Source organism: Lygodium microphyllum, chromosome 20 (genome assembly GCF_053477565.2).
Source record: "Lygodium microphyllum isolate KBCC chromosome 20, Lygodium_microphyllum_v1.1.10, whole genome shotgun sequence".
Classification (NCBI taxonomy): domain Eukaryota; kingdom Viridiplantae; phylum Streptophyta; class Polypodiopsida; order Schizaeales; family Lygodiaceae; genus Lygodium; species Lygodium microphyllum.
In genome coordinates this window covers 112,999,405-113,143,583 of record NC_141154.1, presented here as the reverse complement: position 1 = coordinate 113,143,583, position 144,179 = coordinate 112,999,405, and the positions used below count along the sequence as shown (strand labels likewise).

Here is a 144,179-nt window from a genome sequence, read left to right as displayed (position 1 = left end):
AAGGCCACTTTCCTTTATGTTGTATCTTATCTATACTTTGTGTACATTGTATAGTGTGTGGAAGAAGAAGAAAAAAATCAGCAAGAAAACGTTTTGGCCTCCATCTCTCTTCTTCTGTTCTTGAGTGAGCTTCCTCTTGTGTATACAATGTGTGTTTGGCACAACAGCTCAAGAAAAATCCCCCACCACGCGATTCTTGACAAGGTATCAGAGCCACGCCACTGAGAGAGGCCGATTTTGAAGGCTGAAGTGAAGGAGAAGAAGCAAGGTTCGAGCAAGCAAGCAACAGGTAAGAAGCTCTCCCATTCTTCCACTCTCTCTCTTGGATAGTGCCTGTGGAGGCACCGGAAGCATGGTAAAACCTTCCATGCCCATTTATAGACACTTCCCTCATGCTTTCACTTTCCTCGTCATGGCTACATGAGCACCCAAGATCCCTTAGAGATGAGAACTTCTATCCATGTATTCCCATCAAGGGTAATGGGAACCAAGATAGAGAAGACAGAAGTTGAAGCTTTGCGAGGCAAGAGAGTAGCATTGTTTGCGACCACTACAAAACATCGAGAACTTAGATGATGAGGTTGGGAAGCCATTAGAGATTGACAACAAAGAAAGAGTGCAGGGAGCTCTAGAAGGAGGAGAAGGTCTCGGTAGCTAGGAGAAGGCATGGAATATTTGAAAAACCTCCCTCCCAAAACCTCCCAAACCTGTCTCTAGAATCTTTTCAAATCTTCTTCTTGTTTAGAGAGTATTCTCCTTTAAAAAAAAAGGTTTTCGGGTAATTTTCACTGTTTTGTGAGTAATTTTTGAGAAAATCCAATGTTACATTGGCCTCCATCCTATTGACACACTACTCCTCTCTCCTCTTATTTTCCCTCCTTTTGACCACTAAAATAATACAATCTTGACAATTGTTCTACAAGTTTCAAGCTACAAGTAGAGTAATCAAATGTTAGAGACCTTGCCTTTGAGCAAACAATCACTTCATTTCATATCTATTTGAGGCTAGAGATACTATAGAATGAGCATGGCTAGCATTTTCATGTGTTGGCCCAGTAGTAGAGCACAAGTTGGAGAGACAAGAACTCATGTAACATCCTACATTATTGTGCAAGAGTAATCTACATAGTAACAACCAAAAATGAGCTTTCATGACTGCCATGATAAGACATCACCAAAGATAGTAGTAGTAGTTTGATTACCATTGGCAACAAAGATCAATAGCAATAGCCAATAGGTTGACTAATAGTAGCAACTATTTGATTAGCAATAAAGGAAATACTATTCGGTACAGGTCAAAAATAGCATTAGGATGTAAATAGTTCATCACTACAAAAAATGCATGTGCTTGTGGTTGTATGGTTGCTGAAGTAGAAGTTCTTGGTCTTTCTCCCAAAATATGCATGACCCATAAAGGGGATAATCATAACAACAGGTTGTGATTCATTGACTGAAGGAAAAAGTTGGATTGTTGGCAAGTGTCATGGCTCATAGGTCCAACTCCCTTTCTCAATCTTGCATTCGAACTCAAGTTAAAATTGATAATGTGTAGCTCTAGTTGATCAGCTAGTTGCACATAAGAGTGTGGAGTTAGAGAAAAGAGAATGAATTCCATCAAGCATAGATTGTTATAACCATGAGTATTGTTAGCATCATGATGAGTATTATCAGTAGGATGAGCATTCTCATGGGCATTATGAACAAGATGACCATTGGTATGGGTACAATGTGCAAAGGTAGCAACATATATGTATGTACTTATGGTTAGCATGTATATGATGGTGATACATATTATGAGCAACTAAATGCATTTAATGAATATGCAAATTCTCATGGGTAGCATGGACATGGGCACTAGTATGTACATGGGCAACAACAAGCAAATGTATATAAGTAGTATGCAAATACATATGGACAACATGTTAATGCTCATGGACATTATCTTCTTGAATCCATTTCTTATGGGTAGCAAAGACATGGTGATAGTGCATCTTCTCTTGGACATTATGACCATGAACAGTAGTCATTTCATTCTCATTATCTCTCCTTTTATAGTCTTTCTCTCTCCTTTGCACTCGCCTTCTTTCCCTTCTATAGTCTTCTCTCTCCCCTAAGATTCCTTCATTACTCTCTCTCTCTCTCTCTCTCTCTCTCTCTCTCTCTCTCTCTCTCTCTCTCTCTCTCTCTCTCTCTCTCTCTCTCTCTCTCTCTCTCTCTCTCTCTCTCTCTCTCACTCACTCACTCACTCACTCACTCTCTCTCTCTCTCTCTCTCTCTCTCTCTCTATGTTAGCACAACTAGGAGAAAATTTTATTTCTTTTTTTCTCTATTCTTTTTCTCTTAGATATTATTATTGCAATTGAAATATAATTATATAATCTATATTTTCTTTTCTAACCAAATTCTAATGAATTTATAAACATATATATTAATTGCACTTTCACAAGTATTAATCATATATTTTGTGTAGATATACAATCTAAATTAACCAAAAATATAGAGCAATAGTTGATTTAAATATAAACTTTAGTAAAAACTACTATAAGCTTTAGTACCATTTATTGTAATTTATATACATAAATGATATTGCTAATGTAATTCAAATATAATTATAGAATATATCATTTTTAATCAATAATTCATAATTGATTTTCAAATTTTATAACAATCTTATTCTTATAAGTACTAACTTTTATCAAGTTTCTTACTTAGATAACATTAATTTAGTAGATTACACAAACCAATACTTGATTTCAAAATAAGTATTACTAAAAGTTACTCTTATCCTTTTATTGAGGAAACATTCACATTCTATTATTATTTAAATATATTTATGTATATAAACGTGCTTATCTTAATAACTACATACACGTATTTATTTATTGCAAAATTTGACATTCTCATTACAAAATCAAAACCTATTTTATTATAAAACCTTACTTCAAATAATATAAAATAGGTACATCAGTATTATCAATAGTATATATCTATTAAAAATTTGTATATCTCATTGTAAGTTATAAACATTTATTATTTTGTGTAGAAAATTATAAAGAAATATAACATGCATACATGTAGTTATCAAATCATATAAAATTATCTTTATATATGTGTGTGTGTGTGTGTGTGTGTGTGTGTGTGTGTGTGAGTAGATTCTTTTTGTATTTCTCTCTTTCTTATTTTTGACAGAATATCAAGGCTATGGTTTGGACACCTTCCTAGTACTCCACACATGGTGATCTAATAAGCAATATGGAATATGATTTCTAGAGGCTACTACACTTGGTAGAAAGACTGTGCTTGGCTTGGCTTTTCGTTTTCAACCAGAATCACACCAATCCTATGGTTCACAGGGAATGAAAAATAATGACCCTAAATCAATGGGTCTCTCACTGTGTTACTCAAATTATCCTACCAAGTTGCATTATTGTAGCTTCTCAATCTTGTATTAACAACTATAAGATTGAGGATGTTCCCAACTTACCTAGCGAATATTTAGTGCTTGATAGCTCCAATGTAATAAAGTGAAATTTGGCATTAGCCTCCTAATAACTTTAGATGATTAGAAACCCCTAAAAAAAGGCGAGTTTTCCATTGTAAGAACTTTTTGATCATTTTACATTTCAAAAACCTAACTCTTGAGATTTAAACCTCCCAATAGCCATGGGGGGTGTGTATTCATTGGACACCTTTGCATGAGGTGAATATCATGATGCATATTTTCTAGTGTACTTCTTCTTCAATTTGTAAGAAGCTAGGAAGAATAGTGGTTTAGTGTAAAAATAATAGTAATACCATGTCACATTGACAAAGGTATAAAAGGAAGGGACATGTAATTTTTCTCATATTTGAAACATTAATACATTACCATCTCTCTCCTCATTACCTTGCTCACAACTTCACTAGCTTCTTACCTCTTTTTGTCTTTCTCTCTCCTATTCTAGTCTCTCTCTCCTCGTCACTCTCTTTCTCTCTCTCCTGCACTTCTTCTTCTCTCTCTGCTGCAATCTTCTTTCTCCTCTTTCTCTCTCCCTAGTTCACTTCTTGACAAGTGGTATCAAAGCATTGGTCTTTGATCTATTTTTCTTCGATTTCAATCCAATTTTTCACCATAAGAACCAATTTTAGACTAGTACTACTACAAGCACAAGACATGGATAGGACTAGTAGTTGCAGGGCATCTACAATTAGATGAAGACTATATCTGGGGATCTTTGGGACAAACATGGCAGTGGAAGGCCAACATATCAGGTCGTCATCAAAGTTTCATGCAAAATTTAAAGGTATTCGGTAAAATAGGGACTAACTGGACTAAAGTAAGACTTAAACCTCAGCTACTTTTTTGAATGGAGCTTCTCTCTCTCTCTCTCTTCCAAGCTTTTGGCTAAAGCTTCCATGGTGGATACCAAGAAATGCATCAATCTTGCTCTCTAGTGACATCCTCTTCTAGTTAAACGATGGGGCAATGATTCTCCATCACTTGTATATAAGATAGAGTACCTATGTTAGACAATTGATGCACTGATTGAGGCCAGGAAGCAACCCAAAAAATGCATCAAAAAATGTGCTAAATTCTTGCAACAGTTCTTAACTCCATAGCCAGCTCAATCATCTTCTTGATGGATTGCATGATCATTGAACTCTTATTGGGCCTTGTCTTCAATAGGAACAAGCTTTAAAGGTCAATGATCTTCATCTTTTCTCTCTGAAACCCTAGAATACAATAGAGCAGCCATAGCTTCAGATAGAAAAACTTCAATTTCTTCAATCTTTGGCTCTTCTTGACCTCCAAAACCTCTCTACCATCATTTTGAAGTAGAATGGACTCCAAGATTGAAAACATTGCAATGATTTCAACCTATGAGGATCTTGAAGCTCATATTGAAGGTTTATTTTGGGGCTTTTCTTCAAGGGGCTTGAATCTTTGACATTCAAGTGTTCAAGCAAGCCCAGGGCATTGATTCTTCATGGATTCAACCATATTTGAGCTTATTTGGGTTGATTTTATGGATTTTGCAAGCTTTATGATGGATTCATAGTGGATTATGGAGGGATTTTGACATTACTCATCTTCTCCAAGTGTAATCAAGGTATTCCACTTGCTTAATCTTTGAAATTTCTCAATAATCCACTTTCTTTAGCTCTTTCACTTGATGATAAATTATTGGTTGATTAATTCTCTGAATTGATCAATAGATCAAAGATTAGTACTCTTTCTATTAATCAAATCCTATTACATTGAATTTTAACATTCATTTCAATATTGTTCCATCATGACTATCATTTACAATGTTTTGATACATAACCTTAACTTGATTGATTGATTTTCTTTACCCAAGATTGAAATATTGTAAAGGGTAAGTACTAGCAATCAGTGAGTCATTGAATTGCATTGGTAAGACCCTCTTCCCATCCATTTTGTCAGAATTTTCATTCTCTTGCACTTTATGAAAAGGGATGAATGGATATTTCAGTAATGAATCTCATGTTAATTTATTAGAGTAGTATGCCACTACCATGTTGATATTTCCACTGAGGAAAAAGGTGGATGCTGGGGAAGATAATGAGACAAAAGAGAAGGCGACCCTCCCTCACTATTAAAGATCCCAATGGGGTGCAACCAAGAACTTTGCCTACCTCTCGGTGATTCAAAGACCATGTAGGGAGCCTGTCTTGTCATTTTATCCATCACATAGGTGCATCAAGTGGAGTATTGAAGATTGAAGAACTTTCAAAGACTCAAGTATCTTCAAGAGCAAACTAGAGTAAAATAGGGGATTTATAGGACACTGCAAGGTATGTACAGGGCATTATAGGTACCATCTTCATTATTAAAGTATAGGTGTAGGTACTACAAGGTTTCCACAAGTCATATGTTTGGTAGTCATTTCGGACCACGATTTTACTCTTACAATTGGAAACAAGGTACTTACAAGTTTAAACAAGGTGCAGGCTTACATAGTTCACACTCAAAGATTGAATTGCAAAATTTTGTGTCCTAAAGTTATTATAACATGCTTGAAAGGGATGCAGGAGACACGGGAGAGAAGAGCACACACAATGTAGGTGCTGTCAACAATGTTATGACATCCTTATTGCACTTTCATATATATATATATATATATATATATATATATATATATATATATATATATATATATGAATAAAGAATATGGGCGGTCACTGTACACAGGAAGAGGTCCAAGGGCCTTTTACCCCAACAACCTCCCACTAAAAGGTCAATGGGCCAGGGAGTGAAAAAAAAAAACAAAAGAAAAGAGACATGGTGAGAAATCATGACATCTCACCCAACGCCCAATCGGAAAGCAAGCTATGCAATAAGTTGTGGGAACCTCCTCACAAGAAGAGTCAAGCATCATTGAGTCCATGACATCCAAGAGATAAGTGATCCCATAGCTCTAGACAATAGAGCAATCCATGACTGCTTCCCATGAAGCAAACAACACAACTCATAAGTGCACAATTGTAAACCATTAGAGTTGCGCATAGCATTAGCGCAGTGCATAAAAGATAGCGGGGAGCATACAGACTCTCCAAGGTCAATCATCGAAAGAGGGCCAGCATCCCGGGCATAAGTCAAATGGGGTCTTAAGATAGTATGCGCCCTCAACAAAGCGGAAGACTGACATAGGGCTGTAGAATCAGCCATAAAGCACACTGAACGCGCATCAAGAGGCTTGAGTGGTGTCTGCGTCTCATAAAAGACAGCATGACGGCTGCGTAGAACCTGTTGGGTATCTAAATCCCAAAACTTGTAAGCCGTAAAATCACCATCTCCATAACCAAGGAGTATGCATCTGTGTTACATAGGCTCATGTGGCATATTGACAGATGCGTGGCACCCAAACATCCTCAAGAGATCATAGGAGGGTCTCATACCACTCCATGCCTCATGCGGAGTAATAGCACCCAAAGAGAAACACAACATCCAATTAACCAAGTAGACTGCCATCATAAGGGCCTCAGCCCAAAAGCCATAAGACAACCTAGCTATGGTAAGCATAGAAGCAACCGTCACCTGTAAAGTCAGACACATGCCATGAGCAATCCCATAATACCGTGGGCATAAGAAATCAATGCCATATTGCTGACAAGAGATCCATAGCTGGGAGAGATAGCATGACTCTCATAATCCATCTCCAAGCATCTAGGTTTGCTACCAGCAGAATCCATAAACCTGTCAAGCATAGTAACAGCATCCTCAATCCATACCAAAGGGTAAGCCCAAACACGGGGCAGGTAGCATGATCCATGAAGGTCACAAAATACGATGCTCCATTAAGTGACTGGGAAGGCATAGGTCCATATACTGCAACATGGACTAGATCTAGAGGAGCATGCCTCACACGATCGCCATAAGCCAAAGAGGCTCTGCACGGACCATGAGTACAATGAGGGCAAGTAGCATGGGGAAGAGCAGGTAATAAGCCCATATCACATAAAGCATCCATCTCAGTGTGCCGTACATGGCCTAGGCGACAATGCCATAACAATGCATGTGGTATCTGCATAACTGCAAGCATAGAATCTTCCACGTGAGAGACATGCACTACATAATCACTACCATATCTAGCACCTCTGGCCAATACCAAGCACCCACGATGGATTTTCCATGAAGTATCCCCAAGAGAGACATAATATCTTGCACCATGCAACTGACTGACAGAGATTAGGCTCTTACTGAGTGTAGGTATATGCAAGACATCACGGAGCATAAGAGAATACCCATTTGGCAAAGCCAAGTGTATATCCCCTGTACCAATAACATGACAATCCTACTCAAGGTCCAAATAGATACATCCGTCAACCTCCCTATAAGAAGAGAACCAAGCTCTATGCCGAGTAACATGACAAGATGCCATACTGTCTAAAAGCCAATCAAAGGTATAGGCTGTATCACTGAGCAATTAATCTGTAGGGTAACACGATACCAAAAGTCTAGGCTCAGCTACATCATCATGGGTAACTACATGCACCATACCACTATCAATAGTGGTCTCACCTACTGTATCACTGTCTCTGCTTTCATGTCTAGTGCAGCACAATCTTTTTTGCTCTCTAATCCACTTGGAGAATTTACGCTTCACATGCCCTATCTTTCCACAATGAAAGAAAACAGAACCTGTAAAACTGTAGAAGAGGACAACTGCTCTGTAATAGCATGAGTAGGGTTGTCCAATACATTCAAGGAGCTCAAAGAATCAAGGGAACTCTCATTAGAGAGAACAGGCTCATCAAGAGGACTGTCTGCATGACTAGAAGAGTTGGAAGTTGTCATAGCATACTGCAAAGGGGACTCATCCAAACCAGAAGGGGAGAACACAAAGGCATCAACCACGGATGCAAAAGCTCCCACATGGACAAGCCTAGCAGACAAAAGCATGACATATCCAACCACTGTAGCTCATAGCCATAAAAGCATAAGCATGCCTCGGAGCCATAAATGCATAAGCATCCCCGAAACATAGGAGTATACATAACTTTGCAGTGTCTCATACCATGTACTGACATACATGTCCAGCCAAGAATGACAAGTGGCAAATAAACATGAAGGAATCAAGCTCCAATAAAAGCCCAAATATCTATGTAAAAGCATCCAGGTAAGAGGCTCTATAAAATACATAGCAGCAAACCATGTGCATACACAGGTGGCCATAAAGATCAATTGCTCACTGACATACACGGGCAGTAGCAACCCAAATAGCATAAGTGCCATACAACAGAGAAACAGGACGACCATAACTGTAAATCCCAAGCACTATCCAAGTCCATTGATCAGTAAGTATCCCACATATCAAATGCAAATGAGCAATCACAGCTCAATAGGCAACTGCCAAAACAAGGGAGCAGTTCACTGCTCAGTACATGTAAGTGTATCCAAGTAATAGCCAAGATCTATAATTAGAGCATCAAATCTCATATAGCATCCAAGGTTGTAATGGAAAAAGCCAAGTCAATGTCCAACTGCTCAAGGGAATACTCAAATGAATGCCGAGACGAGCTCAAACAACTGCCATCCATAGCCAAAGCATAAAGCATTCACCAAGACATCATAACCCGTACTGGGTAGCCTAGGCATAAACCATGTCATAGATGAAATTCTAGTTGCAAAGAAGTGATAGTCAAACCCAAATCGAGCTCTAATCTCAGCTCAAAAGCATTCTGGAGCATAAATAAGACATGTCCCCGTGACCAATAGGCATAAACCAACTATAACATAAATAGCTTTAGTCGTGAAGTTTCCAGTAGCAAATAACAATCCAAAACTAAGTAAAATAATGCTCAAACCAAGCTCAAATCAAGTGCCAACTGATAAGCATACATTCCCAGACATGTAGGCACCAACCGGGCATAATCGGGCATCAAATGACCAAGACCTGTAAGCATAAAATTGAAGTAACAGGTGGCTACCCTGTTTTGGACAGATTCGGGACTATTCAAAACAATCAATGGCTGAGCTAAATCAGCTCCAAATGCATCTCACATAAGAGGCATAACATCCATAAGTGATCCAATATCAATAGACATCAGTAGAAGCATACATAAGCCATAGACATACAAATACATGCTGTCTCAGACCTGAAATCTATTGCAAAATATACTATCATCAGAATTTAGCAAATCAACATCACCATAATGTCTGGAGCGTGCCAAAACCTTAACTTAGACTCTTATAGTGCCTGAATCGGGTTTCGAATGCCCAAGATGTGACAAAAAGAGTGATTTTTGAGCCATTTTTGCAAACAAGCACAAATAAAACGTGAGCATGCTGCTATACTTGAGGGGCCAAATCAGGGTGTGTAGGGGATAAGCAAGAGCCCAATGAAGGCCTACAATAGGCCTACGCAAGCCTAGGACAAGTCCAAGCAAGAGGTGAAGAGAACAAGCTTCAATGATGGAAGCTATGGCTACCTCTTCATGAAACCCTGTTGTTCATGTCAAAGAATGACTGAGAACTGAGTGAGAAGCAAGCTCTCATACCTCGTGTAGATGCCGGGAAGAGCTCGCAAAGGAGTGGCTCTGATACGAGTTGAAAGGGACGCAAGAGACGTGGGAGAGAAGAGCACACGCAATGTAGGTGCTGTCAACAGCCTTATTGCACTTTCATATATATATGAATAAAGAATATGGGCGGTCACTGTACATGGGCAGGCCCAAGGGCCTTTTACCCCAACAATGCTATATATAGCTCATCTTAAAGAGGTCATTGTTGGCTTTGATTTGAATTAAAAAGTTTGGAAATCAAACTTTTCTAGCTCAAGTTATAGCCAATTTTTTGACATGGGGTACTGCAGGACTGCACTATTATGGCAGTTCATAAAGGCAAGAATAAGGCTCAGGATGAATATGCATAGAAAATCAGAGATTCCATGCTATATAGTACACCTCAAGAGGGCCTTGAAGAGCATCAAGTGCATGGAAAAATTAGTACACGCAAATAAAACCATGTGTGAATATGAGAATAGGCATGTTCAAAGGCATATGGAGTTGTTATCTAGAGTAGAGCAAATAGTATTGTCTACTAGTCAAACGAAGTCTTCCATTGAGAAGTTGATAGATTCCTGGAAAATCAGAGTTTGCAGCAAGAAGAATGTGCACAAGAGGGAGATGAGAGCTCAAAGTACAAGAACAAAATCTTGCTTATTAAGTTGCTCAAGGTACAACTTGGGTACACTCTATCTCACACTTGATAGTGACCCATAGGCTATTTATATAGCCTCTGCCAAGCTAGGGTTAGGGTTTTCCCTGCCCCTTAAGGCCATTCACATCCATCTGACCTCATAGACCCTTGCTTAGGGTGATTTCCCATGCATGTATTGTAACATCCACTACCCAAAAAAAGGCTTCAATTGACAAGTTAGTAGAATCTAATGCTCAAACAATGGCTCAATTCTCCCAATGGATGCAATTGCAAATGGGAACCAAGGAAGCTAAGGAGAAATATCATTCAAACAGTGATCCTTTGGTCCCACTTCAGACACCTAGCCAAAATGTTCAAGGTCATGGTAGCATGGATGAAGGCATATTCCAAATGGTCAACATAAAGTAGGTGAGACTTCACAAAGGCATGATGACTATTTGGGCAGTTTGAATGGTGCTAATTCTCAAGATTTTTTGGCTGAATACCCAACTTCCTAGAGGTCCTCTATCAACAGGAAGGTTTCATACTACTTCTCAACCACCTATTGGGAGAGTCCCATCTTATTTTTGGAGTTTGTTAATCGTCAGATGAACAAGGTGGAAAATCTGGAAAAGGTAAAGTGGAAGAAAAAGGCCAAGGCAAAGTGAAACGGAAGACAAAGGCACACAAGGAAAAGCGCAAGTCAATACTTTTGTAAAAGAGCACAAGCGCATCATGATTTAATTTAAGGAGCGTCGGGCTCTCACCCATGCAATTTGTAAATGTAGACGAGCAGTGGAAAGGAAGCTAGGAAGATAGAAGGACAATGGGAAAAAGGGCCTAGGCCACGGCCGGCCATGTAAAAAAGGGGATAAGGGGATGACCGCCCAAAAGGGATTTAGGGTTATGTATATAAAGTTCAAAAGTGAATGAGAAGCTCATTCTTGTGTGTGGCCAAAGCTTCTTCTTCTTCTTCTTCTCTTGGTTCTTGCCTTCTTGCTTGTGCTTAAGTGAGGGATTGAGGGAGTGTGAGGGAGTGAGGGAGTGAGTGTGTGAGAGTGAGGGATCGTGGAGAAGAAGCTCCCCATCTTCTCTCTTCATCTTCTCTTCTTCTCTTCTCTTCTCTTTTCTCATGCGGCTATGAAGGATGGAGCTTGAGGGAGAGGGCTTGAAGTTGCTTGAGCTTGCCGCAAGGATCGTGGAGCTACCGGAGTGCAAGAGAGAGGAGGGAACTCGATCGAGCATCAAAGGTAAGCTCACTACACCCGTAAGGTAGGCATTGCACGTCGACTATGTGAGAGGTAGCCATGGCCGCTTGGCTTAAAACATTTGATCAATAAGCGGTCCATAGGTCTCAAGGTAGAGCTCCGTAGCTCCCCTCCATTTTGGTTTCATTGCTGGGACCGATAGAATCGAGCCTTGAGCACCGTGCGCATCGAATCGAGCATAGAATTAGGGTTTGCAACCTGAATCGGTGCTCGAGATAGTTAGGAGATTTAGGAGGTTTTAATCCTTGGAGCAAGTAAGTATTTTGATCTATTGTTGAATATTAGAGTAGGACCATCCATCTCCATTTCTGTTTTTGATTTTTGTTGCATTAAGTTAAGATTAGGATAGGAAAAAGAAGGAAAATAGAAGGGTTCTGCTCTGCTGCTAGAAACAGGGAAATAGGGGCACAGATATAGATTTCTAGCTAGAAGAGCATGAGGGATTAACTTCTGAGGTTGCAGCAGGCTGGATGGGGCAATAAGAGGCCCAGGGAACCAGGAAAGACCACATTTGACATTCTGCCTTGTGAGAAGAGAGTGAGCTTGAGAGCCAAGGAGAGAGAGAGAGAGAGAGAGAGAGAGAGAGAGAGAGAGAGAGAGAGAGAGAGAGAGAGAGAGAGAGAGAGAGAGAGAGAGAGAGAGAGAGAGAGAGAGAGAGAGAGAGAGAGAGAGAGAGAGAGTTGCGGGGAGATCGTTGAAGTACCGATCCATTCGAGTGCCACATTGGTTCGAGGTATGCTTGGCAGTTCCTTGCATTGTTTTGCACCTATTTGGAAGGTGCGGGACGATTCCAGGAAGTAGGCGTTGACCTTCAAGCATCACGCGCAATCCACATATTGTTGTTTGCGCCGTCAGACCAATCCGTCCAACTCCCAGAATAGGACCACCCAATTTCTGGAGTCGGACCGTCCGACTCCAAGAATCAGACCATCCTATCTGATCTGATTCCCAGAATCGGACCACTCCTAGAATCGGACCACATGTCCTAATCCCAGATTTGGACCACTCGACCGAGTGCAGTAGTCGAACCCCCCCGGTCCGACTAGGGAAATCGGACCTAAGTAAAATTTGACCACCCTATTCGATTCTCAGAATCGGACTAGCTCGTCCGACTCCTAGAGTCAGACCAGCCAGTCCAAGTCCCACAATCGGACCACCCTATCTGATTCCCACAATCGAACCATCCTGTCCTATTTTCACAATCGGACCACCCTGTAGAGTGTGAGACCCGGAAACTGACCAAGAGACCATATAGAGCCGAAACCATATCATAGATCGATCATTGGGCTGAAATTTAGAGCAAGTAGTTCGAAATTTTCTATAAACGGTCTTTCAATTCACGTAGATTGGAGAGAAAATGCATGCCGTGACAGGTCCTCCAAATTAGACCCTAGTATAGTAATGGCTCTACACGAGCATGGATTCTCACTTGCAAAAGAGCAACCAAAAGCCCATACCCGAACAGAGAGAAACAGAGACCCTAGAACATCAATGGGCCAATCTAGCCAACAAGGTCAAAAAGGCCACACTGCAAAAACACATATGTGTTGCATTCGGAGTACATCTACTCAAAGCAGAAAGCAACAACATCAAGCTAAAACAATGAGAATGACTAGATATGACAGTCTTGGCGATAGATGCTCCTTGAATAGTACTGCACTGATGATCCAAGACATCAATGGAGAATCCACATCTGGTCGTGTAGTTGGGGGCTCAAGCGCATTTGTCGGAAGGCTTAAATTTACAAGCCAAGACCCGGAAGACGAAGACATAGTACCATCTACTTATCTTAGGGTCAAACTCATCGTGAAAAGAGAGCATACTATTGATACTTTGATTGATGAAGGAGTAGATTTTAATATCTTGACCTATGAATCATGGACCCTACTAGGCCAACCAAAGCTCACACCGACTAATGCAACTCTTAGACCTTACGGGGGACACCCACAAGCACTCATAGGGAAATGCAAAATCCTTGCAACAATTGAAACTGAAAGCTTGCCTATCCTATTTCATGTTCCTCCAAATAGTCCTAATTACAGAAAGGAAACCCTCTTAGGAAGACCCTTCAAAAGGGCAACCAAGTGTGAGGCCGACTATGTAGCATAGAGGATACACCTGACACTACCAGGTGTGAGGATAGTCACAACCTTTAGCAAGGGTGACCTCATTAAACCTTGAGGGAAAGGAAAAAAGGGTGCTGACATAACAATCAAGCCTGCTAATGAGAGCAAGGATTTGTTGAAAGAGTTGATACAAGCACAGGTCGAACAACGAGAATCAGTGAGTGAGGCCATGCCTGAAATAAGAAGGTCAAGTGACAATGCCAAGGACGGGCTTTGGACTTACAAATATCGTAGAAGACGCCAAAAGAATCCCAAGCCTTATAGATGAAGGCATTGATGGAGGATCAACACAACACCACGATAGATATCCAAAGCATTGCTACGTGCTCAAGGGTATTACGCAGGTAACTGATGGATTTGGGTGCCAAAACCCCTTGCTAAACCTTCCTTGTCGACTGACGGCCAAATCGTATCAAGAGCAAAGAAGCGTAGGAGGAGATCTAAATGAAAAACCAAGTCTCGAGTCAACAACAGTGGAGTGACCGAGCCCATCATGGTCGAAATTAGGAAACCAAACGGGGTCAATCAGAGGGTAGATCCTCAGCCTAGCATGCTTGACAAGCAGACATCGGATGTAATCATTGAGGTTACACAAAAGCCTCTAGTGCCCAAGGAGCCTTTGATTCCCCAAGAGGATAGTAGGCATCATAGGCACAACATTGCTCATGGCAAGGGTAAATGCTCAACAAAGCAAATAGCAAAATTATCTAACAGCCACGAGCAAATCACCTAGCCACTGTCAAAGCCACTTAGGAGTCCCAAGTCTTCTACACCCTCTTTCCCTAAACGGACATAGGAAGCACAACAGTCGTCAAGTGCGGCTACTCAATCCCAATCTCTACCTACATCAAAGCTTCCAAATGTCCAAGAGACAGGACACGACACCACCCTTAGCTCTCAACCTAAGGATATGCCTGTGCAATCCACTGTGGCTAGCTCAATTGATACTCGATCTACGCAAGTGAATGCTCTAAGGGCAACAAAAGACACGATCACTTCCAATCGACCTAAGGACTTGACACTGCAATCCACCAATAATAGCAAGTCCACTAAACTATCTGCTACTACTTCTAATCACAGGGAGGATCACAGCTGTCACAGCCCTTGGCCGTGACAATGCCCCTTGCGGAATGTGTCCTTAGTAGTTCAATTGTGGAGGAGGTGTCGCAACCAACTTCATTGACAACTCCAGCACTTCCAAAGTGCCTAAAGTCTAGGCTGGAGGAGTTAAACAATAGAAGGGAAGAGCTAGACTCGCTGAAAAGGGAGGCAATTGTACCCTCACAACCTAGTGAGGCTATTCAACAGGCCACGGCTATGTCCCATAAGGACACACTAGAGAAAGAGAATGCTGAGGCCCAACCAAGCACATCAACGGTTGACCTAGTCCAGGGTCCTGAGTCGTTGAGAGATACACCTTCACTAACCAAGAAAAAGAGGAAAAAACAACGAAAACAACATCAATTTATAGGTGGTTGTGGACCCCAAGAACATTGACACCAAGAGCACTGGAGAGCTGAGGAATAAAGCATCAAGCCCATCCACCAATGACACCATTGATGCCTCTCCTAATAGCGGTGAAACCTCAGACACATCCGTGTGCTCTAAAAAATCAAAGCAGTCGTTACCATCAACGGTTGCTTGCAACACTCAATCCACTGACAACAGAACTCACATTGACCAATCAAGAGTGGATACAACGCTGTCACAACAAGGTGACAAATTTATACCAGTCACTCCAAGGAGAACCATGATGCAATAACGAAGCTGCAAGAGAAACATGGAAACCCCAAGAGCATAAGAAATCCTAGCGTTGACCAATCTTGCTCGTCTAGGACTAAGCCCCCAGATATGCTAAAGCCTAGGCAGACTCCTAGAACCTTGCATGAGATAGCAACCGAGCAAGCCCTCATTGAACATAGAAGTGTCGCAGAATGCTTAACCGAGCTGGATGCTAAGCTCAAAGTGTTCGCACGTGTCTATGTCCTAGCAGACATGGGCACATTCCCTAAAGAGCAGCTTGAAGAATACTTACCATTTCCCTTATCCTGGGAAGAGCAAGAACATCTTGACGAGCACTATAACAGGCTCCTGCATGAACGCATGCGACTCATCTCTGACGAGGAAACCGACGAACTATGCTTAATTGTAACATTCAATGATGTGCTCTACCAACCAAATCTCTTAGAGATAGAGCAACTAAAGCGACAATCAAAGGGTTGAAGTCAATTTGAACAACGTTGATGTGAAAACTGCATTGCAATGGCCGAACTAGGAGCCCAGATCATGGAAGTCTCAGAGGAGCAATTGGTCAAATGGCGGTCTCAAAGAGACCCAACCTATGTGGCACCAACTTCTTTTCGAGTGCTGACTTCCATTCGGGGTACGGACTTAGCTGAAACTAGCCAAGAGAACTCTCTGGCTAATAAGGTTCTCACTGAGGAGGAGTTACATGTTGCCAGCAGACTCGGATAAGGTTCCATGCTACTCGATGTTGCAAAATATCTATCGGTATTGAGTAAGCTGCCACGAGTACTAGATGCGTGTGCCACACTCCAGTACAATTCGGAGTTCTACAATTGGCTTTTATCCTCGTGAAGTGACATGGATTCGTAGACATGTATATAAATAAACAATGACTTTTGTGACCCTGTATAGACAATATCAACACACACAAGCAATGATAGTCAAGCGCATGGAGAAGAGTTGGGTTCAACAGGCTAAGCTCCTGAGGTCCTCCTCTCACCACACATTTAGAAGTTGCGTGACCATTCCTGCCTCCAGTTGGAGGGCATGCAACCCTCATTACCACCGTAGGAAGCCCTGACCAACATCTCTGATGGTATAGACAGGGTACCGTCCCTTTCTATACACCTTTCCCCCTTTCCAATCTATCCTTTCGAAGATGAGCCCTGCCCCACTCCATGACAACCAGTCCATGCAACTTAGCATGAGCCAAGATCTGCTAATGGCTGGAGGCTAGATGAACATCATCATGGGGGCCATCCCTCTACAACAAACACTACATGCCTCACCTCTCCCCTTCTCGTCATGTGCACTTGATAACCCACTGCATAATCCCTTCCATGCGAATAGTTTTATCCTACCTCAAGGCCTAATCCTTGGTTCGCATATTGCAGGTCCCCCTACGGTAGCCGACATGGAGCACCCAGTGCAGTTGGCTTGCAAGGACGCTATCGGCCGTCGAAAGGAGCATGTAGCACAAGCTCCTTCGTCGGAACACTACCAACCTACCCTTAAAAGGTATGCAAAGAAACGAGGCCCCAAGCAACATCGCCCCAGATGTAGGCTAGGGTAATGGAAGCTCAAGGGAGCACATGGGGCATGGCAACACCGATTGTGTAGAATCCCACCAGACGCTCGGGCACCAGGTGCTCAAAAGAGGAGAGGGCAGCTCAAGATAGCAGGAATTTGACGCATTGTTTAAAAGCATTCTGGAAATAGTTGCGGCCAGGGACTACACCATTTAGGTCCTAGCCGACATTTTCCCCACCCAGCCTCATATGAGTCCCTTTCCAGTACAGCCTCAGTCACCCAATCACCCAGACTCGCCTTGCCTCGTACAAATAGAGTAGCCCCATGTTGTATAAAGGGCTTATCAAATGCTACATGGCCATGACTTTTTGTCTTTAAATGGTTAAGTGCTGACATGTTCTCCGATTATACAAAATTTTCATATTTGCATTTAATATATTTCACGTCTTTAGCAAAAGAAAAAAGCTAATCAAGCGCAAGTGATAAGTATCTAAGCCAACACCATGGAAATCAGATAAGTGATGTCTCCTTGCTTTGCACTGGTTTATTTTAGTTGCAGCATATGCAGTGCATGTACTCTCATGAAGTGATAAGTGGATGCAGGATGACACAGGTCTTTGTGCAAAAGTGTTCAATGCCCAAGTCACTGCAAGACCACCGATCCCACAAAGAACTGCGACAAAGCCACGCTGCCGAAAGCAAAAATCACTTGTGCGAGTGCCCACGTCACATGGGCCAAAGCATGATCTTAACCACTTCCTCTTTTTGGGTTACACTCTACACTGGGCACTCATGGCAACTATTACCCCAATTGTACCAACATCACACGTTCCAAAGAGGGTTGCAATATCTCAAGTGGATCCCCATCTCAACGATTGCTTCTCTAACAACAAGGCTAGGGCACAATCATCACTGTAATATCCATTTCCTGAGCCTTCAAAGCTTGACATTTTCCAACCCATTGAAAGGCTGATAGCCTCAACATATCGCAATGGTTGTACTCAGGCAAGTCCAAAAAAAAAAGAAGGAGAGAAGAGAAGAGAAAGAAAGAAAGAAAGAAAAAAACACAAGTAAAAGAAACAAAAAAGAAAACATAAAAGAAAAAAAAAAGAAAAGGACGAAAAGATAAGAAGCACCCACGATCATAGCAGAGCACCTAGGGGTCCTCAAATTAAGTACGTCTAGTGACCTTGGTCGGCTAGCTCCGTCCCTAGTCCCCTAGCCCCTTAGCATCACCCACGATTGTTCAGGGCACATCAAGGGCAAGACATACCTAGGAAGCTTGCCTCGCCTATGGTTAGACTTGTCACCCTGACCCATTCGCACGATTTCCTCTTGCACTCTGCCTTAATACCATTGCAATCAATTGTGGTAAGCATCGCACGAATGGCCATGAAAAGTACACTATCCTCGTCACATAGGTCCAATAGCTACCAGCTCTACCGACAGTGTAGTGTCCCTGTGTTCAATTATGTTACGTTGTGCAGTCACAATGCAAAGGAAGTCTCATACACCTTCACGTGTACTTATTCTCAACACGGACAACTTTACTTCATCCACACATTGTTACGAGAAACTAGCCACGGTCTTCTAACTACATAATTTTTAAGTATGCACGAGCACTCACATAATATCTGCACCAAAATATATACACAGTTTGGGTCCTTAAGTGTAGGACAATACTCTTAGCTTGCTTAGAGTTCGACTTATCTCCCAAACTAATTGAACTTTATCTTGTGCACGATAGAGAAGACTAGCACTACCCCTAGGGAGAGACCACCTATGAGAGGTTTTCAATTGTAGGTATTGAAGACTCCAACAAAAGTGTCGTTTGCTCTTCATTGACACCCAACTCTGAAATCTTATCCTTTATCATCCTGCAAGCCCGCCAAGAATCATCATGTGCAGAATCCCCAACAAACCAACACTTGTGCTGGCCATCAGTGCAATCCCCAACAAAGAACAACCCTACCACCAACTCCAACAACCCCACCACCAGCCACCTAGGCCACCAACGCGCCCCCAATGACCTTCCTCCACACCACCATCAACACTCCTCCACGGCAACCACCGATGTCCCTTCCACCCACGTCTTCAGTGCATGCCAAAGCTTGCTACCTATGACGGTGAGTGCCATGGGACTGGCACTCGTCTAGGAGGGGGTAATGTTATCCGTTAGATGAACAAGGTGGAAAATTTGGAAAAGATAAAGTGAAAGAAAAAGGCCAAGGCAAAGTGAAACGGAAGATAAAGGTGCACAAGGAAAAGCGCAAATCAATACTTTTGTAAAAGAGCGCAAGGCGCATCATGATTTAATTTAAGGAGCACCGGGCTCTCACCCGTGCAATTTGTAAATGTAGACGGGTGGTGGAAAGGAAGCTAGGAAGATAGAAGGACAATGGGAAAAATGGCCTAGGCCACGGCCAGCCATCTAAAAAAGGGGATAAGGGGATGACCGCCTAAAAAAGGGGATAAGGGGATGACCGCCCAAAAGGGATTTAGGGTTATGTATATAAAGTTCAAAAGTGAATGAGAAGCTTATTCTTGTGTGTGGCCAAAGCTTCTTCTTCTTCTTCTCTTGGTTCTTTCCTTCTTGCTTGTGCTTAAGTGAGGGATTGAGAGAGTGTGAGGGAGTGAGGGAGTGAGTGTGCGAGAGTGAGGGATCGTGGAGAAGAAGCTCCCCATTTTCTCTCTTCATATTCTCTTCTTCTCTTCTCTTCTCTTTTCTCGCGCGGCTATGGAGGATGGAGCTTGATGAAGAGGGCTTGAGGTTGCTTGAGCTTGTTGCAAGGATCGTGGAGCTACTAGAGTGCAAGAGAGAGGAGGGAACTTGATCGAGCATCAAGGTAAGCTCACTGCACCCGTAAGGTAGGCATTGCGCATCGGCTATGTGAGAGGTAGCCATGGCTGCTCGGCTTGAAACGCTTGATCAATAAAGCAGTCCTAGGTCTCGGGGTAGAGCTGCATAGCTCCCCTCTAGAGTTCCATGCCTAATACTCATGAGCAGTCTATTTTGGGTTAGCAAACCTTTTATGAAAGAGAGCTGAAGGATAAGATCATCTTGGCAAAGTACAATGGTCAATCATCTTCACCATCCAATCTAGATGAATGGATTTCAAAATTGTAATCTTAATTTGATATATTCCCTAGAACTGATGATATAAAGATTCATTTTGCATCCTTGCATTTGGAGGGACTTGCACATACTTGGTGGAGATACATTAAGAAGGAGAACTTACTTATTAAGATTCATTTTGCATCCTTGCATTTGAAGGGACTTGCACATACTTGGTGGAGATACATTAAGAAGAAGAACATCCTTGCATTTGGAGGGACTTGCACATACTTGGTGGAGATACATTAAGAAGAAGAACATACTTATTAAGAATTGGAATGCATTCAAGACACTTATGGCTAAGGTCTTTATCTCTCCTCTTGAAAAAGAGAATTGGCATAGAGATGGTATGGATTAGAGCAAAGAGGCCTAAGCATATTGGAGTATACAAACCAATTCCTCGATCTTACCATGTATGTAGAGAGCATTAGTGATGAAGCTAAACTCCACAAGTATATGTATGGTTTTGAGCAGTCTTTATTAGGTGTTGTCATGGTGCAAAACCCTACCAATCTCTTTAGAGCTATTGAGCTTGCGAAGTGCTATAGAAGGAAATATAAAAGGGAGTCCCCATTTCAGCCTAGTTATAGATAGTCAAGGATTGTTTTAAAACAGGGACAAGTTGGCAATGTTTATGGCAACAATCATGCACCAAGTGGGAGCTTAAGAGTGTCAACTTATCCATCACTACAAGATCTCAAAGCAATTTCAGGAGAGTAAATAGTCCAAAAGTAAATTTCAAACAAGGGAACAACAAGCCTAAATCTATTTCAGTCCAAAGTCTATTCCTATGGACCTCTATAAAGAAAGAAAAGAAAAAGGCTTATGCTTCAAATGTGGGAAAAAATATATAGCTGATCATGCCACAAAGTGTGTATAAAAAAATGCAAAAGCTAAGGTTCATAGTATGTTAGTCTTTGATGATTTTGAAGATGACATTGATGAGACCAATACATTTGTACCTACTAATGAAAATGAAGATCTTGAGGAAGAAGTTGGGAAAGAGTATTTTTATGATCCTGTTGATACTTTTCCTTCTGATCTAGGTGGGAATGTTCCTTTTGATTCGGGAGGAAATTATGATGAGCCACTTGCTACCACTAGTTATTCCATTTCCATGGATGCTTAGACAGGTTCTAAGAGCCCTAATACACTTCGTATGAAGGGTAATATTCATGGGAATTATGTGCTCATTCTGATAGATAGTGGTAATACACACAATTTTGTGAATAAGTCCATTTTGGACAAGCTAAATTGTCTTCCCCCGCTGACTTACAACAGCCCATAAGAGTTTAGGTAGAAATCAACACAAATATGCCCACAAGTTTCTTTACAATTGGCTGAAAATTATAAAGTAAAAGTAAACCTGATAACCTTGGAAATAGGGCCCATAGATATTGTATGTGGTTGTGATTGGTTGATAGCATTAGACAAAATTATTGTGGCTTCTCAAAGTTGTATATGGAGTTTATCTTTAATAGACAACTTATCCATTTATAGGAAATTCCAAGTAAATCAGATTTTGAGCTTATCACCATTCAACAACTCAAAAAGAAGTACAAGAGGTGATTATAGATCTTTGTTTTGCACCTAAATAAAGATGTTGTAGATTAGTCCACAAATTCAACAAGTCATCCCACTTTGAAAGCTCTTCTTGAGGAGTACAAGGATCTATTTAGAAGTGCCTACGTCATTGCCTCCCAAGAGAGCAGTAGATCATCCAATTGATTTGGAGCCCAACTCAAAGCCAATTAATAAGCTACCTTACACATTTTCCATGTGTGAGGGTGAAGAATTAGCCAAGTAAGTCAAGTAGCTTCTTGAAATGGGATTCATTGAACCTAGTTCTTCACCTTATGCATCTCCGATCTTGTTAGTTACAAAGAAAGATGGATCTTTCAGGATGTGTATTGATTATAGGGATCTAAACAAGATCATAGTGAAGAACATGTACCCAATACAAAGAATTGATGGTTTGCTTGATGAGCTCAAGGGGGCTAGATTCTTTACAAAGATTGACTTGAGGTCAAGGTATCATCAGATCCATATGCAAGAGGGTGATAAAATCAAGACTGATTTTAGGACTAATCAAGGGCTCTACCATTTCTTAGTCATGCCATTTGGGCTTACAAATGCTCTAGCTACCTTCCATAGTCTCATGAACAAGATTCTGTAGCCTTTCCTCTTTCAATTTGTCCTAGTCTTCTTTGATGACATTTTGATTTATAGTAAGACCCTTCAGGACCATTTATCACACATGAGGAAGGTTTTTGATGTATTAAGGCATCACAGACTCTTTACTTAGGAGAAGAAATGCTCTTTCATGCAGATTGAAGTGGAATACTTAGGACATATTGTCAGTGAAAAAGGGATCCAGGCTAAACCCAAGAAGGTGGAGTGTGTTAAAGATTAGCCAACACCTACTATCATAATTTCACTTAGAGGGTTTCTTGGTCTATCTTCATTTTACTGCCAATTCATCAAGCACTATGTGGCTATTGCAGCTCCTTTGAGACTGATAGGTTGAAGAAAGAAGCTTTCTTTTGGGATGCTCTTATTGATAGTAGCTTCAACTAGTTAAAGGAAATCCTTACTTCTGCTCCTATTCTAGTATACCCATATTTTTTGAAGGAGTTTATCATACAATGTGATGCCAGTGGCCGAGGTATAGGGGTTGTTTTGTTACAAGAGCATGGAGTGATTCCTTTGAAAGTCGCAAGCTTACAGATAAGGAGATGGCTATGAATGTCTATGACCAAGAGATGTTGGCTATTTTTCATGCAATAAAGAAATTGAACCATTATTTGTATGGCAGGTGGTTTAAAGTTCAAAGTGATCACAAGGTTCTTTAGTATTTCCTTACTATGTCCAATCTTACTCCTAAGCAGCATAGGTGGGTAGCTACATTGCAAAATTATGATTCTGACATCACTCATATGAGGGCTAAAGACCATGTAGTGGTTGATTCTCTTTCTCATATGTGGGCATGCAAAGTTTTAGCTATGACTAAGCTACATAGTGAGACTGGATTGAAGAATTACAAGAAGCCTATCTTTTGGATGAAGAGCTTAGCCATATTTTTCAGAAATTATAGCAAGATCTTATAGAAGATAACTCACATTATCAGCTTAAAAATGTCCTAATCTGGTTAAATGGCAAGATTTTCATTCCTTCTACTTCTTCTTTTACACAGAAGATTGTCATTCTTTGCCTTTAGCTGGACACCTTGGAGTTTTCAAAACCTATGATATAGGATCAATAAAAGCTTTTATTGGAAAGAACTGTGGAAAGTTGTCAAAGATTTTGTCATGAAGTGCATGCCTTATCAGCAGAATAAGGATAGCATCCATAATCCAGGTGTGGTTTGTTGCAGCCATTACCCATTCCTACATGCAAAGATGCGCATTACTATGGATTTCGTTACTGGCTTGCTAACTACCAAAAAGGGATGGAATAGTATATATGTAGTGGTAGATAAAATCACCAAGGCAGCCCATTTCATTCCAACTAAGACCCAATTTAGTGCTTCTCAAGTGGCCAGTCAGTTTATGGAGCATATTTTTAGATTACATGGATTACTGCACGTGATTGTTCATGACAGAGATTCAAAGTGTAAAAACATGGATCTAGAACATGGCTTGAGGTGGAAGCTATGGAGGTTGGAAGAGAAAGAGTGAGTTCATGAAGACGCTGACATGACTGACTATTACACAAGTGAATTAGGTTCCAAAATGGAAACTTGAACTCATAAACACAATCTTGTGTATGACACAGAGACTTTACTAAAGGACAAAAGTACTATGACATTGCATTAGAAAAGAGAGCAAGTATAATGCTTTATAGGAACTGGATGGTAGCACTTCTCCTACTGTGCTTATGGGATTCTAGTCCTGAGCGCACACTGCTCCATATAAAGAGGCTAAGTAGGTGTGATTGAAGAAATCTCAACACCCCTCCTCAGTCACAACCAGAAGTACAAAGTGTGTAGAGGTTTTAGTGAGAGCAACACCTGCAAAGTGTGGGCACACCATAAACATGGCAAAATACCAGAGGCTGTCGCAAATAAGGCTAAGTGTGGATACCACAAACATGGTGGACATCCATAGGCTATAATAGGGGCCTCACAAAGTGTACAGAGGCTATAGTACAAGGCTACATGAGGAGTTTATAAGCGTATGATAGAGGCTTTTTGGGCTAGGCAATGCAAAGCTAAAAAAATCTATCAAAATAGTGAAAATAGAAGGACTGGTGAGGCTTGTCCTTTTGATCATGGTGGTCTTCTTCTTCTTTCACTGTAGCAAGATATGCCTTTTGGGACCTCCTTCTGGCGTGGCAAAACTTCTCGGTGTGTCTGGTTCTTTTGCAAAAGTCATAGAAATGATGTTCCTTCTTGCCTTTGTACCTGTTGCCAACATATAATGCTTGTTCATCTCTAGAGGTGCTTGGTTCTTCCTTAGCTTTAGCTTCTTTTTCTCCTCTAACAGTGATGCTTGGAAATCAACAAGCTCCAGGTTTGGCACATTGGTTAGAGTTGTTGACACATTATTATATTTAGGAGGCAAACTTTTGAGCAGAACACCAATGCAAACATCTTCTTCCATCTTAATGTTGATTCCTATAAGTTGGGTTAGAAGTCATTCCATGTAATTTATATGTGTGGCAAGTGATGTGTTGGACTTCATTTCAAGCCTAAAAAATTCAATTAAGAGACCATACTTTGATGACTTAGACTGTGCACCAAACAAAGTGTCAAGTTTCTTCCATGTATCCTGTGAAGTATCACAATTATCCACATGGTGGATATAGCTATCATCTAGCTCCAGTTTGATAATGGCCTGAGCCTTATCATCATTCTTTTGCCAAGTGACTACAAGGTCCACATCACAAGGCTTCTTCTCTTTGCCACTAGTGATGGCCCAAAGACCCTTCTTCATTAGGATGAGCTTGATGCGGGTTGCCAGGTGTAAAACCCGACCCCTTTGAAGCGAACTGTCAGAGAGTCCTTGCCCATGTTGGAGTTGGAGGATCAACAACAAATCAACTTCAAAATTCTCAGATTTCAATAGCATAAGACTTGATCTTGAGTGTACTTGATAAGCACAAGTGCCAAAAGACACTAGTAGATGAATAGTATCAAGAGATACTGATTCTTGTGGTTCAAAGCTTAAGACCTTCAAAATCTCCCCTCCTTGATTTGATGCTAAACAAAGTGCTGGATAGCTTCAGATTCAGTGGATCAAAGTGGTAGATGCTTGGTTTGAGTGTCAGGAGAGAGAAAAAAAAAGAAAAGATGAAGCTTTGAGTTCTTGGCTATGGTAGCCACCGTTAGGGTTTGCAGGGCAACTTGTTTTTCACAGATTGCAGGAACTGAAGTGCATCGTTTCCAAAACCTTTTTTTATATAAATTAAGATTACTTCATGTCTATCAATGCCCTATGATGTTGGCTAAAATTGTGCCATGTGGGAGACACAACAGCAGCACGAACAAATCAGGTGCATTTTGGAACAATGACCTACAAAATCGATAATGCTGGGCCTGTGGAGCACTAATCTCGTGGTTTTTTTGTGCTGGCCAAGGGCATCTTGAGCTAGGGAGTAAGTTCACAGAGAACTCTCAAAGATATATGCTTTGTATGTAGAGATCCAGCTCCTCCAAGCTGGGTAGGTGTTGCTGTCCACAGACACAAGTATGATAGCAACTCTGAGAAGAGGCAATGCTAAAGCTATACTTTGCCCAATGTCAATAATTGATGTGCCAATAAGGAGCTCTAGAAGTAGAAAAACACTTCTCTAGAAGAAAGTCCAGAGAGATTTGACTTGTGGAGAGAGATATGAAGGCTTCAAGCTAACATGGTGCTATTGGCTATGGTTGTTATATGGAAGCTTCATTAAAGGTAGGAATGCAAATGAAGTTGGAGATGGGATTTAGCACTCAAAATAAGCTAAGAAAAGAGTGGAATTGAGCTAACACATGCTAAGCCATGCTCATCTATGCTCTGATACCATGTAAAAACATGGATCTAGAACATGGCTTGAGGTGGAAGCTATGGAGCTTGGAAGACAAAGTCTTAAAGTGAGTTCATGAAGACACTGACATGACTGACTGTTACACAAGTGAATTAGGTTCCAAGATGGAATCTTGGACTCATAAACACAATATTGTGTATAAATTGACAATGACACAGAGACTTTACTGAAGGACAAAAGTACTATGACATTGCATTAGAAAAGAGATCATCCACAAATTGATGGATCATAGACAAAAAGGGTAAATAAGTGCTTGAAGACTTATCTTTGCTATTTTTGTTATGATGTCTAAAATTCATGGGATTCTTAGTTACACTTGGCTAAGTTTTCCTACAATAACTCCACTCATGCTAGCGTTGGAGTTTCACCCTTTGAGGCTATGTATGGATATAAGGTGCCCTTACCCACAGTCATCTTTGATGAAAGAATCAATCCTCATGGGAAAGAAGAATTGGAAATAATGCAAACCCTTCTTCAATAGTGTAAGATGAATCTTAGGAAAGCCCAAGACCAAATGAAGATGCATGCAGATGAGAAGAGCTGACCTTTAGAGTTCCAAGAAGGAGAATTAGTTTGTTGAAGGTGCCCAAGTCTCAGTATTCTACTTTGAAGGATGGATCCAGTAACAAGCTTGCTCATAGATTTTATGGACCCTATAGGATCTTGAAGCGCATTGGAGACTTGGCATATAGATTGGAGCTACCCTCTTCCACTAAGATTCATAATGTATTCCATGTTAGTCAGCTCAAGCCTTTGTATGGGGATTATGTTGATATAGTTGATGAGTTGCCACCTATTGATGAAGAAGGTCTTATTTAGTACATCCCAGAGGCTGTCATAGGTCAGCTTGAGAAGAAGCTTTGCTCTCACTCCAACATTGAATATTTGGTCAAATGGAGATATTTTCCACCGCGAGGAAGTTTCTTGGAGGCTTGATTCTATGCTAGATGAGTTTCCTTACGTACAGGACACATTGATGGTGGCTGAAGCTTACTAACTATGGAGCCAGTTATGATGCAGATAAGGACTTGACAATAGATTTTTTTAGAACACTTTTTATTCTCCCTAAATTTCGAATTGTGCCACCTATATATCATCAAAGTACTCTTCAAGAGCTACGTTTTGATATGTGGCACACTTCATTTGGATACTTCTACCAAATGTTATGGCAGATTTGGTCCAACAGGGTCTGCTCTTACAACAAGATATCGACTTCATTTTGAGACCATCATTTGAAGACTTTAGGGCTCAAAGTATTCTTGAAGCACTCTTAATCATGTATATAGTTGAGGCTTGCTTCCATTCCTTCATTTCATTCCATATGTCTTTAATCTTTCATTTATTTTCCAATTTGTATAGCTGAAAAATAAGTAGTACTCTATTCCATCCATCCCTTTTCCATCTTTGTAAGTTTGTTTTTGAAGGGAAAAAACTTTTGGGGGATGGGATGGATTATAAGAAGCTAATGTGTCTCACAAAAATTAATGTAAGAAAAAGTGTTATTAGCAACCATGTCGATTATGGTGGAAGCAATGGTATCATGGCAAAGCCATTTTTGAAGCCATAGTGACATGGAGTCAAATCAAGGTAGCAATCCAAGGCTAATAATTGTTATCTGTGTCTATCAAACCTTGAAGATGAACAAATTCTTTAGCATAAAACAATAAGGGCTATCTCTAGAGGGTTGTTATTCCCATTTTGTGACATTGTAGTAGTACAGGTTCAATGAAGGAAGAGCAAGGAAAAGACATCCATACAAGTATTTTGAAGATGTGTTTATGGGTTACTTGAAAAAGATCTTTACAAGATTTTTATAGAGCGAAATTGGTCCATCAAAATAGCATGAATATCCGTTATTAAGTTCCAAAAACTTAATGAGAACTTTGGATGGATCCAAATACATACAATGTCCTATTTTGAATAGTACAAGTTGTCTAATACCAAAAATATTAAAAGATGATGTGTTTTACAAAAAGTGTTGTTTTTAGGTATTTTGAGAAGAAATTCAAAATTTTGCTTAAGTGCACTTAAAGAGCAAGGTCGTTCCAATCATTTTGAGTACCTGGAGGTGACTATATTCAAAGTCCCTATGACAAAATTATGGCCAAAACAAGTCATAATCAGACTCATGGCCTATAGAAAAATGAAAATATGAAAATCAAAAAGCAAGTTCAAGGCAAAAGCAAGCTTTTGTGTTTGGGAAGTAAGATTTTGAGTTTGTAAACAAGGGTTAGAGTTGTATAAATAGAAGCATGGATGAAGGAGAAGGCTTGGGTAATTTTTGAGTTGAAGTAACACGTGTCTTTGGCTTCAAGGCTACACTAATTGAGAGCCTTAGCCCAAAAGGCTACTTGAAAGAAGAGTTTCTAAGCTTGTAACAACAAAAATATTGGAGGATTTGCATCTCATTATATCAAATTTCCTTAGCAGAAATACAACGATATTTTGGTGTCTATTATTATTTTATCACATAACTCTCATCTTGTTGATCAAGAACCCCCATGGTTTGTGGCCATTCGTGAATCCCCTGACAAGCTTCCCACATGGCCATGAGTCAATAGGTAGCACACTTTTTCCAACAATCAAATCCACCTAAAAGGACTAGAGTGAACTATCATCAAGGCAACAATAAATCAAAGCCATGTAAATCTTTTCAAAACTCCCCAAAATCGCAAAAACAATAACAATAATAGAAATAGAGACAAGAAGTTAAGTATCTTTAAATACAATCATCATGGTCATTTTTGAGTTCAATGTCCCAATAAGGGAGTATACACAAATTCCAACACTTGTCATAATCCTCCAAGAGGAAAAAACTTCAATAATTAAGGCCATGGATGTGGAGCAAGGCTTAGAGTGGGGCAAGTAACATGTTGGCAAATGAGACCTCGTAGATGTACTACTATAGTTGATGAAATTAATCATTTCTTAGAAGAAGAAGTTGAAAGGGGAAACATCCATATAGCCATGACCAACTAGGGCATGGGGCGATAATTATCTATCATACAAATTCCAAATAAATACTAAGGTACTCATTTTCAAATCCTCATTGATTGTGGAGCTATCCATTCATTTATTTTCCCTAAGTGTGTAACAAAGCTCAAGTTAAATCTAAAACTAGCTAGGAAACTATTGAAACAAATAGCAAATGGAAGGAGAATGCTATCAATGTAGGTAATCAATAATATTCACTTCCAATCTAGTAGTGAAAATACCAATGAAAATTTTAGGGTTATGCCTTTGGGAGTATGTGATCATCTATTAGGAATTGACTAGTTTGGAAAGGATTTTCACTCCATTTGATCAAACAAAACAAAGTAGAAAATGCCAAAATCAAGAATGAGCCTTCATGATTGAGTGAATGTGCATATAACTTCCCTAAGGTATTTAGTGAATTACCTCCAAAGTGAGATGTGGATCATGAGAGTTTCACTCTTGGTTATGGCATATTCATAGTGTCACCTCATCTATCCTTAATAGGTTTACACTTAGTAACCACATATGCATATGTTCTAGTATTTTCATACTAGTCATTTATTTGCAATCTCTGACTGTAGTAAAACTTGATGAGTACAAAGGGTAGTATATATATTGTAGATAATTAATTAATGGATTCCACTATGATTATCACCATTTAAGGTCATTTTGGTCTCCATTCTAATCAAGAAGAATTCTTCTCTGTCCTAGTTAGGAATTCAATGGAAGACCTCATCAATTATGATTACTTGGATGTGCATCCAACGATGGCAAAGGCTAGAACAAGATATGTTTGCACAAGCTTAGATACAATGAGTACCATCATAGCAACATAGGATCATATTATATTGGCTTAAAAATATTACCTTATGCTGAATGTTGAGTTTGAAGAATCACAACATGATCTATTTGGACCAAGGTCCTAGGTTCCTACTAAGGAGTTTGTGGATCCCTCTGCCTAGAGAGGTGCCTCGTTGTTGACACATGAAGAAACAAAAATACAAGATGATCTGAAAAATGTGATATTTATAACTACATATGTTTTTATGCAACAAAACTTGATTGCAAGGTGCATCAGGTCCCCAAAAATCCACCAATGAAATCTTGGCAAAAAATGATGCTTGCATCTATCTTATCTGAAGTTTAGGGCCAAGAAAGTGGCCCCAAATGCCAGACTTTGGACATAGCAGCTATAGGCATCTTTTACCAAAATTTCACCCATGTACTTTTAGGGGCTCGAGGTACCCTACAACCAAGTTTCGTTGTATTTTGATAACTCTAGGTCAATTACTAATCATGTTGTTTAATTTGACCATGTCATTTAGGATATAATGTATATATATGAGTTTACATCAAGGCAAGGAGGATCTAAGCATGTGGATCAATGGAAAGATTCAGCTTTGAAGGAGTACATTGAAAAACTTGTTGTTGACTTGGTGATCTTACACAAGAAGTGTTCACGATGACGAGGGCCAAAAACAATCATGGAAATTTAGACACTGACCAAGTTTGGACCTTTTTGAATGATGCCTCTAACATCTAGCTTGGAGAAGGTGGTGCTAGTGAAGTGGTCAAAGCTTCTATACTTATTAAACCAAGTGCATGGTGAAATAATATACGTCCTCACTACATTAGGTGAGCTTGTAAAAGTGTCAGATGCACTTCTCCTTGAGGAAAACTTGAAAGGGAGGCATATCATTTATTAAGCAAAGAAGGAACTTCTATTTTCATCAAAAGTTGGCCCCTCCTCTCCATCGATGATGAGAAAGCCAAGGAACAAATGAGAGTTCTTGTTGGCTATCGGCTCTTGTATTTATCATCATTATCAGTCATTGTATCCATTTTTCTTGAGGCATATAAGACATTTTACTTTGTCCCAATAAATAAATATTCATTGAATAAATGTGTGGTTTTTGTAAGTGTGATAATAATGTGTGATATGTTAATGACACATTCGCATATCTTAACATAATCCAATTTAATTATGTTAACATGTAGTACATGTATTCACAATCATGCATAAGTGATAATGTAACTTGTATCCATACCTATTACTACTTTTGATGCATGTGTACATTAAACAAAAAATAAGAGTCATGTGTTTCAAGTAACAAAATAAAATAACTTTACTTAAATTAATTTAATTAAGTACACATTGCATTATGTGTGTGTGTGTGTGTGTGTGTGTGTGTGTGTGTGTGTGTGTGTGTGTGTGTGTGTGTGTGTGTGTGTGTGTGTGTGTGTGTGTGTGAATGTTACACATTATACAAAATATTTTGGCTTTCCAAGAGGCTACAGGAATCCACATATATGACAATGGACCATCAGCTACTCATGCCCAAATTATTCTTAGCCCTTTCAACTACATGTATTGTAATAATTCTTGAACGACCTTTTTAGAAGGATCTTTTTGGGATGAGAAGATCGTACCCACATTGGATTCTCCTTATCTTTCCAAGGGCAATCATCCTCAGTCTTCATCTCCTCTTCTTATATGGTTGTCTCTGTGCTCAAGGGGGAGCACTTGCTACTACACCCAAGGAGACTCCACCTTATGCTCCAAGTGGCCCTTGGCATCTAGTCCAAGAAAGTGGCTTGCTTGATGCATGCCATGCAAGCTCAAGGAGGGTGAGATGGAGAAGAAACATAGATTGGGGATCTAAGAATAGAGGAAGCAATGAAAGCAATATATGAAAATGCGAAGAAGAATGAACGTTTAACTCGTTTAAACCTAAAAACTGAGTTAATATAATTTTATACGCATTGTCCATCATGTGATCATGAATCCATAACCTTTTATGGAAATGTGAAAAAACTTTACACACTCACCCATTAATGGGTGCCAAGAGTCCAATATTTTTTTTTTCAAAGAAAAAAAGGAGATCCTTTGTCTAAAGACTGGTATCTAGAGCCACTTTTCTAGCAAAGAAATTGCTCCAAACACTAGCTTTAAACAAGGGGTCTCCTAGCATTTTTTTGGCCAAAAACAATTTATTGGACTCTTGGCTACCTAATGAGTGCATGTGAAGTTTCATTACATTTCAATATATTTTGATATTTTTTAAATTATTATATATCAAAATTATGGATGGATCAATAATTGAGTAATGAACATTACCATTACTAGCCGTTAAAAACTTCACACCACATGGACTATACAAAGACATGAAGAGTCTAATGGGTGCACATGTGAAGTTTCATTGCACTTTGATATAGTGTGGTACTTTTAAAATTATCCTACACCAAAATTATGGATGGATTGATAATCAAGAAATGAATGTTGTGATTACTAGTCCTTAGATATTTCAAACCATATAAACTATATAGAGGCATTAGGAGTAAAGTATATAATGAGAAATGGCCAATTTTCACATGTCTTTCGTATTGAAATTGATAGTGCTAGCAAAAACTCCAATTAAGAGGTGAAAATATACTAAAAATGCACATTAAAGTTGAGAGTGAAAAACAATAGCAAAAACGTCATTCATATTTTTAGGCGAGTGTAACAGTTTAGCACTAGGATATAGTCACATGTCTAGTGCACAAGGATAATACTATTCCAAAAAAGATAACATTACAAACTATAGTCATCCCATTGGAACAAATGCATCCTTCATTGCTTGAAGATTTCTTACAAGTTGGAAGTCCTTGGGAGTATTACACAATGTTATCAAAAAGACCTCTACACCATACTGCAAAGCATGAAGACATTCTTTTGTAAAGTGATCGGGTCCATCATGACCCTATGCCAAAAACTACCTCCTACTTTCTATGTGGTAGAGGTTTTACACAATCTCATGAATAAGTCTTGAGAAACTCACCTTTGGAATAATGAGATAAAAAAAGTGATGATACTTTCTGATTTCTCTTCGAGCCATTGAACCTGGATTCCACTTGTGTTTCATATGTAGATACTGAGGAGGATCCCTCTTGGGGTGACTAGAGGAAGCTGATTTAGGCTGAGAAGGGAATGGTCCATTTGTAGGCTGTAAATTGTCATCGTCTAAGACTGCATCTAAGCTAGTAGATTCTCCATGGAGCTAAACATAATATGGGCTCTGAGGGAAAGCTTCTTCATGGCTACTTAGGCCTAACCATCTTTTCTACACAGTAAGAGATTGGAAAACTTAATGAATAAGATAGAAAGTGAAACCCCTTATATATTGCTTAAACTTTAAGACTCATTCACATAGATACACACTCTTTCTCTCTTAAACAATAAATTGTGTTCACATTGAACACATTCTTCATATTACTGTCTTAGCTTTTTTTAAATCCATTTGTTGCCTTCTCAAAGCCTTGTTTCTAGCCACTTGTCATGGTTTTCTTTGGCACTTCAGGCATCGTAGCGTGCTCTTTTAGTGATACAAAGTGATTCAATCATGTATATAGCTAATTCATCAACACTTTCATTTGCTCTCTTCCACAAGAGTTGAGCTTCATCCACTACTACATGATCCTATAAGTAATTGAATCATTGGATTGCTACCATTCACCCCTCCACTATAATCGGTTTCTTTATATGCATCACATCCTATCCAATTGTAAATTTCAATCCCTTGTATGATCCAAACTTTGATACTTGTTTTGCAAAGTATGGCACATGTACCTTAAGAATATGTTACAAAGGCACATACCACACATGAGTAAAAATGCGCTCAATAATTTATACAATTCATAGACTTTTAAAATATTGACTTAGTATATACGATGTAATGTGCAAGAGAACTTTTTTCCCATGCTTCCACCATGTTTTCTGGAAGCTATGTACATCACCAATAAACTCTTGCTAATCTCCATCATCAAACACCATCTTTCGAAGAAAGGGAGCCAATTTATTAAGAGTAATCCAAAACTTGGCTTTGGAAAACCTTGTTTTACCTCCATTACTTTGATTAGGAACTGTAGAATGTAACTTCTTCTACCCATCATAATCTTATGGCTTACAAACTATGACATTCCCTTCCTCATTAATGGGTATTACATTAAACTTCCTAGCCGTCGCTCCTCTAAAGCAAGGCTTTTTTGGCAAGTTATGATTCTTTCTTGATCTCTTCTCATCTCTTTCAATCATTACTTGATGCTTGTGTAGCTAAATTTTTGATAGCACTTGCTCCACATTCCTACACGTTGCAATGGCTTATTTTTTTGGCTGCATCCTATAAGCAAAGAAAATATACTCATACACAATTTTCTTCATGATTCTAACAAAAGCATGCAATGAACACATATAAACATGATCCAATGGAATATTGAAGACATGATTCCAAGTGAGATCTTCTTTATCATACATTGAATAACACTTGTCGCCCTTTTCCAATTAATTTTCATGTCCTTTACTTCCACCTTCTCTATTAAGAAATATAGGTATGGATTCTTTGCATTTGTACCATTGGAGATGCCACATCATGTGTTATAGTTTTCAAGTCTCTTGCAAGATGTCATTCCACCAAGTATTGGCCATACCCTTCAACTGAGAGCATCTCGCCACGTTCCTAATGATCAATAATGTTTGGATGCTTGTGTGCATAAAGAACAGCCGTAGCACCTCAAAGTTTTCCCTAAGAATCTCAAATGTAATGAGCCATCACACATGGCACTTTGATTAAACACTAAACTTTTTCCTAGGTTATTTTTGTCAAATCGTAAAGGTCTATTCATCAATGTTATACTAACTCTTTCAAGATTTACTCCTTTCATGATCTCACTTTTATCCAATTTTATAAAAAAGTGTAGTTTACCATTATATTTCTCAATAGACATACTATAGTATATTACCATTACCTCTACACCTTGTATCAATCTAGATACTAATTGTTAAGTTCAGTGAACTTCACCTCATACGTATTTTTGGTCCCAACCTTTAGTATATGCGTGGGATCTCCTATGAACTCTAAAACCTTTGCATTAAGTTACTATCGGGCCTCTATTAACTTTGAAGGTTTAGGAAGAAGCATGATTCTATTTTTCTTTAGCACACAACCAAACCCAGCCTTCACACTCTTGAATAATTTTAAGTCAGTATACTAGCCCTATCACAAATGGATTGTGCATCCATAGCTGAGAACGTGTTTGACACATCTTTCAATGTGAATTCAATCCTTATCCTTGAACTTTGGATTTCTCAAAGCATTTTCCAATGTACTTTCCTTTAGAAATATTCAAATAGATGATCCAATTTCACCCTCCCTTACATGCTTTAATATTGGCCACTATTCACAATTAACTCATTGATTGTCTTCTTCTTTTGTTTGCACTCATGTATCACTTTGATATTGATCTTTCTAAGGTCATTCAATTGTGCCTTTGCCTCCTTGTAGGAGATACCAATGTCATGGATAGTGTCCTGTATTATGATGACAATTTGATTATTTTACTTTATAGTCTCATTTAGATACACCACTTCTTCTATGAGCTTTTGATATGAAGTTGATGTGCAATAATCACATTATGATATTTTTTATGATTGCTTGGCAAATTGTAAACACTTTGAATGCATGATCATTGAGTCGCTTAGTGTAATAGAGCAACCCATTATTACCCTTACACATATACTTCAAAAATTTTGTAATTCTTGAGAAAGTTCGAGGTTTATTGGTTAGGGGATCAATAAGGTAGATTCCCCCATCAACCCACAAGTCAGTGTCATTCAATCCCATCTACTTGTAACTTTGTAGGATTTGAGGGTTGTCACTAGTACATTGGGTCCTTTGAAAAATGAGGCATATTCGATCTCTATCTCAATATGCATCTCATTCTTTCCTATATTCATTTTACTTATTACTTGTATCCCAATTGCAGGTATATGAATTGATTATATAGAGATACTTATGAGAATATGAGGTTTAGTATCTATAGAGTTAGACTAGATAGAAGCCAAATATCATGCTTGTATGTTAATAGAAATAGAGCTATTGAGTTTATAGTGATAAACTAGAGAGGCATAGGTAAAGATAGTGAGATGGATACATAAAGAGGTTAATGAAAATAGTTGGTTTAGCATCTATATGGAGATAGGTTGGAGGGGATGCACATATATATTAATAAAAATGGGGATACTACTTGCTTCTCTCGAGAAAGGGAGGGGAGGTAGCTTAGTGCAATGAGGAAGGATAGATAGAAAGACATAGATAGATTGCATATAGTGGTTATAGATGAGTGATTGTGAGAAAGAGAGGTGCAAGTAGCTCTTTGTGTTAATGAAGGTTGCAAAATCACATAGAAGAGGTTATAGTAGAGCCATGAGAGATTAAAGAAATGGGGAAAAATGCCTCAAAGAGTAGGAATATTCAAGAGTTTTCGTGTTTTAGAAATTTCAATTTTACCTCCAAAAATATCTTCAAAAAATGAGAAAATTGACCAATGGACTTATTTTATAACCAAAAGCTAGAATATTAAAAATCCCCCAAATATCTTAAAAGAAACTTTCAACTTTTTTATTTTTTCTATTTTTGATTAAAATATCAACTACTTTGTATCTTTTGCATTGAAAACCAGGCACCATACTCTAGTAAAAACTAACTCCTTTTTTAATATAAAATTTGGTTCAAAAAGGGTTCTTAAATGAGGAGAGAGGAATTAGAGCAAAACCTTTGTGGATAATATAAAAAATGCAAAATTAGATTGCAAAAATGGAGAGAGAAGAGGATTATTTTACTATTATTCTCTCCTCTTTTCCTTATTTTAAGGAGGGTGAGCTAAAAGGCCCATTTTTGAGTTCATTTTTTTCTTAATGATTTAAATAAAAGGGGTCATTTTATGGCCTTATAGAATGTAAAGAAATGGTATTTCTTATTACCCTTTGAATACATGTTATATAGATGATTTTTTATAGGTGCACCCCTGAGGGCTATCTCTAGTGTGGTCTCAAGATTAATATGAATTAATTGGATATATTATTGAATATCCTCTATTAGGTGGTTTTAGCTTGGAAAGAGCATGTAGATATATGGAGTATTTTGATTGCTCCATTTTCTCCTTATAGCTTCTATCCTATAGAATAAGATTATTTGAACTTTAATGTTGGTGCAAGCTTTAGTTGCTAATGCTAAAAGAAAATCTTTGACCCCTCCCATGGAAACAAGCTCAAGAAAAAATTCATGGCATATTGGTCCTAGTGGCTTTAATAGTAATTTAACACAAGTAGCGATGGAGAAGGTCCTTGGAGCATTATGATTAATCTAAGAGCTTGTGTCAAATTTTTTATGATGATTCATTGATAACTCAAGCATTTTTCTCTATGGAAATTTACCACCATAAATGTCAAGGAGAGGACTGGGAAGAGAGAAAGAGGAGAGAGAAGACTGCAAAAGAGAAAGAAGAAGAGAAGTAGAAGAGAGAGAGAGTGATGCGGAAGAGAGAGAAAGACAAAAAAGGAAGGAAGGAAGCCATGAAAGTTGGAGAGAAGATGAGGAAGACTTGTAATTATAATTTGATGGAGAAAATGTCAAGTCCCTTACATCTTATATACCCACCAGTGTAGTAGGTACTCCATTCTTACGTTCCATCCCCACACAAAGGTTTTTTTCCTCAAAAACAAAATGGGCACTTATTACAAAACAGGGCAGGGCAGTCCAGAGTACTACTTTACTGCACGATTACAATTCAATAATTCATGTGGGGGTTATGTATGTTTGTTGGCTCATACATACAATATGGTGTATGGGCATGATTGGGGAATAAGAAAAATCCAAAATTGAGCCATATTCAGTGAGGAATTGAGTGCTTCAAACAGTGGATAGTATGTTGTCTAGTACAAGACCTTGATGTAGTAAATTTGCAATAACTTTTGATAGGTAACTCTGATTGGGGTGTTTGACACATAGAAATGGAGCTTACTTCAAGTACTTTTAGCCCATATATGGCATTAAATGCTTTCCACAAATCAGAATCAAATATCATTGAAAACAAAGAGCTATTTGTAGGTTGTCTGAATTGGGACAAGCTACATGTTGAGTACATTTCAACCAAGTTAGCATCCATAAGATGAGGGAACTCTTCCATGATTGAAGCTGGTTGCCAAGAGGCCTCTTCAAGGGGCAATCCTTGCCATTTGATCAAGTATTCCATGATTGATCTTGAGCGTAGCTTCTTTTCCCTTTGACCTATGACTGCCTTTGGAATGTATTGAATGATACCCTCTTTATCCATAGGAAGGAGCTCTTCTAACTAATCCATTAATGATCCAATGAAAGGTTTGAGTTGACTCACATGAAAAACATTGTGAATCTTGGTGGAAGGGGGCAATTCGAACTGATAAGCCAAGTCGTCCACCTACTTAATAATCCAATAGGGCCTATAGAACATGTAAGCTAACTTGTTGTTGGAGCCATACTTAAGAGTGGCGTACCTAGACTTAGGTACTTTCAACAAAACCAAATCCCCTTCTTGGAACTCAATGTACCATATTTTCTCATCAGCATAAATCTTCATTTGATCTTGAGCTCTCTTTAAGTTCAACTTATCTTGCTGAACTAGGGCCTACATCCTATCCAATTCTTCCTTGCTTTGAGGGTTGATCTTGTCATTGAAGATGACCATGGGGAGAGGGAACTTATAGCCATATAAAACCTCGAAAGGTGAAAATCCAATAATAGAATGGGAGGAGTTATTATAGGCAAACTTAGCCAAATGTAACCATACATCCTAAGCATGCCGAACATCATGACAAAATTGTCTCATATAAGTTTCCAGCCATTTGTTGACCCTCTTTGTTTGACCATTAGTTTGGGGATGATAAGCTGTAGAGGGAGCTAACTTAGTGCCCATAAAACTAAATAATCATTGCCAAAAATTGCTCATAAACTTTGAATCCCGATCATGCACAATGACCTACTGTAAACCATGCAATTTGAACACATGTTCCATAAACTAGCCAGCTACTTGTGATGTAGTAAATTGGGCTTTAGTGGGGATAAAATGAGCTTCCTTTGTGAGCCTTTCCACCACCACATAGATTTTATTCACCCTTTCCTGGTGAGAGGCAAACCTGTAATAAAATCCATGGTTATATGAGTTCACTTGTCCTCGTCAGGAATAGGCAATCGATGTAGCAACCCACCCGGCTTTAATGTGTCGTCCTTGTATTGCTGATAAGGCACGCAACTTGAGAAAAATTCTTGAACATCTCTCCAAAGGCCCTTCCTCTTGGCACTTTTGTCAAAGGTTTTGAACACTCCCAAATGACCAGTTGTAGGTGCCAAATGGATTTCCTGCATGATCTTCTGCTTGAGTGGGGAAGTGGGAGGGATATCAATCCTGCCATTAAGCCATAAAAACCCATTTTTAGGTAAAATGGAGAGTTTTCTATACATCGACCTTGTTGTAAATTTTGAAATATATTGTTGAAATTAGCATCCAATAGGTGAGTCTCCTGAAGCTCGTGTATCCAATCACTATGCAATTCCATGATGGCAGAGACTTTACATGCCCACATTCTAGACAAGGAATTAGCCACTACATTGTCTTTCCTATGAGTATGGGCAATGTCAAAGTCATAATTTTGCAATGTGGGCACCCATCTATGTTGCTTAGGACTAAGGTTGGACTGAGATAAGAAATATTTGAGGACCCTATGGTCACTCTTGACTCTAAACATGCTTCCATACAAGTAATGGTGCCATTTCTTTATGGCATGAAGAATGGCCAACATTTCTTGATCATAAACATTCATTACCATCTCATTTTCAACAAGTTTCTGGCTTTCAAAAGCTATTATCCCATGTTCTTGTAGCAATAATGCACCAATACCTCGCCCACTATAATACTTCCACACAATTAAAAATTAGTTGGTTAGTTCGAAAGTTAGTTAGTCAATTAATAAGTTAGTAAGGTTACTAACTAAAGTAAAAACTAACAAACATTAATAACTAACTACTTTTATTTAATTAAAAAATATTTTTTAAAAATTGAGAGTCGCAATTTGACATTTTTCTCGGATTGACAAGGACATATAGCCATCCTTCATAGAAGTTACAACGTGAATGAGAGTTATGAGCCATATGAATCGCTAGTCTTAATGTGTATAGTATGGATTGTTTAAAAATATTAGATTTTTGGGAAAAACTAGCATATTTTAGATATTACTTATTGTAAATATCCTAAAAAGCTATGGAGATTTCTAGAACATGATGTCATGTAAAAAAAGCTAGTGTTTTTTTCAGCTTGTTTTGGAGATTTAATATAAAAAACAAAGATTGGTGAAATCGTGCGCACCGCGATCACAGTTTACAGATAGTAAACAACATTTCTAACAGGGAAAATGAGTGATCTGCAAGATTTCTAATCAAGTGCTTGTATTTTAACCCCCCTTTCGGAGCCAACAAAACTATCAAAATTGTGATTTGAGCATCAAATTGGTGATTTTTCCAAGATCCCCTCCATAAAGAGCTCTTCTTCTCAGCCACAACCCTTCTTCTCTAATTCAACTATAAATATGAGGCATGGGGAGCAGTTTAGGGAGGCACAAGGAGACCCCGAGAGGCTACAAAAGAGAGGTAGAGAGAGGGAGGTAGAAGGATACCCCTCCAAGAGGTTGCGAGAAGGAGATTGAGAGAGAGAGAGAGAGAGAGAGAGAGAGAGAGAGAGAGAGAGAGAGAGAGAGAGAGAGAGAGAGAGGAGTTACCCCGAGAGGCTATGAGGGAGAGAGTTAGCTCGATTTCCCCTATCTCGATCTTCGACGAAGCCATCTTCTCTTATGCTCTCCCATCTCAAATCCATTCCTCCTTCTTTATCTCTCGAATCCACTTGCGGATGATGGCCCCCAAGCGAAAGATCTCTCCAAATGCGAAAACTCCCACCACAACCAATGGGACCGCAAACCAAGGGACCACAACTTACGTGCAACACATCTCTTATGAATGAGGTGCATCCCATTGTATTAGGGAAAAGAAATTGGGAGAAAAGAATATGAAAATTTTGTTCATTGCATTCATCTTAGGTGATCAATTAAAATTGCACTTAGAAGCCGTTAAATTGCACATAAAGTGCATGGAAATATCATGATAATATATATATATATATACATATATACATATATATATATATATATATATATATATATATATATATGTATATATATACATATATATATATATATATATATGTATGTATATATGTATATATGTATGTATGTATATATGTATATATGTATGTATGTATATATGTATATATGTATGTATATATATATATGTATGTATATATGTATATATATATATATATATATATATATATATGTATATATATATATTATCATGATATTTCCATGCACTTTATGTGCAATTTAACGGCTTCTAAGTGCAATTTTAATTGATCACCTAAGATGAACATGAGGACATCTCAATTCCTCTGAGGAGAGAATGTAACATTCCCGCCATAGCGCTTCATACCAAGAAACGAGTTATCAACGGGTTTGAGACGTTTTAAAAATTACTCGTCAAGCTATCACATAAGCGACCGCATGTAATTTTGATATCGAGTCTTGTATTAAATCAATTCCACAATCCAACATGAGACGATGCCTCAATGTTTCCAACCAACAAAAAGTAAAGACACTTCGTAAATAATATTAGAACGACTTGATCATTGAAATTTTCTTTCATTATATTTGATTTGATATTCCCAATATATATATATATATATATATATGTATGTATATATGTATATATGTATGTATATATGTATATATGTATGTATGTATATATGTATATATGTATGTATGTATATATGTATATATGTATGTATATATATATGTATGTATATATGTATATATATATATATATATATATATATATATATATATATATATATATATGTATATATATATATTATCATGATATTTCCATGCACTTTATGTGCAATTTAACGGCTTCTAAGTGCAATTTTAATTGATCACCTAAGATGAATGCAATGAACAAAATATATATATGAACAAAATATACACACACACATATATATATATATGAAAAGTTTCAAGAATACACATTAAACTGCAAGTAAGCCAGATAGATTTTATGCATCCGCATATGTTTGCTTGGTTGAAATAATAGGAAATCCTATTACATCTCACAAAACATAGATTGAACTTAGAATATGTAGGGTTCCTAGGAAGTTGGAAATAATTTCAAACCATAAAGAGTTGAAGGATTCATCTCAAGGCCCATCTTGCTTGAAGCTGAAAGGAATTCAAAGTCCTTAAGTAACTATATGAATTACGCAACAAACCCTATTTCAAATGAATACGTAGAGTTTTGTTGTAGGGAAGCCAATGTCCCAAATTGGAATCAACATTGCAAGGATACTCCTTCATTCAAAAGAGTGAGGAAATTAAATTAGGTTATCTCTGGAAATCTCGGACAATAACGGGGATAAAGCTGAAACTATATGCTATTGCATCAAATCAAAATTTCCTTTGACAGAGAGAACAAAGATTTTCCTAGTACATATTGTGCACTTTTGCTTGTGTTTGTACTTAGAAACACCGGTTTGGAAAATGAGTCATCTAATAAAGGAATTGATAAGAAGAAAATATTTCAAATTGGATTCAGATTGAAACACTTGGGAAAGGCGTGTTGAGCACCCCTGGCTAGTCGCCAACCCTATCCAAGGGGGGTTTTTGGTAGCCACGTCGAAAATGTGAGCCAAACTCGTCGTGAGAGGTCTCCTCATAGAAATGTCTATTCGTAGGAGGATGCTCGGGTGCCAAGGGGGCTCTGACTATAAATCCCTTGCCTTTGGGTCCTACTCAAATGGTCTACATGACTCGAGAAGGAATCTTGAGGCCCTGTTATTAGTGCAATGGCGGAAACTTGGAGGTCAGTGAATAAATTTATGTAAAGGAACATGTGATTAATGGGTTAATTAAGGAAGCTCCTTGTATGTGTTACCACTAATGTGTCCTTAGGTAAGTAGGAAACTAAAGCTATCAACGAAAGCGGGTGGACGGAACCCCCGATGGGTCCATCCTATGGTAGGGTGGTCCCAAAGAACTGGAAGGCTTCTCAACATTTAAATCACAATGACATATTGACCTTAGATTAATGTAGGGTAGAACCTTGGCTCATATCGTTTTAGGGGACGGGAATGGAACTTTACCCTATAGGTAGAGAGGTCGAGTGATGCATCCCTCTAGTTTTCCATTCTCTTTGAACCAAGTGCAATATGAGTCCACCTTGCCCTACACAAAGTAGATCATCGTCTGAAGACCCGACCGATGTTAGAAGGCTATAGAACAACTTGATCGTTAGAAACCCAAAAAGATTAAGGTCGATCCTAACAGGGTTGGCCGATACGTTTCATTGCAGAGTAGACTCAAGATTCACTAACTGACAAACCTGTGACATTTTATGAGATAACCAGGCAGCATCTTTTAGATCAGACTCCTGATGGACTACTAAAATGTGTCGCATCACATTGAATGGTAAATTCCTTGGAGAAATCACAGCAAACCAAGGCTAAAGTAAGCAAACCTTTCAGCTGATTAAATATTCTATCTGTAATGGCATCCCGGAAAATGCTTCTTTCTTCAACCTATCAGAGAGGAGTGGCAATAGTGGTATAATGTCGAATAAATCTGCAGTAGAATGAAGAGACTCTTGAAGAGGTGGTATTTGTAGGTGTAGGCCAATCTCTGACACATTGCACTTTCTTTGGATCAGCTCAAATGTATGCCTCACTGACAATGTGGCCCAAATACTCTACCTCAATTTGCATGAAGGAACATTTTGACTCCTTAGCAAAGAGTCTATGTTGTCTAAGTACATCGAATACCTGCCTCATGTGCAATAGATGAGCTTCTAATGAATGGCTATAGATGAGAATGTCATAAAAAAATACCAACACAAATATGAATAAAAATGGATGTAGTATTTTATTCATTAGGCTCTGAAAAGTGGCTAGTGTATTTGTCAAACCAAAGGGTGTAACCAAGAAGTTATAAAGCCCACAATCAGCCCTAAATGTCATCTTAATGATGCCAGGAGTCTATTTCACAGTGGATTTTGTGACCAAGATGGATTCTGTAAAACTAATTTTTTGCTGGGGCTCATATGTAAAATATTACACGGCGCAGCGACGACAGAATCTGAGAAAGAGATAGAGAGTACACAATAGATAAGAGGAGAATCAGTAAATTCTTTAACTCCAAACAACTGATACAAAGATGGCTCTGTCCACTCGTGCGCTTCCACTGTGTTAAGCTTAGATGGCGATCTAGACAGAAGATAGGTGAAGAGCTTAAGGCTAGCTGGAACAACAACTCTGACTGGGTGAAAGATGAGTGATCGATGGCTGTGAAGGGGTTTAGCTTTTATAGCCTGTGAAGGCCATGAGGTTGGCCTGACCGACCTACCATATAAGACTCCACTAGTCGGCCAAGGAATATTCCCTTTACCATCGGGCTGGGGACGCTACCCCCGGACCCCCACTAGGGGGGCCGCTGGCCCCCTTGGGACCCCACAATAGGGGCCCCTTTTAACTCCCTTGCCCCGCAACTCGATGCAATGCACCTCGAGTTGCTACCAGCTTAACCACTCCATCTAACCCAAAGATTAGACCCACAATGGTCACCTTTTTTCCATCCGGTCACATAGACCTCATCTGATATGCAAGTCAGGACTCAACCAATGTCCGGGCTCACATTTGGCTTCTCCTCATAATGGGGGCCTTACAACTTTAAGCACCATGGATCATTGGTAGCACCTAATAAGAGTGGGGCATTGATCATATCTAACATCGTACACAAGGTTGATTCCTTATGTAAGAAGTTGACGGGGACACCTGTCCTTTTCAGGTGTCAAATTAATATGTACTTGGGTGATTCCATAGTGGATGATTCTATGAAATACATATTAACTTAATGGATGTTTACAAGTTTCGAGTGCACACTCGAATTAAATTAAGGTTAGGATAGAGTTTCAACATATTTAATTATTTTGTAGCTAAATATTACTAGTAGGTATTCATTTTTTTGGATTTTATTTAATTATTTTCTAACAATTGGGAATGCTTTGGTTGATGTGTAGATCAGGCGATGGTGGTGTTGGGTAGCACACTGGGCGATGGTGTGAATCTAAATGCCTAGAAGAATTACTATTTTTGATGGGTGTGCACCTTATCACTAAAGGCATGGCACGAATATTTATTTAAGAGTGCTTATTTATTAAAGTACTCAATAAAAAATTTGCTATCTTGTATGTGTATAGGCACTCAGTTTAATATCTCATTATTTGATATTTGTATTTGGACACATCCCAACTTTTGGACGCCCAAATGCCTTACTTTATATTTGGACAAACACAAACGCAAAAGCAAAAGCATGCTATTTGTAAAGTGAGCTATTTTTTAGCTTGAAGATAAATAAATCTAAAAATATATGCCTTGTGAAGCACTCACACAGTGCATGGGGGGAGATTGCATCCAATTGTTCTCTTTGTCTCATGTCGTGAAAAACTGCTTTTGTTTTGTACTTAAAATTATAAAGGTTTGTAGAGTTCTTTGTTCTTGGGGACCTTCCAACATTCACTACGTATGCATACAACATCTGATCTATGCACCACTTAATCTCATCCCCTTCACGTATGCGTATTTGATGGTAGCCAGATCTCAAATCAATATTTGTGAAATATTTAGTCACTTTCAACTCATCTAACAAGTCATCCACCTTGGGGATAGGGTATATGTTCTTCACGATGATCTTATTCAAATCTCTATAGTCTATGCACATTCTAAATGATCCATCTTTCTTTTTAACTAGCAAGATAGGTGATGCATAGGGAGATGAACTGGTGGGCTCTAGGAAACCCATATCCAATAAATACTTGACCTACTTGGCCACTTCTTCTCTTTCACATTTGGACAACCTGTAAGGAGGCTTATTCATCCGCTTTGAGTGTGGTTCCAAATCAATGGGATGGTCAACTGCTCTCTTGGGAGGTAGTGCTATAGGTAGCTGAAACAAATCACAGTTCTCATCAAGAAGAGCCTTTAAAGCTAAATTATCTTGCACATTGCTGGACTAATCTGTATTTTCCTTATTTAACTGTAATAAAAAATTTGAGAGCATTTCTTGAACTCTTTCTTAAGTTATTTGCTGATATTCACGACTGTTTTGGATTCCTTACATGCTCTAGGTGCTTTCTTCAAACAATAGAGTGCCTTCTTTAACCTACACCCATATGTGGGATGCTCTAAATCCTCATAACCTACTAGCTACTCCATATACACCTCTTCTTGTAATTCACCATGCAAGAAGGCATTCTTAACATCCATTTGCTACAAACTCTAACCTTTGGCTACTACCAAAGCAATCACACATATAATAGTTGTCATCTTAACAACTAGACTAAATGTTTCTTTATAATTTATGCCATATGTTTGAGCATAGCCTTTTGCAACCAACCTAGGCTTATACATGCTAATAGAACCATTTGCATTATGCTTAATTTTGTAGACACACTTACAACCAATAACTTTCTAGCCCAATGGTGCTAGATCCCAAGTTTTATTGGCTTCTAATGTAGCCATCTCCTCATCCATTACTGCATCCCAATGAGTATGACCAACAACATCCTCAAAGCAAGTGGGCTTAATATCCTCAATCAGCTTTACCGTATAAGCATAATGGTGAACTATATAACCTTCAAAACCAAAACTTTTAACATGTTATCTGACCTTGCTAGACATGCACACCATTGGATCACTCAATGGATTCTTTACATTAGCATATGCTCTCTTTACACGTGATGTACTGACTGAAGGAATACCAAGCTCATCATCCAAACTCTCTGAATCACTAGAATCTCGATCAGATCCAAAATGACTAGTAGACACATCATTACCATCTGGCACTTTCTTCTTCCCTTTGTCTTTACCTGCAATATTGGTAGATGCACTTGAAGATGTGGAACTACTCCTTAGTCTCCCAGACCAAGGACTAATTGTAGATATAGTAGTAGATGATGTTTCTAGTCCACTCAGGCTCCATGATTCTTGCTTCTCTTTCTACATATAACTATCATAATCATCATCACCATCCAATGCATCACCACTAAATGGATACCAATTACTTATCTCATAAAAAATAACATCCCTGCTCACTCTAAACTCACCTATAATAGGGTTATAATAGTGATGCCATTTTTATTCTAAAGAGTATCCAATGAAAATACAATTTTCATCCTTTGGATCAAGCTTCTTTTATAGGTCATCTAGCACATAAACATATGCAATACAACTAAACACTTTCAAGTGTGACACATCAGGCTTCTTTCCTATATTCATAATATAAATAGAAGTATGAATAACTTTAGACCAAAAATATTTTAGCATATTCTTTTCAACCATCAATGCTTGTGCAACTTTTATAATATGTCTATTTTTTCTTTCTACAACCTCATTTTGCTGTGGGATATACCTACAACTAAAGTATCTCTTCATCCCATGACATCTCAAGAAGTCATTGAACTCATTAGAGAGGTGGTCTTCCCCCTTCATTTGATCTCAAACACTTAGCTTTCAAGCTTATTTTTGTTTTAACAATAGCCTTCAAAGTTTTGAAGTGATCAAATACATCTCTCTTTGCCTTCATGAAATATACCCATAACTTTCTTGAACAATCATCAATAAACGTGACAAAATATATGTTAACACCAAGAGATATGTTCTATGTAGGCCTCCAAACATCTTGATGCACAATATCAAGTATATTTCTGCTCACATCTCGATCATGCAAAAAAGGTTGTCTTGCATGCTTACCAAATTGACATGCTTTACACACTTTATGAAATTTTGCAACTCTAGAAACAAGCAACCCTGTAACCAACCCTTTGAATTGCATTAATTTCATCCTTTACATATTTGCATGTCCAATATGTTTGTGCCATATTTCAATGTTTCCAATTACTCTTTTGCCCTTAGCATACATAGCAACATTCATAACAAGAATTCTAGCACCTAAAGTGAACATGCGGCCAACTCTACTTTTTTTTGTGACCAATCTATGCAAGGCACCTCAAAGGATAAGTCACTAGATTGTGAATCAGATATTTGATGCAAAAAATAGTTTTTCCTATGAATCCAAACATTGTAACAACTTTCTCTCTAAAAACAAGACTTGGGGGAGTGACCGAGCCACTTTTTACCGGGTTGCCAAGTCTAGAGATCCAATATTCTCCTTTGGCAATTTTGGAAAATTTTTGGAAAATAGTCACTTAAAAAAGAAACCTCATATTCACTCATAAATACCTAGGATTTAAATATCCTAGTGAGATCAATCACCCGTTCGAGTGCCCTTGACTCCCGACAAATGCACCAAAAAATAACCGTGAGAGCCACTTTTTACTGGGTTGCCAAGTCAACTCCTGCAAGTTCTTGCACTAAATAGATGATATTGGTAATTAATTCTTATGATTTATCTAGTCTTCCTCGATAGTTACGACACTCCTCTGTAGTAATCCAACTAATCTAATGTCTAGAACTCAGTAAACTTGCATTCTTCTTTCCTCTTCATTTCTAAACATCAATCAAGATAAAAACAAGTTCTCTATGCACTCTTATGTGTACACATACATTGTTTATTTTAAACCCCCATATCTCCCCTTAATTATCGATTATCCTAGTGGTCCTCCACTCTTTATCTTAACAATCATCTAAGCATTTTTCTAAATGAATAACCTATAAAATTTTAATATAGATACTGAGATGTCCCCTCAGGCCATCATATAAATAAATTGTTAATTTTATGTTGTATATAATTAGGTTAAGGATTATAGTTATTTTTTAACTTAGCAACTATCATAAAATATCCTTAAATTTCATGTTTTCTTTCCATGTCATAGATTAACACACCGTGTATACTCTTAATTATGTCAAATCAAAAACACTATGTTTATATAGATATTTTCTTTAACAAGAATAACAATAATTTTTTTAAATTTTCTAGAAAATCTACTAAAGTATTAGAGATTTGACTTTCAGCTTTTCTATGGAAAGATCATAATTTTTATTGATGCAAAACATAATTTAAAAAAAATAAAAGTTAAAAATTTTACTTGAAAATAACCATTTTTTAATTTTCTAACATGTTAAATGATCTCCAAATATTATTAAAAATTTCAATAAACTTTTGGCATTATAAACATCATGGAAAAAATATTATAACTCATAATTATGTAACCAAAAATTTTATAAAAATTCATCTCTGCCATTTTAAAGCCATTTTGAAGCTTTTTTGCTATTTTTTATTTTTAAAATATAGAATCAAACATACATAAATTCTAACAACCATTCAAAGTTAAAAATGAGGTTCAAAAACATTTTATAAAAATTATAAACCAAATAAATGTTTATATTGAATCACTTATTTTTGTTAAACGAGGTAAGGCACTTACGTAAAGTATGAGAACCGCAATTACACTTTTGGAAGCCATGTCCTTTGCAGTCCGGCCAAGAAGAAGTCTATCCAGTCATCGTGCACTACAAGCTCATCATTTATTGTCTTCTGAGAAATCCATTTGCCAATTGTATGGTTGTCTTAGGAATGACCCCTTAGAACTCTTTTAGATTAATCTTGATTAGTTTTAAGCTTGAAACTATGGCTTCCATAGAGTTGGGATGACGACTTGTGAAGGAAAGGAGACTAATTGATTATCTTCTCAATCTGTCCGTGAAATCATGTGCGAGGAGAGGCGATTGGAAGCCCCAAATTCATTCTACCAACTTGCCACTTCAATTTAGGTGGGTACATTGAAGTGCCCAGTTTGAGGTTAGAGGAGAAGGCATGGCAATGATCTTCAACAACAAAGCATTGACTTCAATTCTCCCCTCTTGCTCTCCATGAGTTGTGTGGCTTCTTGATCATTGAGCTTCTTGGTGATGACAATATCTCCATGAACAAATACCACACCATTAGTTTCAACAAGTTCACTTGAAGAAAATAAGAAATGTATCCATTCCTTTGCCGTATAGGAAACACAAATAAGGGGCAAGCTTTTGCCCTATATTGTAGCTTGTTGAAAGATTATTTTGTCATAACAGCACCAATGACGCCTCTCCATGTATTATGTCATGCAGGACATAATCTCATTCCCAGATGATGGTAGTGAGGTCCTCGGGGGTGGCAGTTTTGCGAAGGCTATCGATGTTGCCAAGGATGGTATCGAGATGGCAAGGAGTAGGCAATGTGATGCCACTGAGGTGGTGGCGTGGCAGCAAGTCAAAGGTTTCCTTGGTAATGGATTATGTCTCTCTCCCTTTTCTTCTTGATGGCGCCCCTTCTTTTTTCATGACCCCTCCTTCTTCAATGATCTCCCTCTATCAAGCACACACATAATGATCTCTATCTCTCTCTCTCTCTTCACGTTGCGAACTGATGATGCTCCCCCCCTCTTCTCTTTCCTGGCAACCGCCTCCATGTTGCCGCTGATAAAAAATTCTCTCTCTCTAGTGGGTTGGCAATTGATAGTAATTATGTTTATATCCTCCCCTTCCAATCGCCTTCGCATTCTTGGTCCTCTCTCTCCAACAGTTGCCATAAAGTGACAGGGAACATAAGATATTGATGACGAAGAAAAATGGCGACATGAAAATTAGTGATTATTCTCTCTCTCTCTTCCATATAACGCCCCCCTTTCTTGATCCTTAAGTAACCTCTTTCTACTAAAAAAAAACCCACATATTTGTTGTTCGAGATGGTTAGATTGGATAACTTTGTCAATAGCATCTTCAGCATGGCGCCCCTTCTTCCTATTGCTCATCATCTTCATTATTAGACATGTTAGCAGGTACAAGTGTCGAGGTTCTCTACCTATTGTTGGTCTTCATCTTCCCCTCCAGAGGTAGCGATTCCGTGGAAATAACCAACTCTTCTGACAACCTTATCAAAAAATGAACTGGATGCCATCGTCCCTTCCAAATAGCCTTTGACTTCAAATGTGTACGAGTCGTGCCAACACATGTGACTACAACAACATTTTCTTTCCATGGGATGACATTCTGGGGTCAAGTTCCAGGAGGTGATGGCGTGGGAGTAAGTTTCCCACTTCTAACATTCCATTGCTTATACAAAGTGCACAATTATGGCATTGAGATTAGATTCCTTGATCTCCACTTTTCATTTGCATATTCTCCATGTAGGACATTATTAGTCTTAAAGAACTTGAACTTTCCAAGACCTTGTGGTTTGTTTGATATGAATTGGCCTTCATAAGAGTTTTCATCTATGAGTACCCATTCCCCATGATCAAAATTTCCAAGAGCCCAAGTTCCACAATACTAACTCGTGCTCTCTTTGAAATAATATCTACCCACACCATGTCTTTTATTATCAAACCAATCACCTTGATACATATCACCATTCTCATATGTATAAATCCCATAGCCTTATTTTTTACCAGCTTTCCAAGATCCATCATAGAGCTATTGTTGGGATATTTTTGTACTCCAAGACCTTCCTTAAGATTGCTACTATATTTTCCATCATAAATTGCCCCATTTGCAAACTTGTAGAGACACCATGCCCTTGCTTCTTTCCCATGTCATATGTACCTTCAAATATGTCTCCATTTGTGAAGTTAGCAACTCCATGCCCATGTGGTATCTGATCAATGAGCTCACCACTCCAAATCATAACATGTTCTCCTTCTTCCTCTTGATGTCATACAATGGCCTCGTTCTTTTTCTAATTTTCAAATTTTCCTCCAATTCATCCCCCCCCCCCCCCCCTTAAACCTTAGAATCGACATCTTTAAGAACTTTGAAATCTAATGGGCATGTACACTCCTTACAATCCTAGCTAGATCTCTAATGCACCTTTTTCAATTAATTTTGCTATAAATTATGCCTTTGACTTACTTAGAAATGTAATATCCTCGTGAGTTTTTATCATGAATACTTAGCTTTGAAGATATTGCCACCATAAGATTCTTCCAAAGAGCCTTTAGAACTTTGAATTTGACAAATTTGGCTCGCATTGTTGACCTCCACATCACATAGAGTCATTAGATTTATATATAGTTGTGGGTAGACTAGGTGCAAGGTATTTGTAGAGGGTTCATGCATTAAACCCTTAAAAGAATAAGGGTGTGTCCAATGATCCTCACATTGAGCTCATAGAGTGTAACATTTTGGCTTGGTGGCCAAGGCAAAGATACTTCGGTTGATATCATGTGCTTTGCATTGCAGGTTACGAGGGGCATGCAAGTGTTACTTGGGTGATGTGTCGAACCACCACAAAGCTCCTAGTCCTACCTCTTTTCACTAAAGCAAATTCAAATTTGGTGTTGGAAAGAGGGGGAGTCATGGGAGAGAAGACAACATCTTATATTGTCTAGGTGATAATAATTCCCTATGGGAAAATTTTAGATTGGTCATGGTTGAGATTCACTAAGAAAATTTATTAGATTTTAACTATAGCACCACCTTTCTCACGTACAAAAACTTCCTTGTATCAACGTCTCCTGGCTAGCAAACTGCAGAGACACGTCCTCCAAAAATAGCAACAACAAACACCGCATCTGCATTAAATTAATGTAAAAAGTTGGTAACAATGTGCCAATTGTGTACAAAATTTCCAAAAAAAATTGCAAAATTAGGCATTGTTTCTAGGTGTTGTCATTCTCCCCCACTTAATTGCAAAGTGTCGTCACGAGCAGAGCTACATCATGAACATCCAGCATCGCTAACAAAGCTACCACGAGCACTGCTACATGCAACCTCAAAAGAAAAATATACTCTCCCTCACTTATATTTGAAGCATCCTCGTGAGCATAGCTACAAGAGCTGCAAAACCACACATAGAAAACTAGTAGACACTAAAAAGATAGGAAAATACTTAAATACTTATTTGTATCATATTATTAAGCAAGCAAGACAAATGTTTCAATTAAGTTGTGTAAAACCTTGTGCATACTAACATTCCCCTTTTCCACTCTTCCCACTTAAGTGCATAACAGAGCTTCATCCAATGCATAGAATATACCAACTAGGAAGCTTTCTAGAGTTGCTAAACAACAATGATCTGTCTAGGCAAGAAAATGCCACACTACTATCCCACTAGGAATATTGCTTCTGAAATAGCCTCACTGATGGTCCATGCCTAACAAAGAACCCAAAGAAAGCAAACTAATATTACAACACCAAATAGGACTCCTATGGCTTAGCTGCTAACCCTCCATGTTCTACTAGAACAACCAGTCAATGGTCCCTAACTTCCAATTGTCCAGAGTGTTTGTTTATTATTATTATATTTTAATAGTAGTGGCTTTCTTTCAATGCCAAAAGAGCATATGCATTTATTCTCCTTCCCAAAAGTTCCCACCCCAAAGAGATGCAAGGCATCAGACGCAAGGCACCCATCAAAAAAATCCTTACAGCCTACCAAGACCTCAAAGGCGATGGTTATCTTCTTTTGGTGTTTTTTTTTTCTTTCTTTCTTTAACCTTGCACTCTCAGGGGATTTTTTTTTCCCTTCTTTCTTTCTTTCCTACCTTCTGAAGAATAAATATATAGACTCTTCCGAACTTTTATTATTTGGATTGGATTTTAAGTTTTTTTTAAAAAGGATCAATTAGAAGGCTAAGAATGCATCACTTCATTGAATGGTCAAACATTTCAGCTCAACAACTTCGATCGAGGAATCTAATCTAGCACATAATACTAGTCACTCTGGGTAGGCAAATGATAAGCAAAGTTACTCATTAGCTCAACATCTCTCGTCCACGCTACTCCTAGTCAAAATTTTGTGGAGAGAACCTTGTTATTCAACTACCCCCACATCATTTAAAAAAATGACAAAAATATAGGGAAAAATTCTATTGGATTCCTAATTAGACTTCCATACAAGGAAATTCACTATGTCATGCACACACATCACCTCCTTTCAATCACTCCCTGGTGCTAAGTCCTCCCATGTGGGTGGACTCTCATATAGACTACATTGTTTATGTATCTTTTGGTGTATGTGTGTTTGAAATACTTTGTGCTCTTTTTTTTTCTGTAATTACTTGGCCTTTGAAATCTCTAAATTATTTCAATCTATATATATATATATATATATATACTTTCCTTCATTGCAAATGAATATAAATAGATAAACTAGGTATGAAACAACCTATTATGTATGTGGATATTGCAACTCCAAGTTAATGCTATGATAAGCACATAATGGTTATGCAAATTGCAACAATCATCAAAACTACACAGAACTCAACTACTAACCACTAAACCATTAATATGTTACATCAATAAAGAGTGAAACTCCTTTAAAAATCGGTCATCTAGTAAAACTTCCTTATAATGAACTCCCAACATTGAAGGAGTATCGCAATCGTGCGTGCAAACATAGCCATGTGAAGACTAACTAAACTAAAGTGTGCTAAAACCTAAAATGTAAAGGTATCAACAAACCAAAAGTTTTTTTAAAAGATTATTTGTTTTGTATGTTATTTTTTTAAAATATGTAGAATAAAGTAAAAACCCCAAAAGACTCTACGAAAACAAAAGGCTTAAACTAAAATCCTCAAACTCCCTAAGATCTTCTATTGCAAGAAATAACCCTAATCGAAAATCATCCACACTATCTAAGTCAAGCCTATCAACTTGTCAGAGAGAGAACTAGGGAGAGAAGAAGAGGAGAGAGAAAGACTGCAGAGGAGAGAGAAAGACTGCAGGAAGAGAGAGAAATAGAGTGACGAGGAGAGAGAAAGACTAGAATTGGAGAGAGAAAGACAGGAAAGATGAAGAAGCCATGGAAGCTTGGAGCAAGAAGGGAGAGAAAGATTGTAATTGTATTGATATGTCAAAAAGATGTGAAAAATTACAACTTCTCTCCTTATATACCAGTGTCAGTGTGACATGGCATATTATTAGCATTCTAAGTATTCCCAGCTTCTTACAATCCATCCCTTCCCAAAAGTTTTTGTCCCCAAAAACAAAACTAGAAAGAGCTAAAGAAAAGATGGATGGAACAGAGTACTACTCTGTTTTTACAGCTTTACAAATAGGGAATGAGTGAAGAATTATCATTACAAGAGCTGAATTTGAAGTACGGAAAGTGGACCCTGCTATATACATGGTTTGAAGAACTTTAGAAGCCATTGGAGGTATAGAATCTTCAACAAATAGTTCCAGAAGAAAGTAGACAGCTTGCTGGAATAACAGTCCCTGCTGGACCAAATCAGCCATAACTTTTGATAGAAGTGTCCAAATGAAGTGTACCACATATCAAAACGAAGCTCTTGAAGAGTACTTTAAGCTCATGTAGATAGCTCAATTCTGAAAATGAAGTACGACAAAAACTGTTCTAAAACAGCGTGCTGTCCTGAATCAGTCTGCACCAATACTAGCTCCAAAAGCAGTAGGCTTCAGCCACCAATGTATCCTTCAAGTATGGATACTCATCCAATATTGAATCAGGTCTCCAAGAAGCCTCTTCAGAGGGTAAACCTCTCCATTTAATCAAATATTCCACAATAGAACGTGATCGAAGCTTCTTTTCACGCTGACCTATAACAGCCTCTGGGATGTACTGAACAATACCATCTTCATCAATAGGTGGCAGCTCATCAACTAAATCCACTGGATCACCATAATAGGGCTTGAGCTGACTAACATGGAAGACGTTATGAATTTTTGTAGAAGAGGGAAGCTCTAGTCTGTATGCCAAATCTCCAATCCGCTTAAGGATCCTGTAAGGGCCATAGAATCTGTGGGCAAGCTTATTACTGGATCCATCTTTCAATGTAGAATACTTGGATTTGGGCACCTTCAACAAAACCAGCTCTCCTTCCTGGAACTCTAAAGGCCTCCTCTTCTCATCAGCATACATCTTCATCTGATCTTGAGCCTTCCTTAGATTCACCTTGCATTGCTGAAGAAGGGTCTGCATTCTATCCAACTCTTCCTTCCCATGAGGGTTGATCTTTTCGTTAAAAATGACTGTGGGTAGGGGCACCTTGTAACCATACAAAGCCTCAAAGGGTGAAACTCCTATGCTCGCATGAGTGGAATTATTATAAGCAAACTCAGCCAGGTGTAACCAAGAATCCCATGAGGTTTGGACATCATAGCAAAAATGGCGAAGATAAGTCTCCAACCATTTATTAACTCTCTCTGTCTGTCCATCAGTTTGGGGATGATAAGCCGTAGATGGAGCCAACTTGGTACCCATAGATGTAAATACCGCTTGCCAAAAGTTACTCATAAACTTTGAGTCCCTATCATGGACAATCACCTGCGGTAATCCATGCAATCTGAAAATATGCTCCATAAACTGGTTGGCCACCTGAGAAGCAGTAAACTGAATTTTTGTTGGGATAAAATGAGCTGCTTTGGTGAGTCTGTCAACCACCACATAAATGCTATTCCACCCCTTCTTGGTAGTAGGTAAGCCAGTGATAAAGTCCATAGTAATATGAGTCCATTTACCCGTAGGAATAGGCAATGGCTGCAATAAACCTCCTGGCTTATGGGTGCTATCCTTATTTTGCTGACAAGGCATACACTTCATAACGAAGTCCTTGACATCTTTCCACAGTCCTTTCCAATAAAAGCTCTTGCTGATCCTGTCATAAGTCTTGAAAACTCCCAAGTGTCCAGCTAAAGGCGAAGAATGCATCTCCTCCATAATTTTTCGCTTGAAGGAAGAAGTAGAGGGAATAACAATCTTGCCCTTCCACCAAATAAGACCATTTTTAAGCTGGTAGTGCGAGTTTTCTTCCATGAGACCTTGCTGTAATTTCTGAAAGATTTGGCTGAATTCCTCATCTAAGAGATATGCCTCTTGTAGCTCTTCAATCCAATCACTATGTAATTCCGTCATGGCTGATACTTTGCAGGCCCACATACGAGAGAGAGAATCAGCCACTATGTTATCTTTGCCCCTTGTATGAGTGATGTCAAAGTCATAATTTTGTAATGTTGCTACCCATCGTCGTTGCTTTGGAGTAAGATTTGACTGAGTAAGGAAATACTTGAGTACGCGATGATCACTATGCACTCTGAATCGGCTGCCATATAAGTAATGGTGCCATTTCTTGATTGCATGCAGAATAGCCAACATTTCCTGATCATAAACATTCATGGCCATCTCCTTATCAGTAAGCTTACGGCTTTCAAATGCAATTACTCCATGCTCCTGAAGCAAAACAGCCCCAATGCCACGGCCACTAGCATCACATTGTATAGTAAACTCTTTAGAGAAATCCGGGCATACAAGAATAGGAGCGGAGGTAAGTAATTCCTTTAACTGGTTGAAGCTGCTATCTGCAAGAGAATCCCAAAAGAAAGCCTCTTTCTTCAACCTGTCAGTTAAAGGGGCTGCAATTGCCGCATAATGCTTTATAAATCTGCGATAGAATGAAGATAGACCAAGAAATCCTCTAAGAGAGGTAGTAGTAGTAGGCGTTGGCCAATCTTTTATGCATTGCACCTTCTTAGGATCAGCCTGTATTCCTTTTTCACTGACTATATGTCCCAAGTATTCCACTTCAGTCTGCATGAAAGAACACTTCTTCTCCTTAGCAAAAAGCCTATGATGTCTCAACACATCAAAAACCTTCCTCATATGCGACAAATGATCCTGAAAAGTCTTGCTGTAGATCAAAATGTCGTCGAAGAATACCAAGACAAACTGAAAGAGGAAAGGTTGTAGAATCTTATTCATCAGGCTTTGAAAGGTAGCTGGAGCGTTTGTAAGGCCGAATGGCATCACCAAGAAATGGTAAAGCCCACGATCAGTCCTAAAAGCAGTCTTGACCTCATCACCCTCTCTCATGCGAATCTGATGATACCCTGATCTCAAATCAATCTTCGTGAAGAATCGAGCCCCCTTAAGCTCATCAAGCAAATCATCTATCCTGGGTATAGGATATCTGTTCTTCACTGTTATCTTGTTAAGATCCCTGTAGTCAATGCACATTCTGAAAGATCCATCTTTCTTTTTGACTAACAGGACTGGGGATGCATACGGTGAAGAACTTGGTTCAATGAATCCCATTTCAAGAAGCTCTTTGATTTGCTTGGCTACTTCCTCTCGTTCACATTTTGATAGTCTGTAAGGTGGCTTATTGATCGTCTTTGAGTTGGGTTCCAAATCAATGGGGTGATCCACCGCTCTCTTAGGAGGCAATGAAGTAGGTACTTCAAATAAATCTCTATACTCCTCAAGAAGAGCTGTCAAGGCTGGATGGTTTGCTGAATTATTGGGCTGATCCTGTGTTTCTTTGTTCAAATGCAATACAAATATCTGTGAGCGCTTCTTGTACTCTTTCTTGAGTTGTTGAATGGTGATAAGCTGAAAATCAGATCTACTAGGGATTCCCTGTAAACGGATGAGCTGTCCATTGGAGAAAAACTCCATATATAACTGTGAGAAATCCATAGTAATCCTGCCTAAGGTCATCAACCAGTCACAACCAAGTACAATATCTATGGGCCCCATTTCCAAAGTGATCAGGTTTACTTTGACTTCAAAATTTTCAGCCATCAGCAAAGAAACCTGTGGACAAATCTGTGTGCTGATTTCCTCTTCACCATTAGCCACTTGTACTCTAATGGGCTGCTGTAAGTCGGTGGGAACACAATTCAACTTGTACAAAATGGATTTATTGACAAAACTGTGGGTACTGCCACTATCTATCAGGATGAACACTGGCTTTCCACATATGCTTCCCTTCATACGAAGTGTATTAGGGTTCTTAGATCCCGTCCAAGCATCCATAGAGATAGAACAATTAGTGGCAGCAGGCAACTCATTACAAAATCCACCAGGATCAAATGGAATATCACCGCCTGGATCAAAAGGAAAAGAGTCAGATGGATCATAGAAGTACTCCTGTCCACCATCATCCTCGAAATCTTCATTTTCAGCATTGATTGGGACTGCATTAACTTCATCTATGTCATTTTCAAGGTCCTCAAGAACTAGCATACTCTGAATTTTTGGCTTGGCATTTTTGTATACACACTTTGAAGCATGGTCAGGAGTATACTTTTCTCCACACTTGAAGCATAAGCCTTTGTCCTTTCTTTCCTTGTAAAGATCCATGGGAATATTTCTAGAATTTGTATTGGCTGAAGTAAACTTAGGCTTATTGTCACCTTGCTTAAATTCAACCTTTGGACTGTTTGCTGTCCTGAAATTGCCTTGAAGCCTAGAAGCATTAAATGGGGGATAAGTTGGTATCCGTAAGCTCCCACTAGGCATATGGTTGCTGCCATAATTGTTACCAACTTGCCCTTGCTTTAAAACAGTCCTTGGCTGTCCATAACTTGGCTGAAATGAAGACTCTTTCCTATACTTCCTTCCAAAGCGCTCTGCAAGCTCAATAGCCTTGAAAAGTGAAGTAGGATTTTGCGCCATAACATCAGCTGACAAGGATGGTTCCAAACCATACATGAACTTGTGTAACTTGGCCTCATCACTGATGTTTTCCACATACATGGTCAAGTTGAGGAATTGGTTTGTATATTCCCTTACACTTAGGCTCCTTTGTTCCAAGTTGTACCATCTTCGTTCTAACTTCTCTTTCTCAAGAGGTGAAACAAAGACTTCAGCCATAAGTGCCTTGAAAGCTTCCCAATTCTCAATAAGTACATTCTCTTTCTTGATATACCTCCACCAAGTGTGAGCAAATCCTTCTAAGTGGAGGGAGGCAAAATGTATCTTCATATCATCAGTTTTAGGAAATATGTCGAAATAAGACTCCATCTTAGAAGTCCATTCCTCTAATTCTGATGGTGAAGATGACTGGCCATTGAATTTGGATAAAATAATTTTATCCTTGAATCCTCTATCATGGAAAGGTTGCTGTCCCAAAACTGGCTGATCGGAATTTCTAAGTACAGAACCCCCAAAATGAGATTGAAATCTTCCAACAGGTGGCTGAGAATTACCCTGTAATCTTCCTGTTGGTAAAGCACCCCTAGAATGCTGAGTATGCAGTCCAAAAGCTTGAGTATTGGCGCCGTTCAAACTGCCCAAATAGTCATCATGCCTTTGTGAAGCTTCTCCCACTTCATATTGACTATTGGGTATGCCTCTTCTTCCTATTATCCCATCCCCATAACCATTTTGGTTGGATGGCTGAAGTGGAACTGAGGGGTCACTATTTGAACAAGCCTTCTCATTTGCTTCTTTTGATCCCTTTTGTGACTGCATGAGTTGAGAAAATTGTGCCATAAGTTGGGCATTAGATTCTACCAACTTATCAATGGAAGCATTGGTTCGGTTAGTTGATTCCATCATCTTCTCAACAGTAGACTTCGTTTGATCAAATGATAAAATCATATGCTCCATTGCTGACAAAATAGTCTCATGACGTTCCTTATGTCTTAGTTCATGGGCACACAAAGCGTCATTGAGAATACTAATCTCTCCTTGTTGAGGCTCTTCAGGGTTCTCTTGAAGTGTGCTTTCCATCATAGAATCCCTGATTTGCTGTGCATAGTCCTCCTGGACCTTATTTTTGCCTTTATGCCCTGCCATACTAGTGCAGTCCTGCAGTACCCCCTGTCAGTAAAACGGCTATAACTTTGGCTAGAAAACTCCGATTGCAAAACTTTTTTGTGCGAATCGAAGCTTACAATGCCCTCTTCGAGATGAGCTATAGCACCCTATAACAGGTTTAGGACAGAAAATTCTGTAACTGACTTTCAGAGTCTGAACTGTCCAGTCCTGCACCCTGTTTAGACCTGTAAGTGCCCTGTTTTGACCCTGTAATGCAAGAAAGTAACCTCCAAAGGCTACCAAACCCTGCAAAGGGGTATATAGGACCTGTGGGTACCCTGTAGTACCTGCACCTGTACTTCAGTATCAAAGGGTGTACCTGTATCCACCTGTAAATACCCTGTGGGTAACCTGAAAATGCCCTGTTTTACCCTGTTTTACTCCAATAGGTACTTGAGTCGTTGGAAAGTCTTCAATCTTCAATTCTCCACTCGCTGTACCTGTGTGAGGGATAAAACGGCAGGACGGGCTCCCTACACGGGCTCCGAATCACCGGGAGGTGGGCAAAGTTCCCCCCGGGTCGGTTGGTTGCACCCCTTCGGGATCTTCGATAGTGAGGGAAGGTCACCTCTCTTTTGTCCCACTATCTCCCCCGGCATCCACCTTTTTCCTCGGTGGGAATATCAACATGGCAGAGGCTAGTGTACTAAGCAATCAGCATGATATGCATTTGGAAAATATTCATTCAGCCTTTCATGAGATGCAATTGATTGAGATAAAAGAACTTGAGATGGAAGAAGGGTTTTACCTATGCAATTCAGTGACTCACTGATTGCTAGTACTTACCCTTTACAATTTTCCAATTTAGGCAAAAGAGAATCAACCAATCAATTGGATTAGAGTAAGCAAAGGAATCAATGAATGTATTCAGTCCATAGGATTCAAATGTTATGCTGAAATCTCAGATTAAGGCCCTTCATTCACTGATTGAAGCTAATATGCATTAGACAAGCATTGCATTCATGAATAGATGAATTCAAGCAAAGGTTGGCTGAGAATTTGATGAAAATGTTCAATTCTTTAATCTCTCAGTCAAATGGCTTAAGCTCAGCAATTGGATTAATGAGAGAGATTAAAAATTGAAGAGAAATACCTTGACATGGCTGAAAATAACTTGCCAAATGCTTGATAGGGCTCCCGGTTGTCCAATGTTAGCAAAATAATCCAAGAAGCTTGCTTATCTGATGGTAGAGACCAATCTTGAAGCTTCAAATGCTTGAAATTGAAGCAATAAACCCGTTTCCCCCAAATTTTTGCTCCATTGAAGCTCTTGATCTTCAATCTTAAGCCATCCCGTGCTTAATCCTTGCAATTTGTTGAAGAATCCTTGCTGAAATGATTCCACGGGCCAAAAGGATGAAGAAACTTCAAGAAATTGTCAAGAAATGGAAGCTTGGGCTGAAGCTTTCATGGCTGCCCATGGACTGTTCACCTAGGGTTCAAGTGAGCTGAAGAGTCTTCAAATGTTGCTGAGAATCTGAATGTAACTGAAGATTAATGCCTGGAATGGATGAAGAAGAGTGCCAAGGCTGAGGAAGAGCAAGGTTGGAGCAGGGCAGGGCTGGAATCAGCCCGAAAATTGCGCCGCAATTTTCGGGGCTGTTTCTGGCCTGTATGCTGCCCAATGTTGAGCAACCTTATGCTCAATCTGAAGCTCTTGAAGTCAGGGATCTATTCCAGGTAGATTTTGGTCAAGAAGATCTGAGGTGAGAGAGATATGAGTAGATCTTGGGGCTGAACCTCCATGGAACCTGCAGGAATTTCCAGGAAAGGGGAAAGAGAAACCCCTCTTTTCAAAGTAACCACAGTTTGTTCTCAAACTAAGCCCGGTTAACCATTCTTTACCCTAGTTACCTCCATTTTTGCATAAAATTTGATGACGTCCAGCCATTTAAGCCTTTACCCACCATATCTGACCTTGGATAACTCCAGATGTAGTCATTGCTAACTGTAGTTGTCCTGCAGCACTCCACTAGTCACTGTCTTGTACCATTTTTGTCTGAAATTGGTTTTGAAATAGGAAAATGAAAGTGAAAATGGAAGAAAATAATGGATCAAAGACTGAAGCTCTGATACCACTTGTCAGAGAGAGAACTAGGGAGAGAAGAAGAGGAGAGAGAAAGACTGCAGAGGAGAGAGAAAGACTGCAGGAAGAGAGAGAAATAGAGTGACGAGGAGAGAGAAAGACTAGAATTGGAGAGAGAAAGACAGGAAAGATGAAGAAGCCATGGAAGCTTGGAGCAAGAAGGGAGAGAAAGATTGTAATTGTATTGATATGTCAAAAAGATGTGAAAAATTACAACTTCTCTCCTTATATACCAGTGTCAGTGTGACATGGCATATTATTAGCATTCTAAGTATTCCCAGCTTCTTACACAACTAAACCATCAGATATAGGATGCTCATGAATAGTCTCTAGCATAGACACATTAGATGTCATAGACCAGCTATCAGGTGCATCGCTAAAAACCTCCATCACATCATGGAGCGGAGCCACAACTACATCATCATAATAGGGCATATGTGCCACTGGTAAACATCCTAAAGAGTATCCCTCGGTCACATCCATATACCAACATATATAATCCCAAGAGGGACAACTAACATTTACTTGATCATCGGGATATGATGGAGTAAAATGGTAAACAACAGCTTGATATCAGGAAAAATCTTGCTGCTCTCTACCCACCCTAGACTGAGCAACACCATGCTTAAATTATGACTTGCGTAATAAATTGGATGATCCACCATATTTTCATCTGCTTGGCATAAAACAGCTCCTACATCATACATAGATGCATCAGCATGAATATGGAATTCCTTCGTCCAATCTGGGGGTGCTAATACTAGTCCTTCAATTAACTTTTGCTTAAGAAATTCAAATGCTTTCTGGCAAACATCATACTAATTGAAAGGAGTATCCTTTTGTAGCAAATTTGTCAAAGGTGAGGCCACTTTTGTGAAATCGGAAATGAATCATTGATAATAATTTAGATGCCCCAAAAATCCATGCAATTGCTTAAGGTTTGTTGGAGGTGGAAATGCAGAAATCTTTGCAATTTTAGCTGGATCCATAGTAATGCCTTCTTTAGAAATGATATGTCCCAACAATATTTCTTTTGTCACTTCAAAAATACATTTATCAGGGTTCAAGGAGATACCTACTTTGTCACTACATTCAAACACTTGCGTCAATTGATTAGGCATTTCTTTTCCTGTCCCCATCTAGAAAAACTTCCATCCATTGTCGTAGAAAATCTTGATAGGCTACAATCATAACTCTTTGAAATGTCGCGGGTGCATTACACAAACCAAAAGGCATTACTTTATAAGCAAATGTACCCCATTCAGTAGTAAAGGTAGTTTTGGATTGATCTTTTGGATGAATTAACACCTGATTGTAGCCACTAAACCCATCCATGAAAGAATATAGCTCATGGCTTGCAACTTTATCAAGTACCTGATTTGTAAATGGCAAAGCAAAATGATCTTTATGTGTTTTGATATTTAGTTTTCTATAATCAACACAAATGCAAATCTTCTTACTGTTCTTCTTGGGTACTATCACAATAGGGGAAACCCATTCACTATATGCAACAGGATATATAAATCATGCATCAAGAAGCTTAGTAATCTCAGCTTTGACTAGTTTTGCATACACAGGGTTTGTTTGTCATTGGCGTTGACATATGGGTTTTGTACCTCACTTTAGATCAATATAATGCTGAAAAAGTTTAGATTTAATACCTTTAAGGTCAGTATAAGACCAAGCAAATTCCCCAACATGTGCTCATAATACCTCCTCAAACCTTTCTCTATCTTGGGATTCCGATTGAGCTCCTAGATTTAAATATTTCCTTCTGCCATTTCTATTTTAGCTACTTCCACTTCGGGCTCTTCAAGAAACAAAGAGGCTATTTTCCGAGGCTTGATTGTAGGCACATCCTCAAATATCCCCATTGATACATTTTCAAGCAAACTATTCCTAGCACTCGATTCTGGTTCTTCTTCCCTCACATTCATAGAATGTACCAAGGGTAAAGCCCTATAGGGAATAATAGCGAGATTATCTTGAGTAGCACCATCAGCTTCTATTCTATAGACATTTGTTATCTCAGAAAAGGATTTTACAATATATATTTCCCAATTTTTACCCAAGCAGCCATTAGTGGCGTTTAAATCCTTATTAAACCTCATTATAAATGAATATTTGATAGAATCAATTATGCTAGGTATTTGCTCTGAATCACATGGATATTGAGCATGCAACTTACGATGATATTGACGTAAGATTTTATTATTCTTTTCTAAACATTCTTGATCCTCTAAACTCCAAGACCATTGGTTACCCCTAAGCTTAAGAATTAATGAATGCAAATCCTCATTTTCCTCACCTTGAATTGGACAACCTAGATAATGTATGACTTGTTTAATATCTATAAAATCCCTAGGTGTCGCAGGCTCAAACCATCTAAGATGTGGTTCCTTTCCACCCCCATAGATAGTAAAATCCATCACCCTTTCTTTGGGATGAGGTAATACAACCTCTGGCATATTTTGCATATTGATCTTAGCGGGTTTAGATTGGACTCGTTGATAAGCAACTAGTGGTCCTTTAGAATAATGATACATCTTCCGCACAATTCCATTGAAGCGCTTAAAGGGATAATACAACCAACGAACACTAATAGGGTTTTTCACTCGAGTTTCTGGTTCAAAAGTACACTTAGATTTATCTTTTTTCCAAAATCTATTAGTTTTTTCATATTCGTTCCAATAGTTCTTATCTATAGGTAAGGCTTGTTCCATCTATAACTCCCCACTACTAAATTTTGACCTTTGTTCTTCTAAATACAACTCTAGAAGTGAAATTTCATCTAGATATCGCCTTTCTCTAAATTGAAATTCTACCCTTTCCTTTTGTAACTTAGTAATCTTCTTCATTGCTTCATTTACAACAGTCAATATTGCCTCACATTCCACTCCAATGCCTTGTTTAATTCTCTAATCATCCTAACATAATTACTATGATGTTCACTAGATGTTTGTGCAAACCTAAGTAAGGCCGAAACTGAGTCATCCTCATCATCATACGATATTGGTCTTTGTAATGGTTTGCACTTATTCCTACTCCTCCTTCCTCTTTCCTTTCTTTCTAACTGGTGACAATAAGTTCTTTTATCTATATTTCGCAATTGTTTAAATCCAAAGGGTAGAGCATTTTCCTCATAAGGGAAAGTAGTTAAAACCCTACTCTTAGGAATGCCATTATTATTCTCAATAATGCCAAATTCATCCATATTTTCCAAAGAGGTTGTTGATATGTAATCTACATTAAATGTCACTAACTCAGGCATCTCTTTCTCTTCTAATTCATCCATAGGAATCGCTTCTACCCTACTATACGTAAAAAACACATCTTCTTGATTATTTTCATCTTGATCCATGGATAATCAGGAATATGTTTCAAGAAAATCATCAAAGTATTTCACTTCCCCTATAGAGAGCATTAAGCAGTCTAGGGTTGTATCTTTGGACATAGACGACCAGCCAGTAATATCACTATCCGAATCATTTCTGATGAAAATATTACATCATATTCACCAATACCCATCTATTCTACCTTGTGAGGTTGATGTACTATATTTACCTCTACATTTTCTGCTCTTGCTGGGCACTGTGTTTTAAATAACCATGCATAAGTCCCTTCGTGATCGGTCCTCTCCATTTTTGAGTCATAAAACTCAATGGTGGATTTCTCATCCATTTCACTAACCATCTCATCTTGACTCTTTAAAAAATCCTTTTGAAATAACTTGTATTTTAACCTGATCATTTCAAGGACCAATCACAATTGAACCTTTATACCAATCCTGAGTACACCTTGCTTGGTATAGCCAAGGTCAACCTAGCAACACAAAATATGAAGAGATATTTGATAATGAGCAAATTACTAAGTAATTTACATGAAATTCTAAGCCAATAATTACAGATTTCACATTTCGAATTAACCCCAAAGGAACCACTTTCCTTTGATCAGTCACACATAAAACTATATGGGTAGGTTCTAGATTCTTCAACCCTAATTCTTGCATCATTTGTTCTCTCATCAAATTGATTGTTGGGCCACCATCTAACTGCACTTCATTCAACAAGTGGCCATTAATAGTAGTGTCTATAATTGGATCTCGTGGATCCACAAACAAAGCTACTATTTTTATGTCCTTACTTGTTTTTCTTTTGGAAGAATTTGCACTTCCTTTAGAAGCATTAATCTCAATCCTCTTCCTTTGACACCGAACTAATTTATGATAAAGATGCTTTCGACATGTAGGCACTATTTCCAACAATTGTCAAAGGTTAATAGTCAAAGATATTTTTTGGGAGGAATCAGTGTTTCAGGAAAAGGAGCTACTCCTACTTGAATCTTAGGATTTGCTAAAGGCACAAGTAATAATTGATGGTCAGAGGAATGCTGTGGAGAATCTAACTCAGGTAGCTCTACATTAGGATCTATATCCTTAGATTTTTCCTTTGTTGCTCCTTTTAATTGTAGGAATTTCTTCCTCCAGACCTTGCTCCTCTCGTTGGTGCTTTTACACTCTAATAACCACACCAATCATGGGGTTAGCCTTAAAGGTTACCCTAGGGATATGAATTTAGACCTAACTCCATTCACTTGCCTTGTTGTTTTTGCTTCAACTAAATATGCGGGTGAGGTTGAGGTTTCATTAAAAACTTGCTTACCCCTATCATTAGTTTTGTTATCTTCTCGCTTAGGGCAATTCTCTTTGTGATGCCCTTCGCCACTACCCCTCCTACGAAGAGGAGTAACGTCTTGATTTTTACACCCTTTTGGACAATATGTAGCTATATGACCTTCCTGTTGGCATCGATAACAAATTACGGGTCCCCTAGGCCTCTGTTGTCCATTTTGCCCCATTGGATTATGAAAAGTATCATTATTTCTCCTAAAAGGAGAGTTTCATCCTCGGTTTCCATCACTATTGTAATTATTTTGGGGTACTGGGGGGTCTACCTTGGGATGGCAATTCTCTCGGCCTAAAAGGTTTTAGGTGGTCCAATCGCATAAGTCATGTTATTACGATCCATGTAATTGTAATTTCTTTGCATCGAATGATCTTGTTGTTGCTCTTGACCTATCTTATGCCAAAAATTTGTATCTAGATGCCCTGTCTTAAGGCAAAAAGTGCAGAATGGTGGATGGTCAGGCACTAATCTTGAAGGCATCGGACACTCTGTAGCCCCATGGCCATACCCATGACACTTACCACACTAAATATTGGACCTATGTGGGTTTGGAGTTGAGAGACTTGAGGGTTGTTGTGCACTAGAAGACTGTGTAGTTATCAAATAAATTTCTTTCAAGGGTGCTTGCACTGCACCCATGATCTCCTCCTTCAACTTTCCTAGGGATTTTGCAATAATATTAGCTACTTTCGCTTCATCAAAGGGGACTGATATTGCGGCATAGAAAGCATTCATGTTTGCATCATATAAGCTGGAATTTAAGTATATGGATTTAAAGGTACACTTGATACATTTGAACTTGGAGTTACCGATGGATTTAAAGGAATGGTCACATAAGACATGTTCTTAGATATCCCGCTTGAAGTACTTGGATATTCCATCCAAGGTTCTTTAAATAAGTCCCTCCGTGATTGTTGGCTAAGTTGCACTTCTTTCCACCATCTAGCATGTGTTTTAGCATTTGCCAATGCAACTAGCAATTATAGGCTAGCATGCTGATGAACTCCAAGATTAAGCCCATCAATAAATTTATGCTTTTGCGTGGGCTCATCAGGAGCTGGATTCATCTTCCGAATAATTGTCTCCATATGTTCAATGTAATGTTCAACACTTTCGATTGTTCCTTGAGACAAATAATCCAATTGAAGGGCTAGTCTATCTTGGAAACCTTGCCATCGAATTTTTTCTAGAAACACTCTTGATAAGTTAGTATAAGTCACTTTATGTTGGGCATCTAGGTTCCCGTACCACCTAGTTGCTTCATCTTTTAGTGTTGGAGGGAAAATATGAAGCTTTTGGTCATTGTCTACTATCTCATTGGCGACATAGGTCACCTCAAATATTTGCAAATGTGCATCAGGATTCTCATCCCACAGTCCCCCAAATTGCGTGAAGTCAGCTAATCTGACTCGATTGCGATCCATTTTTTCTCTAAATAATATCTCTAACCCTAAATCTTGGGTAATATCCTACCACGCAAGTACCTTAGGCTCCTTAAATAGTTTGTGCAATCCAAAATTCGGTTCTAAATCCCAATCAAAGGGTGGTTTAGTACTCCCTACTGTAGCTTTAGTTTCACTATTTTGTCTACTCCTTTCCCCAGTGGCACTACTAGTGCTTGAGGCGACTTGATTCCATTGATACAAGGCCTAAAAGGTTCTACGTTTGGGTTAGACATCGCATCTATTCCCAGATTCAATAATGCGTTCTCTATTTAGAAATGTTTGCCTCCTCTGTCGTCACACCATGCGTTCTCTAGCTCATTGATTTCAAGCTTCATTTTATTGTCTCCGTCTCTCCTCTGAATTCATCCACTATTAATGAAATAGATATTATTATCATACTCCAAAATTTTGCACGTTTTGTTGTTTGAAGTTATAAAATTAAGTTTTTGCTTGCATGCATGCTTAGAAGGTTTAGAATGGTTGGTAACTCTAGGTCTATTTCTCCATAAGGCAACTTTTTGACTTGCTCAGGGATTGGGCCTAAAATTTTTGCAACCTCTCTAATGTCTTTTGTGTCGAATTTTAAACCTTTGGATATACGTATCCAAGGCAACACATCATCCTACTCTTCTAAAATTTGGATAAGCGTTACGAGAATACAAATCGAAGTGGTATGATACAATGATTGCATTTATTTCTACTGCATCTATTAGCCCAAAGTGCCTTGCTAATAAAACTATGGTTTGCGTGCAATCGTTATAACCCCAACTCTAAGAAGATAATTGTTCTATGTTTGCAGTTAATTGTGGACCAAAATATTTACCCCCCTCTACTAATGCTGTGTCTCTTGCCCAATCCAATATTCTCCTTTGGCAATTTTGGAAAAATTTTGGAAAATAGTCACTTAAAAAGAAACCTCATATTCACTCATAAATACCTAGGATTTAAATATCCTAGTGAGATTAATCACCCGTTCGAGTGCACTTGACTCCCGACAAATGCACCAAAAAATAACCGTGAGAGCCACTTTTTACTGGGTTGCCAAGTCAACTCCTGGAAGTTCTTGCACTGAATAGGTGATATTGGTAATTAATTCTTATGATTTATCTAGTCTTCCTCGATAGTTACGACACTCGTCCGTAGTAATCCAACTAATCTAATGTCTAGAACTCAGTAAACTTGCATTCTTCTTTCCTCTTCATTATTAAACATCAATCAAGATAAAAACAAGTTCTCTATGCACTCTTATGTGTACACATACATTGTTTATTTTAAACCCCCATATCTCCCCTTAATTATCAATTATCCTAGTGGCCCTCCACTCTATATCTTTAAGATCATCTAAGCATTTTTCTAAATGAATAACATGTAAAAGATTAATATAGATACTAAGACGTCCCCTTAGGCCATCATATAAATAAATTGTTAATTTTATATTGTTTATAATTCGATTAAGGATTGTAGTTATTTTCTAACTTAGCAACTATCATAAAATACCCTTAAATTTCATCTTTTCTTCCCATATCATAGATTAACACATCGTGTATACTCTTAATTATGTCAAATCAAAAACACCATGTTTATATGGATATTTTCTTTAACAAAAATAACATTGATTTTTTTAATTTCTAGGAAATTTACTAAAGAATCAGAAATCTCACTTTCACCTTTTCCATGGAAAGATCATAATTTTTATTGATGCAAAACATAAATTTTTTAAAAATAAAAACTGAAAATTTCACTAAAAATTAACCATTTTTGAAATTTTCAACATGTTAAATGACCTCCAAATATTATAAAAACATTTAAATAAACTTTTAGCATTATAGATGTCATGGAAAAAATATTATAACTCATAATTATGCAACCAATTTTTTTAATAAAAATTTCATCTATACCATTTTAAAGCCATTTTAAAGCTTTCTTTTACTACTTTTGATTTTTAAAATATAAAATCGGACATACATATATTCTAACAACTATTTAGAGTTGAAGAGATTCAAATACATTTTATAAAAATTATAAACCAAAGAAATGTTAATGTTGAATCACATATTTTTGTTAAATGAGATAAGGCACTTACGTAAAGTACAAGAGTCGTAATTACACTTTTGGAAGCCATGTCCTTTTGCAGTCTTGCCAAGAAGAAGTCTATCCAATCATTGTGCACTACAAGCTCATCATTCCTCGTCTCCCAAGAGATCCATTTGCCAATTGTATGGTTGCCTTAGGAATGACCCCTTAGAACCCTTTTAGATTAATTTTGATTAGTTTTAAGCTTGAAATTATGGCTTCCATAGAGTTGGGATGACGACTTGTGAAGGAGGAGACTAATTGATTATCTTCTCAATCTGTCCGTGAAATCATGCACAAGGCTAGGCGATTGGAAGCCCAAAAATCATTCTACCAACCTGCCACTTCAGTTTAGGTGGGTACATTGAAGCTCCAGTTTGAGGTTAGAGGAGAAGGCATGGCGATGATCTTCAATGACAAAGCATGGACTTCAATTCTCCCCTCTTGCTCTCCATGATTTGTGTGGCTTCTTAATCATTAAGCTTCCTGGTGAAGACAATATCCCCACGAACAAGTACCACACCAGTAGTTTCAGCAAGTTCACTTGAAGGAGATAAGAAATGTATCCATTCCTTTGCCGTATAGGAAACACAAATAAGGGGCAAGATTTTTCCCTATATTGTAGTTTGTTGAAAGATTGTTTTGTCATAATAGCACCAATGACACCTCTCCTTGTATTATGTTGTACATGACATAATCTCGTTTTCCCAGATGGTGGTGAGGTCCTCGGGGGTGGCAGTTCTGCAAAGGCTATCGATGTTCTTGAGGATGGTATCGAGACAGCGAGGAGCGGGTGCCGAGATTCCACTGAGGTGGTGGCGTGGCAGCAAGTCAAAGGTGTCCCCACGGTGACGGATTCTCACTCTCTCCCTTCACTTCTTGATGGCGCCTCTTCTTTTTTCACGACCCCTCCTTCTTCAATGATCTCCCTCTATCAAGCACACACATAATGATCTCTATCTTTCTCTCTCTTCACATTGCAAATTGATGACGTTCCCCCCTCTAATCCTTCATAGCAACCGCCTCCATATTGCCGCTAATAAAAAATTCTCTCTCTTTAGTGGGTTGGCAATTGATAGCAATTATGTTTAGATCCTCCCCTTCCAATCACCTTTTCCTTCTTGGTCCTCTCTCTCCAATAGTTACCATAAAATGATGGAGAACGTGAAGAGGTTGATGATGAAGAGAAATGGCGACATGAAAATTAGTGATTATTCTCTCTCTCTCTTCCATATAATGGCCCCCTTTCTTGATCCTTAAGTAACCTCTTTCTACTTTTAAAAAACCCATATATCTATTGTCGGAGATGGTTAGATTGCATAACTTTGTCAGTAGCATCTTCATCATGGCGTCCCTCTTCTTCCTATTGTTCATCATCTTCATTATTAGATATGGTAGCAGGTACAAGAGTCGAGGATCTCTACCTATTGTTGGTCTTCATCTTCCCATCCAGAGGCAATGATTCGGTGGAAATAACCAACACTTCCGATGACCTTATTAAAAAATAAACTGGACACCATCGTCCCTTCCAAATAGCCTTCGCCTTCAAATGTGTATGAGTCGTGCCAACTCATGTGACTACAACAACATTTTCTTTCCATGGGGGACGACATTCTAGGGTCAAGCTCTAGGAGGTGATGGCGTGGGAGTAAGTTTCCCACATCTAACACTCCATTGCTTATACAAAGTGCACAATTATGGCATTGAGATTAGATCCCTTGATCTCCACTTTTCATTTGCATATTCTCCATGTAGGACATTATTACTCTTAAAGAACTTGAACTTTCCAAGACCTTGTGGTTTGTTTGATATGAATTGGCCCTCATAAGAGTCTCCATCTCTGAGTACCCATTCCTTATGATCAAAATTTCCAAGAGCCCAAGTTCCACAATACTGGCTCATGCTCTCTTTGAAATAATATGTACCCACACCATGTCTTTTATTATCAAACCAATCACCTTGATACATATCACCATTCACATATGTATAAATCCTATAGCCTTATTTTTTACTAGCTTTCCAAGATCCATCATATGAGCTATTGCCGGGATATTTTTGTACTCCAAGACCTTCCTTAAGATTGCTACTATATTCTCCATCTCATAAATTGCCCCATTTGCAAACTTGTAGACCCCATGCCCTTGCTTCTTTCCCATGTCATATGTACCTTCAAATGTGTCTCTGTTTGTGTAGTTAGCAACTCCATGCCCATGTGGTATGTGATCAATGAGTTGACAACAACCCTCCCACAAACATAATCAACCACAAAACCAGGGACAAAGCACACAAAATCTATGTGTATGGCTTTGCCATTAATCTCAAAACTGAAAAGGAACCATAAATCTCTCTTTTAACAATGAAAAAATTTGTTATCTTCACCATCTTCATCCGTAACTTCAACCATTATGTAAGAACAATAGGAAAAATAGAAATTTTTGCACAAAAGACAGAGGAGGAGAGAGGAGAGAGAACAAATTTTTGCACCACCAAAAAGGGAATATGCGATTGGAGAAGAGAGAGAAGGGAAAGAGGCACATAACCACTCGTGCACTCCACCCCACCTATTTCCCAAACAGCACACCCCTTCGTATTTTATTATTTCTTTGAAATTTTGATACATTTGATATTATAAGGCCTTTGGCCTTTAATTTTGAATATTTCTGCCCTTTACAAATGCATGCACATAACACTTGAAAGCATACCATTGACTTTAATAGATGTGCCCCCCTCCCCCTTATGTGGAATATTATTTTAGCGATTTTGTAACAATGTAGTATTATTCTCTTGACAAAAAATGAGAATATGATGCATGATTGGATTCTTTTGTGCCTTGTTTTTATGCTTCTTTTGAGTGTCATCATATTCCTCCCACACTCAAACATGAAGCGTCCTCGCAAACCTTGTCAAAGAAGAACCATTGTCTAACATAAACAACTTCCAAAATTGTTAGTAAAATAACTTTGATCACAAGGCCTAGCCATGGTAGGGTATGGGACTCCAAATCCATGACCACTAGAGTAAGGGAACTCCTGCCTTCATCACATCCCCACACTGAAAAACTTTATTAGTCTTCAAAGGATAGGGTTTTGTCATCGACAAGGGATCACAACAACAACTTCTTCACCTAATAGAGGAAAGAAAGAAGGCTCCATCACTTAGCTCCGTGGATACTTTGGGAATAGGTCTTGGTTGCATATCTTCATGTATCTTCCAATGTAGGGATTTATTATTTTACTTCAATGTGAGGATATAGCTTTCATGAAGAGTTATACCCTTGGTAAAAAGGGTTTTTATTTTGAATGTGAATGATAGATTGTGTGAGTGATTAAGCTTTAGATTATAGTTGGAGTGTTTGTTTCTTTCTTATTGGTTGATTTTTTTAAAAATATATAAAAAGACCTATTTAGATTTTGGTGTGTTTGTTACCACTTGGAAAATGAAAAAGACATGTAGATGGCCACCATAAGGAGGATAAGGATGGCATAGGTAGATGGTGGTACTACTCAAGGTGTTTGTTCTTTTGGGGAAGCCTAATTGGCTTACTATTAATGATATTACAAAGTTTGTTCACAATAAAAGGTGAAAAATGCTTGGGTAGAAACTGGTAGTTGGGGGAAGTGCAAGAGAAAAGATAAGCCACCTAAAGATGGACATGAGATGGTGAACCTTGGGATTACTAAGGAGTATTTGTTTTCTTTCAACTGTATTGCATATGAATTGGTATGAAGAAAAAGGGTTAGTAACATTAGGGTTTCCTTGTTTTAAAATAAACAAACCATCATCATTATTCTCCTTTAGAATTTTTTAGGGTAGGCTGTGTGGATGAGGTTAGCAGAGGTGGAGGAATAGATCGACAGGCCAAGGAGAGTTTCCAATTATGAACAGGATGTTGAGGAAGAGACTGGCAAAACTTGTCCAATTTCTTCTTCTTCTTCTTTCTGTTTGTTTTATTCTATCTTATCCTTCTTTGTAGTTTGCTGCAAAGAGGTAGCTAGGTATCACCGCTTGGCAGTTCCTCTTCCCTCGATTCTTTCTTTTCTATGCTAGCCCCTCTCTCTCTCTGTGCATCTCTTGTCTTGGTTTGCCTATTGTGCTAACGGTGGAAAGATGTGCCATAGAAACCTTGTACTAGCCTCGACTCAGATCTGGACGATCTAGCACGAAAGGCTAAGCCAGGATGATGGTATTTTGTCCATTTTGGATTTTATCTTTCTTTCATTGATAGAAAAACTCGTTTTAAATATTTATAAGAGCCAGAGACTTATCAGGACATATTCGAATACATTCTTCGTCCCGAAGTGCATGTAGCCCATCGACATGCTCCTTGTGTTGTAGCAAAGCCACTTGAGATGGCAAATTTAAGTTGCAGGAAGGTGAATTTCTTCACCTATTGTGTGATTTCTATCATGCCGCCAGGTTCCTGTCAAGCATGTCTTCTACCTCTCTCTCAGATCTGGCTACCTAACAATTCTTTTCACTCTTTACCATACATTACTCATCAAAGATCTCCATGGCAACCGCATAAATACAGCTTCACAGTGAGGAGATGATGATCTCTCTCCTTGCGAGTGACCAAGAGTGTTGTCTGCTTTTTCAATTATTCATTTTCTTGCTTCTCCTCTATAGGAAGTGGCATACGTGATGTAATTACACATCTTGCCTTGCGTGGTGATGCAAATCTCATTCTCCAATATAGGTGTCTCAGGGCACGGCTTCTCAACGCGCTGGTATCGATCCATCTCTCTCTCTTTTTTGCTCTGTTCCTTCTTCTTCCTTGTGCTTATGTGTGATTTCAAGCACTGGTGAAGTTGGTGACGGCCTTAATGCCCTCAAACACAGAGTGCTTGGCAAGCTCCCCGAGTGAGATGAGGTGGATGGCCATTTGGATCTCCCGTGACATGACGGTGACTTTTTCTTGTAATGAGCAAGATAAGAGGCCTCATGGGAGAGCATCTTGAAATGCACGAGATGAATAATGCTGATGTTGATGCATTTATGGAAGTTGTTGTTGCTGTTGTTGTTGTCACAAGTCGACAGGCAATTGATGGTGGTATCGCTCCCTAGACATCATCCCATGCTCCAATAGACCTGGCGATGAAGTGATTGGGGTTGATTCTTTCTGATAACTGACGATGGTGAAGGGAAGAGGAAAACCAAAAAAAATTGAAGGATAAGTGGATACACCAAAAACAGGGTTCCTTTGTGCCTTTTCTCTCTCTCCCTCTCCCTCTCAATGGCGCTAACCATCAGGTGGTCTTGCCAACCACCACCCATATATAACAACAACCCTGAACTCTGATTCTTCGCAAAATATTCTGACTCTCATCTTTTCCCCCCTTCATGTTCTAATTTCATGTACTACTTTGAGGAGAGGCTCTCTGATGCTGCTATTACTATTGAAGTTGTTGAATGATGGTGATGGTGATGATGGCACACCTACCGCCTCAGCATGGGCCAACCCCAGTGCCTCATCATCATTCTCCCTTCTTCTTTTTCTTCTCTTCATCCCCCACCACAAGGCTGAAGACGTAGGTAGGAAAATGAAAAGGTGAAAGGGCCAAGAGATGGAGTGGTGAAGGGCAAGGGGCATGGAACAAGGAGAAGGGGGAGGGAGATAGAAAGGGGCTTCTTGTGGCAACCCCTTGCATGCGTGCGCCCTTCTATTCTTCTTCTTCGTATTCTGCTTCCTCTCCTCTACTACTGTATTTCCACCAGCATCTTCTACGCCTAATGTTGCTTTTGCAATACTTCGTGCAATACTCATGTCTCATTCATTTTCTGTCTCCTATCTAGGTCCCAGGCATATCATCTCGCTTCTTATCAGGATAGCAATTTGGGCTTGACATTCCCTCTTCTTCTTCCTCCTCTTTTTCTTGCCATGAATTTTAATGTTGTTGCCTTTTCACTATTGGGGTAGCCTAGAGGAAGATGAGAAAGATACTGTTAAAATGCTATAGGACTGAATAGCAGTCTCATTGTCATACCTTCTCTCTGTCATCCATGGCATCCCTGCAAATTTAATGGAAACAAGCCATGGATGTTCTCTACGTCATCCAACTCTTTCTTTATCTATTTTCTTCTCCCTTCTTCTTCTTTCCTTAGTAGGGTACAACTCTCTCTCCTCTCAACCAACAAATTCCTAATATCAAGAAGCCACCACTCTCTCTCTACTTCTCGCTTTATCTGTTTTCAAGTAGGGAGCTTCATGAGAGAGAGTCATTTTGGATGGGGCAATATCGAAGATGAGAAGAGGGGCATAGGAGGGAAAATGAATGGTTCTTGTTTTGCTTTATCCATAGTTCTACTTTGACCAATCCATTGTCTTTGTCAATTTCTCCCACACTAATGTTCTCCTTCTTATTCTTTGTGATTGTCTGTGCAAGGATTTCATCCGTGAAGAGATGCCACTTCTTATTTCTTATTTCTTTAAAGAGAAACCCCCCCCCCCCCCCCCCTCCCCCCCTTTTTTGAGATCCGTCTCCTCTTCCTCCTTTATCTCCTCTACCTCCTTTATTGTTAAAAAGAAGAATCCCCCTTCTTCTTCTTCTTGGCACTGTGGGTGTGCCAAAAGCTTCTCATTTCAATGCTGCAGTAGCGTTGTTGAGATTAGCTTCTTCCTCGGCTACGCACCAAAATGACAGCAACCCTCCCACGAACATAATCAACCACAAAACCAAGGATAAAACACACAAAATCTATGTGTATGGCTCTGCCATTAATCTCAAAACTGAAAAGGAACCATAAATCTCTCTATAAATAATGAACAAATTTGTCATCTTCATCCATAACTTTAACCATTATGCAAGAACAAAAGGGAAAAGAAAAATTTCTACACAAAAGATTGCACTCCACCCCACCTCTTCCCCAAAAATCACACCCCAAAAATCACACCCCTTCGTATTTTATTATTTCTTTGAAATTTTGATACATTTGATATGATAAGGCCTTTCGCCTTTAATTTTGAGTATTCCTACCCTTTACATATGCATACACTTAACACTTGAAAGCATACCATTGACTTTAATAGATATGGCCCCCTTCCCCCTTATGTGGGATATTATTTTAGTGATTTTGTAACAATGAAGTATTATTCTCTTGACAAAAAATGAGAATATGATGCATGATTGGATTCTTTTGTGCCTTGTTTTTATGCTTCTTTTGAGTGTCATCATGAGCTCACCACTCCAAATCATGACATGTTCCCCTTTTTCCTCTTGACGTCATACAATGGCCTCGTTCTTTTTCTAATTTTCAAAATTTCCTCCAATTCATTTCCTCCCCCCTCCCCCCTCCCCCTCTAAACCTTAGAATGGACATCTTTAAGAACTTTGAAATCTAATGGGCATGTACACTCCTTACAATACTAGCTAGAGCTCTAATGCACATTTTTCAATTAAATTTGCAATAAACTATGCCTTTGACTTACTTAGAAATGTAATATCCTAGTGAGTTTTTATCATGGATACTTAGCTTTGAAGATGTTGCCACCATAAGATTCTTCCAAAGATCCTTTAGAACTTTGAATTTGACGATCTTAAATCTGGCTCGCATTGTTGACCTCACATCGCATAGAGTTGTTAGATTTGTATATAGTTGTGGGTAGACTAGGTGCAAGGTATTCGTGGAGGGTTCATGCATCAAACCCTTAAAAGAATAAGGGTGTGTCCAATAATCCACACATTGAGCTCATAGAGTGTAACACTTTGGCTTAGTGGCCAAGGTAAAGATACTTTGGTTAAGGAGATATCATGTGCTTTGCATTGCGGGTTACGAGGGGCATGCAAGTGTTACTTGGGTGATGTGCTGAACCACCACAAAGCTCCTAGACATGCCTCTTTTCACTAAAGAAATATCAAATTTAGTGTTGGAAAGAGGGGAGTCATGGGAGAGAAGACAAGATCTTATCTTCTCTAGGTGATAATAATTCCTGATGGGAAAATTTTAGATTGGTCATGGTTGAGATTCACTAAGAAAATCTATCAGATTTTATCTATAACACCACCTTTCTCCTGTACAAAATCTCCCTTGTATCAACATCTCTTGGCCAGTAGACTGCAAAGACATCCTCCAAAAACAACAACGAACATCGCATCTGCATTAAATTAATGCAAAAAGTTGGTAATAATGTGCCAATTGTGTACAATTTTGCCAAAAAAATTTGCAATATCAGGCATTGTTTCTAGATGTTGTCAAGGAGGGCTAAATATGTCACACATTTTTGTGTAAAGTAATAGCCCTAGATTTGTATTTTGTTGGTAGAAAATTTTTGTACTTAGCTATTTGCATGATTGGTTGACTTTTTTTAAAGGATAAATTTTTATAGTATTTATTTTTTTCATTGTATTTAATTTATTATGCTTGAGAACTTGATTGTCTTGGTTGAGATTGGTATTTTCTTGGACACATCAGAGCTAGATTTTGCTAGTAGTAGCCAACCATAGGGACATCTTAAATTAGGTATAGTTTCTTACTAATATCTTTGTACATCACAAGAATTAAGGGTTCACAAGCACTTCACATAACACTTGTTGGATGCACTATACCTGGGGGTCGTATCTTGAATTTCTTCAATTACTTCCATTCCATGGGTTGGGCTGATGCACTTATTGCACCATCATTTAGTACTAGCATGTCATGATGCCTGCTGCTATAGCTATATGCAGTAAATCTTAGATGTAGGCGCACTTGAGAGAGCACCTTTTATTGTGTACACACTATTCTTTGCACACATGAGTTGGGATATTCATCATTAAATTAGGGATTTGAGGCTAAGTGGGAGAGGTGGTTGGGTGAGTTTGAGGGTTGTGAAGGACTCCTCTAGTTGTGAGATGGGTTGTTTGCTTGGTCAACATATTGAGGACCATTATATTCATGAGAGTTTGTGAGATTTGGGTGGGTGGAGTGGAGTGCAACATTTCTTGCTTTCACTGAGTGATGAGAGATGAGGTTAAGTATCATTATTTAATCAAGGAACTATGTTTGTAGTTGTGTGATGTGTGGGCACTTGTAAATAGGATAAGCACTAATATTGTCAGTGCATACATTTTTTTGATTATATATTTTCTTCTCAAATCATATGTGATTGAGCACAATCTCATCTTCAGAAGCATATTCTTTGATAGAACAAAGATAGATATATAAGGAAAAACCCTTTGTCTTTGGAAGACATAAGGGAAGCTCAAGCTTATCTTAAACAAGGATTAACATGCTTGAAGTCTCAAACTTTATGTTTGAATGTCCTTTATTTTGAGTCAGCATTTTCCTTAGTTGATGATTTAGTCAAACATCGCCAAAGACTTCACTTTCATGGACTTCTAAAACCAATTAAATAGTATCTGTTATCTTGGTGTTTAATGTCTCTATTTAGTGACATAATTGGTCAAGCTTTGCAACGCTTATAATCAAGTGGATAATACCCCAAAAATGGATCCAATTCTCTATTTCACTGTAATGTCATGTGAATAACTTGTAATGGACCTAAAATAACCTATAGCACCTGCAAATAGCTAAATATTAGTTTCAATGAATGCCCAAGTGCCCTGCTATTCCTAGATGTACTTGTACCCTACTAATGAATGCTATATAAACCTCTAATATTTATAAAATCCCTACTAACTAATCAATGAAGCCCTGATCAAATGCTCTTTAGTTGCAATCTTTAAGTCCTCAATTTCTCCGCTCACAATACTTGTGTGAGGGATAAAACAGTGCAATAGGATCCCTACACAAGCTTTGAATCATCAGGAGGTGGGCAAAGTCCCCCTACATTGATCATTTGCACCCCTTCTGGATCGTCAATAGTGAGGGAGGGTCACCTCTCTTTTATCTCACTATCTCCTAGGGCATCCATATTTTTCCTCAAAGGGAATTTCCATGGCAAGAGTATTCTACTTTAAGAAAGCACGGATGATATGTATTACTAAAATGATTCTTTCAACCTTCAATTATATGCATGGATTTGATTGATGAGAATAGAATCATAAAATAAACTTGGCTAAGGGTCTTACTACTACAAATCTACAACTCAGTGATCTTAATACTTATACAGTACAAGAGAATCAATAGATCAAACTAGGATTATGCATAAAAGCATACAAAATGGTAATCATGATTGAATTGGATTGAAATAAATGTTGAAATTCAATGTAGAGTCTCTAATTTATCTAAAGAGGCACTAATCTTTGATTTATGGTTCATTTAGAAGCTCAAATGACCAACACATCTCATCACAACAAATGGAAGAGCTTGGGCAAGTGAATGTAGAGAAATTTCATAGATTAAAGGTAAACTAAATACCTCTTGTAAGCTTGAAGAAGATGGAAGATTTACTTAGAATCTAATCTCAACCACATTGGTAAAAGAAATTGCCCCGATTCAATCCATAAGCTCCATGCTTCATTATTCCATTGAAATCAGCCCATCCTTTACTTGAAGATCATTAAGCCTTTGAAGATTAGTTGCCTTGAGCCTTCTTTAATGTTGAATGCCTGAATGTAAGAGACTCAAGCTCCTTGACCAAAAGCCCTAAAATAGAACTCCATTATGCACTCCATGAAGCTTCATAGGCTGAAATCTTTTCAATGTCTTTAATATTGAAGCCTATCTTCCTTGATAATGGTAGTAAAGAAACCTTGAAAGTTAGAAAGAGCCAAATCTTGAAGAAATTTGAAACTTCAAACGTGAATCTATGGTTGCCCTACTAGTTTTTAGGATTTTCAGAGAGAAGAATCAAGATCAAAGACTCAAATAGCTCAATCTTTGTTGAGAATGATGCCAAACAATTGTTTAAAGAGTGTGCAAGTTGTAGACAAGTGATCAATGGTTGATATGGACTATAGAAGAGCTATAAATTAGTGTAAAAAGCAGTGCAATTTTTGGGCCTTTGCTGATGATCACTGAGTGATATGGTAGATGACTAGTGGTTGAAATGATTATTGAAAGATGAAGAATCTTTGCCCCATGGTTTCAAGAAGAGATAGAGTGGTTATGGATTAAGAAGAGGCGATTCTTGTTGTCCACCATGAAAGCTTCTCCCAAAAGCTTAAAAGGAAGAGGAAAGAGAAAGCCTTGTTGAAAAATAATTACACTTCTAACCTTGACTAACTCTATTTTCCATTTCTTAAATTATTTTACCTCTATAATGGCCTATTTCTTGTCTTTTACAACCATCCATTTTGTCCATGATGCCTCCAACTCACTCTCCATGTACTCTAGTCGGCTCTAATTAGGTTGAAAGGCTCCTTGATCTCTACTCCTATTCACTTCAAGACGGACACCCTGTCCTTGAGAAACTGAAATGTAACTAGTTTGAGAAGAAAATCTAAGAAAAGATTGTAACCAAATGGATCAAAGACCAATGCTCTAATACTACTTTTTGTCAAGAAGAGAACTGAGAGGTGAGAGAAAATAGTGAAGAAGAGAGAGAAAAGAGGAGAGAGAATAAGTGACGAGGAGAGAAATACTAGAAAGATAAGAGAAAAGAGAGAGAAGTCATGGAAGCTATGAACAAGGAGGTGAGATGAGAGATAGTAATTGTACTATTTCCAAAAGTGATGAAAATGACATGTCTCACACCTTGTGTTAGTGTGATAAGGTAGTATTAATAAACTCTCTCTAGAATAGATACGTCTTCCCAACTTCTTACAATATTGTAAATATGTAATGAGATCTTGTTCATCCAAGTATTGATTTCTTTTACAATTTTTTTCTTTGGGTAAATTTTATCATCCACCTTAATAAATTTTAGAATTTCAATCACCTATGAGATATGAAATGGAGTTAATTCAATATCAACATCTTAGTAAAAATTAATGATAATTAATTTAATATTTTTAATGAAATAAAAACTTAAACTAAAATTTGTAGAGTAATATTATTTTTAATATTAGATTTCACCTTTTTAATATGAGCGAAGGTCTACAAACTAACTATAGTGTGATAATAGTGCCATCCCAAATACTCAAAGTTATAACATCAGAACACCAGTACTTGTATGCTCCCACATTTCAAAATAGGTAGTAATATGCTTCGTGTAATCTTGTGAAAGATTTTCACAGTTTTTGAAAATCATACTCTTTTAACTTTAAAAATATGGCTACACATTTAAAAATATTTCAAATTTAAAGATAAAAGTTCAAATAATATAAAAATTATAGTATTAGAAATTAACATCTAATCTATTTACTACTATGAAGTCCCTTGGTAGACTCCCATCAACAACGTTGATCAAGCTATAAGAATTTTTTCTTTCTTGTAAAGATCAAGTGTTATTGTTAGGCACCTTTTATTTTCATTATTGAAAAAATATTATGCATCACTATTTCTATAGCTAAAATACTGATTGAAGGATAGAATATATGAAAGTTCTTAAATTTAATTATATGCTCTATCTTTGTAGAAGGTTTAAAGGATAAATTATATTCACTTGTTCTACAATGTCTTTGATTCGTTTTAGGATAAACTCTAAAGACATTGATTTTTATACAATCATCTAGATTTATTGTGTATGTAAAACCTTTAAAGTGAGGCTCCATGATTGAGAACTTAATTGAGCATCTCCATGTGCATCTATAAGATCAAATTTCCATTTTTTGGATAAACTACTCGAATCAGTATACTGTAAGAATAATACTTTGCTAAAACTCTCTCTAAAAAGTATCCATTTTGTATTTCAAGCATTGTATTTGATATGTTTAAAATACTATTATTTGAAATATCAAATGCCACAATATCATTTTTGTTTATTGTAATACAATCTTCATTATTATTATTTTCTCTTATTGCTTGTATTTCTATAGGATATGTTGGATATATATCATTTATATTTCTTTGATAAAATATTTGAATGCAAGATTCACTTTCTATACTCATCATTAATACAATCAAGCACATCTACTTTCTTCATATGCAAGCATTTTTTAGTGAAATCCATTGTGATGATTTTGTTTATTAAAATAATTTGAGAAAATCAATCACTACCACATGATTTTTTCAATCATATAAAAAATGCATTATGATATGTTTGTCAAAAACATACATTTAGGTTCTTACATTGGTATTTAATATATTCAAGCTTTTGACTCTCCATATGGCTTCTAAAAGTTTAAACATTTTAAGGCTTGGACAACTAGTGTGATCAGCATTGTTTCTAATAGATTGTCTACAAGATTTCTAGTAGATATATGCTTTTGAATCATTACTCAAGCATCAAATAATTGATGAATTATATCCCATACTTCACAAGCTTCAAGCTTAATATCCACATGCTTTAGCTTTAATAGAGTACACAGTGACTTTAGCATATTAGTACCACAAATTGCTTCTTAGGGTTTAAGATTGAATGCTTTTGTGGTAGTTAAAGGAGCAATTAAAGGCCTTGGAATTCTAAAGAGGTGAAAATGGGGATGGAGGAGGACTTCCTCTCTAAAATAATCCTTACATCCCTATGCAAAACTCGAATTTCAATCTAGAGAACCAAGAACACTAAAATCAATTGTCAAATTAGAAGATTAGGGTGCAACAAAGAAGACTAGGGTGCAACAAATTTAGCAATAGTGAAATGATTAAGGCATAGAGTTTTGAAGGTCTCTACAAAGCTCTCGATTAGAGAATTTTAGTGGTAAAAAACAAGCACTCTAAGAAAATACAGCCTTGACCTTTCTATCTCTAGAAAATTAGCACATTTTCTCATTTTTGGGCCAAAAAGTGTCCGCATCTGTACCGAATGGTCACGGTACTAAATCGGCTTCTTCCTTAAGGTGAAAGAAACATCATTAAATGCCCCAAATTCAAAAATTTTGAAAGGTGAGAGTTTCTTCTAAAGCATTTCCTATTTCTATAGCAATGGTGCAAAATCCACCACACATAGGTCCAATGGTGGATACAAACTCACAGAATCCACCACACATAGGTGCAATGGTAGACACAAACATGCAACAACCTCCTCTCAATAGCAGTGCCAAGTATCACCTCCACATAGACGTAGAGAATGTTTATGCCCCATTACAAAAAAGGAGGGGAGGAAATTACATCTTAGAAAGATGCAACTATGTGAGGGAGGAGCAAGGCATGTCGACCTTTGGTGTGATGGTTCTCTTTATTCCAAAGATCCTCACACTATTAGCACCCCACCTTTTTCAAACCCGACTACCCTTCTTAGGTTTGTCAGAGAAGGCAAGAATTGCCTTCTTGGCTATTGCAAAGCTATCTCTACAACACCTGCAATGGTGAGTGCAATGATGCACATCAAGAGTAGAACCATCAATAACTTAAAGGCGAAATGCAACCTCCAAGAAGAAAAGATCAAAGCCCAACAACAGGAGATAGAAAGGCTGAACAAGCAGCTAAATATTTTGAGATAGAATCAAACATTACTTGGCCCTCGATAAAGGAAACAAGAACTAAAGAACATAGAGGATTTGAAGGTGGGCTCTGGAGGTATGAATAAAAAAATAAGGACTATCAGGTTAGGAATCTCTTATCTTACTACTTTGTGCTTTTTTGTTACTATGTCTCCTTGCTTTACATTGTCCCTCTTGTTTAGGGATGTGCTATAGCTAAACAAGGAAAATTGTAACCCCAATGTCAACCTTGCAAAGCAACTTAAGCCACTTGTTAGCTCAAACATTGCAAAAGAACTCATACAGGAGAAGAAGTTTAAGGTAGTGCAAAGGCAAGTTGTTGAGCAATTTGTGAGCTAGAACACGATTTCTATGAAGGATATACAAATTGCCATGGATGAGAGTGGTATAAGTCGCAATGGCTATAGTTTCTTACAAAAAGAGGTTACAAGTTCATTTAAATCACAGGATATTAAGCCAAAGCTAGGTCACACCTACAACAATCTCGAGACTTCGGAAATATCTTAACATAAAGTAGGAGTATGTTGGAAAGCATTATCACATCAATGGAGAGTTTCAAGCAAAATAGGGTCTGGTTGTCTATGATGAATACAACAATATCTTCATGGATTTGGAGATACTATAGGTCCAAATGGTTGAGTTTGAGGACATCTCACATGCAGAGACAAATGGCATATTGAACTTTACATTAAAGATGGATGAGTGTCAGATTCTGAAAGGCATTAAGATGGAGAGGGTAGCCATTACATTGATGGACAGGGGCAATGGCAAACATGCTAAGGTATAATCCCCGTGACTTCAATGTACAATCTGAAATGAATTTATGGTGGCTTGGGACATTTTTGGTTGTGTCAGAGAATTATGAAGGATTGGAGTGGAACTTTCAGAAGACTCCACTACCAAATGCTATTAATACTCAAATGAAAAGAGAAAAGACACTATTGGTTCCAAACAAGGGCAACTTTCAACTTACTTGGCATCTTGCATCAGACTTGAAGAGTCTAAAGTGCTTATATATTTGTTTCAGAGGCCCAGTCACCCTTCCTTACCTATATTGCATGGAGGATGCAAAAATACTTGATCAAAAGTGGTGGAAGAAGGCATCTAATCGTCACCAATTCGACAAAGATTCAAACCAATCTTTGATATACCTCTATCAAATGTACATATATGTACAATGCATGCACTTTTTCGGGTGATTGAGAAGCTTGTCAACCTGTACATTGGATTTTCTTGGAAGATCAGGAACCACAAAGAATGAAAGAAGGGGATTGCTTCTCTTTAGATGTTATCGGTAGACATGAAGCTTCATGGAGGAGAGGTACAAATCGTGCAGGATCAAAAAAAGTCAAACAACGAAATAGACATACCAAGAAAAGTTTCTCTTGGAGGCGTGAAGGCAAGATGATTCCTCTCGAGACCCATCGACAACAGGCGACAAAAGCTTACCAAGTGTGAAAAGTACTACAAAAGGATGCATGTAAGTAGGATTGAATTTGAGCAATGGAGAAGGCTTCACAACATAGTAAATGATCATGAACCTCTTTCAAGACATGCAAAGGCAGAAGTGTGGCATGCTATGGATATCATATTCCAAATGCTGGATAAGGAGACATGGACAAATATAGACAAGAAGATGTGTTAGACTACTCTAGATCTATTCAAGAAAGAGTTTCTAAAAGCATGGGAAGACATCAATTTCACACACTACATGGTAAGTCAAGTCTTTGGTTTCATACATGTTAGTATAAAATTTTCTGTGTCCGCTAAACACAGTTCAGAGACTAACCATTTATCTGCAGCACATCATATACAATCATATGCATATTTCATCGAAAAGTATGGAGATCCAAGTATTTGGAGCACACAAGGCATAGAAAAGTCCCATTACATGGCACACAATGTGTATTTCAGGCATACCCAACATGTAGTGGTAGTAGAAAAGACAATAGTCTTTGCAATATATTCCAATGGTTTTATAGAAGGATATTGTAGATATTAAAGACAAAAGAGGAATTAAAATCATCAACCATTGCACGAGCAATACGAGATGCTAGGATAAAGAAAGACAAGAAGATTGAAGCATTCAGAAATTCAAATGCACTTGAAGGAATCCCAAAATGGAGGCAAGGTTGACACTATCACAATTGTCGTTGGGTTAGAATACAAGAGGAGACCTGTCAAATTGATAATACACTATAAACTTGATAACTATGATCACCCCAATATATAATACATACTTTTGATCGATACTACATTTGATGTTTTCGAGTCAGTGTCTATTGCTTTTGTTATCAATGAGCTGATTCTCTCCCCTCTCACTCTGTCTCCCCCTCTGTTGACTCACCTAAGTTGTGGAGGGGGTTGTGTCTAGTGCTCCCTCTAGTCAATCTACACTGCCTCCATGTCATCCCATGCTACATGTTCCAGCTGTTCTCTCCACTCCCTCTTGACTGCCCTTCTTGCACGTATAAACTCCTCCACCTCTACTTGGTCTATTTCAAATTTTTGCATAGCCTTTGCATGCCTTATAGTAGTGGCACAATTTAGTTCTTCTTGTCGTACAAGGCACTCTAGTTGCTAGCGCTCGTTAAATTCTCGAAGCACCATGATGGATTGAGGGGTTTCTCTTGCACCATGATGGCCTAGGAAGAGAGGAAGTGACACAGAGAGTAATGGAACCCTATTGCAAAGAAGACAACCACTCTTGGAAGATGAGAGGCTTAACATACCTTGGTAGATGAGAAGCTTTGTGTTATGACAGCAAAGCAACTCAAAGATTGGTCCTATTATGTGCATTCCTTGGTAGATGAGAAGCTTGGTCCTATTATGTGCTTGTTTTGAGCCTATTATGTACATTCCATATTGGGTCTGATTCCTATTATGTGCTTGGTTCTGAGACTGCGTGCATGGTTAGTATGTGTTGCTTCTAAGAGTCTCACCATGGGCCTTTCTCATGGCGCTTTGTGATTTCATTTTTTTTATTTTAATAAAATTCTTTTTCTCTCAATAATAATAATAATAATAATAATAATAATAAATGAGCTTCCATTGGGGCCGTGGTCTGTAACAAACTTGATGCGGGTCACTTCAAGTGGCATTAAATGTGAACAATACAAACACATTTCCCAGTGAATCAGTCTCATGAGTCGTGTTCCTCTGTCCTCTCCATGTTGTCCTTTGTGGCTGGCTCTAATGAACCTCGCATCTTCTTCCTGCAGTTGGCTTTGACGAACCTCGTGTCTTCTCCCTGGTTTCTTTCCTCTTGCATTGCTTGTCTTCTGTACCTGCTTTCCTTTCCATCTCGTACAAGGTATGCTTAATTTCCCTTACTGGTCACAATGGTGTATGACGATGGCCCCTCTTGCCGCCTCTTGTCTTCTCCAGTTACAAACCAAAAGTAATCCCTCTTACCGCCTCTTGTCTTCTCCTGTCACAAACCAAAAGTAATCCCTCTTGCACCTCTTGTCTTCTCCTTGCTTTAGGTCATTTGGGGGATCTTTGCCTTTAGGTCAAAACATTTCCACCGTCGGACTAGGAGAACTCTCCCATGCAATAAGGGGACCAATTGGTAGTCCTTGGGTCTTGCACTAGTTAGTCCTTTGCCTCACTTGTGCCGTTCTAGCCCATTGGCCTTCAACATGCCCAGTGCAATTAGCATGGGTCACAACGGTCGATAGAGGCCCCCTAGGAAGGTCCTTGGGCCTCACTTGCACAGTTCTGGCCCATTGGCCTTCAACTTGCCCAGTGCAATCAACATGGATCACAACGGTGCAATAGAGGCCCCCCTAGGAAGGTCCTTGGGCCTCACTCACACCCTCTTGGCCCATTGGCCCAAAGTTCCTTTTTTCTATTTTCTTGATTTTTTTTTCTTTGGTTCCTATTTTCCTAAGTCTTTTACTAATCTTTGGTTCCTATTTTCTTGAGCCCCTTTTTTAGGAGTTGTGATCAAGTGATGGCCCGAAGTTCACTAATCAAAGTTGTTCTTCTTGTGGATGATAAGATTGCCCAAGAGATTCCAAAGGACAAGCTTTTTGAATTTTTTTATAGAGCATGTGCTGTGCTTAGAGCACACAAGCTCTCTTGTATGTTTCTAGTAAGTTTTCCATTAGAGCATGTGCTAGCATTCGATGCCTTTGAGGACTATGAATGTGAGTTCAAAAGTCTGACTGCAAGGAGTGTTATTGTGTTGGATGGAGTAACTTATGTCCATCCAGGGCTTTGCTCAGTAGATAGAGCAAGTGCAAGAAAGCTTATAAGGGATTTGGAGAAGATCCCCTCGTGTGGCATAGTGTGCTTGGACAGTTGTCCCCTACATTGGTAAGTAGCGACCCTGTGGTGCCGGGATTTGATTTGGATGCCCCAGGGAAGGGTAAAGAGATGGATGATGAGCCTCAAGGCCTTCCTTTATCATGCTTGCCGAGCTTCAAGATGGACCCGAAAAATGAAGAGTTTATTCTTTTAGTGGACATTATGCAACAACTAAATATGTGTGAGGACTACTGTCTTGTGGCATTAGTTGAATTCAGTGATTTTGATATTGGTTTCATTGCCGATGAGGAAGAGAAATATTTATTGGCTGAATCAGAAGTCAAGGAGGGGGATTAGAGGATAGGAAAACAACTAGTCATACAATTTTCTAAGGAGGCTAAGTCACAAGCATTTAGGAGTGTTGGACATGGGCATGATCCAAGAGAGCGAAGCAATGCCACACATTGGGGGGACAATCTTGCTATGGTCAAGAAGAATGCTAGAAAACGATGAGAATCATCTGGTAGTGTGTGTTCCTTTTGTTCTTAGTGTTAAGTGGTTGCTATTGCTATGGCATTTTTCAATTTTGATATGTTTGATTTCCAGCTTCTCGTTTGCAAAGATGAGTTTATTAAAAGAGCCAGAGGAAGCAAATCGGTAGGCAGTGCATCCTCATCTTCCTCCAATTTAAAAGAGACCAGAAAGGATTCCAAGTTGGCCCACTATGTGGGACATTTCAATCATAAAAAGGTAACAAGTCGTATGTACACATGTACATATACACAACTAAGAGACAAATATCTATATACATATTATTTGGCAATGTTTCCTTACAAGCATCTTTTCTTTTCTTGTTTCTTGACATATCATAATATTTCACAAGGATTTCTCTCCAGACAATGTGGTGCTACCTCTTTTTGCATTGAAGGTAGTTTTGAGGTATTTGGGTGGCCATCATCTTGTGGCAACCAATTCTGAGGAGGTGATATTGGTAGCAAAGCAATTCTCTTTGCAAGTTTTTGGTATAGGATATGGATGTCAGGCACTTCGAATGCCATATTATTTGTCATATGCAAGTCAAGCTATTGCAGTGGGGATGACAAAAGTTGAGGACTTGCATCCATATGGGAAGAGAAGATTCATGAGGGAGAAGAAAACAAGGCTATGTAGGGGTGCACTGCCGCAACTTGATGAAGGCCCCTCCACGGTGATGTTGATGCCATAGGTGGAAGACGAGAATGATCGAGAGCGCTCCCCAAAGAGGATGAAGCCATCATCAAGTCCACCTCCTCCTGGATTTGACTCTTGATTGACGTCATAGCTCATGATGTTCCCTCACACTGGATTGATTCTAGGTGTTTCAATGCCTTTCCTTGGATATCATTTTTAATTTTCTTGTAATTGTAGAATTCTTTACAGTCTCCTATTGTGCTTTGTGAATTAGTCTTCTATATGACCATTCATGTAACTCTAGTAGGCTTACTTGAATGTACTAGACTTTGTTTCTTAGTATCCATTCATGTAAACAAACTGTTTGGTAGAATTTCCAATTTGAGTTTTGAGTATTAATGTTTTGTTTGTGTTTGAGAGGTCTTGGTCATCTAACCTTCTCCATTAAGTATCTTGGATGCTTGAATTGGTGACATGCTTTCTTGTTTTGGGTACAGAGATTTATAATATTAGATGTCAATGGGCTACTCTTGTGAAGAATGTGAAGCCCTTTTTGAAATACATGTCTACGGTCGTGGTTTATTGCAGGACACTATGTTGCATTGTGCGCTAGGACTTCAACAGTTTATAGTAGACTTTTTGCTGAAGGGATTTTGGGTAGGCATATGGTCATCAATGCCAAATTGGTATTTGACTCCTACACTTTGGCTGCTATACTATAATATACAAATTGATCTTGAGTAGCGTCTTCAGTTCTTTTATGATAGGGCTTGGTGCTATGAAAATTGAGCATCCCTATGAGCCAGGTCATGGACTATTTACAAAAACTTTTGCACATATAGAGATTGAAATTGACCCTAATAATACAATGTTTATCGATGAAGCACTAGAAAAAGGAAGGTACAATCCAGTTGGAAGCCGCATTAAGGCTCTTGGTTTTGAGGGCGATGAGGATGATGATTTTTTTGAGAGATTGAAGCCATATCTTTTGCACTTGTATAGGTTTCCGGGATGTGCTACTGAATATGTATGGTTGAATGATATAATGTAGAAAAACATTATTCTTTGATTGTTAAAGACTTTTGGATAGTGTATTGTGATGTATCTTCTTTGATATCTTGTGAATTTAAGAAAATGTCTGAATTACATCATCTTTGTATTCCTCAAAGGCAAGTGCTATTAAACACACCAAAACAATAGCATTACCAATAGTAAAAGAAAAAGGACAACAAAGAACCAATTCTTAACAAAAGGTTTGTGTGTTACAAGAAACAACTTGTTGTGCCAATTACATAATGTCAATTACACCATCTTTGCACTAAAAAATACACCAAAACAATAATGCAACTAATTGTAGATAGGAAATTGATAGGAATGATCCATAAATTATCAAAGGCTTTGTGTGTTACAAAAGATCCATTCTACAACAAAATGTGTGTTACAAAAGATCCCTTAACAAAAGGGTTGTGTGTTATAAGGTACATCTTGCAAGAGAAGCTCAGGTTACAAGGTTGCATGTTACAAGAGCGGTTCAGGTTGGTAGTACTAAGCTTGACCTGAACTCTACCTTGAAGGTCCTTGCACATCATCTGTGATTCCCTTCTTTTTAGTACATGATTTCTATTGTGTATGAAGTAGAAGTCTTCTGGTAGCATATTGGGTGCCTCATTGTTGATGTCTTTGCAAAGCTTGACCAAAGCACATTCCTCTCTTATGCTTATAATGGTCAATAGAGATGAGGCCTCATCTACCACCTCAACGTCTATAACATGGTTGGCTTGCAAGCTGGAAGTCTCCTGGTCCGTTGGCACAAGCATTCCATTGATATAATGCTCTCAAAAATACCAGAATGATAGTATAAAAGTTTGGTTTGTGATCATGTACTGTGCCACATCTGTATCAAGGACAATGCAATAGTGCACATGTCCCACTTGTTTCATGAACCATTGGCTATGCAGTATCTTTGCTAGTAATTCATTGTCCATTCGTGTGCAAACTAGCATTGTCTTGGTAACGTTAACATCAAACTTTCAAAACAGTTCCGCAAAAATGTTAACAAGCATAGATAGCATGGTTCTCACTAATTTCATTGGAATGGTAGCCCATAATGATCATTGCACATCTCTATATATCTTGCTTTGCTCTCCAAAAGCAATCAGGCAGCACTGGCCATGCCAATTTGTTCTTTTCTACATCTAAAGGGAGTGCTTGGAGGTAACCTATCATGTGAGACCGGTCTTGAAGTTGGTAAAAATGATCATGAAAGAAGAGGCCTTCATTTGCAAGGCTCCCCCCAATCCTTACCTCATACTATAACTGTCCAACTTGTCCATGAAGCACATGGATGACTCCTCATAGGATGAAGGATAAATGTCTGAAGCAATGACACACGATATTCTCACATAGAATACAATAAATGTTTGAAGCAATGACAATAATAATACATAAAAACCAAGAGAGTAAGCCAAACCTACGCCTGTGAGGTGGAAGCCTTGTCTCATCTCTAGGTGCCATTACAATCTGATTGTGCATGTAGATGTGCTGCACAAGCACCTCCTTCACACTTGTTTTGCCCTATGGAATTTTAAAGTCCACCACAAATCTCAGATTGCTGTGAGATTTGGTGTGCAAGCAGAGCAATGTATATTCTGCAGGTAAAGGGCTTATCCATAGTTATTTTGGGTGTCTGAGGCCATTTCAGGCCCCGTTTTAGAGCCACAAGGTTGCGAACAACAGTTTCAGGGTACAGTGTGATTTCAGTTGTATTGATCAAAAGTGGGTGCACGTGTTACAGATTTTGAATCTGTAATTTTTGAGGTGTTTGTAGGAAGCAAACATAAGGTTTATCTACAAACAAGTTGTAGATTACATGTACTATTGAGCAATCAGTGAAAAAGGTTGCTTGGTGTATTGCTGTGCACATGTTATGAAAGATTGCAGAAGACTAGCTTGCTGTGTTGTATCCTTGTTTGTGATAATAGCACAGAATAGTGGAAATCCCATTATTGAAAAGCTCGACAAGAACAACTACCCTTCATGAAAGTTCTGTGTGACGAACTTTCTCATTGGAAAGGGCCTTTATGAGTTTGTTTCAGGTGAAGAAAAGGAGCCAGAGCTGGGTATCCCTCCAATTGTAGATGAATTAAAAGCTTGGAAAGAATGGAATGTGAAAGACAAAAAGGTGATGTACTGGTTATCTGCTGTCATTGATAATACGATGTTGGGATATATCAGGAATGCAAAAACTTCACATGCAGCTTGGACAATTTTTGAGAACATGTTTTTAGTAAATACAAAGGCACAAAAGATTCAACTCAAGCAAGAGTTGAATACCTTGAAGAAAAAGAAAATGTCTAACAATCAGTATGTGTTGAAGGTGAGGAGCATTGCAGATGCTTTAGCAGCGATTGATGCAATGCATGATGATGATGATTTGGTTTCATCCACTTTGAGTGGTCTTAATAATGAGAAGGCATGGAAATCATTTGTTACTTCAGTATACGTACGGAAGCCATTTCCAAATTTTGATGAGCTGATCTCTCTCATGATTACCAAAGGGATCAATATGCAGGGTGACTCATCTGAAAAAAATAATGAATAGGTTCAAGCATTTTACTCAATTTCACGAAGGGAACGTGGTAGATCCTCTTTGAGAGGCCGTGGTATGGGACATGCTAGCCATAACTAGCAAAACAGGTTCAATCAGCAATTTGGTGAAATGTAGGTTACAGGAGGTCAAGGAAACTTTAGAGGCAGGGGGAGCTCTAGAGGAAGAGGTGGATGGCAGAATAGAGGTTCTAGAAATTCTACTATTTTTTGCCATTATTGTGGCAAAATAGGTCATATTGCAGCCAATTGTTATGCTAAGAAGGATGATATTCGCAGTGGTAAATTGCAACAAGAAAACTATGCATTGTCTTCAGACAAAATGAAGACAAAAATGAGCGTCTGCTTGTTATGCAGCATATGATAAATGCAATTACAAGAAAGGGGACACATGATGATGTATTGTATGTCAATTCAGGTGCATCTAATCATATGACTAGTCATGTTGAATGGTTTAGAGAGATGCATGACTTACAAAATCCACGTTATGTGCAGATGGGTGATGATTCATGCCACCCAATTTCACACATTGGAAATGTTCCCTCGTCCTTGTATGATGGTCAGACAAAGAGTCTGACAGATGTATTACATGTGCCATCAATCACAAAAAATCTAGTGTCTGTTGGCCAAATGGTAGAGTAGGGGTTGCAGGTCTGATTCAATGCAAAAGGTTGTTTTGTAGAAGACTTTAATGATAAGTGCAGGTTGGTTGCAAAAGGAAGTAGAGTTGGCCGCATGTTCACTTTAGATACTGGAATTCCTACAATGGATGATGGTATGTATGCTAAAGAAAAAGGAGTAGTTGTAGATATTGAAATATGGCATAAACGTATAAGACATGCAAATGTGAAAAGGCTAAAATTAATGTAGTCTAGAGGATTGGTTACAGGGTTTCCTTTATTTAGAGTTGCAGAATTGCATAAAGTCTATGAAGCATGCCAGTTTGGTAAGCAGGCAAGGCAACCCTTCTCGCACGACAGAGAAGTGAGTAGAAAAATACTAGATGTAGTGCATACAGATGTTTGAGGGCCTACACAGAATATATATCTTGTTGGCAGCAAATACTTTGTCACATTTATTGATGTCTGTTCAAGGAAGTTATGGGTATACTTCATGAAGGAAAAGAGTGATGTGTTTGAGCACTTCAAATCTTTTAAGGAAACTATTGAAATAGAAACAGGCTTAAAAGTGAAGTGCTTGAGATCAGATGGAGGGGGAGAGTACCTCTCTAATGATTTTAGTGGCTTCTTGAGGACTCATGGGATAAAGAGGCAATTTACTTACAGGTATACCCCACAGCAAAATGGGGTTGTAGAAAGAAAAAATAGGCATATTGCAGAAGTCACACGGGTATTAATGACTGAAAAGAATATGCCCAAATATTTTTGGTCTGAGGCTGTCCATACTGCTGTCTATATTATGAACAGAACCCCCACATCTACAGTTCATGGGATGACTCCTGAAGAATGCATTACTGGCAAGAAGCCTGATGTATCGCACTTGAAGCTATTTGGATGTGTTGCTTATGTTCATGTGCTAAATGAGCTACGGAAGAAGCTTGATCCAAAGGCAGAAAAATGTATTTTTATTGGATACTCTTTAGAGAAGAAAGGGCATCGATGTTATAACCCTGTCACAGGTGAGTTCAGAGTGAGCAAGTATGTTATCTTTGATGAGATGGACAGCTCATATGCGCTTGATGGTGATGTATTAGATGATGATAATGATCAGGATAGCTATATGTAGAAAGAAAAACAAGAATCACAAAGTCTTAGTGGACCAGAAACATCATCTGGTACTATACCTACAGTGAGGCCTTAGTCTGGGAGACTAAGGAGTAGCCCCACATCTTCAGGTGGATCTATAAGTGTTGCATGGAAGGACAAAGGAAAGAAGAAAGTGCTAGATGGTAATGATGCATCTATCAATCATTTGGGATTTGACGGAGATTCTAGTGGTTCAGAGAGTTTGGATGATGAGCTTGGTATTCCTTCAGACAGGACACTAGGTGTATAGAGAGCTCATAGTAATGTAAAGGCTCCATTGAGTGATTCGGTGGTACGAAGATCTAGCAGGGTCAGATACCCTGTTAAAAGATTTTGCTTTGAAGGTTATGCATCTCACCATTATGCTTATATGGTGAAACTAGTTGAGGATGTTGAGCCCACTTGTTTTGAGGATACTGTTGGTCATGCTCATTAGGATGCAACAATGGATGAGGAGATGGTTGCATTAGAAACCAATAAGACTTAGGATTTGGTACCCTTACCTAAGGGTAAGAAAGCTATTGGCTCTAAGTGGGTTTACAAATTCAAGAATAATGCAGATGGTTCAATTAGCAAGTATAAAGCTAGGCTAGTTGCAAAAGGCTATGCTCAAACATATGGCATAGATTATGAAGAGACATTCAGTCCAGTTGCTAGGATGGCAACTGTTAGATGTGTGATTGCCTTGGTAGAAGCCAAAGGTTGGAGTTTGTAGCAAATGGATGTTAAGAATACCTTCTTGCATGGTGAATTGTAAGAAGAAGTGTATATGGAGCAGCCAGCAGGTTATGAGGATTTAGAGCATCCCACATATGTATGCAGGTTAAAGAAGGCGCTCTATGGGCTGAAGCAAGCACCTAGAGCATGGTATGACAAGATTGGAGAGTATCTTGTCAATATTGGATTTTGTATTTCTGATGCTGATCACTCACTTTATGTGAGAAAGGGAGATGTGGGTTTGGTCATCATAGTCATCTGTGCGGATGACTTGATTATTACAGGTGACATTGACAATGGGATTGCTGAAGTTAAGGAATTCTTGAAGAGAAAGTTTGAGATGAAAGATTTGGGTGATCTGAGATACTTTCTTAGTATTGAGGTGATCAGATGTGATGATGGTATATGGCTATCCCAAAGGAAATATGGCTTGGATATGTTATCCAAGTATAGTATGACAGCATGTAAGCCTCTTTTAGTACCATTGGAGCAAAATGTGAAGTTGAGTGCCGACTTTGGGGATGAGATAGAAGACCCTACTATGTTCAGGAGGATAGTAGGGAGTTTGGTTTACATGACTATCACAAGGCCAGACTTGAACTATGATGTTGACCTTGTCAGTCAGTTTATGGAGATGCCTAAAAAGCCTCATTTGGATGCAGTTAGACATATATTGAGATATGTGAAGTCCACTTTACATTATGGACTTTTTTATGAGGCAAGTAAGGACGTACATGTCTTTGGATACACAGATGCAGATTGGGCTAGTAGCATGTCAGACAAAAGATCTACTAGTGGATTCATGTTTTCCCTTGGTAGTGCAGCAGTTACATGGAGCAGCAAAAAGCAACCTACAGTGCTTTATCGAGTATAGAGTCTGAGTATAGAGGTGCTACTTTGGCAGCATGTGAGGTGGTATGGCTGCAAAAGTTATTAGGTGATTTGGATGTGCAAGGAGATGGTTCTATTGCCATTCATTGTGACAACATGAGCAACACATAGTTAGCTAGGAATCCAGTGTTCCATGCTAGGACAAAACACATTGAGGTGCACTAAGACTTTGTGAGAGAGAAGGTATTTGCAGGAGAGATTGACTTGGTGTATGTTAGCACACATGATCAAATAGCTAACATTTTTACAAAGGCATTGGGTGCAGAGAAGCTTCGAAAGTTCCGAAGCTTACTTGGAGTTGCAGAGATAGAGTTGAGCTTGAGGGGGAGTATTGAGATGGCAAGCTCAACACGTGCAGACATTGATGATGGATCGCCTGGCTAGATGAGTTTGCATGTCTACACTTAGCACGTTGGTGGTCATTATGATACTCACATGACCATTGAATTATCACTTATTATATTTAGTTTGTTACACCTACCTACAGTTGGCAAAGATATAACACCAATTGATTAGTGTAGTCGGTTATGCACTATTTGACTTAGAAGGCCACTTTCCTTTATGTTGTATCTTATCTATACTTTGTGTACATTGTATAGTGTGTGGAAGAACAAGAAAAAAATCAATAAGAAAACGTTTTGGCCTCCATCTCTCTTCTTGTGTTCTTGAGTGAGCTTCCTCTTGTGTATACAATGTGTGTTTGGCATAGCAGCTCAAGCAAAGTCCCCCACCACGCGATTCTTGACAACAAAAAAGCTGCAAATTGGACAGCAAGAGCCTTCCAACATGAAGCAAAGGATTGTGCCACTTTAATCTTAATACATGCTATACCTTTCAACTTGAGGAGTACCCAAGATAGAAATGTCTCAATGTAGTCATAATAGGTTTTATCAAAGACAAAGTCACAACCAAAGGGTGCTCATGATTTATGAGAAGCTTATGTACTACATGGATGCAGTATAGAGAAAATATAGTCCCATCCCTGGCTAGTAATTTTACTCTCCCTTATTATGCTTCAAAATCAAATTGGTTTAGTTTGCTTCATGGAAGCATAGAGAATGACCAATCCTCTCAAGCTCTTGGAATACTCAAATGGGAACCCATTTAATTGAGCACATCTTATAAGTTCATGATTAGAGGAGAGATTCAAATAATACAATAAAGAAAAAATTATTGGGGTCCTTATCCGTACAAAGCAAGCCAACTTAGCAGTAAATTCAAACACAAAGGACCATGTTGGTGAAATCATAGACCTCTCCTTTCTAAAGCTTATATGCTATTTTTGAGACTCTAAAAGAGATGTAATCTTAATTGGAACAACCACAATGGTCATACATATTTCAAACGATCTGGAGTAACAACATCGAGCCTAAAGTCTCATGTCTACTCTAGCTTATAATTCTAAAGGCTATGTGGATTTAAAGTATAGCACAAAATATTGGGTTGGGGGATGGGTTGAGTCCTAGATGTAGATTAGAAGTTGAAACTATCCCACACTTGTTTCTTTATTGCCAAGCTAATGCTAATATATTATACATGTTGTAGGCCATGATAGTCCCCCTTCCATCCCTTTGCACTTACTTGGAAGAAAGTGCTTACTAGGGAGATTTTTGGTCTCCATCCAATTATTTGGAACTAGATAAGGAGCATTTTCCTTTGGAATGTCTAGGCAAGTAGGAATAAAGATTTTTTTGAATGTAATGTGGATCTAATTTATAGTTTTAATATTGATTTCTTGTGGGGAGGTAACTAGTGTGAATAAAATTATAGAGAAGGACATATTAGAAGTAGAAGAAAATGGCAAAGAATAAGTTGACTCAAAAAAGGGAGGAAGTAGAATAGTTGGAGATAAGGAAATTTGTTGTTCACCAACAAAGAAGACTACAAATGGAAATTAGGGAAGCCATGTTTTAATAGTTGTTTGAACCCATAGGGGAGGAAGTGGTTGGCAAGGTGAGACAGTGAGCCCTTCAACACCTTAGAATCAAACACTAAGGAAGACATAGTGAAGAAAATATCATATCGCAATAATAAGAGAAAATGTTGTGTGTAGTTACTCTTGTTTTTTGCAAGTATGGGGTAAACTTTATTAGTCCTAGGCTGAAACTCCTCTACACTAGGCCAATTTTATAAAATTTTACTTTTATTAATACAACTTAATGTCCCTTCAAAAACAAAAAATAGAAGGCAAGCCACTTGAAAGTACTGTACAATCATTGCCATTCTGAAATAATGTGGTGTTGCACTGAGTTTAGCTGGTCCGCTACCATTTTCTAATGGTTCAACGACAATCTCTCACATTTTCTCTCAACACTCCACTAACCATGCATCCTCCTCTCCAAACCAAGAAAGCAAGAATACAAGACTAGCTTCAAGGTGTAGTGATGAACTCACCCATCTAGTAGAGAAGAGAGAAGAAAGATGATGACCAAGAGCTTTATCTTTCCTTAGTCCCTTGCTCAACACACCTCTCACTCACTCTCTCTCAGTCACTCTCAACAATGGAAGTAAGATTATAGAATAGAGGAAGAGAATAGAAAGCTTCAATAGTTGCACTAATAGAGCTTGAGCAACATGGATGCACCAAAAGGGTAAATACGATTGAGGCCTGCCACCCTTATATAGACACAAATTCAGGTTAGTGTTAGGTCATTCCTCTAGGATGGCACCCCATTTGCATTTTAGGATTTGCACCCCTTTTGCATTTTAGGGTTTGTGCCCTTGTGAATTATGGTTTTTGCCTCTTTTGCATTTTAGGATTTGTGCTCCTCTTTCATTTTAGGGTTTGCACCTCTATGAAATATGGTATCATTGAATTATGCTTTATCTTTAGCCTAAAATAGACCTAGCTTATGCTCTTCTAGTCACAAATCCATGTCATAACCCACACAATAGTTGCATATGCGATAAATACAACTATAGGTGATGATACAATGTGCACAAGAGTGAGCCCGACTCTCACAAAATAATACAACCATGATAATTTGATGTCTATGAAGTACAACGATAATACACAAGTGCCAAAATAATACATTGAAGTTCTTCAAAATATAATCCACCATCAAATAAATCCTGCACTTGAGTATTCACTTTGCTTTGATCTTCTTTGACTTTAGCCTTCACAAAATACTCCTAACATTATCCCCCTTCGAGATTAGTGATGTCCATATGGCACTCATGTCAATGGTAGATGTGGAATGCTAGGAATAATCAATGAAGTAGCTCAAAAGAAGGAATGGTCCTTATGGAGGACTAATACATGAGGCTGATGAAGAACTCTGAATGATGATGATGATAATACACAAGTGCCCAAAAGAATACATTGAAGTTCTCCAAAATATACTCCACCATAAGATAAATCTTGCACTTTAGCTTTCACTTTGCTTTGATCTTCTTTGACTTTAGTCTTTACAAAATACTATTAAAATTATCCCCCTTCAAAATGAGTGCTAGTCCCATGGCACTCATGTCAACGATAGATGTGGAATGCTTGGAATAGTCAATGAAGTAGCTCAAAAGAAGGAATGGTTCTTATGGAGGAGTAATACATGAGGCTAATGAAGAACTCTACATGATGATACCATTTTCTTTCAAACTCACTTTGACCTTTTGCTTTCTTGGCTAATGTTGCAACTTTCTCCCTACTTGCTTAACATTTCCCAGGATGGAATATAGGAATCAAGTGATGAGACTTTGATATTTTGCTTTCTTGGTTAATGTTGCAACTTTATCTCTACTTGCTTAATAGTGCCCAAGGTGGAATATAAGAATCAAGCGATGCTTCTCTTGCTTTACCTTAGTCATTTTCTTCATGACTTCTCCCAACATGGCTATTAGATAGCACCAACAAATTTGTGATTGCTCTAACCATGTCAAAGGCCTTTCTAAGAGCTTCTCATCCTCAGTAGTTTGAATTCCAATGTCAGCATGAGCATGTGCATGAGTGAGCAAAGTCAACAGTCTCATCTAGTTCCTTGGAACTCATAACCTTGGATTGATCCTTTTGTTGCCCCATATTTTTAAAAGCCTCCATGAGAGATCTCTTAATTGGCTTTAAATCCTTTGACATTTTCTTGGCTATCCCTTGTGGATTCATTTTTTGGGATTGAGCAACTACACTAGGATGTTTCTGCTAGATTTTCAATTTGAGCTTGGATGACATAGATTCTTTGTTTTTGGGAGACTCTAGCTATTTCAAAGGACCAACAACAACTAAGTGTTATTGCTTGTCAACACTTAAGAGCTCTATCTTCTCCTTATTTGGATGACTGACTATTTTGGTATGAGCAACATCATAGGGAGTGGTTGATTTCTTTCTTGCACTTAACTCAATGACTTCTTAAACACTATTACTTCCTCATGTGAAATTGCAACTACCTCAAGCAGTTCCTTTTGCAAACTTGTGGATGTTGGTGTCACAAGAACTAGCTTTTGTCAACCATTAACTTGTTTGTAATCAAATCCTCAATCAGCTTGGTCCTTGACTTAGATCTACATTTAGGTCTCTTTCTTGTTCCCTTGGATTTCAATGGGACTTGGGCTAAGGGTAGTGGAGATTGCGGGAATCCATTGTAGTATTGTGCTAGATTTCCATCGACATGTGCAAGGATATGCTCTAGACTTCCTCTTTCTTCTAAGAGAAAGTGCTCTTTTTGACAACTAGAGAAGTTATTGTAGTGTTTCTAATAGCTTTAGTCCTTCTTTGGTTTCGAGGTGGATTCTTGATATCTAGTTCCCTCTTGTCCCCATGTGCCAGTAACAACTCCTTCAAAATTCTCTAGCCATCCTCACTAAGTTTTTGGTTTGACTCTAAGGCATGTTTTTTGCTTGTCCTTGGAGAAGAGACAAGGTTCCCTTTATAAAAGTAGTGACAGTGTCAACTTTGAGTAAGTAGAGGTGTATTTGGTGTGCCTCACAGTCCACAATGCATTTGATTGCACACTTGAAAGGTCTTCCAAGAAAGACTTCCTTGCCCATATCTTTTCGATTTGAAAGCACATAGAAAATGATTGTTAGGCTCTCAATCTCTATAGTAAGAAGAATCTTGTATCATCCTAGGAGGGAATATGGTGATCCTCCATATGGTCTGATGGCTACATTGGTTAGGATAAGTTCAAGTTGTTCATACATCATAAGTTAGAATGTTGTCATCAAAAGCTTCGTCAATGAGAGCCTTAATGATAAGCTCTTGCTTGGCAATAAGCTTGACCCTAAGATACATAGGAGATATTAGCTCTTCATCTTCCAAGTTAGTGTTGGTGGCTTTGACCTTTTAGATATTAGGCTCCATAGACTACACGTGGGTACTATAGGATACCTTTTGTGCTAGACAATCATGATACATGTGAATGATGCCACGCTCAAGGCATCTTATGTCAACCTTTGTGAATGCGTCTATCCCCATTCGTTCTGCTAGCTCTAGCCTAGGATCTCGAGTTGCTAGCTTAGACATATTTGCAATGGATAGATGGATGAGAAGGTCTCTCTTTGTTATTTATTCCTAAGATTTTAGGATGACTTGCTATGGCATGCCAATAGAGTGATGGGCTTCTATTGGCTAGTAAACACATCTACAACTCTTCTTGCAAAGTCAAGTTTGTGTGTAGTTTTTTTTGTGTGTTTCTATTCTTTTGACTCTTTGGAATGATGTGAATTCAACTTGGTACACTCTACAACTTGGTCAATAGTTTCTCTCTCATTAGGCCCTTGTGCAAGTGACTGGTGGACTTTATCTCTTCGTGGCAACTTGGATGATTTTTCCCTTCAACTTGTAGTGGGTCTTAAGGTTAGATGGAGTTTTCCTAATGTGTGTGTGGCCTAGGTGTGCAATGTGTGCTAGGTCCTTGTGATGTGACAAAGTGTTCTTCACTTCTTTAGCTTAGTATTCTACCAACTCCTTGTTGAGTTCTTAAAGAATTGTGACAATTACTTGCAATACTTGATTTCAAAACATATAAGTTCTACAAGGCACTTTGCAGCACTTGATTTTTTTTTTAAAACATGCAAGAGTGCGTAGTGAAAAATAAGACTTTCTTCCTTTTCAAAAGCAAGGTGCACTTGTGTAAGCAATACCACATGTATCATAGTCAACGAGAGATCAATGTGTCAAGACTAGTCATATACCACACATGGGCAAGATATCTAGATACAATGAGATACAATTGATGTTGTGGAAGGACAAATAAGTGCATGCATGGAATTGGGTGTGTGTGGGAGTGAACTTAGGGTGGGGTTGATCAACTAGGGGAACTTTGCCCATCTCCCGATGATCTGGAGCCTGAAGTTTGCTTGCAAGTGCTAGTACCCTCTTTAAGAACTAAGATATTGACTTGAAATTGATGTACGAGATGTATTTTCTGATGTACAGATGTATTCTTGGTTGCAATTTTATGGAAAAATACTATTGAGGATGTATTTGTAGACATGAGGATACATATGTAGTCAATGGCAATGAATACAATGCTTGGAATGTATGGGAGATGCCTATGCATGGGGAATTATACTAAGAGATGCTTATGACATGCTCAATTTTGGAATAAGGTTGCAAATGGTGAATTTGGATGATTGGGAAATGTATTATGCCATGTGGGATGACCCTTCAGTCATGCATTGACAAGTTGATCCCTTGCAACCCCTTTCTTGACCCCCATAAGGTGTTGTAAGCAATTTGCTTGCATTTACAAAAGTATACCTACTCCTAGGGTGCAGTCTTAAAGAGTGACTATAGCTCCTACTAAGGGCCTTGATCAAATTTGGAGCTCTATTTGGACTCTACAAGATACTTACAGGTCAAAACAGGCCTCCTATAGGTGTAGACAAGGTGCTGGACTGCACAGTACAATATCACTTTTCCTATTACGGATTTTTTTGTCTAAATTCTGGGAGCACATGATTATGCTCAATTAAAACAGGGAATCCTTGGCTTCCATTTAAAAAAAAGGAAGGTCAATTGAAGCTTTCTGGCTTAGGTTACAGGCAAAACAGTGATAGGTGGTCTGGCGGGACTACACCTAACAATGGTAGAAAATAGGGGAAAAACCAAGGCCAATGAAGATGTTCAGCAACAAATCAAGGATGAATGAGAACCAAGGACTAAGAACAACCCTGATATGGATTAAAGGAGTATTCTCATGACATTGGAAGCCTCAGTGCCCTTAATGACACTCTATGTAGGCATGAGACAAGGCATAATCAAAGACATGATGATATTTTTAGAAAGACATGAGGATGCACTTGCTTGCATAGCAACAAACAAAAAAAATCATGCTGAGTTGATGAAGATAATGTGTCAAATGAGAGCCACCATGGACACATTTAATGCCAATTTCTCTAAGTGGTTGGAGATTCAACTAAAGGGAAAAGAGCAAGAAGATTGGCCACATGTACATGCTAAAAGAGCCACCTTCCCATCAGTTAATGCAAATTCTCAAGGCATTTTAGGAAGAATGGGCATTCCCAAGCTTTGAGCTTGACGAGCCTTCTCAGAGGCAAGAGGACCCATTGGGGAATGCATCACGGGGAAATTCTTAGCTTCCATCAGTCCCCATGCCTTCAACAAGGTTTCAATAGTGTTTTGGTAGGAATCACTCTCATAACAGTACCACTTTTGGCACTCAAAGTGATCAATTTCAACTGGGACAGTTTGGACAGCCACTCCTCATGAACGAGAGTTGAGAGATAATATTATCTTATCCAAATTTAATGGCTAATCCTCTTCCCCAACTGAATTGGAAGAATGGCTTTCAAAGCTTGAAGACTACTTTGATATTTTGCCAAGAAATGATAGCCAAAAGATCCACTTTGCCACGATCCACTTGGAAGGATTTATTCATATGTGGTGGTAGTATATTAAGAGGGAGAATAAGCAAGTTCATACTTGGGATGCATTTAAAGCCACTTATGGTTCAAGTTTTTGTGTCTCTGCAGATAAAGAGAAGCTTGCTCAGCGTGGTACAGCTTAGAGCAATGTTGCTTGACAGTTCAGGACTACACAAATCAATTTCTTAATCTCATGATGTATGTCAAGTCCATAAGTGATGATGCAAAGCTGCATAAGTATACATATGGCTTGGATCATCAGTTATCAAGCTGATGTTTCAGCGCAGTTACCTTCCGATTTGTTCAAGGCTATTGAATTAGCTGAAAGGTACTCCCATAAGTATCGTAGGGATACTTCGGTTCAATCATAGTATGGACAGCAAAGAGGCTTGTCTCAGCCATCTTTTGGGCATCCTAAAGGAACTACACAATCCAATTTTGGACAACAAAGAGCTGCTATAAAGTAGGGCCTATTTGGGGCTAGTTATGGTGTTGAAAATATATCATCTAGCACCCCTAGAGTTCCCACATATCCCACCTTCAATGCCTCAAGGCAAACTAGTAATTTCAAGGTAGTAAACAATGGCATTCTTGAGAATAAACAAGGGGACAACAAGAACAAGAATGTTTTAGCCTTTGGTGGTCAATGATCCATTTGGATGGATTTGTTCAAAGAAAGGAAAGAAAAAGGACTTTGTTTCAAGTGTCAGGAAAAGTACACAACTGAACATGCTTCCAAATGTGCTTATAGAAATGCAAAGGCAAGAGTCAAAAGTATGTTGGTCTTTGAAGACTCAGAGGATGACCATGAGGAAGTAAGTACCTTTGTAATCACTGCTGAAAATTATGAGACTAATGAAGAAATGGGGCATGAAGAGTTCTTTGACCCTACAAACACCTTTCCTTTTGACCTCGAGTGGTCATGTATGTGTAGATATGGGTGACAAGAATGACTCACATGTTGCTACCACTATTTGTACTATCTCCCTGGATGCTTGGAGGATCAAAGAGTCCTAATATTCTTCATCTTCAAGGAAAGATTCATGGGAAAGACGTATTTATCTTGGTAGAAAGTGGTAGCACACACAATTTCATAAATAGAGTAGCCATGCATAGACTAAAATGTTTTTCCACTGATTTACAACAAATACAAAGGGTGCAAGTTGCCAATGGGAGTGAAGAAATTAGTACTCAAATATGCCCAGCTATATATATTTAGCTTGCTGAAAATTTTGGGTAGAATGTTGTCTTAATTGCACTTGACATGGGGCCAATAGACATCGTGTTGGGTTGTGATTGGCGAGCACCTCTATACTCAGCCTTTGTATACTGAATAAAGTAATTATAGGTTGCTTTTTGTTGCTCCATGTAACTACTACACTACCAAGGGAAAACATGAATGTAATGGTAGATCTTTTGCCAGCCCCAATCTGTATCTATGTATCCAAACACATGTATATCCTTACCTGCATCATTAAAAAATCCACAATGCAAAGTGGACTTCACATATCTCGATATGTGTCTAACTACATCCAAATGAGGCTCTTTAGGCATCTACATAAACTAATTGACAAGGCCAACAACATAACTCAAGTCTGGCCTTCTAATAGTTATGTAAATCAAATTCCTTACTATCTCTTGAACATAGTAGGGTCTTCTATCTCATCCCCAACATCAGCACTCAACTTCACATTTTTCTCCAATGACACTGAAAGAGACTTACATACTATCATAGAGAAAGTACCTTAGCTCACCCACCTTCATCTCAAACTTCTTCTTCAAAAGGTTCTTAATTTCAACAATCCCACTGTCACTATCACATGTAATAATCAAGTCATCCACATAGATGACTATGATGACCAAACCTACATCTCCCTTTCTCACATAAAGTGTACGATGAGAATCAAAAACATAAAAGGAAAAGTTGACAAGATACTCTCCAATCTTGTTAGACCATGTGAGATGCTATGGCATCAAAAGTTATTGGGTGATTTGGATGTGTAGGGAGATAGTCCACTTGTCATTTACTATGATAGCATGAGTAGCATATAGTTAGCTAGGAACCCAATGTCCCATGCTAGGACAAAATACATTGAGGTGCATTACCATTTTATGAGAGAGAAGGTATTTGCAGGAGAGATTGACTTAGTATATGTTAGCACACAAGACCAGATAGCTAACATTTTCACAAAGCAATTGGGTGCAAAGAAGCTTCAAAAATTTCAAAGCTTACTTGGAGTTGTAGAGATATAGTTGAGCTTAAGGGGAGTGTTGAGAGGGCAAACTCAACACATGTGGACATTGATGATGGACCATCTAGTTAGATGGATTCATATGCCTACACTTAGCACATTGGTAATCATTATGATCCTCACATGGTCACTAACTTATCATTTATTATATTTGGTTGTTACACCTACTATAACTGGTATAGTTATAGTGTCAGTCAATTAGTATAGTCAGCTATACACTATTTGACTTAGTAGGCTACTTTTCTTTATATTGTTTCTTATCTATACTTTGTGTAAATTGTATTATGTGTAAAAAAGAAGCAGAAGAAACTAGCAAGAAAAATTTATGGCCTCCATCTCTCTTCTTGTGTTCTTGAGTGAGCTTACTTTTGTGTGTATGGTGTGTGTTTGGCATAGTAGCTCAAGCAAGTCCCCCACCATGCGATTCATGACACAATTATGTCACCAAATAGAGACATTAAATACCAAGATGACATGTAGTGTCCAAGTGGTTCCAAAAGTTTGTGAAAGTGAAGTCTTTGGGAATGTTTGACTAAACCATCAACTAAGGCAAATGCTGAATCAAAATAAAGGCCATCCAAACATAAAATTTGAGACTTCAAGCATCATAATCCTTCTTTAAGATAAGCTCAAGCCTCCCTCATATTTTCTAAAGAAAAATAACTTTTTATTGTGTACTTGTCTTTGTTTCATTACAAAGTATCCTATCAAAGAATATTCTTTTGAAGATGAACTCCGTTCTCAATTACACATTATTTGAGAAGAAAATGCATAATTTGAACTTGCCATGCAATCATACAAACAATGCCACATATGAAAAAAATGTATGCACTGGTAAAATTAGTCCCTAGCCTATCTACAAGTGCCCATGCATCATGCAAAATACAAATACATTTCCTTGATTAAATCACGATTTTTAACCTCGGCTCTCATCACTCATTGGAAAATAGAAATATTACACTATGCTCCACCCACCCAAATCTCACAAACTCTCATGAATATAATGGTCCTCAAGATGTTGACCAAGTAAACAACCCATCTCACAGCTGGAGGAGTTCTTCACGACCCTCAAACTTACCCAACCAGATTTCCCACTTAGCCTTCAATTCCTAATTCAATGATGAATATCCCAACCCTCATGTGTACTAAGAACAGTGCGTGCAGGCACAATAAAAGGTGCTCACTCAAGTATATGTACATCCAAGATTTACTCATATAGTTACCATGGGCATCATGCCATGCTAGTGCTCAACGATGGTGCAATAAGTGTATCAATCCAACACATGCCATGGAAGTAATTGAAGAATTCAAGAGACGACCCCCAAGCGCACTGCATCCAATAAGTGCAACATGAAGTGCTTGTGAACCCTTAATTCCTGTGATGTGCAAAGATATCAGCAAGAAAGTATACATGGTTCAAGATGTCCAATGGCCTAATAACGAAATTGACCTTTGATCTATTCAAGAAAACACCAATCTTGACCAAGGCAATCAAGCTATCAAGCATAATAAATAAAAAATAATGATAAAAACAAATCCTACTCTAGATAAACATAAAAAAGTCAGCTTCAAAAAATCAACAAATCATGCAAATAACTAAGCATTAAAAAATCCTACTAATAAAATAAAAATCTAGGGGTTTTCAATGTACTTGAAAATGCATGACAATGTTGTGGCCTAGAAACCCACCACACTATTCCAGGCTATTAAGCTAGTAGAGAAGTATGCTCAAAAGTACAAGAAGGACATCCCTATGCAGGTTTCTTTTGGACAACAAACAACTATTGGTAAATAGGGGAACTTTGGTGGCAATTATGGTGAGTGCACTACTTCATTTGGCAATCCCAAAGTCCCTACATACCCTACATTTAATATTTCAAGAGGAAAAAGTGCTTCCAAGCTAGCAATCAGCCATAAAGTTGAGCCTAAACAAGGTGATAATAGACCCAAAAATAATTCAGCAAACAGTGACATGTTTATACTTATGGATCTTTTTAGAGAGCACAAAGAGAAGGGTCTATATTTTGAATGTGTTGAAAAGTATATGACTGATCATGCACCTAAGTGCACTTACAAGAATGCTAAAGGAAAGAATTAAAACATGATAATACTTGCAAATATTGATGAGGAAGTCATTGAAGAACGAACTGTGAGTGCACAAGCTGAACTTGAAGAGCATGATGAGGATCTTGAGCCAGATTAGTCTAATGAGCTATCTGATGGATTTTAATTTGACCTTGATGGGCATGTTCCATTTGATCCGGGTGGGAAAATTTTCATATTACTGCCACTACCCCTTTTTCTATTTTCATGGATTCTTGGATAGGTTCTAGATGCCATAATACACTTCATATGAAGGGTATCGTAAAGAATGTGTTTATCCTGATAGATAGTGGTAGTACACATAATTTTGTGAATAAGTCAGTTGTGGATAGGTTGCATTGTTTTTCCATTGATTTAAAATAGCTCATGAGAGTTTATGTAGCCAATGGCGAAGAAGAAATCAACACCCAAATGTATCCACAGTTTTCCATATAGTTGGTTAAAAATTATGAAGTAAATGTGAACTTAATTACTTTGAAAATGAGACCTATAGATGTAGTACTTTGGTGTGATTAGATGATGACCTAAGGGAGGATTGCCATGGATTTATTATAGTTATACATGGAGTTTTCCATTGATGGATATCCTATCCATTTACAAGGAATCCCTAATAAAGCAACTTTTTAGCTTATCATCATTAAGCAGTTCAAGGAGTATAGAAGGCACTCTCAGATTTTTGCTCTACACCTGGATAAAGAGGTTGAGATCAATCCAATGATTTAGTTGACCATCCAATATTAAAAGCTTTACTTGAGGAGTATAGGGACTTATTTAAGATACCTATGCCATTGCCTTCCAAGAGAGCAATGGATCACCCTATAGATTTAGAGCCACATTCCAAGCCAATCAATGAGCCATCCTATAGATTGTCTAAATATGAGTGAAAAGAAGTAACCAAGAAAATTGAGGAGCTTCTAGAGATGGGGTTCATTGAGTCTAGTTTTTCACTGTATGCTTCAATAGTCTTATTTTAATGAAGAAGAAAAATGGATCCTTTAGGATGTATATTGACTACATGGATCCAAACAAGATCATAGTGAAGAATATGTATCCGATTCCAATAGCATATTATTTGCATGATGAGCTTAAGGGGGCTAAGTTACTTATCAAGACTTGAGATTAGGATATTATCACATCCGCATGTGAAAGGGTGATGAGGCTAAAATAGCCTTTAGAACTGATCATAGGTTGTAGCCATTCCTCTTTAACTTTGTTCTTGTGTTCTTTGATGACATATTGATTTATAGCAAGATATCGGAGGACCATTTCTCACATATGAGGAAGGTTTTTTATGTGTTGTGGCACCATAGGCTCTTTGTTAAGGAGAAAAAGTGTCATTCATGGAGACAAATACGGAGTACTTAGGCCACATTGTTAGTGGTAAAGAGATACATACTAATCCTAAGAAGGTGTAGTGCATCAAAGATTGGCCGACACCTACCACTACTACTTCACTCATAGGATTTCTTGGTCTATCATCATTCCATCATAGGTTTATTAAGCAAATTTCTGCAACTATAGGAGCTCCCTTAACTCACAAGTTGAAGAATGAGAACTTTTTTTGGGATGTTCTTGCAACTTGGAGCTTCAACCAATTAAACAAACTTTTTACTTTTGCTCCTATTTTGGTATGCTTAGATGTCTCTAGAGAGTTTACCATGTAATGTGATGCTAGTGGCCATGGCATAGGGGCTTTATTGTTATAGGAGCATGGATTTATTACCTTTTAGAGTCATAAGCTCACGGATAAAGAGATACCTATGAATGTCTATGACCATCACAAGGAGGAATGCACCTATTGCGGCTAGTTAAAAGAGTTTGTGGGTGTGCGATAGATGGAGTGCCTAAGCTAATCCACCACTTGGAAGGCATGATCCAGTCTATACCATCAATACCAGAGGAGACAAGCATCCTTTCAAAAATTCCTACAAACTTGGAACTTGAGATGGAGGCAATAATTGATGCAATGATACCCATGGATGCCGAGACATCTGATCCGCTAAGAGAGGAATCATCCATACCATTATATGATGGGTGCCAAGTATCTCGCCTGAAGATGCTGCTTGCACTCCTAAGTGTGTAAGAAAAATACAGGTGGAGTGATGCGAGTATGATTGAGTTGTTCAGGTACATTCTACGTATACTTTATTGATTTCTTTTGGGCATCATTATAAAAAACAATTGTACTTTTTCAAGGTGTTTTATGATTTCTTTTCAAGTTACTAAAGTATCATATATTACCACTTAGAAATACCATGCCTGAGTTTGGTGATGATGTGTGACATGTTTTACGAAAGCTTGGCATGGACTACAATAGCATCCATGCGTGTGTCAATGATTGCATGATGTTTCGAGGAGAGTATGAGACTATGGAAACATGTTCAAAGTGTGGTGCTCATAGGTATCGACAACAAGTCTTGCAAGGGCAAACGATCCCTCAGAAATTTCTTAGACACTTTCCACTTAATATCCCTTGTATACGTCACATGTTTTGTACATCGGACATGGCGAGCTTGACAACATGGCCTGCACATAATAGATCCACAGATGAAGTCTAATGAATATTAGTGAATTCACATGCATGGAGCCACATTGACTCTACCTTCCGAGGCTTTGCACGAGAGCCAAGGAGTCTTCAGCTCGGTCTTGCTATGGATGGCATGAACCCGGTCTCTACTTAACTTCTTACAATGTGTGGCATGTAGTCCTTATTAACTACAAGATCCCACCATGGCTTTCTATGAAGAAAGGACACCTGATCCTTAGCTTGCTTGATACAAAGTCAAGAATATGGATGTCTATCTCCATCCATTAGTCGATGAGCTTAAGATTTTGTGGGAGGAGGGGGTAACCGTGGAAGATACGAGCAAGTGCGATGGTCGACGATCCACCAATATACGAGCCATTCTCATGTGGACCATGCATGACTTTCTGGGATTCGGGGAGTGCTCAGGTAAGTAGGCTTCCATTCTCGTTGGTCATATCTATCATATCTCGTTCAAGTTTGTGTTCACTAAATAGGGGTGTTGGGATAGGTCTCGTTACCTCAAGTTATCATGCATGTCCATGGTGTGGGCCATAGTTAGACTCCCGAAGGTCATAAACCATGAAGAAGATGGTATATCAAGAACATACCTCTTTCTTGTCGAAGGGTCATGAACTGAGGAAAGGTTTTCTTGGACGACCTCTAGCACAAATGAATGCCCAAAGTTGGTACGAGTTGAAAATGTTCCACATGAAGTCACATCCAAATAGAATGCGATGGTTCTTAGTTTTCTACGAGTTGTCGTATTGGACCCACTCAACCACTTGTTGGATCCCATGCATATTTTCAAGAATGTGGGCAGCTTACTATGGGACCACATCATAGGAAAGAGAGACAATGCAGGGGCATGAATGGATTTGAAGAGGCGCTTTGGCCACAGTCGAGTGTTGATGGTCACTTGCAACTACCTCACTCCTTAGGTTTTGTCCACTAAAGAAGAGCACATTGTGAAGAAAATTATCAAGTCTATCCGCACTCTGATGGGTATGATACGTTCTCTCAGATCCTCTTTTTCTAAAGATGGCTAACTATTAGGGCTAAAATCCCATGATTGGCATAAGATATGTTATGTTTGTACTTGCCTCGATTATAAGTGCCCTGCGTATTTTGCTATTTGGAGTCTAGTTGGTGTTCGTAATGCTTCTTGATTTGTGATAGTTTGTACTACCGATCGTGATGAAAGGATGCTTCACTCCAGAAATATGCGGGGTGATCTACATGTTATCAAATTTAGTACAATGGATCTCACAAAAGGAGATCAAGACATCCTCTATTGAAATCGCAAGGTGGGTAGCAGTGGAGATGGTCTGTATCTTTGAGAAGTACTTGCCCACCAGCATGCTCATGATACAAACCCACCTCCTGGTGTATCTTTAGATGAAGTGGAGACAGTGGGACCTATCCATACGCGATGGATGTTCTTTTTGGAGCACTTCATAAAAACCCTGAAAGGCTTTGTGTGACAATGAGCTTATTGGCCAGAAGGTAGCATGACTAAAGGTTGGTTGGTGTCCCAAGCATTAGTGCATATTTCACAGTGTAGCTACCAATGGTCGATTCAGACAACAATATGCTATGGTCGGTGAAGGACAATGATAGACTAACTTGAGATGTGGTGGTTGGAAATGGAGTAGAAAAAAGGATGGATGCTATAATGGAGACGAAAGTGAATTATTTTTGTGTGTTGCACCATGCATCCATGGAGACATGGCTCGCTAGGTACGAGCAAGCCAAGAAAGATCGAGAAGAGGCACGATTGGAATTTTGACGCAGTACGTGCTATCGACCGATTCGATATCCTAAGGGCATGGAGAAGATGCCGTAGTTTATGTGTATATGATGGTTACATGGAGTTTTGATGGCAGCCTTTCCTGAAGGGGTGGAGGTCTCTACTAAGAAGTGGGAATTCTTGAGGGGATGTAGTTCAAAGGTGACCACATGTTTTATAAGTTGTCATATCTAGATTTTATATGTGATTTTGAACATGTAATTTTCTATCCAAACCCACGACAACCTTGATGGTGGTATGTTATTTCTTCAACTCCCCGAAGTGCAAGAGTTATGATGAAAGCAATGTTCCCAGTGTAGATGAGAACAGTATACAGATGGAGGGTTCGATATTGCAAGGCGTGGAGGTCGAAAATGGCTTGGAGCATGTAGAGGAGGCAAAATCAGATAACGATGACGGAAAGATAGGAGACCAAGAATTCTTTGAGAACGAGGTGGACTCATCCTTTTGTGGTGAACTATCTATCAACCTTCCAATGTATGCGGAGTTGTACTAGGAGATTGACATGGGATCATAGGCTACATCATACTTGTAGCATCCACCTACTCAATTCGTTGATGCATCACTTATAAGGGTACTCTAGAATATGTATTTTAAGTAACGTCATTTTTTTCAGAGTTATATTACCGTGCTTTGCTTGAATCTTTACATTGATTATGCTAACATCACTTTCTGTCTATACAGGTGACCTTTGACGATATTTGGAGAGCACGATGAGTCGAGGGATGAGGGACGAGGAGTTGTAGGAGATATTCACACGTATGTTTCCAGATCAGATTTAGAGATATGACGACTAGGAGCTATCTCAGACACCACCAAGCTGTTCTGTTAGATCTATTTCGGCACGCTCTGATACTTTGGTTTCCAGTAGACAAGATCGATGCTCTAGATGGACGGAGGGAGTGGTTTTGGGGGGGGGGATGCTATGGAGACGTGGATCCGGTGGTCGTAGGTGGAAGAGGACACATCTTAGACATATCCCAGTGGGGTATGGATACCTTGTAAATGATAAGACAGGAGCCATGATCATGAATGATGAGGAGAGGAGGGTGATGTCTGATATGAGAGAGTTGTGCCAACAAGTTTTTCGACACAACAGCTTGGACCATTGGAAGAATATACTCGAGGGGAGCAAGGACTACATAATAGCATCCTTGCATGAGGAGTTTGCGGTACCCACTACGGGCGACAGAGAGGTTTTCCACAGGCTAGATGGAGTGCATGTGTGCGTACATGTAGCACAGACGACCGGACGCATGCAAGAGTGGTGCCTCAAAGATCAACTGGCTAGATGCAAATGACTCGTGGAAACTCAGGGAGGAGGCTACAGATTCTCTAGGACATTGAAGATAATAGTGCGAGGCAGCGAGGGCACAACTGGAGGTAGGGGTGGTCCATCCTCTTGGGAATGGCGGCCATAGGACTTATTTGGAGGACTTTGTAAGTTTTTATTTTGTTCTTCTCACTTTCTTCTTGCAATATCGCTTGTACTGACAATCGTGTTTGTAACAGTTGTATTTTATTTTCTTTGCAGCACTCCATTACAAACGGCGATCCCACCATCCTAGAGACTCGATATGCAAAGAGACATGGTCTCACTACATTGATTGATAGATTGTATGCATGCAGTGGCTCAATAAGTCACTCATCTTTCTTATCTGTAGTTACTATTTTTATTAAAATGCATTATGTATGGTGGATTAATGTGTAGTTTTTTTTTTTTTTGCAGACTGCGTTCAATGCTCCTTTGTGTCAGGACAAGCTTTCGGATGGCGAGGATCTATAGCTTGTGCTTGGATTCGTGGAGCACACATCCTCTTCCTTTTTGGTCCTGTGATTTATGCAAGCATCTTCTATGTACTATGTTATTATTATCCTTTGTATCTTGCCATGATTCCATGAGTTTTTATCAGTGATCTTGTATTTATTTATGTATTAGTCTTGTGGATTCAAGTACATTTTGCGCTCATATTGATGAAAAGTGCACACTTAACATGTAATCCATTTGTAGAATATAAATATAGCACATAGCGTTACATGTGCCACAATTTTTTTTCTATGTAACCATCGCTATTAGCATCCCCTATTTGCATCAATAGCGTCGGTATTTGTGTCGCAAATATCGATATCCATACCGACGCCAATAGCGACGGTTTCATGGAGACACTAATATCGACGCATTAAGCGATGACGGGGGCAATTTTTTTAATGAACATTTTTGTCGCTTTGAACGTTGGTATGAGACTTGTATCTTGTAGTGAAAAAATAAATTTGCTTTGGAGGTTGAAGTTGTTTTTCTATAATATATCTCAAAATATTACTTTGACAAACACTAGCAAAAAAGTAGTTTATTAAATATCATTTAAAAAAAGAAAATATTAGTTGAAATATGGTCCAAAAACACTACTATAAATGATGGATTGATAAATGGAATAGATAAAAATCTTAAAACTATAAATGTTTATAAAATACCAAAATAATATGAATATACTTTTATGATAAAATAATTAAAATTTTGACTATAAAAATAAAAATATATAGACATAAAAAATAGACACCAATTTCTAAATTTTATAAAGGACTTTGGATCAATAATAATACTTAATACATATTTATAAGAAACCAATTTCCAATCAAACTATGTGCAAGAAGAACAATACACTAATCACAAGATCTTAAACTAAATAAGCTTGCATTTGATTATGCTCATTAAAGGACGTGATATTTTACATACAACATTGTCGCAAATACAAGATTCAAAAGTCTAATTTTACTATACAAAATTAAAAATAAAATTTTTAACTATTTTATTACCTGCAAAATGAGTATGTTACACACAACACAAAAATAGAATCTTTTAATTTCCAATTTTACTATACAAAATATAGACCTAAATTATATTGTCTAAAGATAAGTTCATTCGATAAAGACAAACACATTATTAATCATAGTTTTTACTTAAAAACTAATAATTTAGTTATTTAAAAACTAAAAAATCATATAAATAATAAATTTTTTTAAAAAATAATTAAAATGATATTGATATAATACTATTATAGAAAAATATAATTGTTAACTTTTTGAGATTTAGAATCAACATGATGTAAATTTGGTATACATAATTATACACATAATAAATAATTATATCTATAAATAATAAACATATATTAAAAACCAACATTTTTTTGTTAATTTTATATAAAACTCTTTAACATTACCTTTGGAATGATCTTAATATCGATGTTATCTTATTTAGAGATTTAAATATAATATTTGAATAAAATAATAGTAATATAATATTAACTAAATTAATTAGAAAATATAACTTAGGAAATGGATCATAGTCACTTTCCCCTTCCCCTAAAGGGATATGAGATGCTCATAATGTTTCCTAGGTTTTGTTTTTTTCTCTCCTTCATTATTTTCCCTTTGTTTATCTTTCTTCCTCTTTCCTCTCCAGCTTTACTAGTCTCAGGTTCATCTTTTTCTATATTTCTCCTCCTTTTGGTTGTTGGCATCACATCTACAGTTTTATTTTCCTCACCCTTTTTTTCAATAAGGACACAATTTGTGGCAGCCTTTCCTTTTTCTTCTTCTGTTAGTTATGGTGTTTGAGAATATGTATGGTCTTTTATTTCTATACCATAATTATTTTGTCAATTGGGAAGATTTTGAGGCAAACAATATATACCCCCTCCTACTCTTGGTGGATACGCACAATTTGTGCTTATGTGGCCAATCTCCCCACATGAATAATAGATTGACGGTTGTTTAAAATATCCTCTTTCCTTTCCTCTTCTTCCTCCTCTCATATTTTGTTGATTAGTTTGTCCCATCAATCCCCCATTACCTCTTCCTAAAGGCTTGCTTCTCAAAGCTCCTAACCTCATGTTTTTCATTTGTTTAGACGTTTTATTCTCAATCGTTAGAGCTATTTGAACATTTTATCTTGCTAAAAGCTGAATATTTTGTCCATCTCCTTACTAGTTTTGATCTCTATTTTCATTGTTAGATGTTCTATATGGTTCTCTCTTTTTCATTTCCTCAAAATTTCTTTCTTTTTCTATGGCAATCATCAATGCTTCCTCAAAGGTGTTCTATGGCAATCATCAATGCTTCTCAAAGGTGTTCTATGTTTTGGCCCTCTTTTTTCTGGCAAGTTTCCATTTTTCATCAAAGGTCTTGGGAAGTTTTGGTTTCTTCAAATCGATCAAGAAACACCTGTTTGGTAGTTCATATTCCATATGAACATGGGAATTTCTCAATTTGAGAGTCTTTTCATCATCCTCAAACCAATTTCTACATTTATCCAACAACTCAATTTTCAAAATGTAAAGTTTCAAGGTTGAGTCAGTTATTCACGCAATGATACATCCAAGCTCTAATTTTCCAAGAAATCATTGAGGATCCTCTCCTTTCGTATTGTGAAATTTTGGAAAAGGACCGGCCATTGGAAAAACAGTCTCAACAATTCAACAAATCTCAAATAAAGTCAATTTTTCGATACTCCTCAATGAGGGCACAAAAAAATCTATTTTGTGAGTGATGATCGAGGAGAGACAACAAGGAGTATCGATAAATGATAGACTTTATTTGAATACTACATTGAACAAGAGATTTGGACAAAAAACACTAGCACATCTAAACTTTAAGCTAATGCACGGGGGATTCACTAATAGTAATAAGGAGACATCACCTACGTGCAAGAAATATATGAAAATACCCCTTATTTATGGGACCTTACCTTATAAAATGTACCTTTCTTCCCTTAAATAACCCCCCTCCCTTACACTCACGTGGTATCATATGATAAACCCTAGTGGACCCCCCGGGCTTCTAGGGAAGGGTTACAAAACCATTAGCCTTCAAATGAATTGCAACAAGTTTTATGACCTTTTAATATCTTTAAAAATATGAGAGGACTTGTTATAGGGCCTCATAAATGAAAAGTAAGTTGCACAACTATTGAGATTTAAGTTTTGTTTAAAAAAGAAAATAAGTGTACAAAGTTTGTCATTACTTGACAATGACATTACAAGCTTACATCAATGAGATTTGGTATATGAGAACATGAATATCATGACCATCAATGTAAAAAATACAACTAATACGAGATTGTATATTATTACCATTACTATATGTTAAAAACAAAATTTGGTGTGGCTTGAAATTGAAAAAATAATAATAAACTAGGTAAAAATGTGCAATTGGTCTCGTTGAGCTTAGTTGATGTTCAATGAGAAATATGGTTGTCAACATGGAAGCAGATGCATGAATCAAATTAGTGTATACAATTTTAAGGTATCTCATCTCGTTGGCATTTTTTAACAACTAGTTCACATCAAATGGATATGTTTAAAGGTTTGCATTGGATTGAAAAGAAGTCACAGTTTAATGAACTAGTCTATATAAAATATACATTTCTAGAGGTTTGTGTTGGATTCAAAGTACATATAGTTTAATGAAGCTAAGAAGCTGCAAGCACGTTCCCTTTCCATAGCATATCTTGTTCTCTTCCTGAGTAGTACTTTTCAAAAGATAAAACAAACAAACAAGAATCTTAATACTCAAAGTTTACATGGACTAGTTTTGAGCCTAGAAAAATGTGTTAGGATCATGAGCAACTATCCAGATGTATATATCTTAAATACTTACATAGATATCCTTTCCTTACTTTTCCTTCATTGAACATGGAGCCACATGACAACGTAGACTAATAACTAATTATATTACATACATAGACAAATTACCTAATATTAATAGCTTATTATGCAGGCTAATAATAATAATAATTTTTACATAACATTGACTAATTACTTGATGGTAACACTTTAGTGTGACAATGACTAATCACATAATAGTTCATTAATTTGTTGTTTGTAAACTAAATTAGTATATCAACTCATTACACTTATTAAATTAATAAAAATAAATAACTAGTTCAATTATAGTTATTCTTACATTAATTCCCTTATGAAATACCTAATTATGTAGTAAAGTAATCTATTGATAATTATGTTATTATTAATTTTATAATGCACAAAAGTAATAAATAAATTTATAATAATACAAATAAATGTAAATAGATAATTACCAATTACATAATAATAGTGATTAGGCATAGCTATTATTATGTAGATTAATAATAAATCATTAGCTTACATAATAACTACTAAAAATAATCATCATGTAACCACTAATTACATCATAATAACTAACATGATATATTTGTTATTATGTAACATTATAATAACTAGTTAAATTACGTGATAATTAATTATAAAATATATTAACACAAATAAAATTAATTACTGTTACATAGATTAATCATAATTCATTAGCTTACATACATCTTCTAAATCTTATCTTATTTCATATATTAACCAAAGTTGTCAACAGGTTTCATGTTTGCAATTTAAACGATGAACTATTTAGAAATCAAAAGAAAAAAAAAAGGAGAATTCGTAGCCATCATAAAGTTATATGAGTCCTGGAAATCCTTAGGGCTTCATAAAAAGACTAAATTTGTACTCCTTATAAAATCATTTGTCCCAAAAATAATTATGGCTTTCATAAAAAGATACTGAATGAGCAATGAGCTATTGTCATTAGTTTTTCCAAAGGTTATTACAATCTTGCTTGACAACAATGAACACTTTTCATTCTAAGAATCTCCTTAGTAACACTTTGGAAGTAGAATCCTTAACTTATTCGGAATGTTGCATCCAAATACAACAAATCAATACTTCCAACATGCATAGTTACATTGTGTGATAACTAGCATACCAAAAGTTTGGAAAATAAGTTAGGCAAGTTAATGATAAATTATAATGTGGGTTGAACATAAGGGATTTTTAAAATACATTTTTTACACATTTCTTACATACAGAAGGGTCCCATATAAAGGGGTTACTTACAAATTGAATAGAAAAGGGTTATGTTTTATTAAGAAAAAAATCACAAATAAGGATATTTATAAATAGGCACCCTTGAGAGCACATAATATAGATGGTATACATATAGTGAATTACTTGGGGAAATAAGAAGCAAATTAGTCTAACCTACACGACGCTACTTATGTCAACAAATTTCACTTCTAGAACATTGAAAGAATGAAGAAGAAAATTTGGGTAACAACCTACATGATTGCTACTAGCATTAATAACTTTCACTTCTAGAACATTATAAGCATTGAGTCAAAATCCTACATTTGAATTGTACTTAATAGAGAAGAGTGTGCCAAGTATCGTGGCATCCTTACATTCAAACCTATAGTTAAGCACCACTTAATAGAGAAGAGTGTGCCAAGTACCATGGCATCCTTACATCCAAACCTATAGTTAAGCACCACCTTCAATTTCATGTTATGTAAGAAGCTAGGAAGAATAAGGATTTAGTGTGCAAATAATATTAATGTTATGCCATGTCACACTAACATTGGTATAAAGGAGAGGACATGTAATTTTTCTCATCTTTTTGACACATTAATACATTATTGTCCTTCTCTCCCATCTTGTTCACAACTTCTATTATGGCTTCTTTCTCTTTCTTGTCTTTCTCTCTCTAATTCTAGTATTTCTCTCTCCTCGTCACTCTCTTTCTCTCTCTTCCTACAGTCTTTCTCTCTCTTCTGCACTCTCTCTTTCTCCTCTTTCTCCCTCTAGTCCACTTCTTGACAAGTGGTATCAGAGCTTTGGTCTTTGGTCCATTTTTCTTCTATTTTCAGTCCTATTTTTCTCCATCAAAATCAATTTCAAACAAGTACTAGATAAGACAGTGACTAGTTGAGGGTTGCAAACCATCTACAGTTAGTAAGAGACTACATCTGGAGATTTTCAAGGTTAGATATGGTGGCAGGAGGCTAAAGTAGTAGGTCATCATCAAAATTTCATGCAATTTGGAGGTAACTAGGGTAAAGGGGAGTTAACTGTGCTTAGTTTGGAAACAAACTGTGGTTACTTTGAAAAGAGGGGGTTCTCTTTCCCCTTTCTTGGATTTTCTTGTAGGTTTCATGGAAGTCTACCATCAACATGTGTTCGTATCTCTCAAATCCTTGATCTTCTTGGTCAAGCACCATATGGAATAGCTCCTCTGCTTCAAGATCTACAAGTTGACAAAGATTAGCTCAGCAATGTAGCTAGGAACAGCCCCAAAAATTGCAGCGTAATTTTTTGGCTGATTTCAACTTGTTCTTTGCATCATATGCTTTAGCTCCAACCACTAGCACTCTCTTTGATTATTGGCAAGTGAAAATTATCAGTGATCCTTGAAGATTGAACTCTACTTATGAACTTTGATCCTTCCTGTAAACCTTAGATGAACAGTCCATGGTCGCCATGAAAGCTTCAGTCCAAGCTTCCATTTCTCAAGAATTTCTTGAAGATTCTTGATCAATCTAGCCCATGGGATCAAGGCAGTAAGGATTCTTCAACAAATTGCAAAGATTTCAGCTCGTGGAGGATGTTGGAGCTCATATTGAAGGTTTATTTTGGGGCTTTCAATCAAGAGGCTTGAATCTTTAGTATATTCAAGTGTTCAAGCAAGCTCGGGGCATTGATTCTTCATAGAATTAATCATATTGGAGCACATATGTACTGATTTCATGGATATTTCAAGATTTATGGTGGATTCATGGTGGATTATGGGGAATTCTTCCATTAATGGATTGAAGCTGACATCTACCATCCTCTTCAAGCTTAGTTAAGGTATTTCTCTTGCTTAATCTTTGAAATGTCTCAATAATCCACTTGCTAATGCTTTTTCCACTTGTTGATGAGAGATTATTGATCAATTAATTCTCTGAATTGATCAATAGATCAGAGATTAGTATTATTTTTAATAATCTCAGCCATTTCATTGAATTTCAGCATTGATTCAATCATAATCTTATCATAGGCATCATTTTCCAAGTTTGATGCATAACCTTGATTTGTATGGTTACTTCCTCCCACTCACATTCGGATAATCTGTAAGGTGGCTTATTGATTGTCTTTGAGTTGGGCTTCAAATCAATAGGGTGATCTACTGCTCTCTTGGGAGACAATGATGTAGAAACGTCAAACAAATCCCTATACTCCTCAAGAAGAGCTGTCAAGGCTGGATGACTTGCTGAATTATTGGGCTGATCTCCCATCTCTTTATTCAAATGCAAAACAAATATTTGTGAATGCCTCTCATACTCCCTTTTGAGTTGTTGAATAGTGATAAGCTAAAAGTCTGATCTATTAGGAATTCCATGTAAATGGATGAGCTGTCCATTGAAGATAAACTCCATGTACTACTGTGAGAAATCCACAATGATTTTGCCTAATGTCATCAACCAATCACAATCAAGTACAATGTCTATAGGCCCCATTTCCAAAGTAATCAGGTTTACTTTTGCTTCAAAATTTTTAGCCAGCTGTAAAGAAACCTATGGGCATATTTGTGTATTGATTTCTTCTTCACCATTGGCCACTTGGACTCTAATGGGCTACTGCAAATCAGTGGGAATACAATTCAGCTTGTCCATAATGGACTTATTCACAAAACTATGTGCATTGCCACTATCTATCAGAATGAACACTGGATTTCCATGAATGCTACCCTTTATACGAAGTGTATTAGGGCTCTTAGAACCTGTCCAAGCATCCATGGAAATGGAAAAACTAGTGGCAAAAAGTGGCTCATGATAAGTCCCACCTAGGTCAAAAGAAATACTCCCACCTGGATCAAAAGGAAAAGAGTCGACTGGATCATAAAAATACTCTTGCTCAACTTCTTCCTCAAGATCATCATTTTCGGCATTAGGTTTGATTGCATTAGCTTCATCAATCTCATCTTCAAGATCATCAAAGACTAACATACTTTGAAGCTTGGGTTTGACATTTTTGTATACACACTTTGTGGCATGATCAGGTGTATACTTTTCCCCACACTTGAAACATAAGCATTTTTCCTTTCTTTCTTTGTAGAGATCCATAGGGATAGACTTAGGACTCATGTTGGCTGAAATGGATTTAGGCTGGTTATCTCCTTGTTTGAAGTCAACTCTAGGACTGCTTGCTATCTTGAAAGCATTGAATGGTGGATAAGTTGGTACTCTTAAGCCCCCATTTGGCACAAGATTGCTACCATAAATGTTACCAACTTGCCCCTGTTTCAAAACAGTCCTTGACTATCCAAAACCATGCTGAAATGAATATTATCTTTTATATTTCCTTCCATAGTGCTCCTCAAGCTCAATAGCCTTAAAGAGAGAAGTAGGGTTTTGTGCCATGACATCAGCTGATAAAGATGGCTCTAAACCATACATGTACTTGTGGAGCTTAGTCTCATCACTAATGCTCTCTACATACATGGTGAGGTTGAGAAATTGGTTAGTGTACTCTCTTACACTTAGGCCTCTTTGCTCCAAGCCATACCATCTCCATGCCAATTTCTCTTTTTCAAGAGGGGAGACAAATACTTGAGCCATAATTGCCTTGAAAGCTTCCCAATTCTCTACAGGTATGTTTTCCCTTTTTATATACCTCCACCAAGTATGCACAAATCCCTCCAAATGCAAGGAATTAAAATGAATCTTTATGTCGTCAGTTTTGGAAAATATGTCAAAGTAAGATTCCATCTTAGAGGTCCACTCCCCTCTAAATCAGATGGTGAAGATGATTGACCATTGAACTTGGCTAAAATGATATTGTCTTTCAACTCTCTTTCATGGAATGGTTGTTATCTCAAAATAGATTGATCATGAGTGCCATGCATTGAAACCCCAAATTGAGATGGAAATCTCCCAATAGGTGGCTGAGAGCCACTATGCAATCTTCTCGTTGGTAGAGGATCCCTAGGAAGTTGAGTATTTAGCCCAAAAGCTTGAGAGTCGGCTCCATTCAAACTGCCCAAATAGTCATCATGCCTTTGTGAAGTCTCACCTACCTCATATTGGCTATTTAGGATACCTCTTCATCCAATAATTCCATGACCTTGACCATTTTGGTTAGGTGAATGAAGTGGGACTGAAGGCTCACTGTTTGAATAAGCTTTCTCATTTGCTTCTTTAGATCCCATTTGCATTTGCATTTGCATTTGCATCCATTGGGAGAATTGAGCCATTATTTGAGCACTAGATTCCACCAACTTGTCAATAGAAGCCTTTTTTTTGAGTCATTTAATTCACTAATTTCTCAATAGAAGACTTCGTTTGATCAGTAGATAAAACCATCTGCTCCACTCTTGATAATAGGTCCATATGACGTTGTTGATGCCTTTGTTCATTTATACACAAGGTATTATTGAGTGCACTGATTTTTGCATGTTGTTGAGGCTCTTTAGGGCTCTCTTGGGATATATTATTCAACATAGAATCTCTAATTTACTGAGCATAATCATCTTGGACCTTTTTTTTTACCTTTACGCCCTGCCATAATAATGCAGTCCTGCAATATTCCCTATCAGAAAAATGGCTATAACTTGGGCTAGGGAGCTCCGATTCCAAAAAAATTAGTTCAAATTGAAGCCAAGAATTCCCTCTTTGAGACGAGCTATAGCACACTATAACAAGTTTAGGACAGAAATTTTTGCAACTCAATATTTGAGTCTGAGATGCCTAGGCCTACACCTTGTTTTAACTAGTGAATGCCCTATTTCCACCTTGTAAGGTAAAATAGTAACCCCAAATGGCTACCAAACTTTGCAGAAGGCTGAGTAGGATATGTGGGTACCCTTTAGTACCTGCACTTGTACTTAATTTAATGAAGTTTGTACCTATAAGGTCCTGCAAATGCCCTGCAATGTCCTGTAAAGTCCATGTTTTACGCTATTTTTCTCCTAAAGGTACTTGAGCCTTTGGAAACTCTTCAATATTCAATTCTCCACTCGCTCTACTTGTGTGAGGGATAAAACGGCATGACAAGCTCCCTACATGGGCTCCGCATCACCGGGAGGTGGGCAACGTTCCCCTTGGGTCGGTTGGTTGCACCCCTTCGGGATCTTCGATAGTGAGGAAGGGTCACCTCTCTTTGTCCCACTATCTCCCCTGAAATCCACCTTTTTCCTCGGTGGGTGTATCAACATGGTGATAGCATTCTATTCTAATCAACCAACATGAAATGCATTTCTGAAATATTCATTCAGCCTCTTTCATGAGATCCAATTGGATGAATTCTTGAAAATTTGGATAAGATGAGGCTCCTACCGATGCAAAGCAATGACTCACTGCTTGCTAGTACTTACCCTTTTACAATTTTCAACTCATCACCATTCAGTAACTCAAAAGGGAGTACAAGAGGCGTTCACAAATATTTGTTTTGCATTTGAATAAAGAAATGGAAGATCAACCCAATAATTTAGCAAGTCATCCACCCTTCACAGCTCTTCTTGAGGAGTATAGGGATTTGTTTGAGGTGCCTACTTCATTGCCTCCCAAGAGAGTAGTAGATCACCTTATTGAATTGGAGCCCAACTTAAAGACAATGAATAATCCACCTTACAGATAATCCAAATGTGAGCGGGCGGAAGTAGCCAAGCAATTCAAGGAACTTCTTGAGATGGGATTCATAGAACCAAGTTGTTCACCTTATGCATCCCCTCTTTTGTTAGTAAAAAAGAAAGATGGATCTTTCAGGATGTGCATTGACTACACGGATCTTAATAAGATCACAGTGAAAAGCAAGTATCCAATACCCAGGATTGATGATTTGCTTGATGAGCTCAAGGGGGCTCGATTCTTTATGAAGATTGATTTGAGCTTAGGGTATCATCAGATTCGCATGAGAGAGGGTGATGAAATCAAGACTACTTTTAGGACTAATCGTGGGATCTATCATTTCTTAGTGATGCCATTTGGGCTTTCAAATGCTCCAACTACCTTCCAGAGCCTGATGAATAAGATTTTGCAGCCTTTCCCCTTTCAATTTGTCTTAGTCTTCTTTGATGACATTTTGATTTACAACAAGACTCTACAGGATCATTTATCACATGTAAGGAGGGTTTTCGATGTATTGAGACATCACAGGCTTTTTGCTAAGGAGAAGAAATGTTCTTTCATATAGATTGAAGTGAAATACTTCGGACATATTGTCAGTGAGAAAGGGATACATGCTGACCCTAAGAAGGTGCAATGTATAAAAGATTGGTCAACGCCTACCACTACTACTCTTAGAGGATTTCTTCGTCTATCTTCATTCTATCGTCGATTCATCAAGCATTATGCAGCTATTACAGCTCCTTTGATTGACAAGTTGAAGAAGGAAGCTTTCTTTTGGGATGCTCTTGTAGATGGTAGCTTCAACCAATTAAAGGAACTCCTTACTTTTTCTCCTAGCCCAAATTTCTCGAAAGAATTTACCATACAGTGTGATGCCAGTGGCAGAGGCATTGGGGTTGTTTTATTACAAGAGCATGGAGTGATTGCCTTTGTGGAAGGGCAATAAGCGAGCTTTTTGGGCGAGCCTTTAAGTGAGCTTTAATGAGAAACCTCCATTTCTTGTTCCATATATTCCACTTATTCCTCCTATTCTCTTGTGCACATATCAAACACTACTACTGCCCCTACTGCCACCACCATCTCCACCACCACCACCACCACCTCTATTGCTGCCTCCACCACTGTTGTCACTACCACCTCCACCACTTCCACCACTATGGTCCCCTCCCATGTTTCTCCCCCCATGTTAATTACCTCAAGTACAGCTCTCTCTCTCTCTCTCTCTCTCTCTCTCTCTCTCTCTCTCTCTCTCTCTCTCCAAATTCTCACTTCTCCCTCTCTTGCACTCACCTTCTCTCTTGCTTTCTCTCCTTGTGTCGCTCACAAATACATCTACACCCTCTCTCTCTCTCTCTCTCCTTTCCTCCTCTCTCTCTTTCTTTCTCTCTCTCTCTCCTTTCCCCTCTCTCTTACTCTCAAATAGAGCAAGTAAATAAAGCAACTAATTAATATTAGATCACATAGCACTAGACCAAGTAAGAAACTCCTCTCTTTCTCCCCCTCTTACACACACACACACACACACACACTCTCTCTCTCTCTCTCTCTCTCTCTCTCTCTCCTTGTGCGCTCACAAAGACACACACACACACACACACTCTCTCTCTCTCTCTCTCTCTCTCTCTCTCTCTCTCTCTCTCTCTCTCACAAAGAGCAATCTCTCTCTCTCCCCCCCTCTCTCTAAATTAGTAACTTCTCTCTCTCTCTCTCTCCCCCTCTTAATTTTGCAAGGGTCATCCATCCGTTTTTTACAAGCCTCTTATTTTTACAAGGGTCAAGGGTTTGTATGAAGTAAATTGTCTTTAACACTTTTAGATGTTAATATTAGGACAAAAATAATATCACATTGTTATCCCACATGCATATATACATTCACGTACCTCTCACTTTTATGTGCATGATTTGATATTATATCCTGATAAATCACTTCCATTTTACACACATAAGCGAAACTACATTGCACATGTTTTCACTACTTTCAATTGAGCATTATTGTGTGGACTTACTACAAGAGGATAGGGCATCAAATAGTTTGTTACACTTACTGCAATAACGTGCAATATCTATTGTTTTTCACTTTGTTTGAATAGTTAATATCAAGACAACAATATTACCTCATTGTTACTCAATTTATTGTATATATATACGTTCGCATGCATGCATGTTTCTACACTCAACCCTTCTCTAGATATTTTGCACGTGCTTTGTTTATATATCTTGTAGTATTGCCATTGAGCAAATGCCTATATACAATCTCCCTCACTTGCATATTCCTCTCTCTTTCTCCTCTTCTCACTCATCCTCATTTCATTGCACTTGTAAATAAACACAATCTAATAATTCTAAAAGTACATATTCATCATGCACATCAAATATCAATCGAGTTCCATTGTGTTGGAGGGTGGAATTGGTGATCCCTAACAAAGTCTAGGAATGAACCACGAAAGCACGCTAGCTCGGTCAACCGAGTTCCATTGTGTTGGAGGGTGGAATTGGTGATCCCTAACAAAGTCTAGTAGGAATGAACCACAAAAGCACGCTAGCTCGGTTAAGTAGGGAAGCATGTGCTCCATAAGGATAGTGTCCATGGGGTTTTCCTCAAATGGGGGTGGGCTTAAAAAGGCATTGGGTGGGTTCATCTACATCTTCTCCATGCTATCACCCACAAATAGTGTTGTTGTTGGGCTGAAATGTGGCCAATCAATGTTGTCAAAACATTTCATGAAAAGGGGCTTTGTGTAGCTCATTCTTCCAACAGAAGTTGTTGTGGGAGTTGCTCTGCACTTGTCTTATCCATATTATAATACAAAGGTTGGTGCTTGCTTTGACGAATTTACACATTCACTTCTAACCAATTGGAGTAGCTCACTTAAATTGTCTTCCTTCATGGAGCTCCAGATGGCAATGTCAAACAATGTAGATATTTTCTTCAAAAACCTTGTGAGTCCTCACCGCAAAATCACCCAATACATGCCCACTTCTAAGGGCTTCACTGGTAACGATCCCTTTTTCTTTGGCCAAGTAGAAGCACCCCATTCATACCGAACACGATTAATTTTTAGGTTGTGGGAGGTAGCTGTATATGCGCACGTGGTGAGCACCCATGTATTGGTATGATGAAAAAGAACACTACATTATAATCAGATATTATACAAGTTTATGTAAACATGTTACCTTTTCTCTTAGATATCTTTCATGTTTGGCAAAGTGATACAAACATGCAATCTATCTATTGGAATTTAGTGCTATCGATGCAAAGTCACCACATCCCGCATTGCAATCTAAAATGGTGTCCCCTTCTTTTATGTATATTTGCAAGAACGAGCTTCAAAAAGCCCTATCACGTTGCATGCCACCTACAGTATTTGATAGTCATATAACGGATTAGGAATCTACTAAATATTTACAAAACATCTCTACAATAGTTTAATAACATTGGATCTCATATTGACCTCTCATTGGGGATCCTCATGTATCTCGCACCCACTCATTCATAGTAATGCCATCTTTTGTGAACTTCGGAGGGATGATTCCATTGTAAGAAATATCTGAATGCATGTAAGCTAGAATATATAGCATATGTACCTACATTTAAATCTTCAAATACTAATTTTAGTAGTTGCATTCACTAAACGGAGCCAACAAGTGTGATACATAAATAGTATCTAGCATGACCATATCATGACTTTAAAACTCTCACCTCTCTACCTCTAATGACATAGATAGGCGTCTTGCAATGAAAAAGTTGTGCCATGCATAAGGCTCAACACTTCTTCCCTGACTCCATTCGTCGGTGTCCATCCTCCACTGCTTGCTTGACAAGCTCTACCATGGAGTGAGTTGTGGCAAGGAAAAGTAACATTGTTGTGTCCTTGAGAACACGATCCGCCAAATACATGGCATCGATTGACTCTGCCTCAGTATGGGAGTTCCATGATAGAATTCCATGCCCCAATCCATGCATGGCACTATCTTCAAGGAGACAAACCACCATGATATCACATGATGTGTTTGTAGTTTCTTTGCCAACCTCGACAATCTTGTGTTTGTTGACCTCCTCCAATGCCTCTACCAATCGAGAGAATGCCTCACTTGGTTGATCATTTCGCAATGTATCTCCAGTCTCAAATGGGTCGCACAAAACAATATGCCATCCACCTTCACCATCATAGTGGCATGGGAGACAATGGCTTGCAAGGGGTCTTCCATGGGGTTTTCAATGTTGTGGACCTTTGCACATTGACCCCTCGATTAGTAACATATTCTTCTTACTGAATGTTAACGATAGATAATATTCTTCTTACACATTTGTTTACCTGCATGTGTGGTTGGAACATCTTGCACCATTGTAGCTTTGTGGGAGATGATGTCTTGCAAGGGGACTTGAACATGACTTTCAGTATGGCCCTCTTGCAAAATAAATTCATAATTAGCAACATAATTTTTTGTTCAAAATGTTATTGTAGATAATATTATTGAGACATGTTAGTTTACCAGTGTCTTTGTTGGTGGCTGGCACATCCTTTAGCATTATAAGTTGAAAATAAAAAATTATATTCCCCTTTGCAAAAATACAAACAATTCTTATTGGCATTGTATTGTGGGAAAAAAAACCACGAGTCAAACTTGGTTACTGGTAGCTGCCACCTTCCCTAGCATGGCTAGCCCGTGTTCTTGCATTCTTTCCTTCCCTACACAGGGACACACATCACTATTAACATCATATAATGATAGAATATGTGATAAGAAATCCCACTTGTTTAGGGGAGCAAGCTTGGTGAGGGGAACATTTGTCGGATTAAACCTTCTACAATCCTTTCATTACCCTTGAAAAGGGTGACATGATCTTGTCTTTTGAAATCATATTTGGCCATGATAGAGGGGCTTACGGTTACCTCTTACAGATATATTGCTTCCTCAATTTCTTACCAATGAAATACCAATTGTGTGTGTGCATGTGTGTGTGTGTGTGTGAAAGGGAGAGGGGAGAGAGGAAGAGGTGACATTGGGAAGAGAGAGAGAGAGAGAGAGAGAGAGAGAGAGAGAGAGAGAGAGAGAGAGAGAGAGAGAGAGAGAGAGAGAGAGAGAGAGAGAGAGAGACTGGTAGAGAGAGCGAGAGTGAGAGGGAGAGAGAAGGGGGAGGAAGGAGGAGATAGGGAGAGGGAGAAATGTGGGGATAGATTAAAAGAGAGAGAGAGAGAGAGAGAGAGAGAGAGAGAGAGAGAGAGAGAGAGAGAGAGAGAGAGAGAGAGAGAGAGAGAGAGAGAGAGAGAGAGAGAGAGAGACAGAACCATGCCAAGGGATAGGGGAGAGAAAACACAAGCTTGAATTGCAAGGGGAAGGGAGTCCTTTTAAAGACAAAGGAGAGAGACTGAGGGAGGGATAGAGAGAGAGAGAGTCATAGACCAAGAGTCATGGGGGAATTATTCGCAATGTGAAAAAGGGGGATGGGTCCTTTTATAGGTGAAAGAGAGAGAAAATAGGGGGAAGAGAGAGAGAGAGAGATCATGTGATATGTGTAATTTTTTCTCACAAAAAAGGGGTCGTCAGCATCCCCTTATCAGACTTTTTTTTTCGATGACTCATTCTTGGAGAGAGTAAATTTTGGCCCAACTAGATTCGTGGTTTTTTTTTCCAATTAGGGGTTGACGGTAACTCTTTTTTGGCGAAAAAACAAACCACATTTTCGAGAATAGACAACATGGGGAGAAGAGAGAGCAACATAGTTTTTTTGTTCATTCAAGAAGAGGTTGCCAGTTTCGCCTAAGAAGGGGTTGCCGGTAGCCCCTTCTTGAGCGAAAAAAAAATATCGGCATATCTACCATGAAACACAACACAAAACACGACATGCTCATTTTTTTGAAGAATGGCCTATCTTGAGGGCAGAAAGGGCAAAAAGTCATTTTCATATCAAGAAAGTATGTACAATGGTAGTCGGAGACACAGTAAGGGACCTTGTCACACGGGTGGAGGGTGAAGGGTGGAGTTATCAACGTGCATCAACATGACTCGACACCATGAGGTGAGGGAGCTCATTCAAAAGCTCATTCTATTAAGGGATCAACCCTCATCACCTTTGGACTACATCCCTTAATACATGTCATCCAACTTTAGTTTTTGATGTTGAATCCTTGACCTCTTCCCTTGGGTCTGGTAGCTCCTTTGGTGTATAAGAGGTTTTCCCTTGAGCTAGTCTCTTTTACATCTTTGCTTTTAAATTTGCTTTCTCCATCAAGTAGTGAGTGCTCAATATCTTTGAGTGAGAGACTAGGAACATTACTTAGTGTTGAAACAAGGTTCTCATATGGTTCATGATTAACACTGGCAAGTAGCATTGCTATTGCCTCATCCTCATCAATGTTCTTTTTAAGAATTGTTAGCTGATTTTTAAGGCTCTTGAAGTTATTGATGTGTATAGTCATAGATAAATTGTCTTTTACATCCAACTTATAAAACTTCATAAGTAATTTTACCTTTGAGTTCTTAGCTTGGGTACCAAACATCCTGTCAAGTTCCTCCCAATCAATTCTAGCATCTCTAATGCCAAAGATATGATGTAGCACATCATCACTTAGCCCCCCGGCAATGATGCCTAGTGTCTTGTTATTCATCTTCTTCCATTCTTTGGATTTGAACTGGTCTTCTTCAAGGAACCCGTCTTCATCATCTTCCTTCTTGCTATCTGCATCATCTTCAAATAAGTCCCACAAGTCTTTCCGCATAAGATGGTACATGGTCTTCTCCTTCCAGGCTTGAAAGCCTTCACCATTAAACTTTGCTATTTGTTCCACTTCAGTCATCTTAGTAGGAGGTCTTACCATGAGAACTCTCGGGCATTGTCTATCATTTTACAAGAAGATTGAGATTTACACAGGATTTTATCAATGTGACTTTAAATCATCACACAAAATGAGAATAATCTTTGAAGCATGAATCAAAAGGTGAGTTAATTCTTAAATGTGCTAACAAGCACAAGTGATGGGGCAGTGTCAAATCCCACTATGTAGTATCAAAAGATACTATGGTTTTGAAGATGATGATTCTTGTTGTTTGATGATTGATGTTACCCCTTCAGCGTGAAACCCTCGTCTTGATGAAAAATCAATTTAATATTTGATGGAAGGCTGAGTGTTGTAGCAGATCTTGAATGCTGGGATCTCTACTTGACTGAAGAGAGTGAGCAATTGAAGAAAATTGAAGCTTTGGCTGCTATGGAGTCTGATTTAGGGTTTCTGAGGCAGCCTGATATTTCACTCTGTGTGGACTGCACACTTGATCATTCTTAAAAAAATTTACATGGCAGTGAAGCTTGTCTCATGGGCTACCAAAACCCTATGAACTTAGGCACGATTGTGTGGCATGACGACTGTGTAGAGCATACGGATCAAGCTGTGTTGTTTTTCGCCTGTGAGCTGGTTTTCTTGCAATGCAAGGCCATATACAAGTCAATGTTGAGGTTGCAAGTGATGGGAAGAAGCGCTCTGATGTAGGGAACAAGTCCTCTCACAGAAGGAATCATGAGCTAAAATGGCCTCTACTGTGAGATCCAGGGACTCCAAGCAGGGTATGTCCTGTTTGGCTATGGAAGACTAAAGGTCAAGATAAAGATGGATCTGAAAATGAGTGTTTGATCTGAGTAGAGATGATCAAAGGTGAGACAAGAACAGAGAGGCAAAGAAGGGAATCATGCCATGCTCGACTAGGCTCTGATACCATGTCAAAATGTGAGGATCTAGCGGATGGCAGATGCTATGGCGAGTTGAAGATGAAGAATAAATTCATAATGATGTGGAAAAGTAGAGACAAACTGTTACACAAGTGAATTAGGTTCCAAGATAGATTAGCTTGGACTCATATACACAATCTTGTGTAGGACTGTCAAAGACAAGACACTTAACTGGAAGTACAAAGCATCATGACATTGTATTCATTCATATAAAAGTGATAGCCAAGTACAATGCTTTATAGAAGTTGGGTTGTTCCACTCTCCTCATTGTGCATATGGGATTCAGGACAACTCTTCCTGGAGCATACATCATTTGTCAATTCTCAACAAGTTCCTTGGGGGGGTCCACCCATAAGAAATCATCTACATAACATGTATTCAAAGGATATTAGGAAATAACCTTTCTTTACATGCTGTAAGGCCTAAAAATGACCCCTTTTACTTTACTAAACTTATAATTTTTTTTCAAATTGTAATTAAAAAACCCCTTGTGCAATATAATCCTATAACTTTTACTATAATACCCTTTCTTTTAAACTCACATTGTATCTTACATATTCTATAAGGTGGACTCCCTGGGGTTAGTTCATGGAGCATGTCTTTGAGTTACATGGATTAATCTAGGTGATTGAGTGTAGGGGCTTTAAGTTCACGAGAGCAACTTCTAGCAGGAGGAAATCAACTCCATGGGTATTATATTCACTCCCTGTACTACCTATTCTCCATAAATTGATAATGAGAGAGAGAGGGTCAATAACTGGTTAGAGACCTATCCTCGACATTTCTGTTATGATGTGCAACATGCCCTGGGACTCCTAGTTATTCTTTGTTGAGTTTACTTATAACAATTATACCCATGCTATATTGGATTTTTTGCCTTTGAGGCCTTGTATGACTATAAAGTGCCCCTTCCCATAGTTATTTTCAATGAAAAGATAAACTCTCATGGAAAAGAGGAGTTACAGAGGATGTAGACCCTTCTTTAGTAGTGTAAAGTGAATAGTAGGAAAGACCAAGAGCATGTGAAAATGCATGAGAATGAAAAGAGGTATCCTATGGATTTTCAAGAAGAAGAGTTGGTTTTGTTGAAAGTACCAAGTCTCGCTATTCTACCTTGGAAGATGGTTCCAACAACAAACTTGCTCATAGGTTTTATGGACCATAGAGGATATGAAAGCACATAGCAGACTTGGCATACATACTAGAACTATAATCCTCCACTAAGATTTAGAATGTACTTCATGTCAATCATCTCAAACCATTTTATGACACCCAGATTGATATAGTAGATGAACTATGTCCATTAACAAAGACGATAGACGGTCTCATATAGTACATCCTAAAGAAGATCACAGGATAGCATGAGAAGAAGCTTCACTCCAAGTCTATCAATGAATACTTTATTAAGTAGAGAGGATTACCATTTGAGGAATCTTTTGGAGGCTTGATTCTATTTTGAATGAGTTTCCTTATCTTTGGGATGCTTTAATGGCTAAAGCATAGCTCCAATCCGGCCAATTTAGGTGCAAACACAACCTAGACAACAATCTATTTTAGAATATATTATATGTTGTCTTATTTTAAATAAAGACACACCTAAATAGGGAAAAATTACCATTTGAGATCTTGATATTGATATGTGGAATGCCCTATTTGGACTAGTCTTTGAGAAGTTATAACAGTTTTGTCCAATAGGGCCTATTCTTCCAACAAGTTGTCTACTGGCTACATGGATCATTTTTTAAAATATTTAAAATCTCAAACTCTCTCTTGAGGACATCCAAATGTTTTCCATCATGGATACTTCTATATGTGTCTTCATCTTAGTCAAAGATTTGATTTTTGTCATTCATTTCCTATCATTTGCATGGCTATAAACATAGTATTATATTATGGCCATACTCTCAGCCATTTTAATAACTTTGCGATGTTATTTTTGTGGGAAATAAACTTTACAAAGGGATGGATTGTATGAATCTCAAAAGAGATACTATTTTAGTATGGTTTTTTAAATAATACCATGTCACACTCGCATGGGTATATAAGGTGTTGGACTTTATTTTTTCACCAATTCATTAATATAGATCATAATCTCTTCATCTTACCTTTTCTATCACAATTTCCATGGTTTCTCTTACCTCTCCTATCTTTCTAATATTTCTCTCTCCTCATCACTCATTCTTTCTCCTCTTTTTTCTCTCTTATGCACTCTCTTATCTCATGTCTAAGTCCTCTTTTTGACACAGAGGCTATCGCATACTTAGAAGTCATGGCATCAAAAGCTTATTCTACAGCATTAATAGATTAAACTTCAACTATAGAAGTATATATGTTTTATTTTATCAAAACCAAGCATATGGTATCATGCAAAAACTTTAGTAGGTCTATGGCTTCAAGCATCCACAATCATATTAGTATGTTTATGCTCATATTGGATCATTGGGTGAAATTTTTGAATGAAGAATGCCCATTTGATATGATAATTAGAGATCAAGTAAGTATTTGATGGCTTCTTGGTCTATCTTGATGAGAACTATAGATTCCATATGATGATTTTCAACTAAAACCACCTATGTGCTCAAACCACTTGCATGAGTCACTACTAGAAAAAAAGGTGAGAAAAAGCTCACATATAATAGGTGCATGGATCAAAAGGTACTTTAAGGTGTCAAATTAATCTTGTTGGCTAGCTTTCCATCAAATAAATTTTTTTAATGCAACATCATAGTTAAAGGCAAAGCAATCAATGAAAACCTTTGAAGAAATTTTCAGTAGAAATGTGCTAAACCAATATTGAAAGATCTAACTCCATGCACATTCTTAGGGATAGGCCAATCCTTTATTCTTGAAACTTTCTTTGGATCGACAGTAATTTCTTGACCAGAAACTATGTGTCCCAAGTACTCAATTTAATTTTGGTAAGTGTAGTTGGTGCATTGGTAAGACAAAATCATGACTATAAATTCATAATGATCGAACTATGTCCTAAATGTGGGCTCGTGCTACAACAAAGACAATTGTTAAAGTGGGAGAAAGAGAGATGCCTTGCATAGCTCTCTTGGATCATGGTTCCAAAATCAATGTTATGGCACGCATCTTGTATGAGAATGGAGGTTGGCTAATTCACGTAGATCTAGGATGGCACATGTGGGTAGCAAACAATTCATCAAGGGATCTTTATGCAACTTGTCTGAATGTACCCGTGACTATTGGAGATGTTAGGGATGAATATCATTTTTTTGTGCAAGATTCATGTAGCTATCCGGTGATTTTGGGGTGACCCTATATTTGGGAATCAAGATTGGAAACAAAAGCCTTGGATGATGGTTCATCATATGCTCGGGTACGAAGTAAAGACAATAGAAAAGTAGTATAGTTTATCACTATTTGTGTGAATCATCCCTGCAATTGGGATAGGTTGTGTGATAATCCCATGCCACCTAATGCACGAGAGTTTAAGGGTTTTTAGACAACACTGTTGTAAGTGGAGGCTATGGCAGTGCCTCTAGGGAGATAATTATGCCTCCAAGAAAGGGGAAAACTGTGATTGTTTCTGGATTACAAGAATGGATAGCATGTAGTCTTGGTAGCTTTAAGAATATTTTAGTCATGTGCAGGGCTGAAAAGAAATACGTTGGATGGGCTGAAAAAGAGCTGAAGACATGTGGTTTGATGGCTACAAATAAAGGCATTTCAGGGCTGGTTGATGTTGATATTGTGGCTGAAATTTTTGCAGCAATTAATGCTAAAAATAGGACTGATAAAGAGGTTATTTATGTTGATACTTTAGAGATGTATAAAGTCACTCAAGAGTTTGCTAAGCATGAATGTTATGGGTTGCAACATGGGTTGCAAAACAAGGTTGAAGCAAGGGTGGATACAAAATACATAACAATTGCAAAGAAGGTTAAGCATGTGCCTTTGCCTTTACCACCTAAAAGTGATGGGTTGACTGAAAAAGTGTCTCAATAGCCTAGTTTGAGGGATCCACATGGAACAGGACATAAATTTACAGTTGAAACTTAACAAAAATTGAAAATTGGTGATACAAGCTTTCTTTTTCTTGCAGAAAGAGCTTGTTTCTTGCAGATGTTGGCAAGGCATGGAAAAGCCTTTGCGTTTTAGCCAAATGAAATTGGATGTATTGATCCACACATATGGTGATCTTTACAATACCTCATGTGCCATGGAATTTAAAGCCTATTCTAGTGCCTTGGGCATATTTTCCTAAGCTATTGGAGCTCTTGAATGACAAGATCATTAGGAAAAAAATGAACTCACAAAAATGGGCCTTTTAGCCCCCTCTCTCTCCTTCTTAAAACAAGGAAAAGAGGAGAGAAGAATAGTAAAATAATCCTCTTCTCTCTCCACTTTTGCAATCTCATTTTTCCTTTTTTATATTATCTACAAAGATATACTTAGATTCATTCTCTCTCCTAATTCAAGAAGTCTTTTTCAACAAAATTTTATATTAAAAAGGAGTTAGTTACAAGAGTGTGGTGCTTCATTTTCAATGCAAAATGATTAGTAGATACGAGGTAATTGATTTTTTAATCGAGAATAAGAAAAATGAAATTTTCAAAGTTCCTTTTAAGATATTTTAGAGATTTTTTATATTCTAGCTTTTGGTCAAAAAACAAACCAACTAGTCCAATTTCATATTTTTTGGAAATGTTTTTGGAGGTAAAATAAAAATGTCTAAAATATGAAAAGTCTTGGACATCCCTACCCGCTGAGCTATTTTCCCCCATATCTATACTCTCTCATGGCTCTATTGTGACCTCTTCTCTGTGTTTATGCAGCCTTCATTAATAGAGTGAATTATTTACACCCTCCTTTTCCTTGGCACCTTTGTGTGCATCTCCACTCTACCTCCTGTGACAACCAAGTAGGCTCCCCATTTTTTTAAATAGTAAAATGAATACAGGAAAGAAGGATCTGCATATTGAGGTAGAGATTGAATACGCCCCATTATTCAAAAGAACCCAGGGTAACAGTGTCAACCCTCAGGTTTTGCAAAGTTATAGGCAAATTGGATTGAAACATGTGGGCTTGTGGATTAATGGGGGAATCTATCCAATTGACCCCTTAAACAATAGACCTCCAACTTTCTTAGGAATCATAAATTTGTTGAAGTATGTTTGTGAGGGTGAAAATGGGTTGCTTGGTTACACTATGTGGCTCAATGATCAGGAGTTCAAAGTATTTACAACTTGCCATTGAGCAACCATGAAATTTTGTCATGATGTGATCGTTGCACATCAACTTCACATACAACAACTCATAGGACAAGTGGTACAGATGAATGACACTATAATTAAACAAAACAATCAAATTATTTCAATGCAGGACACTATCCATGACATTGGTATTTCATATGAGGAGACAAAGGCACAATTGGACGACCTAAGAAAGATCAACATCAAGCTAACACATGAGCACAAATGAAAGAAGAAGCCAATCAATGAGTTAATTGTGAATAGCAGCCAGTTGCAGCAACGTATCAAAGCATGTAAGGTAGCTCAAAATGAGAACCTAATATTTTTGAACCATCCATACCACATACACTAACACTAATGACTAAGATGACATTGACTCTCTAGATCAATAAGAAAGTCAAATGTTGATATATTCCATGTTTTTTCACACTATGCCCGTGTAGTGTCACGACAACATGGGTGATTCTCTTCAAGCTGTTATGGCATGAGATGTGCTAGTGATAGCTGACAAAATAGAGTAAATTAGTAGTTCGGTGAAATACAGGTTTTAGGAGGCTGTGGTAATAGAGAGCTCTAGAGAAAGAGGTGGATGGCAGAGTATTCTTTGTTAGTATTGTGGCAAAACAAGTTATATTTCAATCAAGTGTTATAATAAGAAGGATGATATTTACAATGGTAAATTACAACAAGAAAACTATTCATTATCTTCGTGATAGAATGAAGACAGAAATGAGCATTTGTGTGTTATCAAGAATATGATGAATGCTTTTATAGGAAGAGAACACATGATAATGTATGGTATATTGATTCAGGTACATCTAATCATATAACCAGCCATGTTGAATGGTTTGGAGATATGAAAATTTACAAAATCTAGGTTCTATGCAGACAAGTGATGATTCATGCCACCCAATTTTACACATTGAAAAAGTTTCATTGTCCTTGCATGATGGTTACAAAAAGAGCTTCTTATATGTATTGCATGTGTCATCAATCATAAAAAATTTAGTGTGTGTTGACCAAATAGTAGAGCAAGGGCTACAAGTTCAATTTAATATGAAAAATTGTTTCTTAGAAAAACTTTAATTATAAGTTAAACATGTTTACAAAAGAAAGTAGATTTGGCCACACATTCACTTTAGATGTTGAAATTCCTACAACAAATGCTGCTATGTATACTAAAGGTAAAGAAGTGGTTGTACATATTGAAATATGGTACAAACGTATTGGATATGTAAATGTGTAATGGCTAAAATTAATGCAGTTCAAAGGGTTGGTTATCGGGCTACTTGCTTTTAAAGTTGTAGAATTTCATAAAGTGTGTGAAGCATGTTGGTTTGTTAAGTAGGCAAGACAACCTTTTTTGTATGATAGAGATGTGAGTAGGAATATACTTGATGCTATGCATATAGATGTTTGGGGACCTACACAAAACATATCTCTTGATGGTAGCAAATGTTTTATCATGTTATTAATGATCATTTAAGAAAGTTATTGATGTATTTCATGAACAAAAAAAGTGATATGTTTGAGCACTTCAAAACCTTCAAGGTTGCTGTTGCAATAGAAACTAGCTTGAAAGTTAAGTGCTTGAGGTCAAATGGAGGGGAAGAGTATATCTCTAATGAGTTCAGTGACTTTGTGAGGTCTCATAGGATAAAGAGACTACTTGCAGGTATATCCCACAGTAAATTGGGATTGCAAAATGAAAAAATATGTATATTTTAGAAGTTGCATGGGAATTGATGGTTGAAAAGAAACTTTCAAGATATATTTTCTCCGAAGTTATTCATACTATTGTCTATATTATGAACAAAACTCCCACAAGTTCAATTCATGGGATGACCCTTGAAGAATACTTTACATGTAAGAAGCTCGATGTGTCACACTTGAAAGCATTTGGTGGTATTGCATATGTTCATGTGCCAAATGAATTAAAAAAAAAGCTTAATCCAAAGGTTGAAAAATGTATTTTCATTGAAAACTCTTTAGAATAGAAAGAGTATCATTGTTATAACCCTATCACGGGTGAGTTCAAAGTGAGCAGGGATGTTATTTTTTATCAGATGAGCAGTTGGTATGTATCTAGTAGTGATGCATTATTGAATGATGATGATGATCATGATAATTATGTGTAGGCAAAAAAGCAAGAATCAAGAAGCCTTAGTAGACCAAAAACATCATATGGTACCATGTCTACAATTAGCCCTTGGTCTGGGAGACTAAGGAGCAACCCCATACCTTCAAGTGCATCTACGAGTATTAGAGCAAGTATAGATACAGGGAAGAAGAAAGTGTCAGATGATAATGATGCATCTACTATTCATTTGGGGTTTGATGGACAGTCTAGTGATACAAAGATTTTGGATAATGAGGTTGGTATTCCTTTAGTTCGGACACCAGGTGTATAGAGAGCACATGGTAATGTAAAGGCTCCACTAAGTGATCCAATGGTACGTAGATCTAGTAGGGTCAAACACCCTATTGTTAACCCCAACACGAAGAAAGCAGAAAGAAGTGGAAAAGACGCAGGGAAAAGGCGGAAAAAAGGTATCCCGACTGAAGAAAGAAAAGGAGAAAAGGCCAAAAGCGCAAGGGCAACCTTAAAAGTCCAAGGCAAAGGCAAAAGGGGAAAGGTGCATTTTAAAATAAGGCGCATTTTAAAATAAAAAAGCGCACCCTGAAATCTTGTAAAAGAGCGCCGGGCTCTCACCCGTGCAATTTGTAAATGTAGACGGGCGATGGAAAGGAAGCTAGGAAGATAGAAGGACAATGGGAAAAAGGGCCTAGGCTATGGCCGGCCATGTAAAAAGGGGAAAAAGGGATGACCGCCCAAAAGGGATTTAGGGTTTTGTATATAAGGTTGAAAAGTGAATGAGAAGCTCATTCTTGTGTGTGACAAAAAGTAGCTCTCCTCTTCTTCTTCTTCTTCTTGTTCTTGCTTGCTTGAGCTTGTGCTTGAGAGAGGGAGTGTGAGAGTGTGAGGGAGTGAGTGTGTGAGGGTGAGGGACCGAGGAGGAGAAGCTCTCCATCTTCTCCTCTCTTCTTCTCTTCTCTTCTCTTCTCTTGTCTTGCTCGCGGCAATGGAGCTTGGAGTGTGGAGCTTGAGGATGGAGCTTGCTTGAAGCTTGCACTTGGATCGTGGAGCTACCGGAGTGCGCGAGAGAGGAGGTAACTCGAACAGCATCAAGGTAAGCTCACTACACCCGTAGATATGGATGGCGCGTCGGCTATGTGAGAGGTAGACATTAGTGCTCGGCTTGGAACGCTTGAAACAATAAGCGGTCCGAGGGTCTTGGCGGTTGAGTGAAAGCTCCCACATTTTGGTTCCGTTGCCGGGACCAACGGATTCAAGCCTTGAGCGCTTGCGCACTTCGAATTGAGCATCAAAGTAAGGGGTTTCCCCCGAACCGGTGCTTGAGGTAGATAGGTAGGAAGTGAGGGGATTGAAGATGGTATTCGATCTCCTTGGCAAGTAGGTTTGTCGCTTTCTGAGATTTATGTTGTGGAATGGAGTAGCATAGGTATTTATTCTGTGATTTGGATGCATTTAGGGTAGGAAAAAACAAAGAAAAAGAAGAAAAAAAACAGGCAAACAGTAGGGTTTTCTGTTGCTGTATAACAGGCTAAAACAGGGAAACAGGGGACCGGATTCAAGTTCTGGGTGAGGCAGGGATAGGAAACTAGCTGTGAGGCTCTGCAGTGCTGGGAAAGAACCTTAAGAGGCCTGGGAGGCCAGGACAGACCTCAGTTCCTTGGTTTGCCTTGAAAGAGAGAGAGAGAGAGAGAGAGAACTTCTGGTTCACAGGGCGAGGAAGCGCTGCCCCAATTTCTAGGCACTGATGATTCGTGCTGCTCCAGGTGAGTTTGGTGTTTTCCAACAAGTGCCCTGATCAGATCTAGAAAGTCTGTGGTGATTTTGTACACCAAGCAGTAAGGAGGGGACAAACGCGCAGGAATCGCGTCCGCCGTCGACGCACTTAGACCAACTCGCTGTGGTCCGATTCCCAGAATCGGACCACCCGAGTTCGGGAGTCGGACCGTCCGATTCCCAGAATCGGACCAGCCCGAACGGACGTGCCACGTGGCACTCGGACCAACCTGTCCGATTTTGAGAATCGGACTCTCGGACGAATCCGTTCGACTTGGACACTCGGACGAGTCCATAATCGGACCACTCACAATTGAACTAGGCCATCCGAGTCCCAGAATCGGACCAGCCAGAATCGGACCACCCTGTCCGATCCGAGTCCTAGAATCGGACCACCCTGTCCGATCCGATTCCC

General features: G+C 38.2%; 2 pseudogenes; both read right to left on the bottom strand.

The window, feature by feature from the left end:
* Window positions 1–51,498: 51,498 nt before the first annotated feature.
* On the bottom strand, window positions 51,499–52,394 carry LOC148019270 (uncharacterized; annotated as a pseudogene).
* A 20,518-nt stretch (window positions 52,395–72,912) lies between these two features.
* LOC148019269 (uncharacterized) lies at window positions 72,913–128,119 on the bottom strand (annotated as a pseudogene).
* Between the last annotated feature and the right edge of the window lie 16,060 nt (window positions 128,120–144,179).